At 44.6% G+C, this 114,899-nt stretch overlaps 3 protein-coding genes across 7 annotated transcripts; 2 read left to right on the forward strand and 1 right to left on the reverse strand.

Annotated features, from left to right (window-relative positions):
- Window positions 1-14,897: 14,897 nt before the first annotated feature.
- On the reverse strand, window positions 14,898-18,577 carry LOC121583245 (dentin sialophosphoprotein). Of its 2 annotated transcripts, none has more exons than XM_041899434.1 (7): window positions 18,465-18,577; window positions 16,894-17,007; window positions 16,729-16,791; window positions 16,546-16,599; window positions 16,318-16,410; window positions 15,778-16,077; window positions 14,898-15,654 (listed from the first exon to the last, which is right to left on the reverse strand). In XM_041899434.1, exons 2-7 carry the CDS (start codon window positions 16,990-16,992, stop codon window positions 15,199-15,201), a joined length of 1,065 nt encoding a protein of 354 aa, XP_041755368.1. In that variant the 5' UTR covers window positions 16,993-17,007; window positions 18,465-18,577; the 3' UTR covers window positions 14,898-15,198. The 2 variants fall into 2 exon arrangements, with proteins under 2 accessions (XP_041755368.1, XP_041755367.1); XM_041899433.1 differs by having other exon boundaries at window positions 15,769-16,077.
- Window positions 18,578-61,928: 43,351 nt separating this feature from the next.
- On the forward strand, window positions 61,929-94,843 carry LOC121583244 (SH3 domain-binding protein 2). The gene is made up of 13 exons (XM_041899432.2): window positions 61,929-61,968; window positions 77,746-77,885; window positions 78,834-78,936; window positions 80,841-80,958; window positions 81,069-81,136; window positions 83,141-83,226; window positions 83,324-83,401; window positions 91,129-91,720; window positions 91,861-91,978; window positions 92,230-92,285; window positions 92,487-92,562; window positions 92,680-92,739; window positions 94,061-94,843. The coding sequence occupies exons 2-13, from the start codon at window positions 77,750-77,752 to the stop codon at window positions 94,196-94,198; spliced, it is 1,629 nt and encodes a 542-aa protein (XP_041755366.2). The 5' UTR covers window positions 61,929-61,968; window positions 77,746-77,749; the 3' UTR covers window positions 94,199-94,843.
- Window positions 94,844-98,231: 3,388 nt separating this feature from the next.
- Window positions 98,232-114,698, forward strand: LOC121582219 (very low-density lipoprotein receptor-like). 4 transcript variants are annotated; one of them, XM_041897882.2, is made up of 20 exons: window positions 98,232-98,544; window positions 102,372-102,491; window positions 103,603-103,725; window positions 105,112-105,234; window positions 105,407-105,778; window positions 106,157-106,279; window positions 106,682-106,804; window positions 107,228-107,347; window positions 107,563-107,688; window positions 108,113-108,284; window positions 108,585-108,809; window positions 108,912-109,030; window positions 109,162-109,301; window positions 109,800-109,941; window positions 110,361-110,510; window positions 111,833-111,895; window positions 112,465-112,506; window positions 113,036-113,116; window positions 113,392-113,561; window positions 113,840-114,698. In XM_041897882.2, exons 1-20 carry the CDS (start codon window positions 98,478-98,480, stop codon window positions 113,873-113,875), a joined length of 2,637 nt encoding a protein of 878 aa, XP_041753816.1. In that variant the 5' UTR covers window positions 98,232-98,477; the 3' UTR covers window positions 113,876-114,698. The 4 variants fall into 4 exon arrangements, with proteins under 4 accessions (XP_041753816.1, XP_045071705.1, XP_045071706.1 ...); XM_045215770.1 differs by lacking the exon at window positions 112,465-112,506; XM_045215771.1 differs by lacking the exons at window positions 111,833-111,895; window positions 112,465-112,506.
- Window positions 114,699-114,899: the final 201 nt, after the last annotated feature.

Raw genomic sequence — 114,899 nt, forward strand, 5'->3', positions numbered from 1 at the left:
TTTCAACCCGCAGACCAAATTAAACAAAATGGAGGATAATATTGTGTTTTTTACCCAAATATGATCTATTATTTTGACAAGATAGCCGAGTGACCGCTCTAACAATGGAAATGTCCTCAGTTATTGAAGGCAGGCGAGGTTAGGTGGGACCATTCCTAGCCAATGAGGTGGGGCAGATATGCGTGAACAACAGGCATAGCTAAGTGTTTTACTCAAATATCAGTACATTGTAACAGCCTAAACATTACGAAACCTCTATTTGATCAAATAAAGCGTAATGTAATTCAACACTCTCTCATAGACCATACACAAAAAGGGCTTATCTCACGTGGACAGATTTTGGGCAGAGTAAATCCTCTCACTTCGCCTCTTCCTCTCTGTTTTACCTTAGACTTACTAGTACATTACCATACTGTGAACCACCCTGGATGCAAAAGGTTGGGCAAGATTAAACTTGTTAGTCAATGTATCTGACATTATAAAATGAAATTGCTCAACCAACCATGATTCTTCATTACATAGATTTCCCTAGATCTTTTAAGCTCTATTTAGATTGCTACCTTTTGACTGCTCCTTGCATGAGATTATGGGAAGATTACAGCAACTATGACTGGACTAATTGACTATTAGTCATTCAGTCTCAATACAATACATGTTTTTATGGTTGACAGGATACTGACAAGGCATGTCAGTTCAACGTCTAGTTTTGATTTACATTTGGTTGAGTTGTCCTAATGTTTTGTACACTCAGTGTATATCAGCCTCATTTGAGTGTATGATTTTGTTACGCTATACGTGTGTGTGTGTAGTCAGAGGGTCTGTAGGACCACCAAGCAACCACAGCATTACCCTGTATCATGTTTTCCTAGCCCCAACCCTGGCCTAGCATTGAGTTGATCTGATGTCATCAGTTGTTTGTTCGGATTCAATTATTGATTAGTACTCCAGATTTCAACGCACAGACCAAATCAAACAAAATGGAGGAGAATATTGTTGTGTGCTTACCACATTATCATACTGAGTATCACATTGGATGCATGTCACAATCGTTGAGAGACAGGTCAGACCAAGGTGCAGTGTATGCGTACATGTTTATTAATAAGGATAGACACTAGACAAAATCAACGAAACGCGAAGTCCTATGGGCTATACACGGAAACAAGCCAAAAAGGAACACAAACAAGATCCCACAACCCAGGCAGAAAAACTGGCTGCCTAAGTATGATCCCCAATCAGAGACAACGAGCGACAGCTGCTGGGAACCACACCGGCCAAACATAGATATACAAAACATAGAGTTTCACACCCTGACCAAACTACCTAGAGAATAACAGTCTCTCCAGGTCAGGCGTGACAGTACCCCCAAAGGTGCATACTCCGGCCGCACCAACCTGACCATTAGGTAGGGTCCGCATTCAGCCGCGGAGGCAGCTCGGGCGTGACGACCTCTCCCCTCTCTGCCTCCCGTTGCACCCCTGGTCTGGTCTGGACCTCGGTGCGATAAGCTTCCCCTCTCCTTCCTCCCACAATGCACCAAGCCCTGTCTGGACCCTGGTGTGGGAGGCCCCCCGTACCTGGAGAGGGGCTGACGTCTGGGCCTGGATCAGCAATCCTCTCGCAATGTACCAAGCCCTGTCTGGACCTGGTGTGGGAGACCCCGACCCTGGAGAGGGACCGACGTCAGGGCCTGGAGTGGAGCCGCTGATCGGAGCTGAACTGGACCCGGTGGAGCAGACTGCTCTGGCCCGGAGTGGAGCCGCTGACCGGAGCTGGGAATAGGCACCAGTGGAGTGGAGCCGCTGACCGGAGCTAGACTGGGCACCGGACTGGATACGCGCACCACTGGTTTGGTGGCGGAGAGCAGGTACGGGGCGTACTGGACTGTGGAGGCGCACTGGAGGTCTGGAGCGTAGAGCTGGCACAACCCGTCCTGGCTGGATGCCCACTTCCACACAGTACGTGGCGTGGCGTTAACACAGGACGCACTGGGCTGTGCACGCGCACTGGCGACACAGTACGTAGAACCGGCGCAGGATATGCTGGACCGAGGAGGCGTACTGAGACCAGGGTCCTCTACCAGCCAATATCTCCTCCCAAGTCCAAAATGACTTCCCCACCTGTGTCCAGGGTGTCTGCTGCTCCTGGGCACGCTGCTTGGTCCCGTTTTGGTGGGATCTTCTGTCACGATCGTATGCGAGACGGGTCAGACCAGAGGTGCAGCGTGGTATGCGTACATGTTTATTAATAAGGATAAACACTAGTCAAAATCAACTAAACAAGCCAAACATGAACACAAACAAGATCCCACAACCCAGGCAGGAAAACTGGCTGCCTAAGTATGGTCCCCAATCAGAGACAACGAGCGACAGCTGCCTCTGATTGGGAACCACACCCGGCCAAACATAGAAATACAAAACATAGAGTTTCACACCCTGACCAAACTACCAAGAGAATAACAGTCAGGGCGTGACAATGCAACAGTCAGGTTGGGCAAGATTGAACTTTTTAGACAATCTTACAAAATCAAATTGCTCAACCAACCATGATTCAAATGTACATTAGTAAGAGGTTTGAACTATTAGTGAATTTATAGATACAGGACAGCTACCTAACTACCTTATTTGGCAGCAATACACATTATGATCTTGTTGCCATTTACAGGTAGGCCTACAATTTTTACTTTTTCTGAAACTATAACTGTACTTAATTGACCATTCAGTCATCAGTCTCTATCACACAACAAATTCGTTTGATTATAGTTGACAGGATATTTTAATATGCCATTTAGCAGACGCTTTTATCCAAAGCGACTTACAGTCATGTGCGCATACATTTTTACGTATGGGTGGTCCCGGGGATCGAACCCACTACCCTGGCGTTAGAAGCGCCATGCTCTACCAATTGAGCTACAGAGGACCACAAACAAATATTGCTACAGAGGATATGACAAACAAATATGTTTCATTGTCACACATACCAGGGTGCAGTGAAATGTGTTGTTTTATTATCATCACTAGTTTGAGCTAGTTAAGAACCTTCAGGCTGGAACCTGACAAATCAAATAGTTGAAACTATGTCAAATAAAACCACAGTGTTGTTTTTAGCAAATATATAAATCCTTCTAGTGACAGACATGGTAGCAGCTTTTCCCATTTTCAGTTGTTTCAACACATTGGATCTCTTCAACATAGGCGGGGCTGCCTAGCTGATTTATTATGTTGTTTACACTGGTGTTTTTTCCATTTTGGAGTTCAGAGAGGAACATTTTCAGTGATGAAATGACAGACGGGTGTTACACACAGTCAGAAAGCCTATCCTACTGTATTCGGAAATGTCCGGCCAAGTCATCCTCCTGCAACATTCCTAGGATTAGATAGCAGCCCAACCCTTGGTTTACTCATTGGCACTGGCTATATTAGCACCAGTTTTGGATGTCTGTCCATTTTATGGTCTCCTTCACAGTAGGCTCATACAGGACAGGAACTCAGAACATAATTGTAAAAGAGATGGAGCTACTGAGGACTGCACTTCTTGTTGTGTTTATCACAACAGCATTCTACAAACCGGTAAGTGGGTGAACATTTGATATTTTCCTTCTTTTCCAGAATTAGTAGTAGTAGTGGCTAGGGGCAACTTTCCCTGGGAAATTGAATCCCCCAGTTTTATAATTGGAATGTGATACAGAAACGAGGAAAAGGTGTGCTTTAGGACCATGCGGGACGCCTCCGAGCGGTCGGGTAGGCTGTTTGGAGTGTTTATCTGACTGGATATAAGAAAGAAATAAAAACTATTATGTCCCCCCACTTCTAAACCAAAGTTGCGCCCCTGTTAGTGGCTATCATTACAGTATTTTCAGGTGCTGTTGTCTTGTGTTTTGTTCACTCCACAGTTTGGCAGGCCTGGACACCACAATGGCCATAAAGCATCAAATTCATTGCAATGGTTGAAATGGTATGAGAGGGCCACTCTTCTGAGGATGTCATCAGACACAGAAATGAAAGAGGCCTTGAATCACAAAGTTATTTGATTCTTCCAGAATCAATGGAGTCTTCCTCGGAATCCAATGAATCTTCAGAATCCAACCAGTCCTCGGAATCCAACGAGTCCTCAGAATCTGATCAATCAAGTTCAGAGGAGATCTTCCCTGAGAGGACGACAGCTGTACCAACTGCTTCAACCACAGTGAACCCACCCACTGCTGCCATGTCAACTATCCCACCAGTGACAGAAATGTCCACGAATGGGCCAATCATCAATGAAACAACACCTTCACCAGGGGGACATTACTGCATGTGTCACTGAGGACATTATAACTCCCACTCCAGCGACTCCCCTCCAGAAACTCCCCCTCCAGTCACAGAGAACAGAGGAGACAGTCTTTAAATGTTTATACATATTAGTCAGAATTCAAACAAAATTATTCCAAAGAATTTATATCATTGTTTGTTTTATGGACCATTTACTTGAAGAATATATTTAAACCTTTGAATGCATTTATAGCTTTTGTTATCAGCTTCAGAATAGTACTATAGGTAAATTCCCAAATGGAAAAGGATAATGAAAAACAAATAAGAATCTTGTATGGCAAAATAAGATTTTTTATCTGGTAAGATTTTGTATGTTTTGTCAGTATATGTCAGTAGTGTATTTGTATGTCTTAACTTATATTACTAATATGACATACACAATTCACTACATGATTGTGGTGAATTTTCACATCAGGGGTCTCCCAACCTTTTCTAGTATGAGAGCAACTTTCTTTATAGCTTTCAAATAGGCACATTCTTCTCTTTTCCTCCACCCTGCAATTCTTTCCTAGGTCCTTGGTGTACAACATATGTTTTCTGTCAATATACCAGGTAAAAAGAATGGTTAATAAACAACTCTAAAGGAGCTCCATAAAATGCTATTTCGTATTTTCCTGAATTCTGTTTTCTCTGTTAGTTTTTTTCCTAGTTTGGGATTTCCTTCATTTTTTAAAACTTTCAATATTACAATTATTTATAGAGAAACAACGAAAATTGATGTTCTGAGTCCATAACAATTCTTAAATCACATTAGAAGATCATTTTTTAGTTATAAAACAACAAACAAATTTCGATTTTTTGTGTAATTACCCTTTAATTGCGCAACTAGCAAGAGTTGGGATATTGGGAGAGACCGGGAAGAGAACGGGCCTAAGGTATTCTGGGCAGAGCAACATTTTGAGCCAGGCTCCTTTCACGAGATCGTAGACGCACAGTTCTTTTTAAAGGGCTCCGAAGTTTATCAACAAATATTCAACCAGGAGACAATTGAACTTTGCTATTGGGGGGTTCCCCAGGTAGCGAGGGGAATGGCGTCCCTTGAGAGGGCAAGAACGAGATGTCTGTCAGGAGAAGTACAATATAATCATAGGAGCCGTATACTTGGAATACAGAGTAGAAATGGAGGGAAAAAGAGAGGCAGAGGAGTTCGAAGAGAAAGAGGGAGGAAGAGGGTGAGCTTAAGAATGGTGGAAAAAAGGGAGATGGTTTGTTAAAGAAGAATGGTAGAAAGTGTTAGAAGAGTGAGCTGTACGCCGGATCGAAGACAGGAGGAGAAATGGAAGTGAGTGAGGGCGAATTATCGGAGGTGGTAGGTGTGGTGAAGTTCTCGGAGCCCGAGGCTTGCACCGAGGGTCAGTCAGTGGCGACCCGTCATTCAGGGCAGGTGGGGCAGAGCGTAAGGGTTGGTAATGTTCTCTAGTTGATCCCTGATTATAATATCTTATGTTTCACCGAGTCGTGGCTGAACGAAGACACGGATAATGTAGAGCTGGCGAGATTTTCCATGCATCGGCAGGACAGAGAAGCTACGTCTGGTAAGACGAGGGGCGGGGGTGTGTGTCTATTTGTCAATAACAGCTGGTGCGCAATGTCTAATATTAAAGAAGTCTTGAGGTATTGCTCGCCTGAGGTAGAGTACCTTATGATAAGCAGTAGACCACACTATCTACCAAGAGAGTTCTCATCTATATTATTCGTAGCTGTCTATTTACTACCACAAACCTATGCTGGCACTAAGACCGCACTCAACGAGCTGTATAAGGCCATAAGCAAACAAGAAAATACTAATCCAGAAGCGGCGCTCCTAGTGGCCGGGGACTTTTAATGCAGGCAAACTTAAATCCGTTTTGCCTAATTTCTACCAGCATATCACATGTGCAACCAGAGGGAAAAAAACACTGGACCACCTTTACTCCACACACAGAAACGCATACACATCTCTCCCTCGCACTCCATTTGGCAAATCTGACCATAATTCTATACTCCTGATTCCTGCTTACAAGCAAAAACTAAAGCAGGAAGTACCAGTGACTCGTTCAATACGGAAGTGGTCAGATGATGTGGATGCTACGCTACAGGACTGTTTTGCTAGCACAGACTGGAATATGTTCCGGGATTCATCCAATGGTATGGAGTAGTATACCACCTCAGTCATCGGCTTCATAAATAAGTGCATCGACGACGTCGTCCCCAGAGTGACCGTATGTACATATCCCAGCCAGAATCCATGGATTACAGGCAACATCCGCATCGAGCTAAAGGCTAGAGCTGCCGCTTTCAAGGAGCAGGACACTAATCCGGACGCTTATAAGAAATCCCTCTACGCCCTCAGACGAACCATCAAACAGGTAAACCATCAATACAGGATTCAGATTGAATCCTACTACACTGGCTCTGATGCTCATCGGATGTGGCAGGGCTTGAAAACTATTACTGTCTACGAAGGGAAACGCGTGCTGCCCAGTGACTTGAGCCTACCAGACGAGTTAAATGCCTTTCATGCTCGCTTTGAGGCAAGCAACACTGAAGCATGCATGAGAGCACCAGCTGTTCCGGACAACTGTGTGATAACGCTCTCGGTAGCTGATGTGAGCAAGACCTTTAAACAGGTCAACATTCACAAAGCTGCGGGGCCAGACGGAATACCAGGACGTGTACTCAAAGCAAGCGCGGACCAACTGGCAAGTGTCTTCACTGACATTTTCAACCTCTCCCTGACTGAGTCTGTAATACCTACATGTTTCAAGCAGACCACCATGGTCCCTGTGCCCAAGGAAGTGAAGGTAACCTGCCTAAATGATTACCGTAGCACTCACGTCTGTAGCCATGAAGTACTTTGAAAGGCTGGTCATGGCTCACATCAACAGCATCATCCCGGATACCATAGACCCACTCCAATTCGCATACCGCCCCAACAGATCCACAGATGACGCAATCTCATTCGCACGCCACACTGCCCTTTCCTATCTGGACAAAAGGAACACCTATGTGAGAATGCTGTTCATTGACTACAGCTCAGCGTTCAACACCATAGTGCCCACAAAGCTCATCACGAAGCTAATGACCCTGGGACTAAACACCTCCCTCTGCAACTGGATCCTGGACATCCTGACTTGCCGCCCCCAGGTGGTAAGGGTAGGCAACAACACGTCTGCCACTCAGATCCTCAACACTGGGGACCTCCGTGGTGCGTGCTTATTCCCCTCCTGTACTCCATGTTCACCTACAACTGCGTGGCCAAACACGACTCCAACACCATCATTAAGTTTGCTGATGACACAACAGTGGTAGGCCTGATCACCGACAATGATGAGACAGCCTACAGGGAGGAGGTCAGAGACCTGGCAGTGCGGTGCCAGGAAAACAACCTTTCCCTCAATGTGAGCAAGACAAAGGAGCTGATCGTGGACTACAGGAAAAGGCGGGCCGAACAGGCCCTCATTAACATCAACAGGGCTGTAGTGCAGCAGGTCGAGAGTTTCAAGTTCCTTCGTGTACACATCACCAACGAACTATCATGGTCCAAACACACCAAGACAGTCGTGAAGGGCACGACAACACCTTTTCCCCCTCAGGAGACTAAAAAGATTTGGCATGGGTCCCCAGATCCTCAAATTATTTTATTGTGTTACTTTTTATAATTGTTTTATAAAATGTTTTGTTTTTTCTTTTTTTAACTTTAGTTTATTTGGTCAATATTTTCTTAACTGTAAGTAAGCATTTCAGGGTAAGGTCTACACCTGTTGTATTCGGCACATGTGACAAATAAAGTTTGATTTGATTTGATTGGGTAATGTTCTCTGGTTGTGCCGTGATTGGCTCAGTGTTCTGTCACTCATGGGGACACTACATCACTGCCAAATCTAAGGGTAGACCTTGAATATTCAAGCCCATTGGGTGCTGCCATAGAGTTACATTAGAAGTGCCCAACCAAGAAGGCTCAAGGTCATTGGCCACAGATAAAATGACGTCAAATCACATTATATCTACAGTAGCTTTGATTGGACTGATCATGTCAACATCATACTTTCAAAATCTTAGCTAGCCAGCTAGCAGTCATCATCATGAATCAAGTCGACAATCTACTGGCAAATGCTTTTTCCTTGTCATATGAAGAGAAATAATGAAGAGAAATTATAGATAAAACATATCGGTTCTCATCGGCCATTGGACCTAAACATTACACAACAAGTTGGAAATCGCAAATTCAACAATGAGTGGTTGGGAAGGAATAAGTGGCTAACTGCAAAGCAATCACTAGCCTGCTATTCATTGGAGTGAGTTTGTGGTTCCAAGTCTGGGTTTAAGGGTCTCTTTTCCAAGCTTAAAAGGATAAACATTCTACATTGGCCATGTTGTCAATCCAGCATGACTTCTGCTGCGCTCAAAACAACTGGAAACTCAGAACTGGGAAATATGACTTCAGTGAGTTCAAGACAACTGGGAGCTCTGAAGAAAAAACTAGCTTTGACTGGGAAAATACGTTTTGAACGGTCATCCAACTCAGAATTGCAAGTCGGGAACTCGGGCCTCTTTCTAGAGCTCTGACCTGAAGATCACAGACGTTATCATGATTCGACCTTGTTTTTTTCAGTGTTCCCAGTTGTCTTGAAAGCACCATAAATCCAGAGAATGCCAGACTTTGATGACAAAATTTGCCCACGAAGGACCGCCACGCCATCTTCCTGTTCAAATGAGCACAGCACAACAAGGTGAGTCCAAAAATGTCTTGTATGCTGCTACATAAATTATGTAATATGCCAGGGAGATATGTACAGTATACTGTAGCTAAGAAAGTAACACTAAGTGTATGTTGTGTAGTAAGCTGTTAGTAGCCCATGTGCCTCACTCTAATAATTTGGTCCCTTTCCCCCCTCTTAATTTCGCCTACTGTTCTGATTTGGTGGTGCACAGGTAGCCTATAGCCTGTTTTAGAGAAATGTAATCATCGAAAATTTCATTGTCTGCTTTATTTATCCTACGGTTCTGACTTGGTGTACAGGGAGAATACTGTAAGAACGGCCCATGTTCTGAATTCTGTCGCTGTACATTTCAAAAGTGCTGAACAAATAGTTATATTGACTACCTCCATCCTAGCTCGCTCATTAATGTCTTAATCGAAATTACGGATTGCCTCTGATCCGCTCGTCGTCCCCTTATGCCATAGTTTGTACATCTCAATTGTCAGTACAGTGCCATGCAAAAGTATTCATCCCCCTTGGCGTTTTTCCTATTTTGTTGCATTACAACCTGTAATTTAAATGGCTTTTTATTTGGATTTCATGTAATGGACATACACAAAATAGTCCAAATTGGTGAAGTGAAATGAAAAAAATTACAGAAAAGTGGTGCGTGCATATGTTTCACCCCCTTTGCTATGAAGCCCCTAAATAAGATCTGGTGCAACCAATTACCTTCAGAAGTCACATAATTAGTTAAATAAAGTCCACGTGTGCAATCTAAGTGTCACATGATCTGTCACATGATCTCAGTATATATACACCTGTTCTGAAAGGCCCCAGAGTCTGCAGCGCAACTAAGCAAGGGGCACCACCAAGCAAGCGGCACCATGAAGACCAAGGAGCTCTCCAAACAGGTCAGCGACAAAGTTGTGGAGAAGTACAGATCAGGGTTGGGTTATAAAAATATATCCAAAACTTTGAACATCCCACAGAGCACCATTAAATCCATTATTAAAAAATTGAAAGAATATGGCACCACAACAAACCTGCCAAGAGAGGGCTGCCCACCAAAACTCACAGACCAGGCAAGGAGGGCATTAATCAGAGAGGTAACAAAGAGACCAAAAATAACCCTGAAGGAGCTGCAAAGCTCCACAGCGGAGATTGGAGTATCTGTCCATAGGACCACTTTAAGCCATACACTCCACAGAGCTGGGCTTTACAGAAGAGTGGCCAGAAAAAAAGCCATTGCTTAAAGAAAAAAATAAGCAAACACGTTTGGTGTTCGCCAAAAGGCATGTGGGAGACTCCCCAAACATATGGAAGAAGGTACTCTGGTCAGATGAGACTAAAATTGAGCTTTTTGGCCATCAAGGAAAACCCTATGTCTGGCGCAAACCCAACACCTCTCATCACCCTGAGAACACCATGAAGCATGGTGGTAGCAGCATCATGCTGTGGGGATGTTTTTCATCGGCAGGGACTGGGAAGCTGGTCAGAAATGAAGGAATGATGGATGGCGCTAAATACAGGGAAATTCTTGAGGGAAACCTGTTTCAGTCTTCCAGAGATTTGAGACTGGGACGGAGGTTCACCTTCCAGCAGGACAATGACCCTAAGCATACTGCTAAAGCAACACTTGAGTGGTTTAAGGCGAAACATTTAAATGTCTTGGAATGGCCTAGTCAAAGCCCAGACCTCAATTTGTGGTATGACTTAAAGATTGCTGTACACCAGTGGAACCCATCCAACTTGAAGGAGCTGGAGCAGTTTTGCCTTGAAGAATGGGCAAAAATCAGAGTGGCTAGATGTGCCAAGATAATAGAGAGACATGCCCCAAGAGACTTGCAGCTGTAATTGCTGCAAAAGGTGGCTCTACAAAGTATTGACTTTGGGGGGGTGAATAGTTATGCACGCTCAAGTTTTCTGTTTTTTTTTCTTATTATTTCTTGTTTGTTTCACAATAAAAAATATTTTGCATCTTCAAAGTGGTAGGCATGTTGTGTAAATCAAATGATACAACCCTCCCAAAAATCTATTTTAATTCCAGGTTGTAAGGCAACAATGAAAAATGCCAATGGGGGTGAATAATTTCGCAAGCCACTGTAGAAACCACATTCGTTTAAGCAAGTCAGCCATATCAGCTATGTTTTTTTTTTAAGGCAGTAAATGAGGCTGAATTAACTGTTTCGCTGCCAGACAAGGCTCCACTGATAGCCAGGTGTAGCAGTGGTAAGGTGTTGGGACTGCTGTTGGGACAGTTTTATGTAGGCCCTAACAGTTTGCGGGCACCGTTTGTCACCGTTATAGTTCAATTAATGTATTGTTTAGTGTTGTGTTGTGTAGTGGCTTTCCTGGCATGCATCCCCCCCCAAAAAAAAAAATGTTTGCCCCACCAACATTTACATGCTAAAATCGCCACTGGTCAGGATAAAGATGAGTCTGTGACGGTAGGAGTGAAATATTTTGAAATAGTGGACCCTTGCCTTTTGGCTGATTCATTTGTGGTTTCAGGGTGGGTGAAAACAGAGTAGGGTGCTGTGGAATCGGTGAAAGTAACCAGAAGTGGTCTTGTGATAATTATTTATGTTTCAGCAGGCGCTCCGCGTCAAACGAATGGGGACAAGAGATGTCAATTGTTTTGCCCTCAAGAAAAGGGCGCCATTGAAAGGAGTGATTACTGGGGTAGCGGTAAATGTGAAAGTTGACCAACTGAAGGGGAAGATTCCCGGTGTTTGTGATGCTCGTCGTTTGGTGCGACGCAGACAGGATGGCATGAGTGGTGACACAGACGAGTCGTTGTCTGTTCTTTTGAGTTTTGATGTTGAGTCTTTGCCATACAAAGTGATGTTAGGACATACTGTATAAATTATCCCATACAAGCTTTTGTGCCGAATACATTACGTTGTTACAGGTGTCAAGCTTATGGGCATGTGGCATAAGTGTGTAGGAGGGAGGTTCCTAGGTGTGAGAAGTGTACAGAAGGGCATGAGACAAAGGAATGTGTAGCAATGGGGAAAGAAGTGGTATGTGTTAAAATGTAGGGGTGCCAATGGGGCTGGGGATCAGAAATGTCCGGTGCAACAGAGGCAGGTTTCCAGGGTTAGAGTAGTGCAGAAGTTGTGAAGAATGTAGAGGAAGATGGGTCAAGGTGGAGGGATCCTGAGAGGAGTGGTGTGAGTAGAAGATCTGTACCAGTACAGAGGGATAGGCCAACAAGTGATATATGCTTCAGTAAGATTAGATTTTTAGCATTTATAGCAATGGTTATCAACTGTACTGCAGGGATGGAATGTAAGTCACAGAAAATTGAGGTTGTGGTGGCAGCTGCAGAGAAGTATTTGGGTGTACGAGACTTTACGTCGGAAGGGTTACACGGTGTGTTGAGTGGTGGTGTCCCGTCCTTTCAAGCTGTTGGCTTGAGGTAGGACTAGATAGATTTAAATAGTGGAGTAGGGTGGTGGGTTTTTAATTGAAAGTAGGGTTAGATGGTAGGGTATTTGTTGATTTTTGTTTTTTTGTTGTTGTTTTTTAAAGCAAAGTATAAGGGAGTTATACTCCAGTCTAGTGTGTGGCGGTAATGCAACATTTATTGGATGCCAACCGCCATTAAACCTCATCGAAGAAGAAGAAGACGAAGAAAAATAATGTGTTGGTCTAGCAATGTTTCTGCTGTTCGGTCTACTGCTGCAGCACATGTCATGACAAAGTTTGCAAAACAATCGCCACCCAATTGATACAAATTAGCATGATATAGTTCTGTCAGGTAAGCCTACTTTGCAGTTAACATTTATCTGAGAAGGTTTTTGGGAAAGTCTTTCTGTCATGTCTACCCATAAGAGTCAGACGGTTGTCATTAGCATCGCTATCTGGCTACATACAGAGTGGTAGACAAACAGGAGCACCAAACAGACAGATAGGAAATGAATTGGCAGATATTGTGTTACGTTTGGCTTTTTAAGGCAATAGTGGCAAACCAGGGGTGGGATAATGTCAACGTGGCTTTGATTGTATAGTAGCCGGGAGCTTTATGTTTATGACAGTTTGCGATGGAACACATTAAGAAATGCATGTACTTTCAGAATTGATTGGTGAGATACTCATAGGTGGGCTGTGAGCTACTGCTAGATCACGATCTATTTGTTGGAGACCAACTGTCCTACATAGATATGGTATGACATATTTGAGGCAAAATATATTAATTATGAGTAATATATGAATATTATAATAAAAGTGTTATGTACAAAGTAAATGTTTTCCTTATAGCTTTCACATTGTTTTTATAAGTCAACATACTGTAGAAAGACTATGACAATTACTATATTTGTATATACATTTTCATGTATGAGTTAACATGGGTAAGGCTAGGCAGCACCTCCTACTGGACAGTTGATTTATCTACAGCTATGCCTTTGGTCTCCTATCCAGGGTTTTAAGCAGTGGTGGAAAAAGTACCCAATTGTCATACAGTGGCTTGCGAAAGTATTCACCCCCCTTGGCATTTTTGCTATTTCGCTGCCTTACAACCTGGAATTTAAATTGATGTTTTGGGGGTTTGTATGATTTGATTTACACAACATGCTTACCACTTTGAAGATGCAAAATATTTTTTATTGTGAAACAAACAAGAAATAAGACAAAAAAACAGAAAACTTGAGCATCATAATCTAGTGGGTATGATATAGACAATTGCCTTTTTATAATGATTTATTTGTATGATTGTGTTAAGATCCAGTATGTCTTTACATGTGTTGTCCTTTGAGGAAGGCCCTCAAAATTGTCAAAGACTCCAGCCACCCTAGTCATAGACTGTTCTCTCTGCTACCGCACGGCAAGCGGTACCGGAGTGCCAAGTCTAGGTCCAAAAGACTTCTCAACAGCTTCTACCCCCAAGCCATAAGACTCCTGAACAGCTATTCATGGCTACCCGGACTATTTGCACTGCCCCCCCACCCCATCCTTTTTACGCTGCTGCTACTCTGTTAATTATTTATGCATAATCACTTTAACTCTACCCACATGTACATATTACTTCAACTACCTCAACTAGCCGGTGCCCCCGCACATTGACTCTGCACCGGTACCCCCCTGTATATATAGCCTCCCTATTGTTATTTTATTTTACTTCTGCTCTTTTTTTCACAACACTTTTTTTGTTGTTGTTTTATTTTTACTTTTTTTGTTAAAAATAAATGCACTGTTGGTTAAGGGCTGTAAGTAAGCATTTCACTGTAATGTCTGCACCTGTTGTATTCGGTGCATGTGACCAATAAAATTTGATTTGATTTTATTTGTACCCAATAAAGAGAGAGAAGAATATTGGAATTGAGAAAATATTTGTCTCTTTACTTTTTATTGTAATGCAATCAAGTTTTTGTTATGTATGATAACTCTAAATAGATTATTAGTGTATGTTTGCACTCTTGGAATGGAGTATTATTACACACTTGGATTGAGTGTATCTTTGGGATTTTGTTTTACTTTGACTGTGGTGTGATCCACTCCTACAGCACTCTCTTGTGGTTATCTGCTGCACTACACTGCTAAGAGTTCATAGCTTCATTTGAACTCTATCTTCCTCCTGACTGAGGCAACAGCTCATCAGATGAGACATTTGTGTAAGGAATGAGACGTTGACTGTGACAGGACCTTTTGTTCATATTTGAGCTCAGAATGAACTGAATGATGGTGTGTGATGGAGTATGGTCTAGGAGGGCCCTCATCATAAAGCCATAAATCATACTGTGTGTCTAGTCACTTTCTCTGGTGAACACAATTATGAATACTGAGTCTGTAATTTAGCTCATAATGTACGAGTCTCTGCATAGTGCTATACACAGAGATTAATTGCTCAGTAGATTCAACAAAGTATATCAATGTGAAATAACAGACCCACCATGCGTTTTTATGAAAAAATGAATTTATTTAGAAACGATACAACATTATACCTACAGTAAAAATGGGACAAACAACATGTAGTGTAAATAATTGTGCAATTGAACAAAATGGACTGTTCCTTATGTCCTGATGAGATGGCTAGTATTGCTCTTATCAGGTATTATTGTCGTACTGTATTAGACCTTAAGGGCCCTCTGTTTGTTATTCTCTGTTCTGACCTCTCCTCCTAAGGCTGGGTCATAGAGCACCTTCCTGGTCCTGGTAGCATTCTTCACTGTCGACAGCAGCAGGATGAGAAAGACAGGCCTTTACTAGGCATTGATGACGACGGGAGCGTCGGTAGTGATGGCAGCCTCTGTGACCGCCTCCTCAGCCGAGTCGCTGTCACTCTCCTGGCTCTCGTCGCTCCCGGCTGAGTCGCTGTCTGCTGCCCCGGGCGTGGCTGTAGCCTCCTCACTGCTGTTGCTGCTGTCAGTCTCATCACTGGCGCTGGTGCTCTCGCTGGTGCCGTTGCTGCTAGCGCTACTGGTGCTCTCACTTGTCGCATCACTGGCGCTAGTGCTGGCACTCTCTGCCTCTTCCTCCTCCAGGCTCTCAGCTCCCTGGCTCTCGGGGCTCTCATGGGGGCCGCTGTCCTGGCTGGCTTTGTCGATGTGCGCTTGGCGCAGGCTGGGCTCCTGGGCTGTCCCGCTGGAGGCATCCAAACCCTGGCTCTCCACCTCGGGGGTGCTGGTGTCCTCTTCCATAAAATCATGCACCTGCAGGGCCTGGAGAGAGGTGATGGAAGGATGTTTAGAGACAATTCTTACAACTAAATGGAAGGGAATAATGCTTGTGAGTTTGAGATGGAGAATTCTAACACAGAGGAAAGACAAATGGACCTTGAACACCTTCAGCGTCTTCTCAATCTCGTTTCCTAGCCCGGTGTTGTAGACGGACACCTTCTTGCCAGCATACATGCCCTCGTCCATCTTTCCATAGGATTTGTATGTGGAGGGTCCCTTCTCGATGTTGTTGGTATCTACATAGATGATGGACTTCTTGTAGTCGCCGGGGTAGCCCATGCTGTCTCCGCGTCCGTCGTCGTAGATGGGGGCCTCGGTGGGAGCCAGGGTGGGCTCAACAGTGGGCTCAGCGGTGGGAGGGGCAGCGGTTGTGTCTGCCTCCCCAGACTCTGACTCCTCTGTTTCCTGAAAACACATCACAACAACATCTTTAGTCTTACGTCACCTTTATAAGATGTGAATTTAAAATAAGAGCTTAGTGAACGCTCCTGTCTGTCGAGATTAGCTAGACGTCTTCATTGAACTATAAACTATAGACTGTGTGGTCCTGTAGACTTACTGGAGCCATAACTACACGTACATCTACGAATGAAAATGTGACTCAATATATCCTACACATGAATAGTTTTATACATTGTGTATTACATCACTGTCTGTGCTGTCCTTGCTTTCATCACTGTCTGCACTGTCTGTTGATGCTGTGCTGTCCGCTGTTGGGTCTGATGTAGGATCAGCTCCCTGGATAATAGAAAAACAGGACCCATCAGCATGTCAACATCCATCAACAACATCCATCAAAAGCACAGATATGGTTGTCTCTATCAGGTGTAAGAGTGATTTAGCGTCTTATGCTACGACAGAATGATGTTTTACTTCTGTTTCATCTTCGTCGGAGCTCTCGTCTGATGCTGTACCAGCACCCACATTCTAAAAGAAAACCGCAGCATTAAGAAGAGTCCAATAAAAACGGTATAGGACAAATGTATACATTTCAATGCCAATACACATACAGAATAGAAAGTAATGTTCCCTGAAAGAAGGTGAACACGCTCTTACCTGTACAGATGCAACCTGGGGGAGTTCTGCTGGGGCTTTCCGAAGCACCGGAGCTGGTTTTACCTGCCAACATGAACATGAATTGAAGTTGATACCAAGCACACGTCTGTCTGTCCGTCTGCCTGTCTGTCAATATATATGTTCTCATATGAGAGGAACACTCACCACTTCCTCTGAGCTCTCTGAACTGCTGCTGGACGAGCGTTTCACTGGGCGACAGAGGACCGTTGCAAAGAGCAGGACGAAAACAATTGCAGCCTTCATTGTCACAATGTGTATCTGAAACGAGAGCCAATCCACCAAAATGATGTGAACTGAAGATACAAACTCTGTTGAAAGCTGTACAGTATGTTGGCTACATTTAACACCCTTTTAAACTGAAAATGTGATACATTATTTTCAATTACAGCCAAAATGCCTGGATGGGAGGCAATTAGACTGAGTTTAACTGCAAAGTGCCTGTGAAGTCCTGCTTTGTAATGGTTAAAGAATTAAAGCCTTGATTAGTATACAGGGAGAACTAACCATGGGCTATTATGAGTCTCCACCATAGCTAAGTGGAGGGACTCTGGCCGGAAGTGCACTCCTTTTAAAGTCCCTAACCGTTGGCAGACAACATGGGCTTCCCTCCCAGCTAATGACATCCAGCCTACCCTAGCTATCCTACCCCCATGCATGAACGTCTCCCTTGTTTTCCAGCTCAGCTACTCTCAGCTAGAACAACACTACATAAAGTATAACTCTGAGCAGGCAGTGTTTTAGCTATACCTATAATGATCCCTGCACAGTGTATAATTCCCCAAGTTAAAAGTGGAAGTCTGGAAGACCACAGTCAGTCCAGGGAGGCAGGGAACATGATGAACGCCCCTCAGCTTTATTTTGGAAGCCAACTCTACTTTGTCATTTGGTCCTTGGGTTCTAGAATGATGAGCCCTTAAATTTGTGGTGTCGACAGATGGAAGTGTGACGGAGGCAAGGCGAGAGAAACTACTAGGGATGTTGAGTGGATGTTGCGTGTAGATGAGGTCTGACTTCAGAAGTAATCAATCCAGCCTTTCAGTTTTGCTGTTATTATTATTTGTCCTCACAGCAGCACTTAAATGCGGTGGTTTATTCTTGGAACATAGGAGTCAGTTAGTTGACAATAAATTAGCTGTGAATTTGAGAGCTGAGCCCAGAGCTTCCTCTTCCTGCTGTCACGTTCACATTCATCACTCCAACACTACAAAACCTAGTTTATGATTGAGCTCACCCTATCAGGTTACCAGAAGTATCCGGTGTATAGAGAGCATGTGTAATAGCACAAACTAATTGTTACAACAGATCACCAAGCTCTCTTTTCTGGTAAATTATGAATTTGCTACTAACCATAATGCATGTATTCTTGTTTACATAAAAAGCCCCAAATGTACAAAGCATTTAGGCATTAAAAGGGTGCTATTTTAGTTTCTAACTGCTGAAATTTGTCTCCTAGCTTTGTCATTCTTTGCACAAACTGTAAAAACATTCACTGCGATTTTCTTTGAGCTTTTACAGGAGAGGATTATACATGTAGAAGGGCTAAACTTAAATTACTTATCGTTCACAAAGCACATGCATAGCATGTCAGTATCAGAATTTACTCTGCTATATTTACATTGTCTATGTGATATCTCCTTCAATTTCCCAAAGAATCACCAAAATCTATGACAGAGTTTGCACCTGAGCACCAATACGAGAGAGAAGCCATTCTTTACCTGGACTTGATCCTCAGAGAATCCACAGGATAGCACTAAATTAGTTAGTCAGGATGAGTGGAGAGCTGCTCAGTATTCTCTTGGATGCCAGAGGAACAGCACAGTTCAGTTTGGATGTGGATGGATGCTGCTGAACGGAGGCTGCTGGTTGGCTTATAAACCCGGCTGCCTCCAGCTCCAGCCAATAGAAGCAGGGCTTGTGTCTTGTGATGTCATGAGGTTTACCACTTCTGGCCCACCTATCCTCTCCCACTCTTCCTGTGGTTAGTGTGGCCACTCAATGCAAACATTCACCAATCGACAAGACAGAGGAAGAAAAAAAACACATATCCTGTATTGTTACAGAAATAAACTGAGGACACAAGCCCTGTGAAATTGAGATCAAATACATGACAGTGCTTACAGTCATATGATGTTAGAAAACACCAAATGAAGAGATACTGGCTTTATTACTAATTAAGGATTTTTCAGCATCTGAACCAGGGTTGAAGTACCAAAACATTACTGTGGGTCTGTAAGGTAATACATATGATCATCACTTCATCATTAAGCCAAGGTCAAAGAAGAGATGGATGTGTCATGTACATTTACAGTGTAGACAGTACAGCTTTTTTGTTAAGAGAGCATTCATATTCTCCCATCTCCATTGGCCTCAATGCAAGACATCATTAGCCAGCATTAACATCACAATTCTACACCCCACTCAGCATGTTTCGTGGGATGATAAGTTTGGACTCATTTTGCCCCTCAGTCATCTTTTTACTGGGTGACTGCGACTCAGTGTCATTATCTGTGAAGCTAGACTAGATCTACTTATATTGCCATTTTTATCTGATAAATGAAAGGTTGTAAATAAGATAATACATACTGAACAAAAATATAAATGCAACATGCAACAATTTCAAAGATTTTACTGAGTTACAGTTCATATAACCAAATCAGTCAACTGAAATAAATAAATTAGGCCCTAATCTATGGATTTCACATGACTGGGCAGGGGCGCAGCCGCTGGGAAGCCAGGCCCAGCCAATCAGAATGAGTTTTTCCCCACAAAACGGCTTCATTACAGACTGAAATACTCCTCAGCACTCCCTCAGATGATCCTGCAGGTGAAGAAGCCGGATGTGGAGGTCCTGGGCTGGCGTGGTCTGTGGTTGTGAGGTTGGTTGGACGTACCGCCAAATTTTCTAAAATGACGTTGGAGGCGGTTTATGGTAGAGAAATTAACATTCAATTCTCTGGCAACAGCTCTGGTGGACGTTGCTGCTGTCAGCATGCCAATTGCACGCTCCCTCAAAACTTGAGACATCTGTGGTATTGTGTTGTGTGACAAAACTGCACATTTTAGAGTGGCCTTTTATTGTCCCCAGCACAAGGTGCACCTGTGTAATTATCATGCTGTTTAATCAGCGGTTTCACACCTATCAGGTGGATTTGTGGTCAACATTTTAGATAAATACGCTTTTTGTGCGTATGGAACATTTCTGTGATCTTTTATTTCAGCTCACCAAAACGTTACATGTTGCGTTTATATTTTTGGAGAGTGCAAGGATATGGAGGAAGAGAACTTCCAGACACCTACGCATTCTCTGAATTCTAGAATATGATTACTTCTCATAAAAGTTGGAGAGCATTGAAATAATGACCCACTAAAGTAGTAGGTATGAAACTAAGGTAGCACCCCTGACTGTTTTCTTTGTCAAACTATCTATCCGAACCATGCAATTAACTTGTCAGGATTCCTGTGTTAATGTTTGACAGGTGTCTGACGTACTCACTGGAGTATGCATTGCTACATGTTGAGTCTGCCATAGTACTTTGAATATAATCCACTATAGCTTGATTTCTTACTATATGATCATAATAAAATAGCCTCTAGTGGCTTTGGTGTTCAGTGGAATGATTTAGGGTGTATTCGTGTATAACTAAATGTTGTAAAAAGGTAGACAAGACACAACATCAGACATGTACAGTGAAACTCCCAGACAGATGTCTGGAAAGCTTGATAGTTGATGCATCAAGTCGAAACATGTTGCATTTGCTACGTTTTCAACTCGTTTGATGTCAAGTCACAACAGTTCAATCTTCTTCAGGTTGTGTCTGGAATTCTCACTGAGATGTCTGATATCCCGGGCTGTCAAATCAACCAGTGGTTCACCAGGAGCTGAACACCAAGACACCTCTAACACCACAACAAGATTACACACTTTCTCCCATTTCTGTCTGATTCAATCATTACCCCAACACCTTGAGTGTATACTTCACATTTTTATCAATAAACAAGGATATTCAAATGAAGTGATTCCAACCAACACCACAAATAATGACATTAACATTTTAGAACTTCACCATTATGTGACACACAAGGAAAATCATTATCTGATGAACTGCACAGTGTGGATATCAAATCACTGGACCACACAGCCCGTATTCTTTATATACTTTGCTTTGTGGAAAGTCTGCAGTAGAATTAGGAGACCCACTTTTATGATCTCCGTAGAGCATGTTGAGGACCTTACTGTAATCCTAGTCTGGTCAATGCAGAGCTGGCAGTTTGGCTGCCTTAAAGCAAAGCTGAAATCAGGGAAAACACATGACTCCAATTGAGCCATGATCCACAACATTAGTTTATGAAGCTGATGTCATTCGTTAAAGTGGAACCCATGTTCAATGACATGCAGCAATGTCGTTAAATGCATTTTAGGCCCGGACCATCAATCTCTGTGGTCATTTAGTTTGGAAATATTATTTAAACTCATTGTAACATACAGTACAGGCATTATGCAGATTGTGTAGTGTTTTAATGGAATATTTAATTAAGCCATCAACTTTCGTTATCGTAAAAAACTATACAAGAGTGTTAATAGTAAGCTAAGATCAGATGTGGTCTCTATCGGCCTGATTCACAGTGAGGAATATCCTGCTGTTGACCCAAAGCATGTACAGTGGGGGAAAAAAGTATTTAGTCAGCCACCAATTGTGCAAGTTCTCCCACTTAAAAAGATGAGAGAGGCCTGTAATTTTCATCATAGGTACACGTCAACTATGACAGACAAAATGAGAAAAGAAAATCCAGAAAATCACATTGTAGGATTTTTAATGAATTTATTTGCAAATTATGGTGGAAAATAAGTATTTGGTCAATAACAAAAGTTTCTCAATACTTTGTTATATACCCTTTGTTGGCAATGACACAGGTCAAACGTTTTCTGTAAGTCTTCACAAGGTTTTCACACACTGTTGCTGGTATTTTGGCCCATTCCTCCATGCAGATCTCCTCTAGAGCAGTGATGTTTTGGGGCTGTCGCTGGGCAACACGGACTTTCAACTCCCTCCAAAGATTTTCTATGGGGTTGAGATCTGGAGACTGGCTAGGCCACTCCAGGACCTTGAAATGCTTCTTACGAAGCCACTCCTTCGTTGCCCGGGCGGTGTGTTTGGGATCATTGTCATGCTGAAAGACCCAGGGGTGAGATCTTGCGTGGAGCCCCAGATCGAGGGAGATTATCAGTGGTCTTGTATGTCTTCCATTTCCTAATAATTGCTCCCACAGTTGATTTCTTCAAACCAAGCTGCTTACCTATTGCAGATTCAGTCTTCCCAGCCTGGTGCAGGTCTACAATTTTGTTTCTGGTGTCCTTTGACAGCTCTTTGGTCTTGGCCATAGTGGAGTTTGGAGTGTGACTGTTTGAAAGTTGTGGACAGGTGTCTTTTATACTGATAACAAGTTCAAACAGGTGCCATTAATACAGGTAACGAGTGGAGGACAGAGGAGCCTCTTAAAGAAGAAGTTACAGGTCTGTGAGAGCCAGAAATCTTGCTTGTTTGTAGGTGACCAAATACTTATTTTCCACCATAATTTGCAAATAAATTCATTAAAAATCCTACAATGTGATTTTCTGGAGAAAAAAAATTCTCAATTTGTCTGTCATAGTTGACGTGTACCTATGATGAAAATTACAGGCCTCTCTCATCTTTTTAAGTGGGAGAACTTGCACAATTGGTGGCTGACTAAATACTTTTTTCCCCACTGTAAATGTGGTATTACCCTAACTATCATACAGTGAAAGAACCTAGGGTCAAACTTTATTTGGATAGTCCAGATAGTCCATCTGTAGATGCTCTACGTACTATCAAAAAACGATCTGTTGATAAGCAACTGCTTGCTAAGGTTAGGGTTAGGTTTAGAATAAGGGTGAGGGTTAAGGTTAGGGTTAGGGCTAGGGTTAGGGTAAAGATTAAGTTTAGGGTTAGGATAAGGGTTAGGGTTAGGATAATGGTTAAGGTTAGGGTTAGTAAATAGTTACATTTAAATGCTACTGATAGTCTGTAGATAGTCTGTAGAGCATCTACAGATGGACTATCCAAATAGAGTGTTACCGAACCCAGTACAGGCCAAGTGGTGGAGGGGAGTTGGAAATCTACTACGACAAGAACTCTTCCAGACAACCCCATTTTCAATGTAGTCATTAACGGTGTGTGTGTGTTACTATACGTTAGTCTGTGTTAACCGCATAATGTCTTCATAATGTCTCTATAAACCCCCATAGGTTTATAGAAGTGTTTGGGTGGTGGAGTTTTGACAGATTCATACATGTACAGTCAGTGTGACATACTGAAAGACAGGAGATCATATTACTTTACATAACTTTCATGTTACTGTAGTTGTCTCAAACTAGTATGTGGGACTGCACCAAGAGAAAGGTTAAATCATCTATTTTATAAATGGTCAAAAATGTAACATACTGCAAGCTATATAACAAAATCAAGAGCCCTACAGAAAATGAACAGGACATGGGGAAATAAACAGACATGGACCATCTCTTTAGATTTCTACGCTAAGTATGTCCTCAGTTGTTTGTGCAAGTGGGAGAGTGTGAATGAAGTCGAAGGCAATTTATCTGAGATAGAGCTATTTGCCATAACCTACACCTGCTCGTCGAACATCCCATTCCAAAATCATGGGCATTAATATGGAGTTGGTCCCCCCTTTGCTGCTATAACAGCCTCCACTCTCCTGGGAAGGCTTTCCACTAGATGTTGGAACATTGCTGCGAGGACTTGCTTCCATTAAACCACAACCAAGAGCATTAGTGAGGTCGGGCACTGATGTTTGGTGATTAGGCCTGGCTCACAGTCAGAGTTCCAATTCATGCCAAAGGTGTTCGATGGGGTTGAGGTCAGGGCTCTGTGCAGGCCAGTCAAGTTCTTCCACACCGATCTCGACAAACCATGGACCTCGCTTTGTGCACGGGGGATTTGTCATGCTGAAACAGGAAAGGGCCTTCCCCAAACTGTTGCCACAAAGTTGGAAGCACAGAATCGTGTAGAATATCAGTGTATACTGTAGCGTTGAGGTTTCCCTTCAATGTAACTAAGGGGCCTAGCCCAAACCATGAAAAACAGCCCCAGACCATTATTCCTCCTCCACCAAACTTTACAGTTGGCACTATGCATTGGGGCAGGCAGTGGTGAAAAAAGTACCCAATCGTCATACTTGAGTAAACGTAAAGATACTTTAATAGAAAATGACTCAAGTAAAAGTGAAAGTCACCCAGTAAAATACTACTTGAGAAAAGTAGTATTTGGTTTTAAATATACAGTACTCATTCAAGGGTTTTTCTTGATTTTTACAAATGTTTACATTGTAGAATAATAGTGAAGACATCAAAACTATGAAATACCACATATGGAATCATGTAGTAACCTTCAAGACTGTTGGAAAAGCATTCCAGGTGAAGCTGGTTGAGAGAATGCCAGGAGTGTGCAAAGCTGTCATCAAGGCAAAGGCTGGCTATTTGAAGAATCTAAAATCTAAAATCTATTTTTATTTGTTTAACACTTTTTTGGAGTTCTCACATATGCTGAGCACTTGTTGGCTGCTTTTCCTTCACTCTGCCGTCCGACTCATCCCAAACCATCTAAATTGGGTTGAGGTCGGGGGATTGTGGAGGCCAGGTCGTCTGATGCAGCAATCCATTGCTCTCCTTCTTGGTCAAATAGCCCTTACACAGCCTGGAGGTGTGTTGGGTCATTGTCCTGTTAAAAAACAAAAAGCACCCCCACACCATAACACCTCCTCCTCCATGCTTTACGGTGGGAACTACACATGCAGAGATCATCCATTCACCCACATCACGTCTCACAAAGACACGGCGGTTTGAACACAAAATATCCAATTTGGACTCCAGACCAAAGGACAGATTTCCACCGGTCTAATGTCTATTGCTCGTGTTTCTTGGCCCAAGCAGGTCTCTTCTTCTAGTGTTTTTTTGCAGCAATTCGACCATGAAGGCCTGATTCACACAGTCCCCTCTGAACAGTTGATGTTGAGAAGTGTCTGTTACTTGAACTCTGTGAAGCATTTATTTGGGCTGCAATTTCTGAGGCTGGTAACTCTAATTAACTTATCCTCTGCAGCAGAGGTAACTCTGGGTCTTCCATTCCTGTGGCGGTCCTCATGAGAGCCAGTTTCATCATAGCGCTTGATGGTTTTTGCGACACACACAAAGTTCTTGAAATGTTCCGTATTGACTGACCTTCATGTCTTAAAGTAATGATGGACTGTCATTTCTCTTTGCTTATTTGAGCTGTTCTTGCCATAATATGGACTTGGTCTTTTACCAAATAGGGCTATATTCTGTATACCCCCCTACCTTGTCACAACACAACTGATTGGCTCAAACGCATTAAGTTAAATTCCACAAATTAACTTTTAAGAAGGCACACCTGTTAATTGAAATGCATTCCAGGTGACTACCTCATGAAGCTGGTTGAGAGAATGCCATGAGTGTGCAAAACTGTCATCAAGGCAAAGGGTGGCTATTTGAAGAATCTCAAATATAAAATATATTTTGATTTGTTGAACACTTTTTGGGTTACTACATGATGCCATATGTGTTATTTCATGTCTTCGCTATTATTATATTTGATGTCTTCGCTATTATTCTACAATGTAATTTTTTTTTGAAATAAAGAAAAACCCTTGAATGAGTAGGTGTGAGTGGACCAGCTACCACCGGCCTGAGGAGAGACACATGGAACGAGGGGTTAATGCGATAATCATTAGGCAGTTGTAATCTGTAACATACCTCGTTCAATCTCCTCAGGACTTTAAATGGCCCCACAAACCGCCGACCCAGCTTCCGGCAGGGCAGGCGAAGGGGCAGGTTTCGAGTCGAGAGCCAGACTCGATCTCCAGGTGCATACACTGGACCCTCACTGCGGTGGCGATCGGCGCTCGCCTTCTGCCTACGGATAGCCCGCTGCAGATGGACATGCGCAGCGTTCCATGTCTCCTCCGAGCGCCGAAACCATTCATCCACCACAGGAGCCTCGACCTGGACTCTGTTCGCCATGCCATTACCCATCAGGAGAAGATGTTGGGCCATCATAGCACGGAGCTACAGGAGATCGCGTTGGCAGTTCGGAACCTTTCTACCGGTCTGACGGAGGTCCAGAACCAGCGCAAGTTTCCGGTGGAGGATCCACTACCGGTTTCACCCATCTCGCCTGCCGCTTCTGGAGCTGTGTCCTTCCGTGAGCCCAAGGTTCCGACGCCGGATAAATATGAGGGGGAGCTGGGAGGATGTCGTTCTTTCCTTATGCAGTGTGGGTTAGTGTTCGATCTACAGCCCTACTCTTATGCCACAGACAAGGCTAGGATAGCCTTTGTGATTGAGTTGCTGCGTGGTCGAGCGCTGAGTGGGCTTCAGCCGTTTGGGAACGACAAGACCCCTGCATGGCTTCATACCAGGGGGTTCACGGCCGAGATGAGGAAGCTCTTCGACCATTCCGTCCGAGGGAGGGACGCAGCTAGGCGCCTGTTTTCGCTTCACCAAGGAACTGCAGCGTGGCCGACTTCGTGATCGAGTTCAAGACGTTGGCTGTGGAGAGTGGGTGGAATGAGGAGTCTCTGCAAGCGGCCTTTTACCAGGGTCTGTCGGAGCAGCTCAAGGATGAGTTGATCTCCTATCCGGAGCCTAGTGACCTGGACAGCTTGGTAGCCTTGTCTATTCGGGTGGATAATCGAGTCCGAGAGCGAAGGAGGGAGAAGCAATGGGTTCCGTCCAATCGATCAGCTTCTCAGGTTCCAGTCGGGTCGGGGATTGGACCAGAATACGTCGATCATCGTCCACCACACAGGATTAGTGGAGAGGTCCTGTCCCGATTCTGGACCAATGCAAGTAGGGGCGCGCGGGTTAACCAAGGAGGAACGCCAACTCAGACGTAGGACTAACTGTTGCCTCTACTGTGGTGGTTCGGGACATTACCTCGCCACCTGTTCCCGGCGGTCGTCAAACTGCGCGGCTCGCTAAGGTTGGGAGGACTTTTAGCGAGCCAGTTTCGACCTCTCAATACCTCTGTCAGACCCGTTTCCGGCTACCCGTATGAACAGGAATCAGAGCTTAGCGATTAACGCTTTTATCGATTCAGGTGCCGATGGAAGCTTTCTTGATGCCGAGTTGGTGGAACAGCTGGGGCTTTCCAAGGAGCAATTGCCGGAAGCCATTGAAGCGACCACTCTGAACGGCAGTAGTCTGGCACGTATCACGATGAGGACTGAACCGGTTAAGATGCTGTTGTCGGGGGAATCATTCGGAGATGATTTCATTCTTCATTCTGCCGTCTTCCCATGTTCCTCTGGTCCTTGGATACCCCTGGCTGAAGGAACACAATCCCACGTTCGATTGGGTGACGGGCAAGGTAACGAAGTTGGAGCCTTGATTGTCATGCTAACTGTCTCAAGACTGCCTGTCCCCATTCGGTTCCCAGTCAGGTGATTGAGGCTAAACCCCCAGATCTGTCCCTGGTTCCGAGACATATCACGATTTGGGGAAGTGTTCAGTAAGCAGAAGGCTCTGTCACTCCCTCCCCACCGACCATATGATTGTGCCATCAACCTGTTCCCTGGAGCTGTCTACCCCAAGGGAAGGTTATACAGTATCTCCCGACCTGAACGTGAGGCTTTGGAGACCTACATCAAGGGAGTCCCTAGCTGCTGGTCTCGTTTCGTCCCTCGTCATCACCCCTGGGGCAGGATTCTTCTTTGTGGGTAAGAAGGATGGCTCTCTTCGACCGTGTATTGATTATCGGGGGTTGAATGACATCACGGTCAAGAACAAGTATCCCCTGCCCTTGATGAGTTCTGCCTTCGACTCCTTACAGGGTGCTACGGTGTTCACCAAGCTAGACCTACGCAATGCGTATCACATGGTCCGGATCAGAGAGGGGGACGAGTGGTTGACGGGTTTCAATACACCGGTGGGTCACCGAGTATCAGGTGATGCCGTTTGGACTGACCAATGCTCAGCGGTATTCCAGAGTATGGTGAACGACGTCCTGAGAGATATGATCGGTCTCTTTGTGTTTGTTTACCTGGATGACATTCTGATCTTCTCGAAGGAACCTTCCGACCACGTCCAGCATGTCCGGCAGGTTCTGCAGCGATTGTTGGAGAATCGCCTGTTCGTGAAGGCCGAAGTGCGAAGTTTCACGCCCACACGACATCCTTTCTCGGGTACATCATCTCCAGGGGAGAGATTAGGATGGACCAGGAGAAGGTTAGAGCGGTTCTGGAATGGGCCCAGCCCGGTACGAGATTGCAGCTCCAGAGATTTTTTGGGGTTTGCGAATTTCTACCGCAGATTCATCCGGGATTACAGCCGTGTGGCCGCTCGTTAACTGCCTTGACTTCCAGTATCAGGATCTTCAAGTGGAATCCGGAGGCGGATCGAGCGTTTCTGGATTTGAAGAGGCGATTCACCAACGCACCGATTTCTCTCAACCGGACACGGCCCGTCAGTTACGTCGTTGAAGTGGGCGCGTCTGATGTGGGAGTTGGCGCCATCCTGTCGCAGCGATGCTCCACGGACAGTAAAACTCCATCCCTGCGCCTACTACTCTCGTCGCCTTTCGCCTGCGGAGAGGAATTACGATGTGGGTAACCGGGAGCTTCTCGCGGTGAAACTTGCCTTGGAGGAGTGGCGCCACTGGTTGGAGGGCGGAGCAACCGTTTATTGTCTGGACTGACCACAAGAATCTTGCTTACGTGCAATCGGCTAGACGTCTCAACTCCCGTCAGGCCAGGTGGGCGTTGTTTTTCGGACGATTCAATTTTTTCCCTGACGTTCCGACCTGGATCTAAGAACGGCAAGGCGGACGCCTTGTCCCGGATGTTCTCCAAGACGGAGGAGAGTGGGTCCAAGACCGAGACAATTCTCCCCGGAACTGCGTCGTGGGAGCTGTTAGGTGGAAGATTGAGGAGGAGGTGATGGCGGCCCTTCGGACGCAGCCCGGTCCGTAGCGTCCACCCGGTCGGTTGTTTGTGCCTGAGTCGGTTCGTCCTGCTGTCCTCAAATGGTCCCACGCCAGCAAGATGGCTTGTCACCCTGGCGTGGCTCGGACGATGGCGTTTCTTCGCAGAGCGTTTTGGTGGCCTGCCATGGCCGAGGATACTCGGGGTTATGTTGCTGCCTGTCCAGTGTGTGCGCAGAATAAGAGTACCAATCGGCCCAGCTCTGGACTACTTCACCCCCCTTCCTATTCCCCGGCGACCATGGTCGCATCTGGCCCTGGACTTTGTCACTGGGTTGCCCGCTTCTGAGGGAAACACGGTCGTTCTGACTATCGTGGACAGATTCAGCAAGTTCGCCCACTTTGTGCCTATTGCCAAGCTTCCCTCTGCCTCGGAGACGTCCGAGATCCTGGTTAGGGAGGTTTTCAGGGTCCACGGTTTGCCCAGTGATATCGTTTTCCGACCGTGGCCCTCAGTTTACCTCTCTGCTGTCTGGAAGTCCTTCTGTTTGGCCATTGGAGCTACAGTCAGCCTCACATCTGGTTTTCACCCCCAATCTAATGGTCAGGCGGGAGAGCCAACCCAGAAGATGGAATCCACGCCTACGCTGCCTTGTCTCCTCCAACCCCACCTCCTGGGTCTCTCAGTTGCCTTGGGTTGAGTATGCCCACAATACTCTCCCTACATCTGCCACTGGGATGTCTCCCTTCCAGTGCCTGTATGGCTACCAACCTCCCTTGTTCCCTTCTCAGGAGAAGGAGCTCTCAGTGCCCTCTGTTCAGGCCCATATTGTCGTTGCCACCGGACCTGGCATCGGGCCAGAAAGGCACTCCTTAGAGTTTCGGACCGGTATCAGCTCCAGGCGAATCTTCGCCGGATCCCCGCTCCCACCTATACCATCGGAGATAGGGGTCTGGTTGGCACACGGGATCTTCCTTTACGGACTGAGTCTAGGAAGTTGTTACCGAAGTTCATTGGTCCGTTTGTGGTGGAGAGGGTGATCAATCCGGTGGCAGTTCGACTCAAACTACCGAGGACGCTCAGAGTCCATCCCACCTTTCATGTCTCCTGCCTCAAGCCTGTTCTCCTCAGTCCTCTGTTGCCTCCTCCGCTCCTCCTCCTCCTCCTCGGATGATCGGAGGTGGTCCTGCCTACACGGTGCGACGCATCATGGATTCCAGACGGCGGGGCCGGGGTTTCCAGTATCTCGTGGACTGGGAGGGTATGGTCCTGAAGAGAGGAGTTGGATTCCGCGGCGACAGATCCTAGATGCTGACCTCATTCGTGACTTCTACCGCCTCCATCCTGGCGCTCCGGGAGTCCGCCCGGTGGCGTTCGTCGGAGGGGGTACTGTAACGATCCCTGCAGTCTGAGTCGGTTTCTGTCTGGGTATTAGTTTTTCTGCTCGGGATCTCCAGTTTCCCGAGGGTTCTGGAACAGCTCCCTGCCTGGTTGCCGGGCAACGTTGCTAGGCGGGAGCTCTCTTGATTTCCGCACCTGCATCCCATCAGCAATCTGCACACCTGGTCCTGATCATCACCCTTCTTAGGCTCTGTCCTAACATCCATTCCCTGCCCGGATCGTTAGCCATGAACAGTATGTTTATCAGCGGATCAGTCCTAGAGCTTCGAGCATTAGTTTTGTTGTTTTGCACCTTGTTTGCTTGTTGTATGCTTACCTCCGTTTTGTTCTCCCTACAGTCACTCGTCCGAACCTTCACCCAACCTCTGCCTGATGGTCGGCGGCTGCCGAGCCATCATTGGACCAACCACTGCACCCTCTACAACTCATCCACGCCGCCCGCTCTGTTCCCTGGATTATTGAAACATCACCTGGATCAGTTAAATAAACACTCACCTTGACACCACTTACCTTGTCCTGGTGCCTAGAACTGGCTGATACCCCAACACACACTGGAAAGGGGTCAGATTCGTAGATGAGTGGCGAAGGGAGTTCTGAGCAACCTCTGCCCAGGGGATATACCCCGACCACTCCTCCTGCCGGTCCTGGCAATAAGACCTCAGAAACCTACCCACATCCTGGTTCACTCTCTCCACCTGCCCATTACTCTCAGGGTGGAAACCCGAGGTAAGGCTAACCGAGACCCCAAGCGTTCCATGAACGCCCTCCAGACTCTAGAGGTGAACTGGGGACCCCGATCAGACACTATATCCTCAGGTACCCCGTAGTGCCGGAAGACGTGGGTAAACAAGGCCTCAGCAGTCTGTAGGGCAGTAGGGAGACCCGGCATTGGGATGAGACGACAGGCCTTAGAGAACCGATCCACAACGACCAGAATAGTGGTATTCCCCTGGGAGGGGGGAAGGTCCGTAACAAAGTCTACCGATAGGTGAGACCACGGCCGTTGTGGAACGGGTAGGGGTTGTAACTTCCCCCTGGGCAAGTGTCTAGGCGCCTTACACTGAGCACACACCGAGCAGGAAGAGACATAAACCCTCACGTCCTTAGCCAATGTTGGCCACCAGTACTTCTCACTAAGGCAGTGCACTGTCCGGCCAATACCAGGATGTCCAGAGGAGGGTGACGTATGAGCCCAAAAAATTAGTCGATCACGGATCTCGAGCGGCACGTACTTCCGCCCCGCTGGACACTCTGGAGGAGTAAGGTCGGTACGTAACGCCCGCTCGATCTCCGCATCGACCTCCCACACCACCGGTACCACCAGACAAGACTCCGGCAGTATGGGAGTGGGCTCAATGGACCTCTCCTCTGTGTCATATCGCCGGGACAGGGCGTCTGCCTTAATGTTCTGTGACCCTGGTATGTAGGTGAGCTTAAAAACAAACCGGGCCAGAAACATGGCCCACCTAGCCTGACGAGGGTTCAGTCTCCTAGCTGCCCGGATGTACTCCAGGTTACGATGGTCAGTCAGAATGAGAAAAGGGTGTTGAGCCCCCTCAAGCCAATGCCTCCACACCTTTAGGGCTTGAACCACGGCTAGCAGCTCCCTGTCCCCCACGTCATAATTACGTTCCGCCGGGCTGAGCTTCTTAGAGTAAAAAGTGCAGGGCCGGAGTTTAGGAGGCGTGCCTGAGCGTTGAGACAGTACAGCCCCAATACCAGCCTCTGACGCATCCACCTCCACTTGGAACGCTAAAGCGGGGTCCGGATGTGCCAGCACCGGAACCGAGGTGAACAGGTCCTTCAGTTGCCTAAACGCCCTGTCCGCCTCAGCCGACCACTGCAAACGCACCGGACCCCCCTTTAGCAGGGAGATGATGGGAGCTGCTACCTGTCCAAAACCCCGGATAAACCTCCGGTAGTAATTGGCAAAACCCAAAAACCGCTGCACCTCCTTAACCGTGGTGGGAGTCTGCCAATTACGCACGGCTGAAACGCAGTCAACCTCCATCTCCACCCCTGACGCGGACAACCGATGGCCCAGGAAGGAGATGGACTCCTGGAAAAACAGGCATTTCTCTGCCTTCACATACAATTCATGCTCCAACAGCCTACCCAACACTCGACGCATCAGGGCCACATGCTCGGCTCGTGTAGAAGAGTATACTAGAATGTCGTCAATATACACCACTACACCCTGCCCATGCAAATCCCGGAAGATCTCGTCCACAAATGATTGGAAGACTGAAGGAGCATTCATTAACCCGTATGGCATGACGAGATACTCATAGTGACCCGAGGTGGTACTAAATGCTGTTTTCCATTCATCTCCCTCCCTAATGCGCACCAGGTTGTAGGCGCTCCTGAGATCCAATTTTGTGAAGAAGCGCGCTCCGTGTAATGACTCCGTCATACTCGCAATCAGAGGGAGAGGATAACTGTATTTAACAGTGATCTGATTGAGATTACGGTAATCAATACACGGGCGCAAACCTCCATCCTTCTTCTTCACAAAAAAGAAACTTGAAGACGCAGGAGAATGTGGCAATCGCGTCGCCCTCTTCTTACTGAACATGAGTGCCAAATCATCATACTCAGGAGGAATGTGCAGTGCGGTGCGGGCATTTGGTTCAAACTTTCCACCGTGGTCGCCCCTACGGAAACACCTATACACCGCCCGACACACTGATCAGACCACTCCCTGAGAGCCCTGTGTTGCCACGAAATGATGGGGTCATGAGAGATTAACCAAGGAAGCCCCAGCACCACGGGAAACGCAGGAGAGTCGATCAGATACAACTGTATGATCTCCTCATGACCCCCCTGCGTCTTCATCTTTAGTGGCGCTGTGACCTCCCTAATTAAACCTGATCCCAACGGACGGCTATCTAGGGCATGAATAGGAAAAGGCACATCTACTGGTAGGAGGGGAATCCCTAATTTATCACAGAAATTACTTTCAATAAAATTCCCAGCTGCGCCTGAATCGACTAGCGCCTTATGCTGGGAATGAGATGAAACCTGGGGAAATTCAACTTGAATACACAGGTGGACACAGAGAGCTCTGGGTGAGTTGGGCGCCTACTCACCTGAAATGACTCATCAGTGCGTGACCTGTTGCCTCGATCCCCAGGAGACCCTCCCCAGCACTGAGCCGCAGTGTGTCCTCTACGGCCACAGTTGGTGCAGAGGACGGCCTCCCTCCGGGTCTCTCTCCTCCTCTCTCTAGCGCCAGCACCCCCGAGCTCCATAGGGCTCGGCTCGGAGGTACTGGGAGATGGAATGGACGGCCCCAACTCCGGACGTCCGCGGTTAGCCAGCAGGGTATCCAGACGGATCGACATGTCCACCAACTGATCGAAGCTTAGATTGGTGTCCCTGCAGGCCAACTCTCGGCGAACGTCCTCTCGTAGGCTGCACCGATAGTGGTCGATGAGGGCCCTCTCATTCCACCCCGCTTTAGCCGCTAGAGTCCGGAAGTCCAGGGCGAACTCTTGTGCGCTCCTCTTCCCCTGTCGGAGGTGGAACAGACGCTCCCCCGCCGCTTTACCCTCTGGGGGATGATCGAAAACCGCCCTGAAGCGGCGGGAGAACTCCGCGTAGCTGATGGTGGCGGCGTCTATTCCCCTCCATTCGGCATTGGCCCACTCCAACGCCTTGCCGGAGAGACAGGAGATGAGGGCGGAGACGCTCTCGTATCCCGAGGGCGCCGGGTGTATGGTTGCCAGGTAGAGTTCCACTTGAAGTAGGAAACCCTGACACCCGGCTGCGGTGCCATCATATGCCCTCGGGAGCGAGAGCCGAATCCCACTGGACTCCGGAGATGGTACGATGGGGCTGGCCGATGGTGGTGGTAATGTAGGAGGAGGTGTGGGCAAGCCTCCTCTTTCCCATCGGCTCAGAGTGTCCATCACATATTGCATGGCGGTGCCGAGTCTACGGTCATGGCGTCCTGGCTGCTGACCCGATCCTCCAGCGACTCGGTCACCACCGCTGGTCCTGCTGACTCCATGGGTGGTGTGTTATTCTGTCAGACTGGGGTGATGTGTATGCGGCAGTGAAGTCAGGCGCAGGACACAGAGGATCAGGAATGACTACTTTACTTCCAGTAATACGCACAAAAACAAAAGTCTCCAACACTAGAGAAGTAACATGCGGAGTGCGTAAAATAACGAGCTAGCAATGCCAAACATACGACAGGACAAAAGGACAATGACACACAAAGGCAAACATAAAACAAGGGAACTTATATGTTACATAATCAATACAAAATAAGAAACAGGTCTACAAACTAGACAACACAAGACACACACCGAAACATCGATCGGCAGTAGCTAGTACTCCGGGGACGACGAACACTGAAGCCTGCCCGAGCAAGGAGGAGGAGCAGCCTCGGCGGCATCCGTGACACCTGCTAAGCATTTGAAATGTAATGAATACTTTTGGGTGTCAGGGAAAATGTTTTGAGTAAAAAGTACAGAAATGTAGTGAAGTAAAAGTAAAAAATATATATATAAATAGTAAAGTAAAGTACAGATATGCCAAAAAACTACTTAAGTAGTACTTTAAAGTATTTTTACTTAAGTACTTTACACCACTGGGGGCAGGTAGTGTTCTCCTGACATCCGCCAAACCCAGATTCGTCCGTCGGACTGCCAGATGGTGAAGCATGATTCATCACTCCAGAGAACACATTTCCAGAGCTCCAGAGTCCAATGGTGGCGAGCTTTACACAACTCCAGCTGACGCTTGGCATTGCACATGGTGATCTTAGGCTTGTGTGCGGCTGCTCGGCCATAGAAACCCATTTCATGAAGCTCCTGACGAACAGTTATTGTGCTGACGTTGCTTCAAAAGGCAGTTTGGAACTCGGTAGTGAGTGTTGCAATCGAGGACAGATTTTTACATGTTACGTGCTTCAACACTTGGCGGTTCTGTGAGCTTGTGTGGCCTACCAGTTTGTCGCTGAGCCGTTGTTGCTAGTAGACGTTTCCACTTCACAATAACAGCACTTACAGTTGACCCGGGCAGCTCTAGCAAGGAAGGAATTTGACGAACTGACTTGTTGGAAAGGTGGCATCCTATGACGGTGCCACGTTGAATGTCACTGAGCTCTTCAGTAAGGCCATTCTACTGCCAATGTTTGTCTATGGAGATTGCATGGCTGTGTGCTCGATTTTATACACCTGTCAGCAACGGGTGTGGCTGAAATAGCCGAATCCACTAATTTGAAGGGGTGTCCACATACTTTTGTATATATAGTGTGTATCCCAAACAACAGGCAATTTCATGTCAAAGTATGTCTGGAGAGAAACAAGTTTAAGGACAAGCATGAGCAGCATACCCACTCTGTACTGATTTAAGGTCAAGCCCTGTCACATACATTGGCATATAACTGTTGTATAACAGCTGCATTGTTCTGATTATTCTACAAAGTCAGTATGCAGTTATTTAAGTAAATAACCAGAGAAATATATTGTGCGGTATATGGGACTACAGCTTTATAGGTTTGGTGTTCCCTCTCAGACGTTGTCACAATGTAAAACACCCAATGGTTTTACTGTTGAAATATAAACAGAAAGCACAATAAGAATAATAAAATTAATCATGTGGAAACCCTGTAAAAACAGAGGAGCCATGCTTCTTGCCTTGAGTAAACTATCTGGGCCAATTTGACTTCGTATGGAACAGAACCGGCACCACAAAACAAATACTTTCAGACATTTGTCTTTATAAATGTTATTTTAATACTCGGAACAGGACATACAACTATTGAAACAATAGAAATGGTGTTAATAGCCTACACACCTTAGAACCTGAAAGTGTCTAGAATGTTGAATCTTGTTGTTATTCAGTCTCTGCATGGAAATCTGTAAAACTTCACAGAAAAATAAAAATATTTTCATGAAAAAACAACAGCCCACTGGGCAAAAACTGGTTGAATCAACGTTGTTTACACGTTATTTCAACAACCAAAAATTCAATGTGGAATACTGATTGGGTTTGAAAAAGTCATCAACCTAAGGGTATTTAGTCATTTTTTCACCCAACGTTTAACCTAAATCCAATGACATGGTGAATGTTTTTGTTGATTTCACGTTGAATTCACATTAGTTGACAACTCAACCAAATGTAAATCAAAACTAGATGTTGAACTGAAATGTCTGCCAAGTGGGAGGTCTGTTATTGTGAAGGTCACCAATGTCCTGTACTAGTCTGAGGTAGCCGAGCATCTTAGTTCATTGTTTTCTCTGATCCCACATAGGTGCTGGTTGAGGTCTGTCTTCATGTATGCAATATTCTTGGTTTCCACCCCCAGTTTCCACAGTGACTAGACTGCCATTCTTCCTGTCTCTGATTTGACCTCTACAGCATGCTTCACTTCCTGGAACCCAGGACGTATTTCCATGGTGTCACTGATCTGCAGACAGACAAGCCACCATCAGCCCAACTCACCAGCTGTCTGCTTAGATGCATTTGTGGGCTTTTCATTTTTATTAGAAAGACACTTATTTGACCTTCAACTGTCAATGTTACTGTTACAGTAGTTGTATTGTCTCCTTGTAGAGTGTTGATGGTTTACCGTACACCCAATCTTCTTCTTTATGTCCTAAACAGGATGAATCTTTTACAGTAGATTCAGCAGAACACCACTTTTAACCAGAATTTAGGACTGCAATGACTCTTAAGAATATTGTTGCCACCTTACCAGCAGAGCGAAAGAAAGCTCGCCCACTCTTTTTCAGTACTAACCACCATGCAGTATGAAAATAGACTGCAATAGGACATACATTTCCTGTCTGGGAGGGAGCTCAGGGTGGTTCCCGAAAAATCTTGTTGAGACATTCTTGTTCTAATTGAAGTTGATGAATACGTTTGTAAAATTTGATTTGGGTTGATGAATAAGTTTGTTCTCATGTCCACAATGGTTATACTCTAGTGAGAAAAACACTTGTAATATGTTTAATTTGGGCTGTTTCTCAGGCTATGGATTAGGTCTATTGTTTACTTTAGTCTGGGTATATAATTTATATTATTCTAGCTCATTCAGAGTGAGGCCCAGTTACATAGCCATTCATTTGGACTCAGTTCTACTACAGTTGGCTATGCACTAGCATGGCAACTCTACTCTTTCCCCAAACCGCATGGGTACTGTAAGATTACATGCATATGGCCATGAAACTTGCAGATATAGTAACATACTCTACATGTAATGCTAAGATTCTTTGCTATATAGGATGGTATATAAGGTGCTACTGGAAAGAGAATTTGTCACAACTCATTCAAAAGAAGTTGATGGGTGAAAAGAACATGACCAGATCAGAATTATGCAGCAATTATTAGTCCTGTATGGCTCAGTTGGTAGAGCATGGTGCTTGTAATAGCAGGATTGTGGGTTTGATTACCGGAGCCACCCATGCGTAAAATATATGCAGCAATGACTGTAAATTGCTTTGGATAAAAGCATCTGCTAAATGGCATATATTCTTATATTTGACAAGATATAAAATGTCTACTTGTAATAACACCTACAGACCATTTAGATACCGTTTCATGGTCTTGCATTATGACAGTTTGAGTGCAGTATGGTTTGTTAAGACTAAGGGGTTAAAGATTAGATCAAACCAGGCTGAAGTCCAACTGGTAATCCGGCTCATGTGGAGCTGAAGCACTCCAATTTTAAGTCAACACTATCATTAAAACAAACTCATTTAGTTCACCACTAACATAATAAGAAATGTGTGGGTGCAGGAAAAACAAGTGCAATTTGCTAAGGTTATGCCTCACTTATAACACTGATTACCTGGGAGAGATTGTGATGAGTCAGCTGTAAATGTCGACAACACAGTTGCTGTACCCGCTGCCTTCATGATCTCAATGTTGCCTGATTTCAGGTTAGAAACAGCTTGACTGATTTGTTACCCAAACATGTTAATACTATACAAATGCATGTATGACATACTGTATGTCATCATGGGTTTTAGTAACCACCCTACTATGTAGTCAGTGTTTTCTTGTAGAGAGAATACAGTCCAATGGTTGGGTATTGGGTTAATGGGTGTGATACTATGTTGGGGTATTCCAATAATATTTAACAAGCTCCCTGGTAAAACAAGTTGTAAAGTTTGCTCCGACATTGTTCACTTGGACAAAAAAAGTATGTAGAGGGAAAGAGTGGTAAGATTGTAGTAAAATAAAAAAAGTTTGACTCTTGTTTGCTTTTATGTAATCTTGTTTTTACACATTGTTTGTAGAAGTTATGTGTACTCTATCAAATGTATTTGATCATAGAATAAAAACATAATATTTCTGTGATGGTAAGACACTACTGTCATGTCTCCACGCTCAAGTAAGGCGTAATTGTAGAAGACATCCATGGGGTATTTATGTTCCTAGGATGGCCAGTTGTGGTCAGACAGACACTAGTGGTAAGATGCTTTGGGTATGTAGCCTCAGTGGACCCGTGCTGTGGAGAGGAAAGAAAACGCCATCATGTAAATATCATCATTCAGTTGCTTCACTTGTCTTTGCCAATTGCCAGAGAGTTTTCCTTCAGCAAGATTTCAACTGTAAAGAGACCGATTCTTGTCTAAGCAGCATCACAGTGATTCTGCAACAGTAAGGTTGGTTTGTTTGTTTGGGGAAATATTGCTTAGTTCTGTATACCAAATCCCTCATGACCAACACATCCCTCAGATTACCATTATGGCTGAGACACACATAGTCTGACTGTCAGCCACAAGACTGGCTGTAGACAGACAGATAGACAAGGATTTTGTCACAACTGCTGCTGCTGGGGAATTCCACCTCTGTGGGGTTATATTCTTTTGGGTTACTGTAAGGGACTGGGGCTGCTGGGAGGAGGCCTTACCAGTCATGCACTTTAATTCTTGGTCAGTACTTTTAGAACAACAATAATATTGTTTTAACAACTTATTGTCCAGATAGCATTATATATGATGTCCTCATAGACAAATGTTTGATTCTCAGAATAAGATGGCGCCGACAGAGATGCTCAAACCCGACTTTGCTATTTTGTGACTTTTTTGTTTGTTTGTCCTTACTCATTTTGTACAGAAAGCTCACACCATTATCACCTATGACCGTCAAGTACTTTTGAACTATGAATCGACAGCTACTAACCTCGACTTCGACTTCGACCTCGATTTCGGCTCCTACTTTAACTGCGACTCAGCTGTTCCCTTGTTTACACCGGACCCTACTCCATTGTTCGGGCTACCCAAGTGCCTCAAACGAAGACGCAGGAGGAGGGCTGGAGTCGTTGTTAGACTCAGACACAGAGAAAATCATCCGGCACTCCCCTCCGTTCTATTGGAAAATGTCCAGTCACTTGAGAACAAGATGGATGAGCACTGTTCGAGAGTTTCCTACCAACTATCAACCAAAAACTTGGCTGATGGGTGATATGGACATAATACTCAAGGGTTTCTCCATGCTTCGTTGCGACGAGACAGCACACCTAGGTAAAACCAAAGGAGGAGGGTTGTGCCTCTTTGTAAACAACAACTGGTGAGCTGCTTCAATTGTGAAGGAAGTCTCAAGCTTTTGCTCACCTGAACTAGAACACCTCATGATAAATTGCAGACCTTTTTATTTACCAAGAGTGTTTTCATCTGTAATCATCAATGCTGTCTACATCCCACCACAAAAGTAGGCACTCAACGAGGTGTACAGGGCCATAAACAATCAAGAAAATGCTCACCCAGAGGCAGTGTTTCTAGTGGGCGGAGACTTTAACGTGGGGAGACTGAAATGCGTTTTACCCCACTTTTACCAACACGTCTCCTGCGCCACAAGAGGCGCTAACATTCTGGACCAATTGTACTCTACCCACAGAAACGCTACAAGGCCCTCCCTCATGCTTCGGCGAATCAGACCATGGCTCCATCCTCCTGCTTCCTGTTTACAAGCAAAAACTCAAACAGGAAGTACCAGTGATGTGCTCAGTACGGAAGTGGTCCGATAAAGCGGACGCTCTTGCTACAAGACTGATTCACTAGCACAGATTGGAATATGTTCAGGGATTCATCCAATAACATTGAGGAGTTTACCACATCAGTCACGGGTTTCATCAATATTGCATCGACGACGTCGTCCCAACATTGACCATACGTACGTACCGTGACCTAAAGCCATAGATTACAGGCAGTATTCGTACTGGGCTAAAGACTAAAGCTACCGCTTTCAAGGAATGGGACACGGACATGGGCGCTTACAAGAAAGCCCGCTACGACCTCCGACGAGCCATCAAACATGGAAAGGTCAATATAGGACTAAGATAGAATCCTACTACATGGGCTTCGACACTCATCGGATGTGGCAGGACTTGCAGACTATTACAGATTATAAAGGGAAACCCAGCCGTGATTTGCCCAGTGACGTAAACCTCCCAGAAGAGCTGAATGCCTTATATGCTCACCTCGAGGCAAACAACAGTGAGCCAGGCATGAGTGCCCCTGCTGTCCCGGACGACTGTGTGATCTCGCTCTTCGTGACATATATAAGTAAGACTTTTAAACAAGTTAACACTCACATGGCCGCTGGGCCAGACGGAATACATTTTAAAATGTTTACATTTTAGTCAATTAGCAGACACTCTTATCCAGACTTACAATTAGTGCTTTCATCTTAAGATAGCTAGGTGAGACAACAACACATCACCATAGTATCAAGTACATTTTTCCCTCAACAAAGTATTTATCAGCAAAGTCAGAGCTAGTGGGAAAATATACGTTATTGGGGGTAGGGTTTCAGACAGTTTTGTACCAGGGTGCGTTCTCAGAGCATGCACAGACCAGCTGGTATGTGTCTTCACAGACATTTTCAACATCTACTGATCCCAGTCTGTAATCCCGACATGCTTCAAGCAGACTACCATTGTCCCTGTTCCTAAGAACTCAAATGTAACCTGCTTAAATGAATATCATCCCATAGCACTCACATCTGTAACCATGTAATGCCTTGAAAGGCTGGTCATGGCACACATCAACACCATCATCCCAGACACCCTGGACCCACTCCAATTCGCATACCGCCCCAACAGATCCACAGATGACGCAATCTCTGTTGCACTCCGCACTGCTCTCTCCCACCTGGACAAGAGGAATACCTATGTGAGAATGCTGTTAATTGACTTTAACTCTGCGTTCAACACCATAGTCCCCTCCAAGCTCATCACCAAGCTCAGGACCCTGGGACTGAACACCTCCCTCTGCAACAGGATCCTGGACTTTCTGACGGGCTGCCACCAGGTGGTGAGGGTAGGTAACAACACATCTGCCATGCTGCCCTTCAACACGGGGTGTGTGCTTAGTCCCCTCCTGTACTCCCTGTTCACCCATGACTGTGTGGCCACGCACGACTCCAACACCATCATCAAGTTTGCTGACGACACGACGGTAGTAGGCCTGATCACCGACGATGACAGCCTACAGGGAGGAGGTCAGAGACCTCGCTGTATGGTGCCAGAACAACAACCTCTACCTCAACGTCAGCTGATCATGGTCTACAGAAAATGGAGGGACTAGCTGTAGTGAAGTGGGTAGAGAACTTCAAGTTCCTCGGCGTCCACATCACTAAGGACTTAACATGGTCCTCTCACAGCAGCACAGTTGTAAAGAAGGCTTGACAGTGCCTCTTCCCCCTTAGGAGGTTGAAAAGATTTGGCACGGCCCCTCAGATCCTTAAAAAGTTCTACAGCTGCACCATTGAGAGCTGGCTGCATCACCGCTAGATATGGGAACTGCACCGCCCTGGATCGCAAGGCGCTACAGGGGGTGTCAGAGGAAGGCCTGGAAAATTGTCAAAGACCCTAGCCACCCAAACCATAGACTGTTCACTCTGCTACAGCACGTCAAGCGGTACAGGAGTGCACCTGAACAGCTTCTACCCCCAAGCCATAAGACTGAACAGTTAATCAAATGGCTAACCAGACTATTGCATTTACCCTTTTTTGCACTGACTCTCTTACACTGACTCTATGCACACTCACTGGACTCTACCAACACACTCACACACACTTACATCTACACTCCAACACACACACACACGCACACACACGCACACACACACACACACTTCATACGCTCATACACACAAAACACACACACATACAGACATGCATATTGACCCCACACATACACACACATACACACACACACACACACACACTCATACACATAATGTCACACTCTCCACATATGCTGCTGCTACAATTATCTATCCTGATTGGTTAGTCACTTTTACCCCTACCTACATGTACATATGACCTCAACTACCTTGTGCCCCTGCACATTGACTCGGGTACTGGGACTCCTTGTATATAGCCTTGTTATTGTTATTTATTGTGTTACTCTTTTCCATTTTTATTAGCTAATTTTCGTACTTTTTAACTCTGCATTGTTGGGAAAGGGCTCGTAAGTAAGCATTTCCCGGTAAAGTCTACACCTGTTGTATTCGGCGCATGTGACAAATACAATTTGAATAAAGTTACGTTCACTGCTGTGAAATGAACAGATGCACATTTCCAAACAGTAGCTAATATATTTATCCATACAACATTTTCTACTATTTTACTACCACTAATTCATACGTTTTTAATGAACACGGTTTATATTTGACCATGTAATAAAAAGCCTTCCATTAAGCAGTACATTTTGATTTTCATTAGGGGAAAACTGATCAGGATAGGAGGTCCTGGCGAGCTCTGTGACCACCAGATAAGCCTACATCCTGAGAAACACTGGACAGTAATAGACATTACTAGCTTGTCTAGACTGTATCACTCTCCACCAGTGGAACAACTGATGAACCATAGCAGGAAGTCTTCAGTATATGGTAGAAAATTAGGACTTTCTTTATTGTTATTTGAAATATTGCATATTATATTTAGTATATGTATAATATTACAGATAACTACCACAGCATGATTATTAATTGCATCCCAAAATATTTGTTGGTCTTTCGTGTAAGTGTGTAACAGTGTTGCTTTTGTCCCTCTCGAACCAGGAACCCTCTGAACATGGACACCTGTCATCCATGAAGCATCATTACCTGTCACTCCACAAAAGGCGTGGCCCTTGTGAAGCAATGGAAATAACTACTTCAACGTCGCAGAGCAGGTGACATCCCCGACTGAACGCTACTAGTGCATAGCCATTTCACATCGGCTACAAGTGCATGTAAAAATGGGAAGATTCCAACACAGTGAAACTTGGCAGCTGTTGTGTTAAATAAAAAATAATATTAAAGAGTAAAGCTAAGTGAAAATGAAACCTAGCTGTTTTAAATCAGAGTAATGTTAATGTATCATTAACAGTGTCTTATGGTGTGTCACGCCCTGGCTCTGGGGACTCTTTAATGTTGAGCCAGGGTGTGTAGGTTTTATTGTTTAGTTTTCTTGTGTTTCGTTCTAGATCGTTTATTTCTATGTTGGCCAGGGTGGTTCCCAATCAGAGACAGCTGTAGCTCGTTGTCTCTGATTGGGGACCATACTTAGGCAGCCTTTTGGCACTAGTTTATTGTGGGATCTTGTTCCGTAAGGTTTGTGTTATTAACCTAGGACTTCACGTATCGTTTGGTTTGTTGTTTTTGTTTGTGTGTGTACTTAATAAAGATGTAGGCTTATCACGCTGCGCCTTGGTCCGCTGCTTATAACGATCGTGACAGAAGATCCCACCAAAGGAGGACCAAGCAGCGTGTCCAGGAACAGACAGCCTGGACTTGGGAGGAGATCCTGGACGGGAAGGGATCCTGGACATGGGAAGAGATCCAGGCCGGAATGGATCGCCGTCCTTGGGAGGAGACTGTGGAGGCGCGCTACAGAGAGGAGCAGCGTCAACGCAGTGGGTACCGGCCGAGGAGGAAGCCCGAGAGACAGCCCCAAGAAAAAAAATTTGGGGGGCTAAAAGGGCAGGCTCCGTGTTATGCGGAGCCACGTACTGTGCCGCGAGTGTTCCGGCACAGTCCTGTACGTCCTGTGCTAGCACCATGCACGTGTCGTGCTAAGGTGGGCATGCAGCCAGGACGGAGTGTGCCGGCTCAACGCTCGTGGCCTCCAGTACCCCTCCTAGGTCCCGTATATCCTGCGCCAGTGTCACGTGCTGTAGCGCCAGTACGAGTGCACAGCCCTGTATGTCCTGTGCTGATGCCTCACACATATTGTGTGGAAGTAGGCATTCAGCCAGGACGGGTTGTGTCAGCTCTCCGCTCCAGACCTCCAGTCCGCCTCCACAGTCCGGCCCGGCCCGTTCCGGCTCCCCGCACCAAGCCTATGGTGCGTGTTCCCAGTCCAGCCCGGCCTGTTCCTGCTCCCCACACCAAGCCAGTGGTGCGCGTCGCCAGCCCGGTCCGGCCTGTTCCTGTCCCTCGCACCAAGCCTGTTGTGCGCGTCGCCAGCCCGGTCCGGCCTGTTCCTGTCCCTCGCACCAAGCCTGTGGTGCGCGTCGCCAGCCCGGTCCGGCCTGTTCCCTCCCCGCACCAAGCCTGTGGTGCGCGCGTCGCCAACCGGTCCGGCCTGTTCCTGTTCCCCGCACCAAGCCTGTGGTGCGGCGTCGCCAGCCGGTCCGGTCTGTTCCTGCTCCCACGCAAGCCAGTGGTGCGGCGTCGTCAGCCCGGTCCGGCCCGTTCCTGCTCCCCGCACCAAGCCAGTGGTGCGGCGTCGTCAGCCCGGTCCGGCCCGTTCCTGCTCCCCGCACCAAGCCAGTGGTGCACGTCGTCAGTCCGGCACGGCCCGTGCCTGTTCCACCGGTGCCTGGTCCGGCACCGGTCAGCTGCTCCACTCCGGAGCCAGAGCAATCCGCTCCACCGGTGTCCAGTCCAGCTCCGGCCAGCGGAGCCAGACCAGACCAGGGGCGCTACGGGGGGGGTAGAAAGAGAGTGGTGGTCACGCCCGGAGCCGGATCCGCCTCCAAGGCGGAACGCCCACCCGGCCCCTCCCCTGTTGTGTTTGGTTGGCGTGGTCGCAGTCCGCGCCTTTGGGGGGGGGTACTGTCACGCCCTGGCTCTGGGGACTCTTTAATGTTGAGCCAGGGTGTGTAGGTTTTATTGTTTAGTTTTCTTGTGTTTCGTTCTAGATCGTTTATTTCTATGTTGGCCAGGGTGGTTCCCAATCAGATACAGCTGTAGCTCGTTGTCTCTGATTGGGTACCATACTTAGGCAGCCTTTTGGCACTAGTTTATTGTGGGATCTTGTTCCGTAAGGTTTGTGTTATTAACCTAGGACTTCACGTATCGTTTGGTTTGTTGTTTTTGTTCGTGTGTGTACTTAATAAAGATGTACGCTTATCACGCTGCGCCTTGGTCCGCTTCTATCGACGATCGTGACATGGTGGGGTTGGAAAGTAATGAAGGGAAATATAATTTAAAAAAGGATATGTGTGTGTGTATGGATGTACAGTGAGGGAAAAAAGTATTTGATCCCCTGCTGATTTTGTACATTTGCCCACAGACAAAGACATGATCAGTCTATAATTTTAATGGTAGGTTTATTTGAATAGTGAGAGACAGAATACCAACAAAAAAATCCAGAAAAACGCATGTCAAAAATGTTATAAATTGATTTGCATTTTCATGAGGGAAATAAGTATTTGACCCCTCTGCAAAACATGACTTAGTACTTGGTGGCAAAACCCTTGTTGGCAATCACAGAGGTCAGACGTTTCTTGTAGTTGGCCACCAGGTTTGCACACATCTCAGGAGGGATTTTGTCCCACTCCTCTTTGCAGATCTTCTCCAAGTCATTAAGGTTTTGAGGCTGACGTTTGGCAACTCGAACCTTCAGCTCCCTCCACAGATTTTCTATGGGATTAAGGTCTGGAGACTGGCTAGGCCACTCCAGGATCTTAATGCGTTTCTTCTTGAGCCACTCCTTTGTTGCCTTGGCCGTGTGTTTTGGGTCATTGTCATGCTGGAATACCCATCCACGACCCATTTTCAATGCCCTGGCTGAGGGAAGGAGGTTCTCACCCAAGATTTGACGGTACATGGCCCCGTCCATCGTCCCTTTGATGCAGTGAAGTTGTCCTTGCCTCCTTAGCAGAAAAACACCCCCAAAGCATAATGTTTCCACCTCCATGTTTGACGGTGGGGATGGTGTTCTTGGGGTCATAGGCAGCATTCCTCCTCCTCCAAACACGGCGAGTTGAGTTGATGCCAAAGAGCTCGATTTTGGTCTTATCTGACCATAACACTTTCACCCAGTTCTCCTCTGAATCATTCAGATGTCCATTGGCAAATTCAGACGGCCCTGTATACTGTGGGGGAAAAAAGTATTTAGTCAGCCACCAATTGTGCAAGTTCTCCCACTTCAAAAGATGAGAGAGGCCTGTAATTTTCATCATAGGTACACATCTACTATGACAGACAAAATGAGAAAAAGAAATCCAGAAAATCACATTGTAGGATTTTTAATGAATTTATTTGCAAATTATGGTGGAAAATAAGTATTTGGTCACCTACAAACAAGCAAGATTTCTGGCTCTCACAGACCTGTAACTTCTTCTTTAAGAGGCTCCTCTGTCCTCCACTCGTTACCTGTATTAATGGCACCTGTTTGAACTTGTTATCAGTATAAAAGACACCTGTCCACAACCTCAAACAGTCACACACCAAACTCCACTATGGCCAAGACCAAAGAGCTGTCAAAGGACACCAGAAACAAAATTGTAGACCTGCACCAGGCTGGGAAGACTGAATCTGCAATAGGTAAGCAGCTTGGTTTGAAGAAATCAACTGTGGGAGCAATTATTAGGAAATGGAAGACATACAAGACCACTGATAATCTCCCTCGATCTGGGGCTCCACGCAAGATCTCACCCCGTGGGGTCAAAATGATCACAAGAACGGTGAGCAAAATCCCAGAACCACACGGGGGCCTAGTGAATGACCTGCAGAGAGCTGGGACCAAAGTAACAAAGCCTACCATCAGTAACACACTACGCCGCCAGGGACTCAAATCCTGCAGTGCAAGACGTGTCCCCCTGCTTAAGCCAGTACATGTCCAGGCCCGTCTGAAGTTTGCTAGAGTGCATTTGGATGATCCAGAAGAGGATTGGGAGAATGTCATATGGTCAGATGAAACCAAAATAGAACTTTTTGGTAAAAACTCAACTCAGTCGTGTTTGGAGGACAAAGAATGCTGAGTTGCATCCAAAGAACACCATACCTACTGTGAAGCATGGGGGTGGAAACATCATGCTTTGGGGCTGTTTTTCTGCAAAGGGACCAGGACGACTGATCAGTGTAAAGGAAAGAATGAATGGGGCCATGTATCGTGAGATTTTGAGTGAAAACCTCCTTCCATCAGCAAGGGCATTGAAGATGAAACGTGGCTTGGTCTTTCAGCATGACAATGATCCCAAACACACCGCCCGGGCAACGAAGGAGTGGCTTCGTAAGAAGCATTTCAAGGTCCTGGAGTGGCCTAGCCAGTCTCCAGATCTCAACCCCATAGAAAATCTTTGGAGGGAGTTGAAAGTCCGTGTTGCCCAGCGACAGCCCCAAAACATCCCTGCTCTAGAGGAGATCTGCATGGAGGAATGGGCCAAAATACCAGCAACAGTGTGTGAAAACCTTGTGAAGACTTATAGAAAACGTTTGACCTGTGTCATTGCCAACAAAGGGTATATAACAAAGTATTGAGAAACTTTTGTTATTGACCAAATACTTATTTTCCACCATAATTTGCAAATAAATTCATTAAAAATCCTACAATGTGATTTTCTGGATGTTTTTTCCTCATTTGGTCTGTCATAGTTGACGTGTACCTATGATGAAAATTACAGGCCTCTCTCATCTTTTTAAGTGGGAGAACTTGCACAATTGGTGGCTGACTAAATACTTTTTTTCCCCACTGTATGTGCTTTCTTGAGCAGGGGGACCTTGCGGGCGCTGCAGGATTTCAGTCCTTCACGGCGTAGTGTGTTACCAATTGTTTTCTTGGTGACTATGGTCCCAGCTGCCTTGAGATAATTGACAAGATCCTCCAGTGTAGTTCTGGGCTGATTCCTCACCGTTCTCATGATCATTGCAACTCCACGAGGTGAGATCTTGCATGGAGCCCCAGGCCAAGGGAGATTGACAGTTATTTTGTGTTTCTTCCATTTGCGAATATTCGCACCAACTGTTGTCACCTTCTCACCAAGCTGCTTGGCGATGGTCTTGTAGCCCATTCCAGCCTTGTGTAGGTCTACAATCTTGTCCCTGACATCCTTGGAGAGCTCTTTGGTCTTGGCCATGGTGGAGAGTTTGGAATCTGATTGATTGATTGCTTCTTCTGATTGATTGACAGGCGTCTTTTATACAGGTAACAAGCTGAGATTAGGAGCACTCCCTTTAAGAGCGTGCTCCTAATCTCAGCTCGTTACCTGTATAAAAGACACCTGGGAGCCAGAAATCTTTCTGATTGAGAGGGGGTCAAATACTTATTTTACCTAATTAAAATGCAAATCAATTTATAACATTTTTGACATGCGTTTGTCTGGATTTTTGTTTTGTTATTCTGTCTCTCACTGTTCAAATAAACCTACCATTAAAATTATAGACTGATCATTTCTTTGTCAGTGGGCAAATGTACAAAATCAGCAGGGGATCAAATACTTTTTTCCCTAACTGTATGTATATATGTACGTATGTATATATATATATATGTGTGTGTATGTGTGTGTATGTATGTGTATATGTGTATGTGTATGTGTATGTGTGTGTTTTATATATATATATATATATATATATATATATATATGTATATATGTATGTGTATGTATATATATATATGTGTATATATATATATGTGTGTATGTATATGTATATATGTATATGTATATGTATATACATATATATTTGCGAGAAAAAAAACATATGGGGGATTGGAAGTGATGCAGACAATTACCTTGATGGAAGTTACAATCTATCTGAAATATTAAAGCTGATCTACCCCCTAAAAGAAAAAGAAAAAAAAAAAAAAATTCTGTCTTATCTGTCTGCAGGGGCTTGCATTGTCAGCAGGTTCAGACATGTGCCATTGACAGTGTGACTTATTGACTGACTGAATGAGTGGGCCGCTTGCTTCAGTTAGTCACTTTGAAATGTCACAATGCGGTCTCACAAGGTCATTAGTCAGCAGCCTCTTTACATGTCACTAATTAACACAGTCTTAACCAGGGAAAACAGACCCAGCAGACTCCCTGCTGTTCTGTATAGAGCACTACACTACGACAAGTCGTGACTCTGACTGGAGCATCTCTTTATTAATGACAGTTCAAAATAGCAACACTGTCTCATAGCGGGACAACTCTCGACTCCTGTGGCATAATTCAACTCTTCTTGACACCGCTGCAGTGGCTGCATGGTATGTGTCTGTATGGAAAAATCCTCCCTTATAAAACCTATTATTTTTCAAACGATGTGTGTTTCTGTCTGTCAAAGGGCCTCTTGGCCTCAGACTGTCTAAAAACTAATTAGCCAATATATAAAAGTGGGCTCGCGACAGTTTAGGTGGAAATCTAGTATTTTTTCAAGGAATTGAGCAAGGAGATGTAAACAGGATTAAAGTGACACCCACACAGGCAGCGTGGTGTTTTATGAGTGTAAACAGGGACAGGGACAGGCCTGGGTCCAGAGTAGGGCGTCTAGTTGTAGTGTGTCAATGCATGACCTGCAGCCCAAATAGACCATAAGGAGACACTCAGAGGCCACTTCCACTGACTAACACAGACCTAGGCCTACACACAAAGAACACAGAGTGCTCAAAACAGGATGCTGAAGAAAAGGGAAATCTTGCTATTGGAGTGGATGCATCAAACGCCATCTCTGAACATTGATGTGCTGTGGTGCCCTTGATGGGTGGTTGTCTTCAGTATAATAGTGACCTATGTGAATAAATGAAACCAATGTACTCACTAAAGAGTACGAATATTACAAAAGGCGTATGTCAAGAAAGTATGGTTATGCATAGACCGCAGCAACTCAAAACTCCACTCAGTCTTTCAACGGCTGCATGAGTTATGTTGTGTCACCAAAGCAGAGTGGAAAACCATCTCTATTCTCCATGTTTCCCTGTTCTGCTGGTGCCCCTGGCTCCCCTGGCTCCCCTGGCTCCCCTGGCCTGCTCTGGCTCCCCTGGCCTGCTCTGGCTCCCCTGGCCACTCTGGCTCCCCTGGCTCACCTGGCTCCCCTGGCTCCCCTGGCCTGCTCTGGCTCCCCTGGCCTGCTCTGGCTCCCCTGGCCACTCTGGCTCCCCTGGCTCACCTGGCTCCCCTGGCTCCCCTGGCCTGCTCTGGGCATTGTTAGTCTGCAGTCAGGAATAGCCTGGGACTGTGTCCACAACGGCTGCATTACGACCTGATGGTTATAGATCAATGGACTGGGAAGCAGACTCCAGCCAATCAAACCCTGAGGTGTTCTGTTGTTGTACCCAATGGTAAAGCACTGCCCCTATACTATGTTGTATCGGTAGTACACAGATATAATAGATGTAGGGAAGACCGAAGGCAATTGTAACACTTTTAATTTCTCCAAACAGAAACAAGCTCGAGTGATGAAACTCAGACAGTGCATGCCTATTAAGGTTATCTTCCTGCTTGAAAAGTTACAGCCAAATATCTCACTATTTGCATGTTTTATGGGAAAGTCGTTTTTTCCACCGGCTGTATTTTTCTTATGCTGTCTTGAGCATTAATGTCCAAGTATTCACTATGTGTTGGCTAAACGTTGACATGAATGACGTGACACTATGGTTGTCTCTTCCTAGGCAGAGCTGTTGTCATGGCAGCTGGGTTTGGGGCAATTGCAACGCAGTGTTAAAATGACCCTGAGCGAAGCAGCCAAATTAGGAAAACAAGTGATTTTAACTTTAAGATTGTATGAATTATACAAATACTAACTTTAAATAATAGCCTTGGGGTCCTGTAGAGTGCCAAAGAAGTTGTAAACAGATATAATCTGGGCACCATCAGACTATTCAGATGTTTTGAGAGGAACCGAATGACCATGCACAAACATGGGTATTACTGTATTGGTTACATACATAGAAGTACCTATATTTCTCAAAATCATTACATACGTCTATGACAATATGATAAGTTACGTTAATTTTTTAGTTGTTACATTTGACCCCAGCTACTGTTACAATTGCCCCTGGCAATTCTTATGTACAGACATATTAATGGTGTGAATGATTAGGAGACAGATTACTGGACTAGATCAAGTGGTCTCTAAGCAATAGAGTAAAATACTAAACATGTTACAATGGCCCCCAGTCTCCCCTATGTAATAAAAGATGACTGGAACATGAGATTTCCACAAAGCAATGTTAGTCTCGACCAGTGGCTGCAATGCATACATATAGGGCTCTAAATTGCGGCTTGGTGTGTGAGTAAAAACGGCTCACCGGTGGTAAGGCCATGACTAAAAGCGGCCTGTGGCTTTGGAGGGGTGCCTGCCTGCCGAGTGCACGTTTATAACTGGGTTGGGATCTAGCGAGCAAAGTTGTTACTTTTAAATTGTTGTTTTGTGTCATCTGTTATAAGGTTACATTTGTATCATGTGAGCAGCGCACATCGCGAGCAAAGCCCAAACATTGTATAATTTCACCTCACCTGTTAATATTCACCTGAGAGTTAGGGGAAGGTTTGGCCGTGGGGGGCTTTACTTGTCTCATCGCGCTCTAGCGACTCCTTGTGGAGGGCCGGGCGCCTGCAGGCTGACCTCGGTCGTCGGTTGAACGGTGTTTCTTCCGACACATTGGTGCGGCTGGCTTCCGGGTTAAGCGGGCGGGTGTTAAGAAGCGTGGTTTGGCGTGTCATGTTTCGGAGGACGCATGACTCGACCTTTGCCTCTCGAGCCTGTTGGGGAGTTGCAGCGATGAGACAAGATTGAAATTGGGGAGGAATACGGGGTAAAAAAAAAATATATATATATACACATTAGTTTCCTTACCCTGTAAGCAGTCTATGGACAAGGTATGATAGCAATCCATGCCTTGGTTTCACTTCCCTGGCACTGTTTCTAAATGCTAACATTTCGGCATTTGTGGTACAAATCCCATTCAAGTCATGGTACCAATATTAGTAATTTTCTGGCATTATTTCCCCAAAACTCTAAAGTATCTAAAATTGATTGTGAAGCTCAACAAAGTCAATTATAGATGATTTGAACATGAAGCATGAAAAATGCTAATATCGGTTCCATGACTTGAATGGGATTTGTGCCACAAATGCCTCCAAAAGTAGGAATAATATAGAACTAATGTAGGCTATAGCTAAATCAAATGTAATCAATCAATTTTTCTAGTGCTAAAGACTGTTTGGTGCTCATACCTTTTTAAATTTGGGAGCACCAGTGATACCAATTAAAAATGTTTATATGTAGAGCCCTGGCTGCATCACTATAGTCTCCAGGGGTTGTAGGGTTAGGACCAGTGTGTGTGCACTGTGCAGTGCTGGAATCACAGTGGTCTGTGAAGCTCAGACAGAGTCTGGATGAGTGGGTTGGGGAGTGGGCTTCAGAGGGTTGTTCATCAGGGAAAGTCTGCAGCAGCCATGTGCAGTAAAACCACATCTCCACATCAGTGGATGATGCTGAGGGGAGGACGGCTCATAATAATGGCTGGAACGGAGCAAATGGAATGGCGTCAAACACATTGAAACATCATGTGTTTGATGTATTTGATACCATTCCACCCATTCCGCTCCAGCCATTACCATGAGCCCGTCCTCCCCAATTTAGGTGCCACCAACCTCCTGTGATCTTCACTGGTAGCCAACTCCATAGAGACCTACTGTAGCTAACTCCACCAAGGGCTCCACTCTGCTGCTGGCTCTGGAAATGTTTACTGAGACCAGGGGAGAAGGAGGAGAAACTCTAATGTGTTCAAGGCCTGGGGTGTAAGAAGATGAACTATAAAGCAATTTAGCTGTCTCAAATTAGTATTTGAGGTTTATGTGAAAGTAGTGCATACATTATGTTGTTTATGTGTTTGTGTGTGCATGCATGCATGCATGCATGTGTGTATTACATAAAAGCTCAACATCGCTAGACTGCGGCAATAAAAAAACATACACAGCTACTATGCTGTACCATTTTGCATGTCCACAATAAGCTATCCCCGACATTCTTCTCAAAGCTCTTCCCTTAATACTGAACAGATGGGACACATCTGGGAGGGTTTGCATGTATCTTTAATAATAATTCCTCATGGCTGAAGAAGATTTATATTTATGTGTGTGGCATGCCATGTGGCCACTGCTGTCTCTGCCCAACCACTGCCACAAGACTACAACTACACCATCCTTTTATAGAGAGTCTCCAGGGCTGGGATTGCTTTTAGTCTATGTAAATGTTTAAATACTGAGATGTATTTTGACGGGAAGACATAAAGAACAGTTTAAGTCAAAATGAATGGGTGACGTGTGCATGTGTGCGTGAAGGCATGCATGTCTTAATGTTTATCTCAATACAGTAGGATTTCCATAATCCGTTTTACATGTAGCTTTTGAAGCTTAGGTGAGAGCTATTGCAACAAGACAGAATGTCATTGAGATCCAGTATTGTGAAACACTAAGTGTCCAAAACAGAATTTTAAAAAAGTTTAAGAAACGGAGGAAACCAGAGTGTGTAGTTGAAATAAAACCAAAAGGTTTCTATCATTAGGTTAACGTTGATGAAGTGGGTTGGTCTTAAGCATCTCAAACACAAATGAGAAGACAGGGACAAGCAAGTCTGCTGAAATGTAAACAAGGAAGTCAGTAACCTATCTACAGGATGTGGCCATTTAGCTTAGGCTACTGTTTTTACTTTGTTGCATTCTCCTCTCCCTTAACCTGTGGTCCGGATCTGCATTGTCACTGGAGAGGGATTGACCAATGTGGGAGTGGTGAGATGCATGACCTCGGCTCCTTCACCACAGACCCTGATGAGACTGCAGATGAGACTGCATTTGAACCACTTATCAATGATACTGTAACTTGTCTGTGGTGTCCCTGACCCTGAACTGCTGACGGGAAGTATGTGCTGACTGCCAAAAGCTTACTGTAACTGTAACACAATGATTCTGAAACCCCGCACTGTGGTCCATGTTGTCCTCTCCCTTCCAGTGCTGCATTATGGGCAGCAGACATGGGTCAAATACATAATGTTGAATACTTTAATATGTCAAATATTTTGCCTGGTACAATAAAATCAATGGATCTTCCCCGAAAGAGCAAACTCCAAGCTAAATCAAGCACACATTGAATACAGTATTTGGCATACACTGACTATGTTCAGTATTTGTCCCAGGTCTGAGAGGCAGAAAGGAGGTCCAGGCAGGCAGTTCCATGTGGTTCTGGTGTGTGTGGCATGTCCTTGTTAGCACCGGTGCTCTGTGCCTCTGCCCCCACAGGAGCAATTACAGGGGTGAGTCCCAGAGGAGGCTGAGCCTCAAAGCAGCCAAGCCCAGCACAGAGGCCCTCACCCTGGAGAGGAGGAACAAGGAAATGCCCTTACATGGGCAACCCTGGAGAACGCCCATAACAGTGACCTGTCCCAACCTAGGAATGGCAGAAAAATGTGGGGGGAAATGTTGATGCTGTTGTGTATTTTCCTTTTCGAAACATGTTGTTTCGAGTCTTGTCCTGGACAGCAATTCTGTCTATTTCAGTGCTTCCTCCTTGAGCATGTTTTGCCCTTTACTGCAGACTGTAGTGAGCAGTAGTGTATCTGTGCGATACTTTTCCATATCTTTGTTTTCCTCTTACCCACTGCCTAATGTCTTTTGATAGTAGGCTACTGTACATTATGGCTGTTAACTGAGTGAGTCACTAAATAGCGACAGCTAAATGTCATGTTTGAATAGATCCCAGAAGTTGAACATGCTTTAAGCCCTTGCCACGTAGTCAGCTATATCTGTCTGTCTGTATACCCTACTGTGCCAGAGTACGTGACTCTCACCCGACTGTTTTCCTCCCCACCAAACTTGTTTTCAAATTATCCCTTCAAACGTCCAAAAGTGTTTCAGTTATAGAAAATGCCAAACCCACATAACTTAGTTTAACTGCCAACCATAACATTTTGAAAGTTTAAATGCTAAAATGGTGTAGTTGGCAGAGATATTTTATTTGCATGTAAACAAGTGATTTGATTGGACTTGATTTCAGCTTTCTGACTTGTGTAGTCATATAGTACTCCATACAGAGTCTTTGGAAATAATATTTGATATGTGAATATATCCCCAAAAATGTAACATAGGGAATATTACATTTGACCATGATAACTGATATGATTTCGAATAAAACGTACCAATGTTTCAGCTGTAATATTTTCATTGATATATTTGTGCGCCTTTATTCGTCTTATTGATTCATTTTTCATTAAATTGCATATTGTTACATGTACATTACTGTTTTATGAGTACATTATTTAATTCTAATAATATCTTGTCATCCTAAAGTCATGACCCAAAGCATTGCAAGACTTTGGAGAACGAAGATCCTAATAAATACAATTTGCAATTCACAGATATGTTTTTTGGCGTGCTGTTCCAGTAATAAAGAGTAAACTTAGCATGTTAAAGTTTAAGTATAGGAACCTCTGTCCTTTCTTTTGATTTTAAAGGGTTTTAGATTTTATTTGATGCTATACTTGTTTCACAAAGTGACTCTTTTCAATGGCACTGGTTTCTAACAGTGTTTTTTCCATTTCCTGACAAGTTTGCGGATCTCATAAAACGTCTGTTTCAGAGCATTTATTAAAGTTGAGAGTGGGAGGAAAGCTACAATATAGCTTAATTCCCTATTCAATACACTCCATCTTGTTTTTTTATATACGGTAGACCGAGGGTCCTGGTGATTCTTTATCACAGGCCAAAAACTCAATCAAATGTTGCAAGCCCCTGGCCACCATTACCCTCTTTAATGTGTTTTTTTTCTGAAGGTTATGTCATACACTGTCCCCAAACAACCATATAAATGATATTGATAATACAGTATCACCAAGCAAAAGGATGATAGAACATTGGACATGGTCTGTATCTATATGGGGACGGGTCAGGGGTCACAGTAGCTTCCTAATCTATACATGCTGATAGCAAGCTTAGACATGGATTTTAGCAATTGCTGGTCCTGTACCACCAGATGTCAATGTTCTTCCCTGTTGCCTACAATGTGCACAGCAGACTGTATACTAATAAGGCCGGGTGCCGTAGGGATGTAGTACCACCAGAGGACAGTATTCAACCATGTGTGCCTTGGGATTGTTTAGCCCCAATAGAGAGCAGTGTTTGTCCATGTTGTGGGCCTCATTGTCCTGTAACCTTCACCACTGCCCTTGTAGCCCTCTTATCTGCTTGACTGCCTCAGAGGTAATCATATTCCAGACTGATCACATAGCCTCATCTGTGGGTAGATATGATATGTGCTTGCCCAGCGCACACCAACAGGACTCATGGATACAAATTGCTAAGCAGGTTATAAATTGCTGTTGGAGAGATTCTATTTTCAGTTTTTTTACAATCTTTGGTCATTTTGTTGTCTTGTATGATGCAAATTTCAGTGTGGCTTTTTCATGGTAGCTGTAGTTGCATTTCCCCACTCTTTGTTACTTTCACACCAAATGCTCACTGAGGACGGTGCTGTGTCAGCCATACAGTAGCTCTGAGAGAGTGAGTAAAGTCTCCGTAGCAGTGTGGCTTCCGCCCTATGTGTAATTATAGGCTCTGCTCTCTGAGATGCGGGGGCAGAACGAAGCAGAGTCAGAGTTGCCATCACAGCATGTGGGGGGGATAGGTTCTATCAATTTAATTGTTTGCATCATTTCTAATCCCCCTTATTTTTATGTTTTTTTTTCTCTATACTTTTTCTGCTACTTACAGCTATTTCGCTCATATCTACAGTACCTATAGTTAAATAATTATACATATATCCCTAATTTTCTCTTTCTTAAAGTGTTTCACTGTTAGGAAAGCATCACATCCCCTCCACATTCCACACAAATTCTTATTTCTAATGTAAATATAGCTAAACTTTCTGTAAAGCTTGATAAGTTGAGCATGTTTTAACTGCAGTAATTTCAATTAGAAATGCAAAAAAAAAGTTGCAAAGCAACAAGAAGGAACATGGTCAAAGAGTAATTTATAGTATGAAAAATGTATGCACTCACTAACTGTAAGTCGCTCTGGATAAGAGCGTCTGCTAAATGACTAAAATGTAAATGTAAATGTAATTTCCAGCAGTGCTATTCTTAGAAAGATACATGCGATATGTTGGTCTTAATGTGTTGAAGTAAACATTGACAGACCACTGCATACAGTGGGGAAAAAAAGTATTTAGTCAGCCACCAATTGTGCAAGTTCTCCCACTTAAAAAGATGAGAGAGGCCTGTAATTTTCATCATAGGTACACGTCAACTATGACAGACAAAATGAGAAAAAATAATTCAGAAAATCACATTGTAGGATTTTTCATGAATTTATTTGCAAATGATGGTGGAAAATAAGTATTTGGTCAATAACAAACGTTTCTCAATACTTTGTTATATACCCTTTGTTGGCAATGACACAGGTCAAACGTTTTCTGTAAGTCTTCACAAGGTTTTCACACACTGTTGCTGGTATTTTGGCCCATTCCTCCATGCAGATCTCCTCTAGAGCAGTGATGTTTTGGGGCTGTCGCTGGGCAACACGGACTTTCAACTCCCTCCAAAGATTTTCTATGGGGTTGAGATCTGGAGACTGGCTAGGCCACTCCAGGACCTTGAAATGCTTCTTACGAAGCCACTCCTTCGTTGCCCGGGCGGTGTGTTTGGGATCATTGTCATGCTGAAAGACCCAGCCACGCCCTTGCTGATGGAAGGAGGTTTTCACTCAAAATCTCACGATACATGGCCCCATTCATTCTTTCCTTTACACGGATCAGTCGTCCTTGTCCCTTTGCAGAAAAACAGCCCCAAAGCATGATGTTTCCACCCCCATGCTGCACAGTAGGTATGGTGTTCTTTGGATGCAACTCAGCATTCTTTGTCCTCCAAACACGACGAGTTTTTACCAAAAAGTTCTATTTTGGTTTCATCTGACCATATGACATTCTCCCAATCCTCTTCTGGATCATCCAAATGCACTCTAGCAAACTTCAGACAGGCCTGGACATGTACTGGCTTAAGCAGGGGGACACGTCTGGCACTGCAGGATTTGAGTCCCTGGCGGCGTAGTGTGTTACTGATGGTAGGCTTTGTTACTTTGGTCCCAGCTCTCTGCAGGTCATTCACTAGATCCCCCCGTGTGGTTCTGGGATTTTTGCTCACCGTTCTTGTGATCATTTTGACCCCACGGGTGAGATCTTGCGTGGAGCCCCCAGATCGAGGGAGATTATCAGTGGTCTTGTATGTCTTCCATTTCCTAATAATTGCTCCCACAGTTGATTTCTTCAAACCAAGCTGCTTACCTATTGCAGATTCAGTCTTCCCAGCCTGGTGCAGGTCTACAATTTTGTTTCTGGTGTCCTTTGACAGCTCTTTGGTCTTGGCCATAGTGGAGTTTGGAGTGTGACTGTTTGAGGTTGTGGACAGGTGTCTTTTATACTGATAACAAGTTCAAACAGGTGCCATTAATACAGGTAACGAGTGGAGGACAGAGGAGCCTCTTAAAGAAGAAGTTACAGGTCTGTGAGAGCCAGAAATCTTGCTTGTTTGTAGGTGACCAAATACTTATTTTCCACCATAATTTGCAAATAAATTCATTAAAAATCCTACAATGTGATTTTCTGAATTATTTTTTCTGAATTTGTCTGTCATAGTTGACGTGTACCTATGATGAAAATTACAGGCCTCTCTCATCTTTTAAAGTGGGAGAACTTGCACAATTGGTGGATAACTAAATACTTTTCCCCCCCACTGTATAGCTGACGTGGTATTTTATATCAACTCAAGATCATCTTTGAGACTGAACTATTGTAGAGCTGTTGCTGTTGTGTACTCAAGCAACTAGCAAAATGAAATAGACCATAGAGACACCTGCTTTAGGCATATGTAGCTATCTATGTATTTCAAGACAATTGGAAGTACAGTAGACAGAATATTGTAGTACGGAGCATCTTGAGCAGTTATCCCATTTTTGCATGGTCTGGTCATGAATTAGTCATCACAGGTTTGCCAGTAGCTAGACTTCTGTTTAGTTTCTTGGCTCTCACTTAACCATAGTGGTTAGTATAACTTATAGTACATACAATGTAACAGCAGAGATATGGCCCAGTGGCAACCCACATCCTGTAGTGCAGGGTTCTTCAAATCCGGTCCTGAAGGGCCGAAACACCTCTGTTTTTCATCCTCTCCTTCTAATCAGGGGCTAATTCAGACCTGGGACACCAGGTGAGTGCAATTAACTACCAGGTAGAAATAAAAAACAGAAGTGTTTCGGCCCTCCAGGAACGGAATTGAAGAACCCTGCTGTAGTGGCTCAAATATTTTCCTAACAGTTTGTGACTTGTTCATAATGAATAGTTTGTGTTAGCAATTCTTAAGAAAAACCTATACATCTTGAAAGCTTGAATTTGACCTTTACTTGCACAATGTGCCAGCGCCTATATGTTTGCATGCACAAACTAACCACTGGGTACATTACCCTAAAGACACCAGCATGCTTTGGCTCAGGGTCACAGTATGTATTAAAATAAGTGTAAAGGGTGAGTGTCTGTGTCCCATCTGCCCAGGTGGAATTATGTTTGTCTGTGTGACATACCCCACTTACCAGAAGAACCTTCATTCAGTCTAATTCAGTATAAAAATAGATAATAATTCACCAGCATAACTCTCACAGTGTGTCATAAAAACAAAGCTTTTAACAGAGGTAAAGTGGCTGAGTGGAATGACGGCCAGAAAAGCAAACTCTTCTCTCATCTCGTGTCATCCTCAGGAAGGGCAATCAAAATGAATTAAAGCTAATGGAATAACAATACTAGAAGGGAAGGTATTATTGTAAAAACTCACAATAAAATGAAACACAATTAAGTTGGGCCATATTGTGCTTATAATAGCCTTAGTATTTAGGTGAAAACAGATTGCATAACTTAATACATTAGTGATATTGTGGGTGTTTGTTTGATGAACAGATCAAATTATTTTGTCATAACTTAACAACTTAAATTGAGAATTCTATTCTCAGATATTACTTTAAGACCATGCTTGAGATACTTATGCAAATGAGCTGCTTAGAGGCTGAAACTTGTTATTTTGGGCCACCACCTCTGCACTCTCTACAGTCCTTTGATGTTCCAGTTGACTACATTACCAACTTAAACCTGCTCTTTAAATACCATAGTAGGCATACAGTGCCCACACACAGACACACAGACAAAAAAGAGGACTGAGCACGCCCCCATTCTCATCGACGGGGCTGTAGTGGAACAGGTTGAGAGCTTCAAGTTCCTTGGTGTCCATCACCAACGAACTATCATGGTCCAAACACACCAAGACAGTCGTGAAGAGGGCACGACAAAGCCTATTCCCCCTCAGGAGACTGAAAAGATTTGGCATGGGTCCTCAGATCCTCAAAAAATTCTACAGCTGCACCATCGAGAGCATCCTGACTGGTTGCATCACCGCCTGGTATGGCAACTGCTTGGCCTCCGACCGCAAGGCACTACAGAGGGTAGTGCGTACGGCCCAGTACATCACTGGGGCCAAGCTTCCTGCCATCCAGGACCTCTATACCAGGCGGTGTCAGAGGAAGGCCCTCAAAATTGTCAAAGACTCCAGCCACACTAGTCATAGACTGTTCTCTCTGCTACCGCACGGCAAGCGGTACCGGAGCGCCAAGTCTAGGTCCAAAAGACTTCTCAACAGCTTCTACCCCCAAGCCATAAGACTCCTGAACAGCTAATCATGGCTACCCGGACTATTTGCACTGCCCCCCCCCCACACCCCATCCTTTTTACGCTGCTGCTACTCTGTTAATTATTTATGCATAGTCACTTTAACTCTACCCACATGTACATATTACTTCAACTACCTCAACTAGCCGGTGCCCCCGCACATTGACTCTGCACCGGTACCCCCCTGTATATATAGCCTCCCTACTGTTATTTTATTTTACTTCTGCTCTTTTTTTTCTCAACACTTTTTTTGTTGTTGTTTTATTTTTACTTTTTTTGTTAAAAAATAAATGCACTGTTGGTTAAGGGCTGTAAGTAAGCATTTCACTGTAATGTCTGCACCTGTTGTATTCGGCGCATGTGACCAATACAATTGGATTTGATTTGATTTGATAGTAACAGTTAGGCTACTGCCATATACAGTATGGGGACAACTGACTGGGGTCTTTATTCTGTTGTTCAGGTTGCCTTTAGTTTTGATTGCATTCGGAGTACTTACTTACTGTATATTTTCTCTAATATGAAAGAAGTGCATAGATAACATGGGTCCATAAAGTATTTTACTATTCCAATGGCTTTGTTACTGTATCAAATTAGACTTTCGACTTCAAAGGTCATAGTTGTTTGTGAAGTTTAGTTTACTGACAATGGAACAACCACGCTAAATGAACTTCATTATATACAGTATAGGCTTATCACACCATTGTATTATTTTGAAGCAAATCTATCCAAATGTGGGGCAGTGCATATTTCTCTTCAATGGCACATGCAGCTTGGACTAAATGCCATTTAGTAAATGGTCTAAAGACATGGGCGTGACAAGTTGTTCTTAGTGTTCTGAGTGTGCACATACTTAGCCTTTGAGTTCTAAATGGGAGGGTGTCACTGCACTTTATGGCACTAAAGGCGTGCAGGAAGTGGCCTTGTGTTCACTGCAAACCACTGATGTTAAGAAAAGAGAGCGGTCTTCTTCTGCAGGTCTCAATGGGTAAGCACCATATTCATGTCAAATAAACAGAATTTAGCAGCTGATTATGTTAATAGTCTGTTTTATGGAAATATCTATGGAACAGTGTTTTTCCTTTAAAATCTATAAACTGTTATTGCTTAAGTATTTCCTTGGAAACTCAGAGGCCATGCTAATACCATAAGCTAACCTCCTGTGCTACCAGCTACAGTGGGGGAAAAAGTATTTAGTCAGCCACCAATTGTGCAAGTTCTCCCACTTAAAAAGATGAGAGAGGCCTGTAATTTTCATCATAGGTACACGTCAACTATGACAGACAAATTGAGGAAAAAAATCCAGAAAATCACATTGTAGGATTTTTAATGAATTTATTTTCAAATTATGGTGGAAAATAAGTATTTGGTCACCTACAAACAAGCAAGATTTCTGGCTCTCACAGACCTGTAACTTCTTCTTTAAGAGGCTCCTCTGTCCTCCACTCGTTACCTGTATTAATGGCACCTGTTTGAACTTGTTATCAGTATAAAAGACACCTGTCCACAACCTCAAACAGTCAAACTCCAAACTCCACTATGGCCAAGACCAAAGAGCTGTCAAAGGACACCAGAAACAAAATTGTAGACCTGCACCAGGCTGGGAAGACTGAATCTGCAATAGGTAAGCAGCTTGGTTTGAAGAAATCAACTGTGGGAGCAATTATTAGGAAATGGAAGACATACAAGACCACTGATAATCTCCCTCGATCTGGGGCTCCACGCAAGATCTCACCCTGTGGGGTCAAAATGATCACAAGAACGGTGAGCAAAAATCCCAGAACCACACGGGGGGACCTAGTGAATGATCTGCAGAGAACTGGGACCAAAGTAACAAAGCCTACTATCAGTAACACACTACGCCGCCAGGGACTCAAATCCTGCAGTGCCAGACGTGTCCCCCTGCTTAAGCCAGTACATGTCCAGGCCCGTCTGAAGTTTGCTAGAGTGCATTTGGATGATCCAGAAGAGGATTGGGAAAATGTCATATGGTCAGATGAAACCAAAATAGAACTTTTTGGTAAAAACTCAACTCGTCGTGTTTGGAGGACAAAGAATGCTGAGTTGCATCCAAAGAACACCATACCTACTGTGAAGCATGGGGGTGGAAACATCATGCTTTGGGGCTGTTTTTCTGAAAAGGGACCAGGACAACTGATCCGTGTAAAGGAAAGAATGAATGGGGCCATGTATCGTGAGATTTTGAGTGAAAACCTCCTTCCATCAGCAAGGGCATTGAAGATGAAACGTGGCTTGGTCTTTCAGCATGACAATGATCCCAAACACACCGCCCGGGCAACGAAGGAGTGGCTTCGTAAGAAGCATTTCAAGGTCCTGGAGTGGCCTAGCCAGTCTCCAGATCTCAACCCCATAGAAAATCTTTGGAGGGAGTTGAAAGTCCGTGTTGCCCAGCGACAGCCCCCAAAACATCACTGCTCTAGAGGAGATCTGCATGGAGGAATGGGCCAAAATACCAGCAACAGTGTGTGAAAACCTTGTGAAGACTTACAGAAAACGTTTGACCTGTGTCATTGCCAACAAAGGGTATATAACAAAGTATTGAGAAACTTTTGTTATTGACCAAATACTTATTTTCCACCATAATTTGCAAATAAATTCATGAAAAATCCTACAATGTGATTTTCTGGATTTTTTTTCTCATTTTGTCTGTCATAGTTGACGTGTACCTATGATGAAAATTACAGGCCTCTCTCATCTTTTTAAGTGGGAGAACTTGCACAATTGGTGGCTGACTAAATACTTTTTTCCCCCACTGTATGTCTTTTATTAGGCTATTGGTCTTGGGTCTACACAGGATGTTGATCAAACGACACTAGAAAGTAAGAAAGTAGTTAGTGTTCTTACTGTGTAATATGTATATATTTTATGGTTGATATACTGTATTACTCTCCAATGCACGTGATATGGATGCACACTGTAGAATACAGGACAAATGGTGTTCTGCCTATAGGTCATAGTGGCACTCAGGATATTTTGTTTGTGTCTGCGACGGTGTGACCCATTTCATTGTTCCATGGTGCTGGAGGTGGAAAATCCCTCCAACACTCAGCACTGTGGCCCTGTTGGGTGAGGGGCTAAATGCATGAGGGTGTTGTCCAATCAGCCACTCCGCCTCCGAGAGTGGGAAGTAGCTGCTCAGGTACGTCGGCCAATGTGGAGCGTGGGCCCTGAGACGAGGCCCTCTGGAAATTAGTTGATGCGTCTCAGCAGGCAGGCAGTTCCTCAGACCACAGACAGACTGCCACTCCAGGCTCTATCAGGAGCATCTATATATCTGTACGGCAGCACACTCTGGCGGTCTGTCCGTCTGTCCCTGTCTTCCGTCTGTCTCCTCGACCTGTCAGAGATAACATGGTAGCGAGGAGTGCCCTGCACCGCCAATGGATGTGTCAGTAAGAATAAATAAGTTGTTTCTCCTTGCAAGCGAGCCCAGCGTGAGAATGCGTTGGGAATGGGATAGCATGTAAGTGGTGTTAGTCTTTCTGACTTTCCTACCTACTTTCTTACAGACTTTACAACCTACTTTCCTACCTACTTTCCTACCTACTCAGTTTTTGAGTATTTGGTGATACAGTGAAAGAGAAAGACTTGAAGTCAGGTGTCGTTGAGGTCAGGTTGATCTCCAGCTCCTGGCATTGATGACAAGTACCCCTACTGGTGTGGAAGAGGATGGCTATGATTGTTTCAGCTATCAACCTCTCCCAACAATGACTTTATGATGGGCAACAAACACACTGATATGTCATCAATTTAACTGCTGGACAGCTTATTTTATTGGGAGTTTATTGGGAGTTATAAAGCGTTATTTTGTGTGTTCAACTGTTCACATCCAACAAATGGTGTGCTAGTCATATTGAGTCCTGTTTACACGAAACAAGATCACATTCTCACAGGCACTCCCAGTGCTTAATTTGTAAATCGGAAGGTGCCGGAACAAAAACTGAGCGTGGGGGGGTGACCTAGGGAGCTCTGAGGTACCGGAACGCATGAGAAAAAAAAATCACCTTTATAATAAAGCATTGCATGAATATCATCACATTTGCGAAGTGGCACTTACAGAAGTTGCACACATTGTCAAAAAAATGTGTGGCCCAGGGTCCGGGAAATGTTTGCCCTTTTATAAACGTATTTCATGCAATTCTACGTCCTTTTACATGACTGGAGACTTTGGCGTAATCTTTTTTTTAAATGTCGCGTTCAAAACAACTGGGAACTCGGAGCTGGGAAATCTCCGACTTCCGGCTTCAGTGTGTTCAAGACAACTGGGAAATCGGGAGAAAATTAGTTTTGAACGGTCATCCAACTCAGAATTCAAAGTGGGGAACTCTGGACTCTTTCTAGAGCCCCGACTTTCCAACCTGAAGATCATTGATGTCATGATTCAACCTCGGTTTTTTTCGAGTTCCCAGTTATCTTGAAAGCACCATAATACCGCACAAATGATCGAAATGACAGGCTACTTTGACACTGACAAACTGAGAATTTGAGATTGATGATCAATAGCCTAGGCCTAGGTGTGTGGAGACACATATTGTATGCTACAATATAATGAGGAAATTATAGTCCTAAAAATACTTTCTAGTTTCACTGACTCTCCCAATGATGTGCAGCTCACTAGCTGGTGATGGCCTATGCGCTCGTGCCAAAAGCCTCCCTCTCTTGTTTTACTTTGTAAAACAATATTTGGAAGTTTATCAAATATTTTGTTAGCCTACAGCTGACATATTAGAGTCTTCTCTTTTCAGCAGGAGCATTCCCGACTGTAGATTATGCGTTGTTATTGATCTACACTCCACTAGGCAATTTTTTAAATAAGCTATTAATCCTTTGTGGTACAATGTTTGTCTTTCTCATGGTGTAGTAGGCTATTCTGATTTTTTTCATTTATTTCTGAACAGACAGCAGTAACTCTATAACTTTGGCAACTTTTGCAATTTGGGGGGGGGGGGATTACTGAAGAGGCAACTCGAATGAACTTTGATCGCGTTTATTATAAGTTTTACATTGCAAAAAGTGACAATTAGTTTTCATACAACGAGAGGTTCCGGAACGAAACGGAGAGGTGTAAATAAAGCACTGGGCACTCCTATATAGGAACGTGTACTTTCACTTTATCACTTTCTTACTCTCTGATTGTGATTCGCATGTTCAGGAAAGTAAAAGAGACACATACCCTAAACTAAAGCTCTTAGTCCTGAATCTCCAATGAGAGGAGCTGGTTCTTGTTTTGTCCTGTTGCTGTATTTTTTTTAAATATTTTTTACAGTATTTGTTATTCTGGGCACACACTGCCTCCCTCTTTTTCCTTGTTTTATGAAAATGCGTGGGGTCTGTAATCAGAGTGAGAGCCCATGCTCATATTAAGAGACAGGAAGTGATGCGGGAGCAAGCCAAGCTCCCCACAAAAGTTGTTGCTGCTACGGCGTGGACTGCCATGATTGAAGGCTGAAAGAAATGCAAGTACTATGTGTTGTCGGAAATTTGGTTGACCAGGGAAACAGAAACCCATTCACCTGTGAATTCTTCTATTTTTTAAACAGAAACTCATCACGTTCCCCTGTATGGCCTGTGGAGTAGGCCTACACCTTAAAGGAAAATAACACTCAAAAACTATATTTTGGTATTTGTTTCATTAGTCCACTGTTAATACAGTCCCACAATGTAACATTCTGTGACACTTTCTGTATTTTGAAAGTTCTATATCTTGAAAACTTGATTGCTGACATGCAACATTTTGGGACTGTATCAACAGTACACTAATGAAACAAATACCAAAATATCGTTTTTGAGTGGAATTTTCATCTGTGAGTGTTGTACACCTGTGAGACTATGCTCTTCAACATTCTTCATATGACAGTGGTGGATCCACCTGCATTTCGTTATTGTTCACCAACAGCTGGGAAGACATCTGCAAAACCAGAGATATACTCATAAAGTTGAATTTGGCAACACTGTGGCTGGAAAATGTACGTCAAAGGATATGATACAGATCTTTTGCTCGCTGTACCTGTTATGAGTTGTCATTCAGAGAATGTGTCTCATTGTACTTTTGTGAAATAGTGTTGAGTAGTGTGCCTGTGGATTGTTCGTGGCAGCAGTAGGAAGTAGGTTTGAATAATAACCTGGTATGTTATACTTGCCACTCCTGTTAACATTTCAATTCCTGGCTAAAAGGAATTCTCCATTCCTGATTAGCATCTCTGTCTCACTACTATGCAGTGAGGTTAAAGCATTTCGAACCGTAATTTCAACGTGGAAATGTAGGTAATATTTGGTTGAGATGTTGATCAATGAGATTTCAACCTTTATTTACCCACTCAAAAAGACAGCCAGAAGATTGTTGAATTCTCAATGTGTTATCACTATGCTTTCAACCATCAGAAAAGCACAACCAAATTCCAATGGAAAAACAATGTCAGATATTTGTATTTAAACAACAATTTAATGTGTTACTAAAGTGGTTCTTCTAATAGTACAACCAATTGACCTGGATTGCAGTTGAGATTACATTAAAATTACATAGTGCAAGTGATCAATGCTGTTCGAGATTCTGTGCAGATTATTATAGCAGTTGTGAAGATCTCCACAGAGGGCAGACCGGTGACCTTTGCATGCTATCTTGAACATGCATGCTTTCTATGACTACATAAGAAGACATTTATAGTTACAGTAACCTCTGTCAGGGCGTGCTGTAGGTGCAATAGTGGAATCAAACGCAGGACTCAGAACGATATTCCAAAGGCTTGTATTACTGCCCAAACTAAGGCAAAAGGACAACTTTGCCCGAAGGCAAAAATACGCACGAAGGCGAAAAGTAACAGCGCACAAACAGGTGTGACAAATAGTAACTGCGCACAAACAGGTGCGAAAATACTCCAGCGTAGTGGAGAGAAGCTCAACCGAGCAATAACACACAACTGACGGAAAATAATTACACACAACACTAGACAAACACAACAGAAACTTATAGGACACTAATTACGCCAAAACAGAAACAGGTGTGGAAACAAACAGACAAAAGCAAACGAACATGAAACATAGAGCGGGTGGCAGCTAGAATTCCGGAGACGACGAACGCCGAAACCTGCCCGAACAAGGGAGAGAGGCAGCCTCGGCCGAAACCGTGACAGTACCCCCCTTGACGCGCGGCTCCAGACGTGCGCCGACTCCGGCCTCGGGGACGACCAGGAGGACGCGAGCAGGGCACGTCGGATGCCCCCGATGGAATTCCGTCAGGAGCGACGGGTCCAAAACGTCTCTCCTCGGCACCCAGCACCGCTCCTCCGGACCGTACCCTCCCACTCCACTCAGATACTGGAGACCCCCCCATCCGACGTCTCGAATCCAAGATGGATCTCACCGAGTACGCCGGTGCCCCTCGATGTCCAACGGGGCGGAGGAGTCTCAGATCTCATCTTCTTGGAGTGGGCCCGCACCACCGGCCTGAGAAGGGGACACATGGAACGAGGGGTTAATACACTTATACTCCACAGGTAGCTGTAATCTATAACATACCTCGTTCAACCTTCTCAGGACTTTAAATGGCCCTACAAACCGCCGACCCAGTTTCCGACAGGGCAGGCGGAGGGGCAGGATTTCTGGTAGAGAGCCAGACTCGATCACCAGGTGCGTACACCGGTGCCTCACTGCGGTGGAGATCAGCGCTGCCTTCTGACGTCGGAGGGCCCGCTGCAGGTGGACGTGTGCAGCGTTCCAAGTCTCCTCCGAGCGCGCGCCCACTCATCCACCGCAGGAGCCTCGATCTGGCTCTGCTGCCAGGGTGCCAGAACCGGCTGGTAACCTAACACACATTGAAATGGAGTTAGGTTAGTGGAGGAATGGCGTAGGGAATTCTGGGCCATCTCGGCCCAGGGAACGTACCTATGACCACTCCTCCGGCCGGTCCCGGCAGTATGTTCTGAGAAACCTACCCACATCCTGGTTTACGCGTTCCACCTGCCCATTACTCTCCGGGTGGTAACCCGAGGTGAGGCTTACCGAGACCCCCAACCGCTCCATAAACGCTCTCCAGACTCTGGAGGTGAATTGGGGACCCCGATCAGCCACAATGTCCTCGGGTACCCCGTAGTGCCGGAACACATGGGTAAACAGTGCCTCGGCAGTTTGTAGGGCAGTAGGAAGACCCGGCATGGGGAGCAAACGACAGGCCTTAGAGAACCGGTCCACAACGACCAGGATGGTAGTATTCCCTTGGGATAAGGTCTGTTATAAAGTCCACTGAGAGGTGGGACCATGGTCGTTGTGGAACGGGCAGGGGTAGCAACTTACCCCAAGGTAGATGTCTAGGCGCCTTACACTGGGCGCACACCGAGCAGGAGGAAACATAAACCCTCACATCCCTTGCCAACGTGGGCCACCAGTACTTGGCACTAAGACAGTGCACTGTCCGGCCGATACCCGGATGTCCAGAGGAGGGTGACGTGTGAGCCCAATAGATCAATCGATCCCGAACCTCGAGCGGAACGTACTTCCGACCCTCCGGGCACTGTGGTGGACTAGGGTCGGTGCGTAACGCCCGCTCGAGTTCAGAATCGACCTCCCACACTACCGGTGCCACCAGACACGACTCAGGCAGTATGGGAGTGGGCTCCACGGACCTCTCCTCCGTGTCATACCGCCGAGACAGCGCATCTGCCTTGCCATTCTGTGACCCAGGGATGTACGTGATCTTAAAAGTAAACCTGGTCAAGAACATACTCCATCTTGCCTGGCGAGGGTTCAGCCTCCTCGCCGCCCGGATGTACTCCAGGTTACGGTGGTCCGTCAAAATGAGGAAAGGGTGTTGAGCCCCCTCAAGCCAGTGCCTCCACACCTTTAGAGCCTGTACCACGGCTAACAGCTCCCTGTCCCCTACGTCATAGTTCCGCTCCAGCCGGACTGAGCTTCTTGGAATAAAAAGCACAGGGGCGGAGTTTAGGTGGCGCGCCAGACCGTTGTGACAGCACGGCTCCTAAACCGGCCTCCGACGCGTCCACCTCTACCTGGAACGGCAAAGAGGGATCCGGATGCGCCAGCACCGGGGCCGAGGTAAACAGGTCCTTCAGCCTCCCAAACGCCCTGTCCGCCTCGGCCGACCACTGCAGACGACCGGACCCCCTTCAACAGAGACGTGATGGGAGCTGCCACCTGTCCAAAAACCCCGGATAAACCTCCTGTAGTAATTTGCAAACCCCAAAAACTGCTGCACCTCCTTCACAGTAGTTGGTGTTTGCCAATTACGCACGGCCGACACCCGGTCTACCTCCATCTTCACCCCTGACGCAGACAACTGATAACCCAAAAAAGGAGACCGACTCCTGGAAAAACAGACACTTCTCTGCCTTCACATACAGGTCGTGCTCCACCAGCCTCCGCAACACTCTACGCACCAGGGCCACATGCTCGACACGGGTAGGCGAGTACACGAGAATGTCATCAATGTACACCACCACTCCCTGCCCCTGCATGTCCCTGAAGATCTCATCCACGAATGATTGGAAAACTGACGGAGCGTTCATCAACCCGTATGGCATGACCAGATACTCGTAATGGCCCGAGGTGGTACTAAAGGCTGTTTTCCATTCATCACCCTCCCTGATGCGCACCAAGTTGCACGCCGCTCCTGAGATCTAATTTCGTGAAGAAACGCGCCCCATGCAACGACTCAGTCATGGTCGCAATCAGCGGGAGTGGATAACTATACTTCACCGTAATCTGATTGAGACCACGGTAATCGATGCACGGGCGCAAACCACCATCCTTTTTTCTTCACAAAAAAGAAACTCGAGGACGCAGGGGAAGTGGAAGGCCGTATGTATCCTTGTCTCAGAGATTCGTCTATGTAAATCTCCATAGCTTTCTTCTCCTCCTGAGACAGAGGATACACATGGCTCCGTGGGAGCGCAGCTCCTGCCTGGAGGTCTATCGCACAATCCCCCTGCCTATGGGGTGGCAACCGCGTCGCCCTCGCCTTACTAAACGCAATAGCCAAATCCCCATACTCAGGTGGAACGTGCAATGCGGGCACCTGGTTTGGACTCTCCACCGAGGTAGCCCCTACGGAAACGCCCCAAACATCTACCCACACACTGAGCAGACCACTCCATCAGAGCCCTCTCCTGCCACGAAATAGCTGGGTTATGGGTACTCAACCAGGGCATGCCCAGCACCACCGGATACGCAGGAGAGTCAATCAGGAACAGCTGAATCATCTCCCTGATGATCCCCCTGCGCACACATCCTAAGTGGCGCCGTGACTTCCCTGATCAAGCCCGTACCCAACGGACGACTATCTAGGGCATGAACGGGGAAAGGAACATCAACAGGAATAAGGGGAATCCCTAACGCTAAACAAAACTTTTTATCAATAAAATTCCCAGCCGCGCCTGAATCTACCAGCGCCTTATGCTGGGAATGAGGTGCTACCTGTGGAAAACTGACAGGTATACAAAAATGGGCAACAGTGAGCTCTGGGTGAGTGGGGCGCCTACTCACCTGGAGGGAATCCCCAGTGCGGGACCTGTCGTATCTCCCCAGGAGGCCATCCCCAGCACCCCTAGCCGCGGTGTGTCCTCCCCGACCACAGTTGGTGCAGTGGATGGACCCCCTAGCCTGCCGACTCCTCCTCTCTCTAGCGCCAGCGCCCCGAGCTCCATAGGACACGGCTCGGAGGCGCTGGAGGGTGAATGGACGGACCCTCCGCAGGACGTCCCGCGGGTAGCCAGCAGGTTATCCAGCCTGATGGACATGTCGACCAGCTAGTGAAAGAGAGGCTGGTGTCCCTACAAGCTAGCTCCCGACGGACGTCCTCTCGTAGGCTACATCTGTATAGATCGATGAGGGCCCGATCATTCCACCCTGCATCTGCCGCAGAGTACAGGAACTCGAGAGCGAATTCCTGGGCCTCCTCCTCCCCTGCCGGAGGAAGACCAGACGCTCCCCGCCGCTTTCCCCTCCGGGGATGGTCAAGCACCGCCCTGAAGCGGCGGGAGAACTCGTCGTAGGTAATCGTCGTGGCGTCGATCTTCCTCCACTCCGCGTTGGCCCACTCCAACGCTTTTCCGGCCAGGCAGGAGATCAGGGCGGACACGCTCTCATGCCCCGAAGGTGCCGGGTGCACTGTGGCCAGGTATAGCTCCACCTGGAGTAGGAATCCCTGACACCCAGCCGCGGTTCCGTCGTAGGCCCTCGGGAGAGATAGTCGGACTCCTCGAGGTTCCGGCGCTGGAATGGGCGGGCTGGCCGATGGTGCTGGCAGGGAGGGAGGCGGTGAGGCGTACCCCAGCCTCGGATGGTGGAAATCACCTCCTGCAGGGCGGTCCCCATCTGCTGGATCTGATCTCGTTGGTCCCGAACCTGGGCCTCCAGTCTCGTCTGGGCTGCTTCGGCCCCTGCTGATTCCATTGGTGGTGTGTAATTCTGTCAGGGCGTGCTGTAGGTGCAATAGTGGAATCAAACGCAGGACTCAGAACGATATTCCAAAGGCTTGTATTACTGCCCAAACTAAGGCAAAGGACAACTTTGCCCGAAGGCAAAAATACGCACGAAGGCGAAAAGTAACAGCGCACAAACAGGTGCGACAAATAGTAACTGCGCACAAACAGGTGCGAAAATACTCCAGCGTAGTGGAGAGAAGCTCAACCGAGCAATACACACAACTGACGGAAAATAATTACACACAACACTAGACAAACACAACGAGAAACTTATAGGACACTAATTACGCCAAAACAGAAACAGGTGTGGAAACAAACAGACAAAAGCAAACGAACATGAAACATAGAGCGGTGGCAGCTAGAATTCCGGAGACGACGAACGCCGAAACCTGCCCGAACAAGGGAGAGAGGCAGCCTCGGCCGAAACCGTGACAACCTCAAAATGTGGCCATGGATGTGTTACTCATTTTAAGGTTGAATAAATACTGTTACATTAGTTTGCAAGATAACCTTAACTTTAGGCTATTTACTGTATTATTGGTTGACAACTCAACCAAATATCAACATTTAAAGGTCCAATGCAGCTGTTTTTATCTCAATATAAAATAATTTCTGGGTAACAATTAAGTACCTTACTGTGATTGTTTTAAATTAAAATGGTAAAAAAAAGAAACAAAAATAGCTTCTTAGCAAAGAGCAATTTCTTAAGCAAGAATTTTGCTAGGATTGTTTGGGAGTGGTCTGAGTGGGGAGGGGAATACTATCTGAGAGGTTTGGAACTCTCTTTCTTATTGGTCTATTATCTAATTTAAAGGCTGGTGATGTCACCAGGCAGGCCAAAACGCCATCCTACCAAAACAGGCTGAAATTTCAGGCACTTTTAAAACAGTTCTTACACTAGAATTTTCACAATTTCACAGTATTATTCCAACCTCATAGTGTGAAAATATATATAAAACACAGGAAAATCACGTTTTTGATGGCACTGTGCCTTTAAAGACTAGGACTAAATCAAATCAAACTTAATTTAAAGTGCATTTAAACTTAGATTTGATTTAGTCCTATTATTTAGATTTTTGGTTGAGATGGAGACATGAATCCAACATATCAATTATTAATTTGAAGACAAACTGGAATTCAAACCAGATAGTGTCACAGATGGAAATATGCAAGCAGAAGATATATCTCCTTCAAATGTTGATGTTAGGTTGCATTGACAACCAAACATAATTCAATATCCAGTTTGTCTACAAATTAATAATTGATATGTTGGATTCACGTCTCCATGTCAACCAAAAGTCAAAGTTAAAGAATATGACTAAATCAAATCAAACTTTAAATGCACTTATTTTGATTGAGATGGTGACGTGAATTTAATTATTAACTTTAAGATGACATTTGAAATCAACCAAAGCTTGAAACCCTAGGCCTATACAGTTGAAGTCGAAGTTTACATACACCTTAGCCAAATACATGTAAACTCAGTTTTTCACAATTCCCGACATTTAATCCTAGTAAAAATGTCCTGCTTTAGGTCAGTTAGGATCACCACTTTATTTTAAGAACATGAAATGTCAGAATAATAGTAGAGAGAATTATTTATTTAAGCTTTTATTTCTTTCATCACATTCCCAGTGGGTAAGAAGTTTACAAACACTCAATTAGTATTTGGGAGCATTGCCTTTAAATTGTTTAACTTGGGTCAAAGATTTTGGGTAGCCTTCCACAAGCTTCCCACAATAAGTTGGGTGACTTTTGGCTTTTGGTTTGTAGGCCTCCTTGCTCGCCCACACATTTTCTATAGGATTGAGGTCAGGGCTTTGTGATGGCTACTCCAATACCTTGACTTTGTTGTCCTTAAGCTATTTTGCCACAACTTTGGAAGTACGCTTGGGGTCATTGTCCATTTGGAAGACCCATTTGCGACCAAGCTTTAACTTCCTGACTGATGTCTTGAGATGTTGCTTCAATATATCCACATAATTTTCCCTCCTCATGATGCCATCTATTTTGGGAAGTGCACCAGTCCCTCCTGCAGCAAAGCACCCCCACAGTATGATGCTGCCACCCCCGTGCTTCAAGGTTGGGATGGTGTTCTTCGGCTTGCAAGCGTTCCCCTTTTTCCTCCAAACATAACGATGGTCATTATGACCAAACAGTTCTATTTTTGTTTCATCAGACCAGAGGACATTTCTCCAAAAAGTACGATCTTTGTCCCCATGTGCAGTTGCAAACCGTAGTCTGGCTTTTTTATGGCGGTTTTGGAGCAGTGGCTTCTTCCTTGCTGAGCGGCCTTTCAGGTTATGTCGATATAGGACTCGATTTACTGTGGATATAGATACTTTTGTACCTAGTTCCTCCAGCATCTTCAAATCAAATCAAATAAAATTTTATTGGCCACATGCGCCGAATACAACAGGTGCAGACATTACAGTGAAATGCTTACTTACAGCCCTTAACCAACAGTGCATTTATTTTTTATAAAAAAGTAAAATAAAACAACAACAAAAAAGTGTTGACAAAAAAAGAGCAGAAGTAAAATAAAATAACAGTAGGGAGGCTATATATACAGGGGGGTACCGGTGCAGAGTCAATGTGTGGGGGCACCGGCTAGTTGAGGCAGTTGAAGTAATATGTACATGTGGGTAGAGTTAAAGTGACTATGCATAAATAATTAACAGAGTAGCAGCAGCGTAAAAAGATGGGGTGGGGGGGCAGTGCAAATAGTCCGGGTAGCCATGATTAGCTGTTCAGGAGTCTTATGGCTTGGGGGTAGAAGCTGTTGATAAGTCTTTTGGACCTAGACTTGGCACTCCGGTATCGCTTACCGTGCGGTAGCAGAGAGAACAGTCTATGACTAGGGTGGCTGGAGTCTTTGACAATTTTGAGGGCCTTCCTCTGACACCGCCTGGTATAGAGGTCCTGGATGGCAGGAAGCTTGGCCCCAGTGATGTACTGGGCCGTACACACTACCCTCTGTAGTGCCTTGCGGTCGGAGGCCAAGCAGTTGCCATACCAGGCGGTGATGCAACCAGTCAGGATGCTCTCGATGGTGCAGCTGTAGAATTTTTTGAGGATCTGAGGACCCATGCCAAATCTTTTCAGTCTCCTGAGGGGGAATAGGCTTTGTCGTGCCCTCTTCACGACTGTCTTGGTGTGTTTGGACCATGATAGTTCGTTGGTGATGGACACCAAGGAACTTGAAGCTCTCAACCTGTTCCACTACAGCCCCGTCGATGAGAATGGGGGCGTGCTCAGTCCTCTTTTTTTTCCTGTAGTCCACAATCATCTCCTTTGTCTTGGTCACGTTGAGGGAGAGGTTGTTATCCTGGCACCTCACAAGGTCCTTTGCTGTCGTTCTGGGATTGATTTGCACTTTTCGCACCAAAGTACGTTCATCTCTAGGAGACAAAACGCGTCTCCTTCCTGAGCGGTATGATGGCTGCGTGGTCCCATGGTGTTTATACTTGCATACTATTGTTTGTACAGATGAACGTGGTACCTTCAGGCGTTTGGAAATTGCTCCCAAGGATGAACCAGACTTGTGGAGGTCTACAATTTCTTTTCTGAGGTCTTGGCTGATTTCTTTTGATTATCCCATGATGTCAAGCAAAGAGGCACTGAGTTTGAAGGTAGGCCTTGAAATACATCCACAGGTACACCTCCAATTAATAATAATAATAATAATAATATGCCATTTAGCAGACGCTTTTATCCAAAGCGACTTACAGTCATGCGTGCATACATTTTTTTTTGTGTATGGGTGGTCCCGGGGATCGAACCCACTACCTTGGCGTTACAAGCGCCGTGCTCTACCAGCTGAGCTACAGAGGACCAGAGGACCAATTGACTCAAATGATGTCAATTAGCCTATCAGAAGCTTCTAAAGCCATGACATCATTTTCTGGAATTTTCCAAGCTGTTTAAAGGCACAGTCAACTTAGTGTATGTAAACTTATGACCCACTGGAATTGTGATACAGTGAATTATAAGTGAAATAATCTGTCTGTAAACAATTGTTGGAAAAATTCCTTGTGTCATTGTAGTATCTGAACATTCCAGAACTTGGCTCTGCTTGCGGAAACATCTGGAAAACATTACTATAGGGGCCCCCTAAAACAGAGGAGAGTCTGTTATGTGAAGGCCAGGGATTGGTCTATAAAAAACCACCCATATTATGGTACATATTATAAATACCATGGTTGGAACAAAGGACGGGGAGAAATAACATATTAGAGATTGGGTCAGTTGTTCTCCAGATGTCTGCAGAAATCTGTAAATTGATACTGTTATCTTTGATGTAATAAACCATTATAATCAAGGACAGTGTCAGCGGACTTCTTGTCATCACAGCATATCAGCATCGTTGTCTCGACACTACATCATGCACAAAGTAGATGTCCTAACCGACTTGCCAAAACTATAGTTTGTTAACAAGAAATGTGTGGAGTGGTTGAAAAACGAGTTTTAATAACTCCAACCTAAGTGTATGTACTTCCGACTTCAACTGTATGTGTTGTCTATTTTTAATTGAATCCTGGGTTGAATTTAAACAATAGCTGTTAATGACTTTGTAAATGCTAAATAGGCCATGTATCATTGATGATATATGACTTATAAAGTATGGTTACATTTCGTTTGCTTTGTTAAACCTACTCTTTGGAATGACTTCGATAGCAACAGTAAATCTATTTAGATATTAAGAGATCTCTCAAAAATCATTCTCATGATAGCACATTGGTAGTAGTCAGTGACAAATAACAAAGCTAAGCAGGGCTGGGTTTGGTTAAAACCCTGGCTGTGAAACCAAATGGATAGCTGTAGATAGATCAACTCTCCAGTAGGAGGTGCTGTCCAGCTTACTGTTATTTTTTCTGATAGTGGATAGAACGTTGAACACGTTTCAAAGGTGGAAATTCAACATATTTTATAAAGGTTTGTCTTGTTGAAAATTGGTTACCATGATAACATAATTATGTGGTTGAAATGTTACCCTTGATGACTTTTTGCAACTCCAATGTATTTTCCTTGTAGATTCCCTTTAATAAGGTTTGTTTTGTTGATTATTACTGATATCAGAAAAATCAGAATGTTGTAAGAAACCATAGCTCTGATAATGCATTTCTCTTCCCTATTATAGATCAGATACTATTAACTGCAATGCGTTTGGCATTATGCAAACTATCCTTCACACAAAGGGACCATTCTGTTCATGCAGTCTTCCATTGTAAATAAGAGCCCACTGCCAGCTCTGTGATGTGTAATGTGGTATTAGATGTGTTATTTCTCTCTCTCCCTGTCCTCCTCAGAAACATGGCTTCAGCAGAGATCTCCTGGCCCATCCCGATGAGGGCCATCGGGGCCCAGAACCTGCTCACCATGCCAGGAGGAGTGTGCCACTCTGGGTACCTGCACAAGAAGGGAAGGAGCCAATTCAGCCTTATGAAGTGTGAGTAGCCTTACAGTACATAACATTACATTACATACAGTACATACCTTTCATGGCACATTAATGTGTACTGTACCAAAGGATTCTGACAAAGGTCTAAGATGAGTTGCACTGCATACATTCATCTCATCCCAATGTTTAGTTTATCAGCCCTTGAGCGGGGTTGGAGATTCATAAAATTAGGAAGAATATATGAAGAGTTTATTTCCAAAACGCTATATCCACCTATTTTTCACATTTGTGTTTTTTCATCAGAAATGATTGCTTATGGGTACCTTCATGTGTGTGTAAAATATTACTGTTCTCAGATATTTTATTAATAGATTTTAGATATATATTAATTTTTTATCTGGAATGGAATGTTCGTATCCTGTATTTTTGACTGTGATATGTGGTTGTCTCACCTAGCTATCTTAAGATGAATGTACATAATTACTGTAAGTTGCTCTGGATAAGAGCGTCTGCTAAATGACTAAAATGTCAAATATAAATGTTTTACATACAGATCTCATATTACTGTATTTAATTTATTTAAAAAAAAATTAAATATTGATGTCACAAATGTATAATTTGTACATTTTTTATGATGTAGTTATTTGTTACATTTGACTGTATAAAACCTAGCAGTACTACTTATTTTTTCGGATATATAGCATTTTGCAAAAAAAACTAGATTATTTGTCTCTGAAATGAAATCATCAAGTGATAGATTTTAATCAAATACATGTCTCTCATTGAACAACCCCATGCCATGATTGGATAGTGAAGAAAAAAAACACACCAATCTCATTCCTGATTTCTTTAAACAATAAAAGCTCAATTTACCAACATGTCTGAAAATGGATATATAGCATTTTAGAATGAAACTCTTCATATTTGCTATTATACCTAGGTTACTGTATGTGTGAGTCCTTTCCTTATGTTATCTTTCTTTCTGCTATCTGACAGGGCCCCTTCGCTACATAATCATCCACAGGGGATGTGTGTATTACTTCAAGAGCAGTACCAGTCCCACACCGCAAGGAGCTTTCTCTCTCAATGGCTACAACAGGTAAGTGTCCACTATTGTCATGCAGCTGTCATTTGCACATGAATTTGAATAGACAAAACATGTTGGCATTCTCAGATAGGCCTACATATGATTATCAATGTTTGAAATACAGCTGGCATTGTCCGTTGCAATCAGTTGTTATGCTGAGAAATGAGAAAGTCTGCTGACAATGAATGCATTTCTTAAGTGTTGGTGTGCCACTTCCTGCTAAATGAGATCATCTCTATAAAGAGCTTGAGTTTTCGCTTACGAATACCTAACATGGGGGACTTGTCATATTAATTCCTACATAGGTGACAAGTCAGTAATAGAGACGGCACTGTTAAACCATCTCTTTTCCATATTTGTTTGACATTTGGAAAAGTGAAAGTGGATACTGAAGTATCCTAGCCTGTGGTGTTTCCATTGAGTTCCTCCTTCTACTGCTTCCCTAAAGGTGCATGCTGCAGTACCATGGGGGTAACGTTATAACTGTGTAATTACACATCTGGAGTCTCCTCTATCTGCTTTGGCCTGGCATAAATAGAGCTTTAATATAGCTGTTGTGAGGGATTAGCCTCCTATTTGATTGGTCTGTGACTCATTGAAAACCTTTCCCAGTCAAAGGAATAAAGCAACCTCACAGAGAGTTAACATACGCAGGGAACTTTATTGCCAAATAGGGGTATGGACATGGAAATGGTCTGAAAGGTACAGAGAAAGAGAAATAATGAAAAAACTATACATGTAATAACATGGATATAAACAGTGCAACAGTGCAAAGTAATGACCACAATAGCTCAAGTAGAGAGAATAATCAATTAAACAAAGGACTGTATAGAAAATGACATATATATATATATATATATATATGTAAACATAAACATGTTACCTGAACATGCAACATTGTAAAAAAGGCCGGCCCTCTTAACCTGACTGGCCTTCAGACCTGTCAGTCACCTATCTCAATTCCAACCAATCAGGGCGCTTGGACGTACTCCAGGGATCCCCCCGCGCACCTCATGTCAGAGCATGTTCACCTGCCGTCTCGAGAAGATGCAAGTTGTGTAGTGATGGACTCTCAGATTCTGGTTTTCTATCTTGAAGTGTTGTGCGTCCATCGAACATAACCACAATCATATAAACATCTTCACAATCTTACTAGCAGCAATATCCTTGCCTGTGAAGCCCTTTTGTGCAAAGCAATGATGACGGCACGTGTTTCCTTGCAGGTAACCATGGTTAATAGAGGAAGAACAATGATTTCAAGCACCACCCTCATTTTAAAGCTTCCAGTCTGTTATTCTAACTCAATCATCATGACAGAGTGATCTCCAGCCTTGTCCTCGTCAACACTCTCACCTGTGTTAACGAGAGAATCACTGACATGATGTCAGCTGGTCCTTTTGTGGCAGGGCTGAAATGCAGTGGAAATGTTTTTTGGGGATTAAGTTAATTTTCATGGCAAAGAGGGACTTTGCAATTAATTGCAATTCATCTGATCACTCTTCATAACATTCTGGAGTATATGCAAATTGCCATCATAAAAACTGAGGCAGCAGACTTTGTGAAAATTAATATTTGTGTCATTCTCAAAACTTTTGACCACGACTGTACAGCTGAGCAGTCTGGCACACTGAAACATGGCCAGACCAGCAGGCCCATACAGCTCCAACAGCACACAATATGACATAGACAGCATTACATGTTGTTATAGCAATATTGTGATAGTAATAGTAATAAATGAATGAACTAATGATACAGCTGCCAGATGGTTTTACCCACAAAATGTGAAATCGGATTGGTCAGAGTGAGGAGGCTTACTGCACTGTATTTTCCTATGCCTGTGTATCTATTATACTGTATGTATAGATATGTGGTGTTCTCCAAGGTGTGGTTTCAGTTTCTATTCCTCTCGTTGCCAGGGTGATGAGGGCAGTAGAAGAGACCACCTCCAGTAACGTGTTTCCCTTCAAAATCGTCCACTTCAGTAAGAAGCACCGGACCTATTGCTTCTCAGCAGCCAATGAGGATGAGAGAAGGGTGAGGGGCGATGCGTACAGAACCTCTCACATTCCTAGTAACATTACAGCAATACATAGATAATGTTTTAATCACATAATGTAATCCCAATTATTTTTGTCTACTAACAGAAATGGATGCGAAACCTGCGAAAAGAAATCGATCACTATAATGACAGAAGGGATTCACATATTCCAAAGTAAGTCAGCACATCCCTTCACACAAACATATAATCTGTGGTCACTTGCTCTTTCCGATAAATGGTAGACAGTTTGGCTGCATGCTCTGATTAACTTTCTGAGCCTGCAGGTTTTATCTCCTAGGATATCTCTTGCTGTGTGTGTTACAAAAAGTATGAATGGGAGTCAGTGAATGCATGATCATGTCACGCTCGTCATACACAGAGGACCAAGGCGCAGCGTGGAATGCGAACATACTTTTAATTTGAATGATCACACGACCAAAACAACAAACGATACGAAACGTGAAGTCCTTGGTTACAATACAAACCATACGGAACAAGATCCCACAAACACTGTGGAAAAACAGGCTACCTAAATATGGTTCCCAATCAGAGACAACAAGCAACAGCTGATTCACGTTGCCTCTGATTGAGAACCACACCGGCCAACATAGAAACAAACGAACTAGCCAATCACCCTAGCACACAAAACACATAGAAACCACACACCCTGGCTCAACAAAGGCGCGGACTGCGACCGCGCCAAACATAAACCGAACAGGGGAGGGCCGGGTGGGCATTCCTCCTCGGAGGCGGTTCCGGCTCCGGGCTTGACCCCCACCCTCCAACCAACCCCCCAAAGCGCCCCTGGTCCGGTCTGGCCCTGCTTGCCGGAGCTGGACTGAACACTGGTGGAGCGGATTGCTCTAGCTCCGGAGTGGAGCAGCTGACCGGTGCTGGACCAGGCACCGGTGGAACAGGCACGGGCTGTGCCGGACTGACGACGCGCACCACAGGCTCGGTGCGGGGAGCAGGGACGGGCCGGACCGGGCTGACGACGCGCACCATTGGCTTGGTGCGGGGAGCAGGGACGGGCCGAACCGGGCTGACGAAGCACACCACTGTCTTGGTGCAGGGAGCAGGAACAGGCCGGACCGGGCTGACGACGCGCACCATTGGCTTGGTGCGGGGAGCAGGGACGGGCCGAACCGGGCTGACGAGCGCACCACTGGCTTGGTGCGGGGAGCAGGAACAGGCCGGACCGGGCTGACGGGCGCACCACTGGCTTGGTGCGGGGAGCAGGAACAGGCCGGACCGGGCTGACGACGCCGCACCACAGGCTTGGTGCGAGGGGCAGGAACATGCCGGACCGGGCTGGCGACGCGCACCACAGGCTCGGTGCGAGGGGCAGGAACATGCCGGACCGGGCTGGCGACGCGCACCACAGGCTCGGTGCGAGGGACAGGAACAAGCCGGACCGTACTGGGGACACACCCCAGTACCTCTCGCCGTGCCTCTACATTCTCCTTCCCCCTGGTGACCAGTGACTCCCGTAACCTGGCGGCCTCCTTTGCCAACCAGCTGAACCACTCTATCCCGGCCTCCTGCTGCCCCGTCGTCCACGGCGTGAGCCCCCCCCTAAAAAATGTCTGGGCGTCTCTCCTCCCCGTGGGCCAGGCCTCCATGGCTCTCACCAGACTCTTGCTCCTCTGCTCCAAAGTCCAGCCTCTCTCCTCCTCCCGCGACTTGATCCAGTCGAGGTTGAGATCCTTCAGAGTCACCTCTGGCGTTGGCTCCTGGACACGCTGCTTGGTCCAGTTATGGTGGGATCTTCTGTCACGCTCGTCATACACAGAGGACCAAGGCGCAGCGTGGAATGCGAACATACTTTTAATTTGAATGATCACACGACCAAAACAACAAACGATACGAAACGTGAAGTCCTTGGTTACAATACAAACCATACGGAACAAGATCCCACAAACACTGTGGAAAAACAGGCTACCTAAATATGGTTCCCAATCAGAGACAACAAGCAACAGCTGATTCACGTTGCCTCTGATTGAGAACCACACCGGCCAACATAGAAACAAATGAACTAGCCAATCACCCTAGCACACAAAACACATAGAAACCACACACCCTGGCTCAACATAACAGAGTCCCAGAGCCAGGGCGTGACAGATCAGTGAATCAATTCAATGGAAGGTGATTGATGTGGTCCTCTCTCTGTTGATATAGTGACTCTGAATGTGATGCGGACAGTTTCTATGGCCCGATCGAGTGCCCCATGGACATAACCCATGCCCATGATGACCCAGGAGGCAGTAAGTGACAGCACTCACTTCTGAAGCAATATGTCTCAGTTTCATAACATTGTTTCATACAATTAACGAACAATTTGTTTTGCGTTTTCTTGCCTAGATTACATGTTAGAGGATGAAGAAGATGATGATGATGAAGATGACTATGAAAAACCAGATAGCCCACCAACTTCTACAGGTACTCAAAAATAAATATATTTGAGTTTGGTGCTGAAAGGTTCTATAACTGTGATAGACCATTGATGGGACTGGCATGTCATCACTATTCAAGCTAATGATCCCAATTTGGCTCCATTTGAGACCGTAAACCTTATATACACTGCTCAAAAAAATAAAGGGAACACTTAAACAACACATCCTAGATCTGAATGAATGAAATAATCTTATTAAATACTTTTTTCTTTACATAGTTGAATGTGCTGACAACAAAATCACACAAAAATTATCAATGGAAATCAAATTTAGTCACCCTCAAAATTAAAGTGGAAAACCACACTACAGGCTGATCCAACTTTGATGTAATGTCCTTAAAACAAGTCAAAATGAGGCTCAGTAGTGTGTGTGGCCTCCACGTGCCTGTATGACATCCCTACAATGCCTGGGCATGCTCCTGATGAGGTGGTGGATGGTCTCCTGAGGGATCTCCTCCCAGACCTGGACTAAAGCATCCGCCAACTCCTGGACAGTCTGTGGTGCAACGTGGCGTTGGTGGATGGAGCGAGACATGATGTCCCAGATGTGCTCAATTGGATTCAGGTCTGGGGAACGGGCGGGCCAGTCCATAGCATCAATGCCTTCCTCTTGCAGGAACTGCTGACACACTCCAGCCACATGAGGTCTAGCATTGTCTTGCATTAGGAGGAACCCAGGGCCAACCGCACCAGCATATGGTCTCACAAGGGGTCTGAGGATCTCATCTCGGTACCTAATGGCAGTCAGGCTACCTCTGGCGAGCACATGGAGGGCTGTGCGGCCCCCCAAAGAAATGCCACCCCAAACCATTACTGACCCACCGCCAAACCGGTCATGCTGTAGGATGTTGCAGGCAGCAGAACGTTCTCCACGGCGTCTCCAGACTCTGTCACGTCTGTCACATGTGCTCAGTGTGAACCTGCTTTCATCTGTGAAGAGCACAGGGCGCCAGTGGCGAATTTGCCAATCTTGGTGTTCTCTGGCAAATGCCAAACATCCTGCACGGTGTTGGGCTGTAAGCACAACCCCCACCTGTGGACGTCGGGCCCTCATACCACCCTCATGGAGTCTGTTTCTGACCGTTTGAGCAGACACATGCACATTTGTGGCCTGGTGGAGGTCATTTTGCAGGGTTCTGGCAGTGCTCCTCCTGCTCCTCCTTGCAAAAAGGCGGAGGTAGCGGTCCTGCTGCTGGGTTGTTGCCCTCCTACGGCCTCCTCCACGTCTCCTGATGTACTGGCCTGTCTCCTGGTAGCGCCTCCATGCTCTGGACACTACGCTGACAGACACAGCAAACCTTCTTGCCACAGCTCGCATTGATGTGCCATCCTGGATGAGCTGCACTACCTGAGCCACTTGTGTGGGTTGTAGACTCCGTCTCATGCTATCACTAGAGTGAAAGCACCGCCAGCATTCAAAAGTGACCAAAACGTCAGCCAGGAAGCATAGGAACTGAGAAGTGGTCTGTGGTCACCACCTGCAGAACCACTTCTTTATTGCTAATTGCTTATAATTTCCACCTGTTGTCTATTCCATTTGCACAACAGCATTTGACATTTATTGTCAATCAGTGTTGCTTCCTAAGTGGACAGTTTGATTTCACAGAAGTGTGATTGACTTGGAGTTACATTGTGTTGTTTAAGTGTTCCCATTATTTTTTTGAGCAGTGTATATGTATACAGTACCGGTCAAAGGTTTTAGAACACCTACTCATTCAAGGGTTTTTCTTTATTTGTACTATTTTCTACATTGTAGAATAATAGTAAAGACATCAAAACTATGAAATAACACATATTGAATCATGTAGTAACCAAAAAAGTGTTAAACAAATCAACATATATTTTATATTTGAGATTCTTCAAATAGCCACCCTTTGCCTTGATGACAGCTTTGCACACTCGTGGCATTCTCTCAACCAGCTTCACCTGGAATGCTTTTCCAACAGTCTTGAAGAAGTTCCCACAGATGCTGAGCACTTGTTGGCTGCTTTTCCTTCACTCTGCGGTCCGACTCATCCCAAACCTTCTCAATTTGGTTGAGGTCGGGGGATTGTGGAGGCCAGGTCATCTGATGCAGAACTCCATCACTCAACTTCTTGGTCAAATAGCCCTTACACAGCCTGGAGGTGTGTTGGGTCATTGTGCTGTTTAAAAAGAAATTATAGTCCCACTAAGCACAAACCAGATGGGATGGCGTATCGCTGCAGCATGCTGTGGTAGCCATGTTGGTTAAGTGTGCCTTGAATTCTAAATAAATCACAGACAGTGTCACCAGCAAAGCACCCCCACACCATAATACCTTCTCCTCCATGCTTTACGGTGGGAAATACACATGCAGAGATCATCCGTTCATCCACACCGCATCTCACAAAGACACGGCGGTTGGAACCGAAAATCTACAATTTGGACTCCAGACCAAAGGACACATTTCCACCGGTCTAATGTCCATTGCTCGTGTTTCTTGGCCCAAGCAAGTCTCTTCTTATTATTGGTGTCCTTTAGTAGTGGTTTCTTTTCAGCAATTCGACCATGAAGGCCTGATTCACACAGTCTCCTCTGAACAGTTGATGTTGAGATGTGTCTGTTACTTGAACTCTGTGAAGCATTTATTTGGGCTACAATTTTTGAGGCTGGTAACTCTAATGAACTTATCCTCTGCAGCAGAGGTAACTCTGGGTCTTCCATTCCTGTGGCGCTCATCATGAGAGCCAGTTTCATCAGAGCGCTTGATGGTTTTTTCGACTGCACTTGAGGAAACGTTCAAAGTTCTTGAAATCTTCCGTATTGATTGATCTTCATGTCTTCAAGTAATGATGGACTGTCATTTCTCTTTACTTATTTGAGCTGTTCTTGCCATAATATGGACTTGGTCTTTTACCAAATAGGGCTATCTTCTGTATACCACCCCTACCTTGTCACAACACAACTGATTGGCTCAAACGCATTAACCTCTTAAGGATCTGACCATTTTTTTAAATTTTCGCCTAAAATGACATACCCAAATCTAACTGCCTGTAGCTCAGGACCTGAAGCAAGGATATGCATATTCTTGATACCATTTGAAAGGAAACATTTTGAAGTTTGTGGAAATGTGAAATTAATGTAGGAGAATATAACACATTAGAACACATTAGATCTGGTGTTTATTTATTTATTTTTGTTCCATCATCTTTGAAATGGAAAAGAAAGGCCACAATATAATATTGCTGTTTAGGCACAATTTAGATTTTGGCCACTAGATGGAAGCAGTGTGTGTGCAAAGTTTCACATTGATCCAGTGAAGCATTGCAATACTGGACTATTTTGTATCAAGTCTGCCCAAATATGCCGAATTGATCAATTTATACATTTTCAAGTGCATAACTATAGGGAACATACAAAAATGAAATGGTAATACAAAATGTAAGTTTACACACTCCCAGGAATGTCATACCTGATGGATCATTAGCTTATACACTAACTTTCACACATTTAGATGGCCGGGCGAGGTGGGTGTGGAGCCAGAGACAGCAAGTGTTCAAACTGTAGAACCCAGTTCCTACATTTGAATATTAAAATGGATTTTATTAAACAAAACTATGCTACATTTTATCTCTGGGACCCTCAGGATGACAAATCAGAGCAAGATTACTGAATGTAAGTACATTCTTACCTTCAGAGGTGAATGTTTCAAACCAGTTGCCGTGATACGTTTTTTGTTGTTGTGCACTCTCCTCAAACAATAGCATGGTCTTTTTTTACTGTAATAGCTACTGTAAATTGGACAGTGCAGTTAGATTACCAAGAATGTAACCTTTCTGCCCATATAAGACATGTCTATGTCCTGGAAAGTTTGCTGTTACTTACAACAGTCATGCTAATCACATTGAGCGCACGTTAGCTCAACCGTCCCGTATACGGGACACCGATCAAGTAGAGGTTAAGAAGGAAAGAAATTCCACAAATTAACTTTTAAGAAGGCACACCTGTTAATTGAAATGCATTCTAGGTGACTACCTCATGAAGCTGGTTGAGAAAATGCCAAGAGTGTGCAAAGCTGTCATCAAGGCAAAGGGTGGCTATTTGAAGAATCTCAAATATAAAATATATTTTGATTTGTTTAACACTTTTTTGGTTATTTTATAGTTTTGATGTCTTCATTAATAATCTACAATGTAGAAAATAGTACAAATAAAGAAAAACCCTTGAATGAGTAGGTGTTCTAAAACTTTTGACAGGTATACACTACCATTCAAAAGTTTGGGGTCACTTAGAAATGTCCTTGTTTTCGAAAGAAAATCATTTTTTTTGTCCATTCAAATAACATCAAATTGATCAGAAATACAGTGTAGACATTGATAATGTTGTAAATGGCTATTGTTGCTGGAAACGTCTGATTTTTAATGGAATATCTACATAGGCGTACAGAGGCCCATTATCAGCAACCATCAGTCCTGTGTTCCAATGGCACATTGTGTTTGCTAATCCAAGTTTATCATTTGAAAAGGCTAATTGATCATTAAAAAACCATTTTGCAATTATGTTAGCACAGCTGGAAACTGTTGTGCTGATTAAAGAAGCAATAAAACGGGCCTTCTTGAGACTAGTTGAGTATCTGGAGCATCAGCAATTGTGGGTTTGATTACAGGCTCAAAATGGCCAGAAACAAATAACTTTCTTCTGAAACTCGTCAGTCTATTCTTGTTCTGAGAAATTAAGGCTATTCCATGCGAGAAATTGCCAAGAAACTGAAGATCTCGTACAACGCTGTGTACTACTCCCTTCACAGAACAGCGCAAACTGGCTCTAACCAGAATAGAAAGAGGAGTGGGAGGCCCCGGTGCACAACTGAGCAAGAGGACAAATACATTAGAGTGTCTAGTTTGAGAAACAGGTGCCTCACAGGTCCTCAACTGGCAGCTTCATTAAATAGTACCCGCAAAACACCAGTCTCAACGTCAACAGTGAAGAAGCGACTCCGGGATGCTGACCTTCTAGGCAGAGTTGCAAAGAAAAAGCCATATCTCAGGCTGCCCATCTTCATCTTTTCTTTTTATTGGCCAGTCAGAGATACGAGTTTTAATGACTCCAACCTAAGTGTATGTAAACTTCCAACTTGAACTGTAGCTAAATGATACAGTTGAAGTCGGAAGTTTACATACACTTAGGTTGGAGTCATTAAAGCTCGTTATTCAACCACTCCACATATTTCTTGTTAACAAACTATAGTTTTGGCATCTACTTTGTGCATGACACAAGGAATTTTTCCAACAATTGTTTACAGACAGATTATTTCACTCATAATTCACTGTATCACAATTCCAGTGGGTCATAACTTTACATACACTAAGTTGACTGTGCCTTTAAACAACTTGGAAAATTCCAGGAAATGTTGTCATGGCTTTAGAAGCTTCTGATAGGCTAATTAACATAATTTGAGTCAATTGGAGGTGTACCTGTGGATATATTTCAAGGCCTACCTTCAAACTCAGTCCCTCTTTGCTTGACATCATGGGAAAATCAAAAGAAATCAGTGAAGACCTCAGAAAAAAATGGTAGACCTCCCCAAGTCTGGTTCATCCTTGGGAGCAATTTCCAAATGCCTGAAGGTACCACGTTCATCTGTACAAACAATAGTACGCAAGTATAAACACCATGGGACCACGCAGCTGTCATATCGCTCAGGAAGAAGACGCGTTCTGTCTCCTAGAGATGAATGTACTTTCGTGCGAAAAGTGCAAATCAATCCCAGAACAACAGCAAAGGACCTTGTGAAGATGCTGGAGGAAACAGGTACAAAAGTATATATACCCACAGGTAAAACGAGTCCTATATCGACATAACCTGAAAGGTCGCTCAGCAAGGAAGAAGCCACTGCTCCAGAACCGCCATAAAAAAGCCAGACTACGGTTTGCAACTGCACATGGGGACAAAGATCGTACTTTTTGGAGAAATGTCCTCTGATCTGATGAAACAAAAATAGAACTGTTTGTCCATAATGACCATCGTTATGTTTGGAGGAAAAAGGGGGTTGTGCAAGCCAAAGAACACCATCCCAACCGTGAAGCATGGGGGTGGCAGCATTATGCTGTGGGGGTGCTTTGCTGCAGGAGGGACTGGTGCACTTCACAAAATAGATAGCATCCTGAGGAAGGAAAATTATGTGGAAATATTGAAGCAACATCTCAAGACATCAGTCAGGAAGTTAAAGCTTGGTCGCAAATGGGTCTTCCAAATGGACAATGACCCCAAGCATACTTCCAAAGTTGTGGCAAAATGGCTTAAGGACAACAAAGTCAAGGTATTCGAGTGGCCATGACAAAGCCCTGACCTTAATCCTATAGAAAATGTGTGGGCAGAACTGAAAAAGCGTGTGCGAGCAAGGAGGCCTACAAACCTGACTCAGTTACACCAGCTCTGTCAGGAGGAATGGGCCAAAATTCACCCAACTTATTGTGGGAAGCTTGTGGAAGGCTACCCAAAACGTTTGACCCAAGTTAAACAATTTAAAGGCAATGCTACAAAATACTAATTGAGTGTATGTAAATTGCTGACCCACTGGGAATGTGATCTGCCTGTTCCATGATCTCGCCATCACGGTTGACAACTCCGTTGTGTCCTCCTCCCAGAGTGCGAAGAGCCTTGGCGTGACCCTGGACAACACCCTGTCGTTCTCCGCTAACATCAAGGCGGTGACCCGATCCTGTTGGTTCATGCTCTACAACATTCGGAGAGTACGACCCTGCCTTACACAGGAAGCGGCACAGGTCCTAATCCAGGCACTTGTCATCTCCCGTCTGGATTACTGCAACTCGCTGTTGGCTGGGCTCCCTGCCTGTGCCATTAAACCCCTACAACTCATCCAGAATGCCGCAGCCCGTCTGGTGTTCAACCTTCCCAAGTTCTCTCACGTCACCCCCCTCCTCCGCACACTCCACTGGCTTCCAGTTGAAGCTCGCATCTGTTACAAGACCATGGTGCTTGCCTATGGAGCTGTGAGGGGAACGGCACCTCCGTACCTTCAGGCTCTGATCAGTCCCTACACCCAAACGAGGGCATTGCGTTCATCCACCTCTGGCCTGCTGGCTCCCCTTCCTCTGCGGAAGCATAGTTCCCGCTCAGCCCAGTCAAAACTGTTCGCTGCTCTGGCACCCCAATGGTGGAACAAGCTCCCTCACGACGCCAGGACAGCGGAGTCACTCACCACCTTCCGGAGACTTTTGAAACCCCACCTCTTTAAGGAATACCTGGGATAGGATAAAGTAATCCTTCTACCCCTCCCTTACCCCAACCCCCCCAAAAAAAAAAAATCAATAAAAAAAAACACATTGTAAAGTGGTTATCCCACTGGCTATAAGGTGAATGCACCAATTTGTAAGTCGCTCTGGATAAGAGCGTCTGCTAAATGACGTAAATGTAAATGTAAATGTAAATGAAATAAAAGCTGAAATAAATCATTCTCTCTACTATTATTCTGACATTTCACATTCTTTAAATAAAGTGGTGATCCTAACTGACCTAAGACAGGGATTTTTTACTAGGATTAAATGTCAGGAATTGTGAAAAACTGAGTTTAAATGTATTTGGCTAAGTTGTATGTAAACTTCCGACTTCAGCTGTAACTACCACTGAAACAATATTGTCTCTCAACAAAATTGTCAGCAATTTTTGAAATACATGTTTCCTATTGTTTCTAGTACCTATCACTGAATCTCTTATTTTGTTACTATTGAAGGAAGACCAACTGTCTCACCACCATCATATCCACCTCCTCCACTCCCATGCCAGTTTAGACAAGAATCAATGTCAGGATTCTGCAAAGGTCTCCCCGAACCTGCCCCCAACAGGATCCCCATCAGTCCCCTTCCAAAGAAAATGCCCCCGCTCTTACCTCGACCCAAGCTGGGTGAGATCGGCCACAACCACCATGGACACAAGGACATCCCAAACTGGGAGAGCTCAGAGAGGAGTGTGAGGGGCCCTAAGAGCCCTGCCCCTCCTCCCCTTCCCATGGCCAGCCTAAAGAAGCAGATGATGATGGGGAAGATGTCCATCTCCACCATACCTGGGGGGGACCACAGAGCCATGAAGCCCCCTGTTCCAGTGTCCCTCAAGTCTCCCGCCACCCTGCCCATCTGCATCGACCTGGACAGGCAGATGGGGCTGAATCCTAGTCCACGTGGTTGCCATGGCAACACACCCAGTCACATCCCAAGCGTGCCAAACTACTGCCATAGTACTAGGCCAGCACCAGATCTCCCACCACAGGCCTTGCCAGCACTGAACCACACGCCTGGACCGTACAAACCACCAAGACGGTCAGCACAGTAAGTGTCTGCAAAGACTTTACCTTTTGCTCTGAAAACGTTCATTTGATTTCAAGATTGTTATATTGTATTCATGTACAGCACACAAATATACAGCACCGTTTAAGATTAAGGTTAAAACACCCACTTCTTCTCAGAAGATCATCTCCAGATGGACAAATCTTCCAAACCTCAGTGGACGAGGTGCCTACCTCTTTAAGAAACAACAGGGATCCATCCAAGGACATCAACGATGACTCTGATGAAGACTATGAGAGTGTAAGCAGCCATATTCTCCATCAACTATCAATCTTGTGTACACATGCTATGAGAAAAACACCTCTGTTATGTTTTGTGTTTAGTGTCTTTACTCAGTGGTGCGTGCATGCCCTTGTTTCACTACAAATTCCATAATCTCATCGCACAATCATGTTCAGTGTACTACAGATTAGTCTTGGCCTGCTGACGCAAGTCTAACCTCTTTATGTCTGTTGTTGCTGTTTTCTTTTCGCACATGTTTCTGACCTCAGGTTCAATTACCAGATTCTGTGTTTGTGGACATAACAGAAACAAGCAGTGTTGAAAAGTAAGACAATAAATTATTTCTGTATTGAACATTTGTTAAATCCTCCTTGTTTCTTTTTGTTTAATGGTCTTTAGCGCCCACTAATGTTGAATCAGGGAATCTCTTTCTGAAAATTATGTCTCTGTTTTCTCTTGAAAGAAGAGCAGAACACGTCTGAATGCAGTCTTACTGAAATACATTATTAATGTGCTTTAATTGCAGGTTATTTATGGAATGCTCCAGAACACCGCAGGATGGTCTCTACTGCTTCAGGAACTCAGGAACAAAGACATCAAAGGTACAAAATGTGCATGCTGTGAAGCATAAACATCTTGGGATTCACCACACATCATACAATGAATATTGAAAAGAAACTGGTTTAGTAAATAATGTAATTTTGTTCTCATTGAATCAGGTGCTGGTGGTGTGGGATGTGAATCTGTGCAAGGCCAGAAACTACAGGCTCTTTGAGGAGGTCAGAACCACTCTCTTTACTTTCTCTGTCTACCCCATGCCCGTAACTACATACAAGGACACCGAGGTCCGGTAATTTTCTATCATTTGAAAAAAAAATATGATAATAAAAAACTATATTTTGTACACAATAAAGAAAATAAATTACGGGTCAACATCTAAATATTGCCCCAGCGTTGATCAAAGCTCAGGACGTTGACCAAAGCTCGTTATGTTCGCCTGTGTCCCCTGGATTTGCTTCCCGGATACGCCTTTTTTAGCAGCACATTCACCACTCTCTCAAACAGCCTGAGACGTGAAACGAACTACCCCAGGTCGGAGTCCACTCAAGTAGGCCACTAAAGACGCTGCAGAAAGCGTGTTTGCGAGATACAAAAAATTAAAAAAAATTAAACCATCCCGCATTTTAAAAGCATCCCGTGTCTCCTTCCGTGTCTACAGACATCCCCCAAACAAACAAAAAACGACTCTCGGGGAATGAGTGCACACCTGGTAAATAGTCACTCGTAGATGTCAGTCATCAGGTGGCTAACTGCCGGCAGACACTTCGATTGCAGTAACGTTGAAAAGCTCTGGCTAGTATTACTTAGCCAGCTAGAAGGATTAATTAAGGAGCTAACGTTAAACGGAGCCTACAGGAGCAAAACATACGCTAGCCTACAAAGTTATCATAATAACTTTGCTTTACAGAGAGTAGGCTACTGAGACAGACAGTGATGTGGTGAGGCCGAGGCAGGCTGCAATGCTTGCAAAGGAGACAGAGAGGGAGAGGAGCAGAGAGGTTAGTACAGTAGTTCCTAAACTTGGGTTCGGGGCCCATTGTGGGGTCCCCTGAGAAAATCGGTACTAATCTTATGAAACAAGTTAGGAACTTGAAAAAATAATATGAACATCTTCACATGGCCTATCTTCCCTATAGGCCTACATTAAAATGCAAACAATACAGTTCTAAAAATGTAATACGTCGCTGATGCTACGTGTAAGTGTGAATAATTTCTCATATTTCCTCTCTTTCAGGGGAAAACATTATAATAGCTAATAGGCTATGCTATGTGTTTGTAGATTGACTGAGGTGAATGAACCTACAGCAGCCAAGGTGATAATGGCTGGGGTCATTTTTGCTAGCTTTTGCTGTCCTCCAAATAGCATTTTAACGTTTTTTAATTGTATACAAATTAAGCTTCCGGACCTCACTAAAACTCAAACCCTGGTTACGGCCGTGTCTACCATGTCGATTGTCTGACTAAATCAATATTACAATGAAGGATTCCAGTACCATATCTGTCTTGTTTGATGTGAATTTCATTGTGTTTATGGTTTAGGACTCCCAGTTGTTCCTGGAGTCAGAGCTGACATTTGCCACCCTGTCAGCCCTAGTGGAGCACTACCATAGCCACCCTCTACCCAATCACGACTCTCTGTGTCTGCAGCAGCCATATGGTTGCATCATGCCAAGATGACCCCGTCCTGACTCTGCCTGAGGCCATTTCTCATCCGCTCATACGGACACTCTCCATTTGGCCGTCTATTATGGTTCTGCCACAATCATGAACTACAGTCAAAACCTACTGTTCTATTATGTGAGGACTACTGCAGGACTAGTACTGTAAAGGTCTGTCATTATACTGCATAGCAGCAGTTGAACTGCTGTGGTGTTGTTCAGAATACAAGCAAATGTGAAGATTTGCTGGTTGACTGTACATTAATTTCAGAATATTAAGCACTGGTTTGCATTATGCATTGAGGACCAATTATCTGTAAATCACTTATTTATTCCATAAAGTTGATGAAATATATTTTTCAGAAAAGAAAGTTATATTTCTAGATGCTTACATAATGATAGCTGTGAAATATGGTGCACAAAATCAGTGCTATCACACTTAGAATTCAACTGTCCACAAGTTCTATTGCACTGTACAGAATTGTCTATTTGTGATAATATATTATTTCTGATTATATTGAGTTAGTTTTTTTATGTGTAACTGGATAACAGCAGAGGACAGGTGAAGATTCCATTGGGTGGCGCTGTTTAATGCCGTACCATGTAACCATGCCCCTACATAGACCCTACTGTCGACTACAGTTATAAAAAATTATGAAAAGATTGTCAGGGTATGACTCAATTTATGTTGAGTCACAGACAATAATGAACTGAAGTGACATCCACATAATTACAAGTATACTTTTTCAGTAGAAAGTATTTAAGGTGAAATCATAGCTCCTATCACTTTACACCTACCTATATGTACATATTATCTCAATTACCTCGAATAACCTGTACCCCCCGCATATTGACTCGATACCGGTACCCCCTGTATATAGTCTCGTTATTGTTATTTTATTGTTGCTCTTTTATTTTTTACTGAAGTTTATTTAGTCAATCTTTTTCTAAACTCTTATTTTTCTTAAAACTGTATTGTTGGTTAAGGGCTTGTAAGTAAGCATTTCACGGTAAGGTCTACACCTGTTGTATTCGGCGCATGTAACAAATACAATTGGATTTAATTTGATTTATATATTCCTATGTCGTAATCTTGTGTCGTGTGTGTTGTACTCCACGTGCAGCAAAATCACACAGAGATCACTCACTGATAGTGATGTGCAGACACTGGTTCGGATAAAAGCCTACCAAAGGAATGCTTGATACAGCAGCAACACAAGCAGCAGAGAAGCTGGTTCATTAAACATACATAATAAATAAATAATTATAATGGTATCGTGATTAATATTCAATATTTCCACATCTTACTCAGAGAGGATAATTATATAACAATGTCTCTATCAGACCTTGACAGGGAAGGAAGCCAGAAGAATCAACACTCTAGCTAAATCACTTCTTATCTCTGTCTGTTGTATATTCTCTCCTTCTCCTCTCCCCCTCCCTCCTCTACTCTGCCACAGCCACATCACCACTAGCATCACCACATTATCAGCACAGGATATTAGTGCACTGTTCTTAAACTGGTTCATTAAATGGGATTCAGTGAGAACGAACACTAATGCAAATGAGAATTTATGAAGGCAGGATTACGAGAATCCATCGCTGTGAATTAATTAACAGAGAATATTGGGCGCTGTGAATTAATTAACAGAGAATATTGGGCGCCTACAGACAACACTGCAAGAATGATAGCATCCAATATGTCAAAATCCATTAAATTGAACATTTTAAAAGCTAGTTGGCAGTGGAAATTGATGCCATGAAATTATATTTGATGTTAAAACTACAGATCTTTTGGTTATGTCTCGCAATTTAAAAAAATAACTTTTACCCCTTTTTCTCCCAAATTTGTAGTTACAGTCTTGTTCAATCGCTGCAAGTCCCATATGGACTCGGGAGAGGCGAAAGTCGAGAGCCATGCGTCCTCTGAAACAAGACCCTGCCAAGCCGCACTGCTTCCTGACACACTGCTCGCTTAACCCGGAAGCCAGCCGCACCAATCACCGTACTACTGGCGACCGAAGTCAGTTTGCAGGTGCCCGGCCCACCACAAGGAGTCGCTAGAGCGCGATGTGACAAGGACATCCCGTCCGGCCAAACCCTCCCCTAACCTGGATGACGCTGGGCCAATTGTGCACCGCCTCATGGGTCTCCCGGTCACGGCCGGCTGTGACACAGCCTTGGATCGAACCCAGGGCTGTAATGACGCACTGCGATGCAGTGCCTTAAACCGCTGCGCCATTCGGGAGGCATGTCTCGTAATTCTTGTAGAAAATGTTATATCACTGGAGTTAGGGGAGTATTAACTTGATTCAGAATTGTGCACACACACCATTTCACCTTCAATCTAAGATAGCACAACTTTTCCAATCCATACTATTTAACCTGAGTTTACTTGTTTGCTACACTGGAAATGTACACTGAGTGTACAAAACATTAGGTACACCTTCTTAATATAGAGTTCTCTACAAGGTGTTTTTTTATTTTATTTCTATTTTACCTTTATTTAAATAGGCAAGTCAGTTAAGAACAAATTCTTATTTACAATGACGGCCTACAACGGCCAAACCCGGACGACGCTGGGCCAATTGTGCGCCGCCCTATGGGACTCCCAATCACAGCCGGTTGTGATACAGCCTGGAATCAAACCAGGGGTTCTGTAGTGATGCCTCAAGCACTGAGATGCACTGCCTTAGACCACTGCGCCATTCGGGTGTCAAAGGCATGACACAGGGATGCTAGCCCATGTTGACTCCAATGCTTCCCACAGTTGTGTCAAGTTGGCTGGATGTCCTTTGGGTGGTGGACCATTCTTGATACACACAGGAAACTGTTGAGCGTTAAAAACCCAGCAGCATTGCAGTTCTTCCTATACTCAAACCGGTGTGCCTGGCACCTGCTACCATACCCTGTTCAAAGGCAATTAAATATTTTGTCTTGCCCATTCACCCTCTGAATGGCACACATAAACAATACGTCTCAGTTGTCTCAAGGTTTAATACACTGATTGAAGTGGATTTAACAAGTGACATGAATTAGGGATCATAGCTTCACCTGGTCAGTCTATGTCATGGAAAGAGCAGATGTTCTTAATGTTTTGTACACTCAGTGTATGTGTCGATGGTACAGTATCTGAACATCAAAGTCTGCAAATAACACTAAATCTTGGGTTTATGTTTTCAAATAACACTAAATCTTGAGTTTATGTTTGCAAAACAACACTAAATCTTGGGTTTATGTTTGCAAATAACACTAAATATTGGGTTTATGTTAGCAAATAACACTAAATCTTGGGTTTATGTTTTCAAATAACACTAAATCTTGGGTTTATGTTTTCAAACAGCACTAAATTATGGATTTGTAATTATGGAGAGCGAGAGAGAGTGAGAGAAAGAAAGAGAGAAGGAAAGAGAGAGATCCCATGATGATGCACAGTATTACAGTTTTGTTTTGGGCTGCCTGAAGAATCTAGGACAGAAAGTGCCTCCAGCAGTGTTACCGGTACACCACTACTATTACAGAACAGGCAAGTTGCAGGGAGATTCATCAGCAGGCCAATAGTCTTCATGATAAAAAACAAGTGGATGGATAACAAGAAGGAGATATCTGCAACTTCTAGGCTAAACACAAAAGCTGGTCCACATTGACCCCTGTAGTGGCTGGCTTTCATTGCACCCTTTCACTTTTCATACAGTATGTTCAATTGATCTGTAAATTGACTGCAATTACTGCAATTATGTCCCATTATTGGTTAGATAATTGATTTTATATCAACAGTCCCATGAAGTCTGGCCAGTGATATGTCCCACTCACACTAAATTGCCTGGTAATCAATCAATTAACCAATTAGCAGAATCAATCACTCAGCTAACCACAATTGACGCTTGACAATCATACAGACATTTTCATCTAGGCTACAGTTATTAAATGTAATATCATATGAATCAAAACAATTTCCATCAGAATAGCATTACACAAAGCCTAACATCACTCGTGGGCAGGGAAAGGGTTACTTTTTTGTAAAATGGAATTTTTAAGGGGGAAAAAGCTCACACACAGCTCTGCTGGCGCGGTTGTTTGGTGCAGGTTGACGTTATCAGTAAATTAGGACATGGCTTGCAGCTCGATGACCAGCTTGAGAGGAGGGAGAGCCTGAACGGTGTTGCCTAAATGAGATAAAAAAAAGCGCGTGGTTGGCGCTGGTTTCCGTTTGCTCCAGATAGGCGTCTTATCCTTAGCAGTGTGAATATCCGCGCAGAACGACGAGGCCAGCTCACACTGCCCGGCTACACCGCGAAATGGTCACGTCTATTCTGGGGCTCCTTATCCTACCAATATGTCTTCAGCAGTGTGGTTTTGTACACGGTAAGTAGCCTAATTTTAGATTGCAAAACGTTTTGTGGTTATTAATCGTGGTGTATCTCAATGTGACCGTACAACACCGGGTTGGTTATGCCCATTACACCTGCCTATGCTTTATTTACACAGGAATGACAGCGGCAATTATAATACTCAATCTTGCTTTCGTTCTATGAATATGGCCCAAGACGTACACACGGGCAGACGGGTTTTCATAGTGCCCTCAGCGTATTGTTTTATTCCAACATTTGCAGTTTCCAATAAAATGCCAAGGTTTGATTGAAAAACTCTTAATAATTGCTTTCAGTCTGGAGGAGTCGGTCATTTAAATGCGGTCAGGCAAAAGGCCTTTGCCTGTGTTTATGTAGGCTACGCCGTCGTTATACTTGGAAAAATATAGCATATTCTTTTTAAAAATGTTCAGTTTGGGTAATTGGTTTGGTTACAATGAACCTGAAATTGATATATTAATGTAGGAACATTGTTTATTTGGATTCTTCTCTTTAACATTCGCGCTCTGTAGGCTACAGAATTTTCCACCGGTGATAATTTATTTATTTATTCCTGAAGATTGGGGCGAGCCTTCAATGGATTGATATGGTGTGTGTGAAACACTAGGCAGTGGGACAACGTAGCAACACCGCATTCTCCACTAGGGGTGGGGGGTGTAATTTATAAAGAACAGATGACGGTGATTATTTGCGGACTCCTGCTAGATTGCGGTGCATGGCATTGACGATTAAGCGCTAGTCTATATTAGCCTACCCTACCGGTATGTAGGCCATCTATGAAGTGTGTTTAGATTTGTCATTGAGCATGAAGGGAAATGTTTTGCCACAGCGTGAAAATGACATTTGTTAGTGTCAGCTGAGGGGCTTTTGTTGTTGCATCTCACAGATTGTTTTACTTCGTGAATTGAGTGTGACTGTACGCAAATTTAGATTCTCGTTGACCTAATTAAAATGGAGCTGTATCCTAGGACCTAGGCTTTATTCTCTATTTTGGTTGTGATACTGAGACCAATAGTGCTCAAAGGCGCGTTGTCATCACTGTAGGCTACCACAGGGGACGGGGACTACAGACGGCCAAAGTAAGTGGCGACTGGAAATTAACTTATTTTCAATCAAATTAGACAATAGGCCTAAATGAAAGAGATGCACATTTTTGAAATGTCAATTTTCTTACTCAATTAAAAGTGGTCTAAAATTAAATATAAAAGTAGCCTAGGCCTAACTACACCAGTTTTAATGTTAATGTTTGCGCTCTAGCTTTAATTATGAAACGGGTTAGTTGAGTATTAACCATACATTTCACAATAACATTGGTCTAACACAAATTACGTATTTCATGGAGTGTTTCTCAGACTCTCTGCTATTAATGATTTGCACAATTGCAAACACTTGATGAGAAGTCTACAATTCATTTGAAACTGGTGAAGAATGAGACCGATGATCAGCAAGATGCCAATTGGCGTCAGTAGGCCTACTTTTAAAAAACGAACCTATATACTTATTATGGACACAGCATGCCCTACGTTAGTTATCTGGCTGTTATTCGTTTTTAGTTATTAGTCCAATCCTTCAGCTCCATTCAACACCTCCCATCTGTCTCTTAACACATCCATATTGGATTTATATTTGCCATATATTTTTAAACTGTACTGTGATGTTTCACAAAAGTTCTGAAACCTTCTATTCTCATTGTTTCTACAGATTGTAAATTGAAAATAAACATTTTTGCTAAAAGTATTATTATGTTATTGATCGATTGACTGACATTTCAGATCACCCAGTAGTGCTATCTGCAGGGTAAATATTACAATCCTTCAGCCATTCTTGGACCTGTGACCAAAAATAAGCCACAAATGGACAGCACCAAAACAAATGATCTAATGATTCTGTCTCTTCGCAGCCAAATCTGCAGAGCTGGGAAGATGGAATCCCCCATATAAATTCAAAGTTTTGAATCCGGCGTCGTTTTGCGTATCAGTTCATAAACACTATGCCATGGAATCGGTACGTCAAAAATGTCTCAACTTGAGGGAGCGTGCAATTGGCATGGTGACTGCAGGAATGTCCACCAGAGCTGTTGCCAGAGAATTGAATGTTAATTTCTCTACCATAAGCAGTCTCCAATGTTGTTTTAGAACATTTGGCAGTGTCCAACTGGCCTCACAATCGCAGACTGTGTGGGCAAGTGGTTTACTGATGTTAACGTTGTGAACAGAGTGCCCCAGTGTGGCGGTGGGGTTATGGTATGGGCAGGCATACAGACAACGAACACATTGCAAATTGCATTTTATCTATGGCAATTTGAACGCACAGCGATACCGTGACGAGACCCTGAGGCCCATTTTTTTTAAAGGTATCTGTGACCAACAGATGCATATCTGTATTCCCAGTCATGTGAAATCCATAGATTAGGGGCTTATGAATTTATTTCAAATGACTGATTTCCTTATATGAACTGTAACTCAGTAAAATCTTGTTGCGTTTATATTTTTGTTCAGTATACCTCCAAGTTATTGCCTACTATCACCATGATAGTAAAAAAAATAATCAACATTCAGTAAGCACAGACCCGCTGCCCCAGGCTCGCTGACACGTTCACTTTTCAGTGAAGCAACCGCAGCACAAAATGTGGTACAATAGCAGAGACTCATCTGATGAGTTTACTCCTGCTGTGAACTGTCCTTGCTCCATATAACAGATGAGCAGTAGGACCTATACAGTTGACTAATATTCACATGATTAAGCCTCCATAGTGTGTGATTATGCAAGTCTCCATTTGTTTTGGCTTGGGACATCATTTTGTTGATGCCCTGCCACTCAGGACCAGCCTTATTATTCTGGTGGCGGTTTGGGGGTTATGGGTTTAGCTGTAGTGTAATCCACTCCAGTAGCACTGCTGCTGTGCACCAGTCCTTGCCTTCAGCCTTGAACTATCATTGGAAGGTTTGGGCATGAGTGGCACTGATTAATGTAATCTCTATACTATGTGTAGGCCTGAGTGTATGTGGACCCATATCAGTCTCTTGTTTGGTAGTGCCCCTGAGACTTATGCTAATGTCCACACTGCAAGCGCTCTGCTTTATATAACCCTCTTGATCATTCTTTGGCATTCTACCCTTCAAGAGCCTGATCTGCTGGCTTGTTTAGAAAATGGCTGTGTCTGAAAATGGCACCCTATTGCTTATTTAGGGCACTACCTTTGACTAGCGCCTCTGTTCAAAAGAGGGTGCACTATTTAGGGAATAGGATTCCATTTCGGACACATCCTATGGCCACTGCCCAGGACAATTACTACTCAGTCCCAGGCAGACTTTTGAGCTGGTGCTATTGGCCTCCCATCACACAGGTCTGTTAGCTCCCTGCTGCAGAAGTATCCCATGCTGAGCAAATGATCACTCAGGCACACTCTGAGGAGCAGGGGGTTATTAGACATGGTATGGCTGTACTTTCTCCTCTTTGCACAGGCTCGTGGCTAGCTGGCAACAGCCACTCTGTCATACAGGAGCCATATACCATGTTTTACTGTAGCTGGCTGGTACCTACAGCACATTGGGTCATTGGTGATGTCAAATGAACTCCCTATCAATATTAACCCATAGACAGTCATTTAGAATTTCAGTCATGGCTTAACCATGTGTCCATATAGTAATGGCTTATTTTGTTTTCTGTGTCCTACAAACACAACGCAGGTCAGAGGACTTTCAATTTAGTGACAAACAAGATGGAACATTGTAGTCCTTGAGGCCTGGAGCCGTGTACGCTAGTTCTACATGATGGTTTTGTTGTGTAATCTTTATTTCCTTGTTTCCTTGTTCCTTCCAGGATCAAAGACAGAATGTGAGCCCAGTCAGTTCCAGTGTGGGAACGGCCGCTGCATCCCGTCTGTCTGGCAGTGTGACGGGGATGAGGACTGCTCCGACGGGAGTGACGAGCACACCTGTGGTGAGACACACACAAACCGCATTTCGCACAATTTCAACAAATCAGTGGCATAGCCTACTGTGTTAGAAAACTTCCCTCGTTATCTTGGCCCCATTGGTGCTGTGACTGAGTCCACCAGGGTTAACATGACCTGGTCTAAGTGGCAGCGGTTCTGGAGAGCTAAAAATGGCAGTGACGGAGACGCGCAAACGAGCCCCATCTGGGCAAACTGAGTTTCTCCTTGATTCTCTGTGATATCTGGGTCATGGTGGATGAGACTGCGAGTGATTGAGGGAAAGAAGAGGTTGCCATAGAAAGGGATGTGTGGTGCGGTCTCTCAATTAAATCTGTGCTGACATAACCGTCTCAGTGTTTGGGTTACTATGGATTACCTGCCCATCTGTTTCCTTTGTCTCTCTCTGCCCTGGCTCCCTCTTTGGACTGTATACATTACCAACACAGCCGTGGTGACATTAATGTTGATGTGACTTCCATAATAGTAAGATGGGCCTCTGCCACTTATTGCCATTCTAATCACAGGGAGGAATGGCCTGTGAGGAGGCCCTTTAACACAGTGGACATGAAGTGACTGAAAATAGGGTGGGGTAAGTGGGAGGGTGAGTGGCTTGCCATTGTAGAGGTCTGTTTGCCAAATAATATTATGCTCAGTGCAATAGACCATGGTTTCCCAAACTTGGTCCTTGGGCCCCCCATGGTTCACGTTTTGGTTTTTGCCCTAGCACTACACGGCTGATTCAAATAACCAATTCATCATCAAGCTTTGATTATTTGAATCAGCTGTGTAGTGATGGGGCACAAACCAAAACGTGCACCTGGGGGGTGGGGGGGGCCCAGACTGTGTTTGGAAAACCCTGCCGTGTTTGGAAAACCCTGCAATAGACCACTATACTAAATATACACTATAGTGACTAGGATTTAAAGGGCACATTGTCAGTCCTTTATATTGGTTCAGTCTGGATCTTCTGGCTCTTATTTGTGGTACTTGGTTGGCAGGAATCTAACTTGGGAGCTGATTTTGGCCTCACACTGAAAGACGAAGATGTTTCACTTACTGTTGGTTTTCCATTCTGAAGCTAGCATACTGTATCTAACGCACTCGATGCCTTTGCAGTTCGGAAGACCTGTGCGGAGGTGGACTTTGTCTGTCGCAATGGCCAATGCGTCCCCAAGAGATGGCACTGCGACGGTGAGCCAGACTGCGAGGATGGCTCTGACGAGAGCGTAGAAGTGTGCCGTAAGTCATCTGGAACCAGCCAGTCCCAGATTGGGGCTCCTTTTCCTTCAGATCGTCATATTCAGTTTGTTATATTGAGAATTGTATGCCTGTCTAAAAGAAATGTTTAAACTTTTTGCCTTCACTTGCAGTATGAGGAAGAGCTGGGTTAAATGGCCTCTTCCATAATAAATGGATCAGGTTGTCAATCTCACTCGGAGGCATTTAATCACAGTTTCACCATGTGCTTCCCACTGTCAGCCAATGCAACAGCTGTGTCAGTTTGTGGATATGGCTTTGGATCAAGATTGGATCAGGTTACTCTGGCTCTTTCCACAATACTGCTTTAAGTGCATGTCCTCCATTCACCCTCTCACACTTCACATAGTTCGACTTGCATAGAGACACCAGGTGGCCACATTAAGAACCTTAATTTAATGTTCCAAATGGGATTGTTCCCAATGATGTAGGCAGCAGCAATGTATTCCACTGAAGTACACAATGAGCAGGGTGTCAGTCATATTTGGGGTGGTTCGTGTGTACGTGCAGGTCAAGACGTCATATCACTGGTTTGTTTGACCAGCTGTTGGAAAGCTGTCTGTCAGTACGCATGGAAATGTTTGTGTGAGAATGTGAGTCACCACTCACCACACTTAAATACACCATACTAGAGGAACTCTTAAGTCTTCCGAATTTTATTTCGTTTTCTTAGAAGCAGTTGGCTATTGAGCAATTCCCTCCCAGAAGTGCATTAGGTTAGATGAGACGTTAAGAATATTTCCGACGCAGCATGTCTGTCCTTTCATCTGCCATCATACATTACTCTGTCTGAGCCCAGTGTATGTGATGTTACATTAGGAGCAGTATGGGTTGGCTTCTCTGATGTGGATCTAATGCTTCACAAGCTCTGCTGACTGATACAGCCCAGCATGCTTTCATGTGCATTCCTCAGAGAAATTGAGTATCATTGATTTGGTAGCAAGCACTCTTACCAGACCTTTCCATGTCCAAGTTACGTATTAATCGTCTGTTGTGTTTCTCCTCTGCTTCAATGGTATGATTAGTAGATCAGTTCCTGATGGATTGAAATCTGTGATTTAAAGTATTAAATTCCTCCAGGTTTGATCCCTAACCATCAGGCATTGTCAATAGCCACTCTAGATAGAGGCTTGTAAATGTTTTCAATGGGCTCGAAGACATGCTCTGGACTCCAATAGCCTAGTTAAGGAAGCATTAGTAATCAGATCTATATAGTACAGACCCTGTAAAGAGTGATGGAGTGTACACACTGATCATCAATCTAATCTTGTTGAACATATCGAGATCAATTGACATGGGTATCCAAAGCACTTGGGAAAGGACTAAAGGTCTATAAATTAACTCCCTCTCCATCCACATGCTCTGCAGACACCAGGACCTGCCGTGTGAATGAGTTTAGCTGTGGGGCGGGGTCCACCCAATGCATCCCAGTCTTCTGGAAGTGTGATGGAGAGAAGGACTGCGATAACGGAGAGGATGAAATTAACTGTGGTGAGTTGATTTTCCATGTAGCCATAGGAAGAGCGGTGTCCCTCACAAACCACTAGATGTATTTCCTTACTGTGTTTTGGAATGAATCCAAGCAACACGTTAATTTAGGAGTACATGGTTGTTGATTCCTACATTAGCATCACAGTACTGAGTACTCCGTTCACTCACACAGGTAACATCACGTGTGCCTCGCTGGAATTTACCTGTGCAAGCGGCCGCTGCATCTCTCGTAACTTTGTGTGTAACGGCGAGGACGACTGTGGTGACGGGAGTGACGAGCAGGAGTGTGCCCCGTCGTCCTGCGGCCCCAGCGAGTTTCAGTGTGGCAACGCCACCTGTATCCCTGGCAGCTGGGTGTGCGACGATGACGTGGATTGCCAGGACCAATCGGACGAATCCCCTCAGCGCTGTGGTCGCCACCCCACGCCACCGGCTAAATGTTCACCCAGCGAGATGCAGTGTGGGTCTGGGGAGTGCATCCACCGCAAGTGGCGTTGTGACGGGGACCCCGACTGCAAGGACGGCAGTGACGAAGCCAACTGTCGTAAGTGTGGAGAGACTTAATCAGACCACCTGCATGTTCCAGCAGGCCAGCCGATGTACATTGTTTTTGGTTACTTCTGTTTTTCTGCTGCACATGTCAGAGATTGCACTGGTTTCATATAGTCATAAATGGAGCCTTCTATTGCAATTATACTATATTGCAATAAAAGGATCTGGTCGTAAAATGCATCCTTGTCTCTATACTCAGTGTTCATAGCAGCTGTCAAGAGTTTATCTGTTTTTCATGGTTATGACTGTGGTGTTGGCATTATGATAGTGCAAATAGAGTAATGATGGTGGTTGGCGTATATGGGCTGAAATGTGAGTGAGTAAGGGTTAATGGTCTAACTAACAGTTCTGTGTGTCCTCTCCTCTCCAGCTGTTCGTACCTGCAGGCCAGACCAGTTCAAGTGTGAGGACGGCAATTGTGTCCACGGCAGCAGACAGTGCAACGGCTTCCGTGATTGTGCAGATGGCACCGATGAAGTCAACTGTAAAAACTGTGAGTGTTCAACCAGAAGTAATGTCATTCCAAATGAATGTACTTAAAAAATAAATAATTGTTGCTACACTACAGAACATTTCCTAAACAAGGTAATTTTTGCTTCAGTGTTCAGTTATTCCTGTATGAATTGGATTAAAAGATGCTCAATAAATACTATAATTTTATATTCAGACTACAGTAATGTGGTTATCGAAGTATTGACTTTAAACCCTCAAATTAATTGCTTTGGTTGCACCTGCAATTAAGCACACCTCCGTGTTCCTATGGGGGACATGCACAACATTTGCAGATGGTTGAGTCTCAAACTCCTACACCCACTTCCATTATACCACCTGTACCTCTTTGTGTAACATTCCAGTATCACCAGTTTGTAATGTCACTTTCTCTTTCACGACCCAGTGACGCAGTGCAACGGCCCTGACAGGTTCAAGTGTCGGAGTGGAGAGTGTATAGAGATGAGTAAAGTGTGCAACAAGGCCCGGGACTGTCCTGACTGGAGTGACGAGCCCATCAAAGAGTGCAGTAAGTGGATGAGAGGAACCAAACATGTTTTATTAAGCAGTAGAAGTGATGAGCGGTTGAGTTCAGTTAGTATGTTGTCTTGTGATTTTGTTTATTCACGATGAAGAACCATGAGTGCATTCACTAAAGTGGGTTAGCTTGCCTTGCAAGTTGCAATAATGCGCTGGTTGTAGGCTGCTGAACATTATGGGATTGATACAAGTATTTTGGCTATTGGTGTGTAAAATACTATACATCTTTGACCTGTCCCATGGAGGCTACCTCATATTATCCTTGTCCAACTCATCCTACACTACAGCAATCCCATTAGTCCACTATCATTCAGCCAGCCAAAGCCAGTCCACTGATGTCATTGATTTCAGGCAGGCCTTTGTTTGTGAACGAAGGGCATTAGTAACCACCGTTCTTCTGTTCACGTTTCAGACCTGAATGAGTGTCTGCTGAACAATGGAGGCTGCTCCCACATCTGCAGGGACATGGTGATTGGCTACGAGTGTGACTGCACCCCTGGACTGCAGCTCATAGACCGCAAGACCTGTGGGGGTAGGTGCCATATCCAATGATTAACCCATACACTATTCGATATTAACTCTCATACGAAAGAAAGGCATTTTCAGTTGATATTTGTAATGGGGTATTGAGACTTACTACATTTTAAGATCCACCCTGATCTCTTTTACATTTGACTTACTATTCACAACTAAATTAATTGACCTCCTACTCTGTGGGTGACTCTTCCTGTTTTTCCCTTCCTTCAGACATCAATGAGTGTATGAATCCTGGGATCTGTAGTCAGATCTGTATCAACCTGAAGGGAGGGTATAAGTGTGAGTGCCACAACAGTTACCAGATGGACCCCACCACAGGAGTTTGCAAGGCTGTGGGTAAGTTGGCTCACCCTGTCAAGTATACGCCATACTGTACCACCAGGAGCACACGGTAGAGGGATGCGTAAGCAGATGTTGGCGCGCTAGAGGGAAGCAGCATCACTAATGGGTGCAGTTTTGTATCCGATCCAACGGACTCTGTACTCTTCCATGTCGCTCTGTCCTGATCAATGCATTTTAATTCTCAAGCTGCTTCAAATATATATTTTACAAAACACCTATAATGGAATCCAAGTTCAAATAGAATAGCAATGATATCGTTTACAACAACCTTGATCTGAGAAGTCCAGCTGGGATGTTTTGGTGCTGTCTCTGACTCAGTGACTCATGATTAGTGTTGTTCTAACACGAGGACAGACTTAAAAGGCTCCATTGTATTGTCATTATGAATGAGTGTCTGTGGCTCCCTCTCCCCCTCAAGGCACGGAGCCCTGTCTGATCTTCACTAACCGGAGGGACATCCGGAAGCTGGGTCTGGAGAGGAGGGAGTACACACAGATCGTGGAGCAGCTGCGGAACACAGTGGCACTAGATGCAGACTTCACCCAGCAGAGGCTCTTCTGGGCTGACCTGAGCCAGAGGGCCATCTTCAGGTAGCTACAGGTCTCATCTTCCGGTCAAAACATGTCCCATCACACCCACAAGTCTAAGCCCATAGATGGTCTATTATCATGAGGGAGTCTGTGTTCACCTCAACCTTGACCTGTTATCACTGGTTTCTGACAGACGTATGAAAGCATTTGTACATGGTAATCAGGGCCAAAGTTCACTGAGCATATGTTTGCTATACTTCCCAGCAATAAACCATTCAACCCTACAACCTACGTTTTTGGGTCAATATGAGTCAACTCAAACCGAATACCAAAATGTTTCTCACCCCCATATCTTTCCAGCACGGTGTTGGATAAGCGAGGAGACGTAGGAAGTCATGTGAAGGTGATAGACAACGTCCAGACACCAGTGGGGATCGCAGTAGACTGGATCTATAAGAACATCTACTGGTCCGACCTCGGCACAAAGACCATAGCAGTGGCCAACTTCAGCGGCACCAAGCGAAAAGTTCTCTTCGACAGTGGTTTGAAAGAGCCTGCGTCCATCGCTGTGGATCCACTCTCTGGGTAAAGTTTTCTGGGGTCCACATTTCTCTTGAACAGTTTCTGAATGCTTCCACCTTTTTGAACCCTCATAATGATTGGATCTCCTCTCTGCTGGTGTTCTAGATTCCTGTACTGGTCAGATTGGGGTGAACCAGCAAAGATTGAAAAGTCTGGCATGAATGGGGTTGACAGGCAGGTCCTGGTCGAGACTGATATTCAGTGGCCCAATGGAATCACCCTGGGTGGGTAAAGCTGGTTTGATTGTCCTGTCACTGCATTATACCTAATGTGCATTTACCCTTTGAACAGGTTCAATTGCTTTCACGGCTACAGGGTGTGATAAACATGTATATTAATTTCCTTCTCTTCTTAGACCTGATCAAGAGCAGACTGTACTGGGTGGACTCAAAGTTGCACATGCTCTCTAGCGTCGACCTGAATGGCGACAACCGGAGGAAAGTGCTGCAGTCCCCAGACTACCTTGCTCACCCCTTCGCTGTCACTGTGTTCGAGGTACGGCTATGGAACTTGATGAGGTGCTGGGCGGTAGGGGTGGTGAAGGTGTGTGTGTGTGTGTATATATATATATATATATATATTTAATAAGTGTGTGAAAGTTGCTTTGTGTAACTCCAGCCTAATATACTGGCAGGTAAATTGATGGTTGATTTGTAGTTTGTTTTGCGTCTACAATTTGATTGTTTCTCATGTTGTTAATGCTACCTAGCAAACGCATGCTTTTATAGACATTCATAATTGGTAATTTGCTATGTCTCTGTTCAGTTGGTTTCACAAAAACTGGTTTCTGCATACTGTAAAGCCCATGATTTGCTCCAAATGTGTGGGGATCAACGGCATTGACCCCTGGTGGCGTGTGACAGTAATTCTGTCAAACTATTAGAATAAATAGCTGTTCAGTTTCAAAGTCTTTCCTTCTCTGAAGCATTAGTCCCAAGCCATTTCTACTGGCATCTGCTCTGGGGTTTAGTGTGTGACTGTGATTTGTTTCAGGATCGAGTGTTTTGGACAGATGGGGAGAACGAGGCGATCTACGGAGCAAACAAGTTCACAGGCTCTGACGTGATTACCCTGGCAAGCAATCTAAACGAGCCACAGGACATCATTGTTTACCACGAGCTAATCCAGCTGTCTGGTAAGGCTGCCAGATGTTAGCCTGATCACTGGGGTTTGGGAGAGACAGGGCTATATTAGTTAGCCTAGACCACAGTGGCTTGGGAGAGAGGGCTGTGTTTGCTGCCTCTGTGAAATTCACAGCTCCACACTCCTAAGTAACCCTCATAAGTCAACTCCACTGACCCCTGTAACCCTCAGTGCATGGAAGGATCCTTGTTTTTGACATTTCCCTATCTAACTGGCTAGCCTCTAAATGCCAGAGCACTGTTTAAAAAACAGACTAGGACATTTTAGGAGATCAAAATGCTGTCATGTAGGAGTGACTAAGTTGATCTGCCTTTTTAGAGGCAAAGTATCATAGGTCTTTACGTAATGTATCCTAGAAGTACGGGGCACAGGCAGTGGCTAACTGGTTCCCTCCATTTTGATTCCACACAGGGACAAACTGGTGCAATGAGAAGGGTCAGAACGGCGGCTGTGCTTACATGTGCCTGCCAGCTCCACAGATCAACAAATACTCCCCCAAATACACGTGCGTGTGTCCGCAAGACCAGGCGCTCGCTTCAAATGGCCTTTACTGTAGACCAGGCAAGTACTGTAACGTTAACAACATCCGATCGGGCAGTGAGGTGTTAAACTGTCTGATGCTGTGGGCGTTTTTTTTTCTCCTAAGAGCCCTCTCTCTTTAGAGGCCTTTAATTCCCGTTCTGTCACCCAAGCATTTCTTTCCCCTCCCTTTGTGTGTGTTGACGTTCAGATGTGTTGCTTGTGAAGCCTGACAGCTGTAGCCAGGTTGTCTGTCCCTCTGTTTGCCTGCTTTCTGCTCCTTCCCCCTGCCCTGCTGAAGCCTCTGTTTGCCTGCTTTCTGCTCCGTCCCCCTGCCCTGCTGAAGCCTCTGTGTTCCGCTTTAGTCTCCAATGTGCTTTTCTTCCCCCCTCAGAGCCACTGATGTTTGGGAATATAGTTGAGATGGCACCGGGCTTTTAAACTCCCTTTGAATGAATGAACCACCCAGGGTGCGGAGGGGACTGGGGGTTATTGTAGGGGCCAATAAGAGGGACCCCTGTCACTTGATGAATGCTTTATATACAGGTTTTTAGGTTTCATCCAGAAAGCAACATGTTTTATAACCAAATAGAAGCTAACTGAATGAATTTGTCTTGCCTGGTAATTGATGGAATGCTAGGCTATAGACAGTGTGCTTGATGCTTTTCATTTGAGTGAGATAAAGGGGCCGAATTTGCTTAGTGAGGGTACTAGCGGGGCATGGCTCTCAGGCTGTGCACCCCACTGACATTAAGCAAGATCTATCGTCTAAAATACCGTTATACTTGTCATGCAGAGTGTAGTCTGCTTTTATTACTCAAAGATCTGTATTAAATTATCCATGAATCAGATACTTTTTTTTGTGGGGTGATTTAGGCCCAGTTATGAGTAAAATATGGTGATTTAATATTTTGTCTGATCTCATATAATCATGGTCTCTCCTGCGTCACATGATTCCTGCTTCATTTTGTTCATGCCATTCATACTCATACATGAGCCGCCTTCAGTTTTGGCACTACTATAGAGCACTATAGGCCCTAACATTTCCAGCTTTTTTCCCCAATTATTTTGGCCATTGAATCTCTGAACAAGGCTCTTTTGGTTAGTTATTCAGTAGTATAGAAAATAGGTGTTATTTCCCACTAGTAATTTTGGATCACTTCTTCTGCACATTTTTTCAAACACTTCTTTGCGTCTGTGCTTCGCTTTTCCTGTTTTTCCGCTAGGAATTAATTTGTGACATCATGTAACATGAAAAAGTTCCATATGTTGCATGGTAACAAGCATTTCTGTAGTCAGAATGTGAAGCTATGATTTTAAGTTTTGCCAAAGCATTACAATACTCTGTTCTCTTATTATGACAGTGACACCTTCAGCTCCCTCAAAGGATGATGGGAAAACTCTAATACGTCCCACTGACCCCCAAGGTAAAGATGTCAACCGCCCGCCTGCCTGCCTTGTGTGGCTGGGGCTGCATGCGTGTCCTGGCTACAACCATAGCCATGAATCAGGACCCCAGTAATCTAGTTTCATGGCCTTTGGGTTCTTAATTAACAGATGTCAATTATTTAATTTCACTCTAGAATGACTCTGGTCTGGCTCCCCTGTGCTACCCATCGTCATGGTGATTAGCCTATAAGCTTGCAGCCTGCTACTAGGGGGGTTGTGAGGTGGTGTGGTGATGGGAAGTTGGTCAGTCATGTAAAGATGCCTGGAGTGTTTGACAGTACAGGAATGTCTAAGTAGATTTTGGAAGTAGCTATTATTGCCATCCACCCAGGAATGTTTAACGGCAGATTTTTAAGTGACTTCTACAATTAGCCAGTGGATGCATGCATAATGAATGACCATAATTAAAGTAACAAATATTGCATTTTATCTGTAGTGGATTTATTTGATTAGCCTGCTTTTTAAGTAATTTGTTTAGGCATTTTTTGTAATTATTATTTGCAAGATGCCTTTGTTGCGCTGATCCCAGTGTTTTTTTTGTTCAAAGTGACCACGGTGCCAAAAGTTGTCCCCCAACCTGTCCCTGCTGGTAAGCCCCAGTTCTCCTTCCCTGATTGAGCCCTTGGTGAAAAGAAGTGGTAGATTTCCTTAGACTGTGATTGTGCCAAAACACTGGTCTGTCAGCCTGGCCTTGCCAGCTCCTGGTGGCCATATAATGTTCCAGAGCCCAGCTGACCCCCAGGGGGTTGCCAGAGGGCACAGAGCCACCCCATTGGCAGACAGACAGGGAAGGAAAAAAAAGCTAATGTCCTCTTTGTTCCCCCCCCTTCCATTCACCCACTTGTTTGCAAGTCATGTACCTACCAACTCTCATATCACCCATCATGTGCCATTTCCTATAAGTATTATTTACACATGACCAGTTGAGTTTATTGTACTTTAGTTATTTGTACCAAGGTTATTCTTGGTACAAAATGTGACTACTGGTTACAACTGATCTTACCCTAAATACAAAGACTAACAGAGAGAAAGACATGAACCAGTATATTACATTTCTGTGATTACATGGTCCCTCAAAGGACTGAATCTCTCATTCAGATGAACATTTTCTATTGTAGAAGCCAACGTCAGTACATCCATCCATGAGGCGAACTCTACAGCTAGAGGATCTGCAGCTGCCTGGGCTATCCTCCCTGTGTGTAAGTACCACTGTTACTGCCGTCCCCCTCTCTCCTGCAGCTGTCTATGACGCATACTTTAAAGGACACTCAACTGTATGATAAGTGGGTGGATGAGCAATACTTCAGTGGTTTTCCTAGCTGTAGTAGTTATTGATTGAATGTTGTGATTTATTCAAGTAACCCTTGAATTGTACCGATGCTATGAAACCTTAGCTCTTGCTAGCTGGATATGAACCATTTAAAACTACTCCAGTATTGCTTATGCTGATCCCACTTCTGTCTTCTGTCCCCAGTGTTCCTGGCCATGGCTGCTGCAGGAGGTTACTTGATGTGGCGTAACTGGCAGCTGAAGAATAAAAAGAGCATGAACTTCGACAATCCAGTGTACCTGAAAACCACGGAAGAAGACCTCAACATTGATATCAGCAGGCACACCTCCAATATAGGCCACACATACCCAGCAGTAAGTAGCCTCCTTAATCCGTCGAGTGGTCACTTCTGTAAATAACTACTTGCTTGTGTGAACTTATGATAGTTGTGCACTTCCAATCCCTTTTGCATTGTGACTCTTCACCTTACATTTACTTGCATACCGTCCACTAAACAGCTTATTTTAAGCGGGGGAAATCCCATTCATGATTGTTACTGGGAGCCAGACCACTCTAGCCCTTAATCGGTAAATCGTTTAGATTCTCTGCCTGTAAATGACCACTTTCCATTGTGCGTTTGTCTTCCTTCCAGATATCAGCGGTGAATACAGAAGATGACTTGTCATAACCAACCTGCCAAGTGACCCCCATCGGTTTATTCAACCTTTGGTCTCCATGCCAACGACCTCTGCTTCTTTAGCAGAGCTACAGAGCTACAACCAGATGCCTTCTGAAGTGCATAAGTTGTGTTTTCTGGGGGATTTTGTCATTAGATGTGTGATTATGATGTATGAATTGCGTCCTACTCACACCAAGTGTGTCCAAAGTGGCAATGGGTTTTGGGGCTTGGCCTCTATATCCCCACTCCTTCCCCCTCAGCCCTAAAACATTTCAAAGATTCTACTACGTACAACCTTGCGTTTAGTTCAGGACACTGGTCCTCCTGTGTGTGAAGTGAGGCAATGCAGGAGCGACACTGGTTCTGACCTTCAGTCCCCCACTTGACATGTTTCTCTGAATATTTATGAAAAGCATATTTTAGGCAGTACTGTCTTAAAAGATGCAAGTTTCTTATGAACATTACCTCCAGAAGCACATTCTTATAAAGCTTTTTTTGTGCGATTCTGTGCTGGGAAGATGAGTTCTATAAGGAATGTGATGTTACTACAGCATTTGTAAAACATTGTACATAAACCCTCTTCCCCTAAGAACAGAATCAAGACTGAAGCACTTTGATCAAATGGTCTGCTGTAAATAAGATTGTATACATTTGACTGAATCAATTTTTGCTATGGTTGGGCATAGTACCAGGGTAGGGCAAGATGTATTTAAAACTGAATTTGTTAAACTATTTTGTATGTTTGTGTGCCGTTGCTGTGACCTTTTCTAGCCTTGTACAGTGCAGGGGACTAAATGCTCTGTATCGTGAATAAAATAATTTGCAAACACTACAGATAAAACCCTTTCATTTGATTGGAAGACCCACAAGTCATTCAAAACCCACTGCTTGACTTTCCCTGTACCACCACCATGTCTCATTCTGGTACATTCTGATTCTTTACCTTTCTCCCAAAGTGTACAGTCGTCGTCAAAAGTTTTGTCTTCACAAAGTTCACTGCTTCAGTGTTGAGATATTTTTGTCAGATGTTACT

This window comes from Coregonus clupeaformis, unplaced genomic scaffold (assembly GCF_020615455.1).
Source record: "Coregonus clupeaformis isolate EN_2021a unplaced genomic scaffold, ASM2061545v1 scaf0506, whole genome shotgun sequence".
In the NCBI taxonomy this organism is placed as follows: Eukaryota; Metazoa; Chordata; class Actinopteri; order Salmoniformes; family Salmonidae; genus Coregonus; species Coregonus clupeaformis.

Coding starts and splice junctions, on each gene's coding strand:
- LOC121583245 (XM_041899433.1), bottom strand. CDS start 16,992: ATGAAGGCTGCAATTGTTTTCGTCCTGCTCTTTGCAACGGTCCTCTGT. Junction 16,600..16,728: donor CCCAGGTTGCATCTGTACAG/GTAAGAGCGTGT, acceptor GTTTTCTTTTAG/AATGTGGGTGCTGGTACAGC. Junction 15,655..15,768: donor AGACGCTGAAGGTGTTCAAG/GTCCATTTGTCT, acceptor ACCTCTCTCCAG/GCCCTGCAGGTGCATGATTT.
- LOC121583244 (XM_041899432.2), top strand. CDS start 77,750: ATGGCTTCAGCAGAGATCTCCTGGCCCATCCCGATGAGGGCCATCGGG. Junction 80,959..81,068: donor CCAATGAGGATGAGAGAAGG/GTGAGGGGCGAT, acceptor GTCTACTAACAG/AAATGGATGCGAAACCTGCG. Junction 92,563..92,679: donor CAGGAACAAAGACATCAAAG/GTACAAAATGTG, acceptor TCATTGAATCAG/GTGCTGGTGGTGTGGGATGT.
- LOC121582219 (XM_041897882.2), top strand. CDS start 98,478: ATGGTCACGTCTATTCTGGGGCTCCTTATCCTACCAATATGTCTTCAG. Junction 108,285..108,584: donor AGCCAGAGGGCCATCTTCAG/GTAGCTACAGGT, acceptor ATATCTTTCCAG/CACGGTGTTGGATAAGCGAG. Junction 111,896..112,464: donor ACGTCCCACTGACCCCCAAG/GTAAAGATGTCA, acceptor TTTTGTTCAAAG/TGACCACGGTGCCAAAAGTT.